Raw genomic sequence first — 144,179 nt, 5'->3', positions numbered from 1 at the left:
AAGCGTGATGGCTAAGTACTTCAATATGATCAACAGTGATGTTGTGGACTGGAGCGTCGGTACATACTAGGTCTAGTAGCGTTTGACTATTGTCAGTAAAATGTGTAGGTTCAGTAATATATTGAGTGAGATTCGTGCGTTGTGTGAATTGATGTAATTTAATTGTGTTAGTGTGGTCGTGATTCAGAAGGTTTATATTGAAATCGCCCAGCAATATGATGTGATCACACCATGCAAAAGATCCTATAGATTCTGATAAAGCGTCCAAAAACACGTTTCTATCCATCCAAGGAGGTCGATAGGCCGTACCTATAACGATAGATTTTCTACTAAGATTTAACTTCATCCATAGCTGTTCAACTTGTGGACTTGGTGGGTGTGGAAGTATACGTACATTGAGACCCCTTTTTAGGTAAAATCCTACACCTCCCCCACGTGTTCGGACACTTATAGGACGTGGGATATGTTTTAGTCTATAACCTGGGACTAAAGGTGCACGACCTTCTTCCCCATCTTTCAACCAAGTTTCATTTATGGCCATTACATCTACAACGTGTCTTTCAATTCTTCACTACTTACTTACTTCATAAATGCGTGTCCACTAACATAAGTGTGTACAATGCGAGATGCGTGATCAAAAAGGCATCTCGTCTATCAGGTTTTGTCATAAGACAAACTAATTTTTCAAAGACCCTGATGTGTCAAAGATACTTTTTAACAGCTACGTGTGCAAAGTCTTTTAGAGTATTGCAGTCCGGTGTGGGACCCTTCTTTTTATTTATTTTTTATTTATTTATATAACCACATTACATACATCATTAGCGGTTTAACCTAATGCGACAGAGTAATGAACAAATAAAATTACACAATACCATCATGTTAAAATATGTTTCGTAAAAAAAACTTAATTAACTAGATAATATTATTCTACTTGAATAAAAACTATACAATACGCAGCTCTAGTGAGTTCACTCATCGAACACGACCACAGGTCTAAGTGTTCGGACATCGCGTTGAGCACCCGCAACGTATGCGTGTGCGGTGCGCGCTGCAGAAGGTTGGTGCGTGCACGAGGCACCACCAGCAGCGGTGGTCGCCGCCGCCGTCCTACGTACTCGTCAGAGCCACACAGCAGTACTGACTCCAAGAGCCTAGGACTGTGTATCTTACCTCTAATTACTTTTAGTAAATACTAAAGTGACTTCTCTTCTGACCTCAATTTTGTAATAACCCACCATGCCTAAAAGTACGGACAGACGTGCTCAAAAAAAGCGTGCTTTTAAGTATGCTTAAAGTTAGCATGCTCATGCAACTGTTCACATTTGCCAGCAATAAGCATGCTTGCTTAAGCATACTCATAAAAAAGCATGCTCAAAGCAAACGTACCGGACAGACGTGCTGCTATTTGGCACCAGGCTCTTGGACAAAATGGATGTACAAAGATATAGTGACAACAATCATAGTCGCCCGCCGCGGATCGAGATCAAATCGATAATAGCATGCTAATAAGCAAACCTGTTCAGACGCGCTCCGAGCACGCCCCTTTCTACCCGCGCCTCAGGTAGCATGCTCGAAAATCAAATGTCGTTTGATTTTTAAGCACGCTCTAAATAAGTATGCTCATTACAGTACACGCGTGCTACTAATGAGCACATGCTCAATAAAAGCATGCTTTCGTGCTAGTAATGAGCACGTCTGTCCGTACCTTAACAGAAACAAAGTAGGATACAATAATGGGTAGCCGGGGTATACCTACCCCAAACTGTTTGAGATACATGAATCTAAGGAACTTATTCTGTATACGTTCAAGCATATATTTATATTTAGCCGCATGGGCAGACCAGATTGCAAAATTACATTCCAAATGGCTTCTAACCAGTGCATCGTACCTACAATGCTCTCAAAGCCCCGATATATGTAAATTGGTTTGTTAGCCGTAACATTAATCCTAAGTTACTTTATTTATTTAGGGGTGGTAGTGCCATGTTGGGTCCTCACGGACACAACCGAATTGGGCCGGCACGCCCGGAGAAATACCACTCCCCCACTCGAAACCGGCGTGAAATAGCGGCTATGCCGCTGTGTTTCGTCCGGTGAGTGGGGTATCCGGAGGCCTACACCCCCTCCCAAATACAAATGGCAGCACAGACTAAAAAGAGACTACTCCAGGACGGTACCAGGCTATGCAGCCCTGGAGAATCCGTCCCTGAGCGTCCACAATTAGGGCCTGTACCTAACAGTGATTGCCCAGGCTGCCCCGCGTATTCTGGAGGGGGCAAATCTGCACTGACTCGGGGCAAACAGAGCAGGAGGCTCAAACCACCCTCCTCCACACTCGCTGTGGACTTTTGCAACATCAGAGGGCTTCGCTCAAATTTAAATGCCGTCCACTTTCACCTGGAGACAAGATCTGGACAATCAACCTTATTTTGAGCTATTTTCAAGAAGAAAGCAATGTCAGAGATCATACGTCGTTTCTCAAGCGGTAGTAAATGTTGCTTTTTACAATGCTGTTCGTAGGACTTTGAATTGTATCTGTCGTTAGTACGGTAGCATAGAAAGCGTAAGAACTTTTTTTGAATATTTTCTATTCGAGAAATATATGTAGAATACAAAGGATTCCAGATTTGAGAGACATATTCTAAGTGACCACGAACGAAGGTGCAGTACAATATCTTCAGGGTCTTGACTTGATGGAAATCACGCGAGCATCTTATAATAAATCCAAGGGCTTTCATAACTTTAGATACCTATAGTTAAATTTATATGTTGGTCAAATAATAGTTTCAAATCAAGTAAAACAAGGTCTCGTATTGTACTACTCCTCTGCACATTTTCATATTTCAACTGGTAAGTGAAAATTATAGGATGCCGCTTTCGCGTGAATGTCATTACGCTACATTTCGATGGGTTTAGGTCTAGGCTATGATCGTCACAATAATTTTGCAATCGGTGTAGGTCTTCTTGTAGAGCTATTGCATCATCTACTGACGATACCTTGTTGTAAATTTTGATATCGTCAGCAAAGCACAATATTTTGACGGTACGTAAGCAAGTATCAACATCATATAAAAATATTGCGAACAATAGAGGGCCAAGCAAGGAACCCTGAGGAACGCCACTCGATATGGGTACCCTGATACATAATTACTGACAACAACAGCTTGAGTGCGATTATGAATATAGGAGGAAAACCATCTTAACAAATCACCGCTGATACCAATATTATAGAGCTTATTAAGAAGGATGTCATGCCGTATTCGGTCGAATGCCTTACTGAAGTCGGTGTAAATTACATCAGCTTGGACACCTTGCTGCATTGTTTCAGTTAGATAATTATTAAGAAGTGCAAGATTAGAGACAGACGAGCGACCTCTAAGAAAACCATGCTGACTGGGGCTAAAGGCTTGCCTTAGTGCAGGATAAACCTGACTATAAATGATTTTCTCAAAAACCTTAGATATAATACAAAGCTTAGAAATTGGACGGTAATTTGATATATTAGTCTTAGCCCCCTTTAATGCACTGGAGTAATATAAGCCATTTTCCATAAATCTGGCATTACACCCGCATAGAGAGATTTGTTGAATATTTAGTAATGGGTACACATATGGAGTCAGAACATTTCACTAAGAATATACCAGGTAAATGATCCGGACCATCGGATTTTGATGGGTCAATACCATGGAGTAGTTTCTTTACTTCAGTAACGTCTAAGTGTATTTGCGAGATATCACACACTGATTGTGATGATAAAGAGATGACATTTTTATTGACCGGAGGATCGGTAAAGTTATTACGAAAAAAATCAGAAAAGGCATTACAAATAGTGGCGCCAGTATTGAAGGTTTTGTCAGCAAGGTACATGCAACTAGGCATAGAGTTTAGATTTTGTTTAGACTTCATATACGACCAAAAGTATTTTGGATTCAGTTTTATAGAATTTTCAATAGAAAATTTTTCAAGATTTTTTATTAATAATAATAATAATATCTTTTATTTGACACACACATGAAGCATTACATTGCTACCAAAATAAGAATAAGAAATAAAGAAAAATTATAACTAAAACTAACCTAGAACATATTTAACAAAGAATAAATAAATAACTTTGCCAAGATATTATAATATAGCAGCTGTGTGGCAGTGTGTATCAAAAGGGATGCTACTCAGGTTACCTGTGACAATTGTGGTGTCACAGCACTGATTTTCAGTAGCTCCCGTTTGACGCTTCACGTCGCGGTGCTGAGTAATAAATTATAAATATTTATCACAATATAATATTATATAATAAAAAAACAAAGAAAAGTCCAACCTAGTACTGTTAATGCCTATTATTTTTAGCAACCAGAGCTGAATCAATCTGACTCGCCATTACGTATTTCTTCATTTTTACTCGAAAGTTTGAAATTGTAGTGAGGTCACGCAATGGTGGAGGCAGGTTGTTCCAGCATTTGGTCGCGCTATAACGAAAGCTACCTCTGAAGGCAGCTGTATGGTGTTTAGGCACGTCTAGCATCCAGTGTGATGCTCTGGTACTATAGGCCCTGTTTTTATCTCCTAGCCAAGACAGTTTTTTATATAGGTAAGGAGGCATATGATATTTTACAACTCCAAAGAGTAAAACTGCAAAATGCGTGCGCCTACGACTTTCCATATTGGGAAATTTGGCATCGTTTAGATATGTTGTAATGTGGGATCGTGGTGGAATATCCCAGCAATAGCGAGCACACGCGTTTTGAATGCGCTGAATAGAATTTTGTGTACGAACAAGTATGCGATCGCCATAAACCGTATCACCGTAGGTTAATTTAGAAAGCACCAGTGCATCACATAGCTTCTGCCGGAGTTTAGGAGTGATGTGATTTCTAATTCGGTAGAGTAATTTTAGGCGATAAAAGCAATTGCATATTACTTGGTCGATATGTTTGTCAAACCTTAAGCTTTCATCGATCACAATGCCAAGATTCCGAGCTTCATTCACGCGTCCCAGCGATATTCCCTTAATATGTATCAATGGATTAGCTTGTTCAAAGTTTTTTATAAGAGAAGGTGTACCAAGAATTATATATTTAGTCTTATCTGCATTCAAGGCTAAAGCACTTCGTTCCGACCACTCACCAATACGTTTTAGATCAGCGTTCAACTTATTTATGGCTACTTGAGTCTGATCTGTAGGAAACGAAATGTAAAGCTGTATGTCATCCGCGTATATGTGATATTTGCAGTGCTCTATATTATTTATGATATCATCAGTGTAAAGGTTATAAAGTAAAGGGCCAAGAATAGATCCTTCCGGTACACCTCTTGATATCGGCTTATATCGGAATAACGTGTGTTTCCACTATCGCCTGTAACGGCAACGCTCTCGTACCTATTTCCAAAATAACTTTTGAACCACAATACAGTCTGATCACTGAATCCATAATAGACAAGCTTAGAAAGCAGCAATTCCACATTGATAGTGTAGAACGCACGGGAATAATCTAATAAGACTAACACGGTGCACTCACCGTTGTCTTGTGATAGCAAAATATTATCCACAACGTCTATCAATGCGGTGGTGGTACTCCTACCCCTTCTGAACCCAGATTGCAGGCTTGGAAGTATGCCATTAGTTTCCAAGTACGTCATAATTTGGCCATGTACAACTTTTTCTAATACCTTAGACATACATGGGAGAATGCTTATTGGTCGAATGTCTCTGAAATCTAAGGGATTTGCAATCTTGTTTAGTGGACCGGATACGTGCTTGTGGTCATAGAGTTATTGACTATCTGTGTCAGGACTGGCAAAATGTCAGCTTAAATGAGGCGTAGCATTTCGAGAGAAATACCGTCACTACCAATGGCTTGAGATTTCAGTGTTCTTAGAATTTTCAAAATTGTAGACTCATATACAGGTTCAAAACAAAAAACGGTTTTACTGTTTGAGTTATTCATAAAAAAAATTATATCAGCAGTAGAAATTTGGTTAACTGCTACAATTAGAAAATGAGTATTAATTGTATCCGGATCATTAAAGGTGTGACGGTAGACCGATTTCTTTTTGCGGCTTGATGCGTACTTGGTGTTTTATGTGCTTCCAAAGAGTCTTAGGTTTATCTAAATTCGAATTAATGTATTTATTAAAATATGCAGCCTTTTCCCTCTCTATTACCATTTTAGTAAATTTTTTAAGCTCAATATAGTATGGTCTGTGCTGAATATTTCATTTGGAGAAGGCTAGGGCTTCATCGCGTTTTTTCATCATCAGTTTGATGTTGTACGTGATCCACGGATAGGATTTTTCCCTGATATAAATAGTTTTTACGGGTGCATAGGAGTCGAAAAGGGTAATTATCAATTGGTTTAGACTCTGTACCATGTCACTAACGTTGTTGAGTTTGCAGATGTTGTCTAATTTAAAGTTTAATAGTACGACTTGAAATTGATCCATATCTATATGTTTGATAGGTCTATAGGTTATCCATTTAGGCTTAAATTTTTCTTTCATAATTTTTAATGTGCAGGATATAAAAGCGTGATGGCTAAGTACTTCAATATGATCAACAGTGATGTTGTGGACTGGAGCGTCGGTACATACTAGGTCTAGTAGCGTTTGACTATTGTCAGTAAAATGTGTAGGTTCAGTAATATATTGAGTGAGATTCGTGCGTTGTGTGAATTGATGTAATTTAATTGTGTTAGTGTGGTCGTGATTCAGAAGGTTTATATTGAAATCGCCCAGCAATATGATGTGATCACACCATGCAAAAGATCCTATAGATTCTGATAAAGCGTCCAAAAACACGTTTCTATCCATCCAAGGAGGTCGATAGGCCGTACCTATAACGATAGATTTTCTACTAAGATTTAACTTCATCCATAGCTGTTCAACTTGTGGACTTGGTGGGTGTGGAAGTATACGTACATTGAGACCCCTTTTTAGGTAAAATCCTACACCTCCCCCACGTGTTCGGACACTTATAGGACGTGGGATATGTTTTAGTCTATAACCTGGGACTAAAGGTGCACGACCTTCTTCCCCATCTTTCAACCAAGTTTCATTTATGGCCATTACATCTACAACGTGTCTTTCAATTCTTCACTACTTACTTACTTCATAAATGCGTGTCCACTAACATAAGTGTGTACAATGCGAGATGCGTGATCAAAAAGGCATCTCGTCTATCAGGTTTTGTCATAAGACAAACTAATTTTTCAAAGACCCTGATGTGTCAAAGATACTTTTTAACAGCTACGTGTGCAAAGTCTTTTAGAGTATTGCAGTCCGGTGTGGGACCCTTCTTTTTATTTATTTTTTATTTATTTATATAACCACATTACATACATCATTAGCGGTTTAACCTAATGCGACAGAGTAATGAACAAATAAAATTACACAATACCATCATGTTAAAATATGTTTCGTAAAAAAAACATAATTAACTAGATAATATTATTCTACTTGAATAAAAACTATACAATACGCAGCTCTAGTGAGTTCACTCATCGAACACGACCACAGGTCTAAGTGTTCGGACATCGCGTTGAGCACCCGCAACGTATGCGTGTGCGGTGCGCGCTGCAGAAGGTTGGTGCGTGCACGAGGCACCACCAGCAGCGGTGGTCGCCGCCGCCGTCCTACGTACTCGTCAGAGCCACACAGCAGTACTGACTCCAAGAGCCTAGGACTGTGTATCTTACCTCTAATTACTTTTAGTAAATACTAAAGTGACTTCTCTTCTGACCTCAATTTTGTAATAACCCACCATGCCTAAAAGTACGGACAGACGTGCTCAAAAAAAGCGTGCTTTTAAGTATGCTTAAAGTTAGCATGCTCATGCAACTGTTCACATTTGCCAGCAATAAGCATGCTTGCTTAAGCATACTCATAAAAAAGCATGCTCAAAGCAAACGTACCGGACAGACGTGCTGCTATTTGGCACCAGGCTCTTGGATAAAATGGATGTACAAAGATATAGTGACAACAATCATAGTCGCCCGCCGCGGATCGAGATCAAATCGATAATAGCATGCTAATAAGCAAACCTGTTCAGACGCGCTCCGAGCACGCCCCTTTCTACCCGCGCCTCAGGTAGCATGCTCGAAAATCAAATGTCGTTTGATTTTTAAGCACGCTCTAAATAAGTATGCTCATTACAGTACACGCGTGCTACTAATGAGCACATGCTCAATAAAAGCATGCTTTCGTGCTAGTAATGAGCACGTCTGTCCGTACCTTAACAGAAACAAAGTAGGATACAATAATGGGTAGCCGGGGTATACCTACCCCAAACTGCTTGAGATACATGAATCTAAGGAACTTATTCTGTATACGTTCAAGCATATATTTATATTTATCCGCATGGGCAGACCAGATTGCAAAATTACATTCCAAATGGCTTCTAACCAGTGCATCGTACCTACAATGCTCTCAAAGCCCCGATATATGTAAATTGGTTTGTTAGCCGTAACATTAATCCTAAGTTACTTTATTTATTTAGGGGTGGTAGTGCCATGTTGGGTCCTCACGGACACAACCGAATTGGGCCGGCACGCCCGGAGAAATACCACTCCCCCACTCGAAACCGGCGTGAAATAGCGGCTATGCCGCTGTGTTTCGTCCGGTGATTGGGGTATCCGGAGGCCTACACCCCCTCCCAAATACAAATGGCAGCACAGACTAAAAAGAGACTACTCCAGGACGGTACCAGGCTATGCAGCCCTGGAGAATCCGTCCCTGGGCGTCCACAATTAGGGCCTGTACCTAACAGTGGTTGCCCAATCTGCCCCGCGTATTCAGGAGGGGGCAAATCTGCACTGACTCGGGGCAAACAGAGCAGGAGGCTCAAACCACCCTCCTCCACACTCGCTGTGGACTTTTGCAACATCAGAGGGCTTCGCTCAAATTTAAATGCCGTCCACGAACGAAGGTGCAGTACAATATCTTCAGGGTCTTGACTTGATGGAAATCACGCGAGCATCTTATAATAAATCCAAGGGCTTTCATAACTTTAGATACCTATAGTTAAATTTATATGTTGGTCAAATAATAGTTTCAAATCAAGTAAAACAAGGTCTCGTATTGTACTACTCCTCTGCACACTTTCATATTTCAACTGGTAAGTGAAAATTATAGGATGCCGCTTTCGCGTGAATGTCATTACGCTACATTTCGATGGGTTTAGGTCTAGGCTATGATCGTCACAATAATTTTGCAATCGGTGTAGGTCTTCTTGTAGAGCTATTGCATCATCTACTGACGATACCTTGTTGTAAATTTTGATATCGTCAGCAAAGCACAATATTTTGACGGTACGTAAGCAAGTATCAACATCATATAAAAATATTGCGAACAATAGAGGGCCAAGCAAGGAACCCTGAGGAATGCCACTCGATATGGGTACCCTGATACATAATTACTGACAACAACAGCTTGAGTGCGATTATGAATATAGGAGGAAAACCATCTTAACAAATCACCGCTGATACCAATATTATAGAGCTTATTAAGAAGGATGTCATGCCGTATTCGGTCGAATGCCTTACTGAAGTCGGTGTAAATTACATCAGCTTGGACACCTTGCTGCATTGTTTCAGTTAGATAATTATTAAGAAGTGCAAGATTAGAGACAGACGAGCGACCTCTAAGAAAACCATGCTGACTGGGGCTAAAGGCTTGCCTTAGTGCAGGATAAACCTGACTATAAATGATTTTCTCAAAAACCTTAGATATAATACAAAGCTTAGAAATTGGACGGTAATTTGATATATTAGTCTTAGCCCCCTTTAATGCACTGGAGTAATATAAGCCATTTTCCATAAATCTGGCATTACACCCGCATAGAGAGATTTGTTGAATATTTAGTAATGGGTACACATATGGAATCAGAACATTTCACTAAGAATATTCCAGGTAAATGATCCGGACCATCGGATTTTGATGGGTCAATACCATGGAGTAGTTTCTTTACTTCAGTAACGTCTAAGTGTATTTGCGAGATATCACACACTGATTGTGATGATAAAGAGATGACATTTTTATTGACCGGAGGATCGGTAAAGTTATTACGAAAAAAATCAGAAAAGGCATTACAAATAGTGGCGCCAGTATTGAAGGTTTTGTCAGCAAGGTACATGCAACTAGGCATAGAGTTTAGATTTTGTTTAGACTTCATATACGACCAAAAGTATTTTGGATTCAGTTTTATAGAATTTTCAATAGAAAATTTTTCAAGATTTTTTATTAATAATAATAATAATATCTTTTATTTGACACACACATGAAGCATTACATTGCTACCAAAATAAGAATAAGAAATAAAGAAAAATTATAACTAAAACTAACCTAGAACATATTTAACAAAGAATAAATAAATAACTTTGCCAAGATATTATAATATAGCAGCTGTGTGGCAGTGTGTATCAAAAGGGATGCTACTCAGGTTACCTGTGACAATTGTGGTGTCACAGCACTGATTTTCAGTAGCTCCCGTTTGACGCTTCACGTCGCGGTGCTGAGTAATAAATTATAAATATTTATCACAATATAATATTATATAATAAAAAAACAAAGAAAAGTCCAACCTAGTACTGTTAATGCCTATTATTTTTAGCAACCAGAGCTGAATCAATCTGACTCGCCATTACGTATTTCTTCATTTTTACTCGAAAGTTTGAAATTGTAGTGAGGTCACGCAATGGTGGAGGCAGGTTGTTCCAGCATTTGGTCGCGCTATAACGAAAGCTACCTCTGAAGGCAGCTGTATGGTGTTTAGGCACGTCTAGCATCCAGTGTGATGCTCTGGTACTATAGGCCCTGTTTTTATCTCCTAGCCAAGACAGTTTTTTATATAGGTAAGGAGGCATATGATATTTTACAACTCCAAAGAGTAAAACTGCAAAATGCGTGCGCCTACGACTTTCCATATTGGGAAATTTGGCATCGTTTAGATATGTTGTAATGTGGGATCGTGGTGGAATATCCCAGCAATAGCGAGCACACGCGTTTTGAATGCGCTGAATAGAATTTTGTGTACGAACAAGTATGCGATCGCCATAAACCGTATCACCGTAGGTTAATTTAGAAAGCACCAGTGCATCACATAGCTTCTGCCGGAGTTTAGGAGTGATGTGATTTCTAATTCGGTAGAGTAATTTTAGGCGATAAAAGCAATTGCATATTACTTGGTCGATATGTTTGTCAAACCTTAAGCTTTCATCGATCACAATGCCAAGATTCCGAGCTTCATTCACGCGTCCCAGCGATATTCCCTTAATATGTATCAATGGATTAGCTTGTTCAAAGTTTTTTATAAGAGAAGGTGTACCAAGAATTATATATTTAGTCTTATCTGCATTCAAGGCTAAAGCACTTCGTTCCGACAACTCACCAATACGTTTTAGATCAGCGTTCAACTTTTTATGGCTACTTGAGTCTGATCTGTAGGAAACGAAATGTAAAGCTGTATGTCATCCGCGTATATGTGATATTTGCAGTGCTCTATATTATTTATGATATCATCAGTGTAAAGGTTATAAAGTAAAGGGCCAAGAATAGATCCTTCCGGTACACCTCTTGATATCGGCTTATATCGGAATAACGTGTGTTTCCACTATCGCCTGTAACGGCAACGCTCTCGTACCTATTTCCAAAATAACTTTTGAACCACAATACAGTCTGATCACTGAATCCATAATAGACAAGCTTAGACAGCAGCAATTCCACATTGATAGTGTCGAACGCACGGGAATAATCTAATAAGACTAACACGGTGTACTCACCGTTGTCTTGTGATAGCAAAATATTATCCACAACGTCTATCAATGCGGTGGTGGTACTCCTACCCCTTCTGAACCCAGATTGCAGGCTTGGAAGTATGCCATTAGTTTCCAAGTACGTCATAATTTGGCCATGTACAACTTTTTCTAATACCTTAGACATACATGGGAGAATGCTTATTGGTCGAATGTCTCTGAAATCTAAGGGATTTGCAATCTTGTTTAGTGGACCGGATACGTGCTTGTGGTCATAGAGTTATTGACTATCTGTGTCAGGACTGGCAAAATGTCAGCTTAAATGAGGCGTAGCATTTCGAGAGAAATACCGTCACTACCAATGGCTTGAGATTTCAGTGTTCTTAGAATTTTCAAAATTGTAGACTCATATACAGGTTCAAAACAAAAAACGGTTTTACTGTTTGAGTTATTCATAAAAAAAATTATATCAGCAGTAGAAATTTGGTTAACTGCTACAATTAGAAAATGAGTATTAATTGTATCCGGATCATTAAAGGTGTGACGGTAGACCGATTTTTTTTTGCGGCTTGATGCGTACTTGGTGTTTTATGTGCTTCCAAAGAGTCTTAGGTTTATCTAAATTCGAATTAATGTATTTATTAAAATATGCAGCCTTTTCCCTCTCTATTACCATTTTAGTAAATTTTTTAAGCTCAATATAGTATGGTCTGTGCTGAATATTTCATTTGGAGAAGGCTAGGGCTTCATCGCGTTTTTTCATCATCAGTTTGATGTTGTACGTGATCCACGGATAGGATTTTTCCCTGATATAAATAGTTTTTACGGGTGCATAGGAGTCGAAAAGGGTAATTATCAATTGGTTTAGACTCTGTACCATGTCACTAACGTTGTTGAGTTTGCAGATGTTGTCTAATTTAAAGTTTAATAGTGCGACTTGAAATTGATCCATATCTATATGTTTGATAGGTCTATAGGTTATCCATTTAGGCTTAAATTTTTCTTTCATAATTTTTAATGTGCAGGATATAAAAGCGTGATGGCTAAGTACTTCAATATGATCAACAGTGATGTTGTGGACTGGAGCGTCGGTACATACTAGGTCTAGTAGCGTTTGACTATTGTCAGTAAAATGTGTAGGTTCAGTAATATATTGAGTGAGATTCGTGCGTTGTGTGAATTGATGTAATTTAATTGTGTTAGTGTGGTCGTGATTCAGAAGGTTTATATTGAAATCGCCCAGCAATATGATGTGATCACACCATGCAAAAGATCCTATAGATTCTGATAAAGCGTCCAAAAACACGTTTCTATCCATCCAAGGAGGTCGATAGGCCGTACCTATAACGATAGATTTTCTACTAAGATTTAACTTCATCCATAGCTGTTCAACTTGTGGACTTGGTCCCAAAATCGTTCTCTGCATCCTCGAGAACCTCGGACATGATATCCATATTGCTGAAAACATAATTGTGTGTGGCAGCCATCTAGGATTTCTAAAATGATTACAGAACTTTTCTCTGCACCCTCGCGAACCTCGGACACGATATCCATATTGCTGAAATCATAATTTTGTGCGGCGGCCATCTTGGATTTCAAATACGATCACAAAATCGTTCTGTGCACCTTTGAGAACCTCGGACACGATATCCATTTTGCTGAAAACATAATTGTTTGCGGCAGCCATCTTCGTTTTCAAAAATGATACCAAAATCGTTCTCTGCACCCTCAAGAACCTCGGACACGATATCCATATTGCTAAAATCATATGTTTGTGCGGCGGCCATCTTGGATTTTAAAAATGATCCCAGAATCATTCTCTGCACCCTTTAGAACCTCGGATACGATACCCATAATGTTGTTATCATAATTTTGTGCGGTGGCCATCTTCGTTTTCAAAAATGATCCCAAAATCGTTCTCTGCATCCTCGAGAACCTCGGACACGATATCCATATTGCTGAAAACATAATTTTGTGTGGCAGCCATCTTGGATTTCTAAAATGATCACAGAAATTTTCTATGCACCCTCGAGAACCTTGGACACGATCTCCATATTGCTGAAAACTTAATTGTGTGTGGCAGACATCTTGGATTTAAAAAATGATCACAGAATTGTTCTCTGCACCCTCGAGAACCTCGAATACGATAACCATAATGCTATCATCAAAATTTTGCGCGGCGTCCATCTTCGTTTTGAAAAATGATCCCAAAATCGTTCTCTGCACCCTCGATAACCTCGGAAACCATATCCATATTGCTGAAATCATAATTTTGCGCGGCAGCCATATTGGATTTAATAACGATCCCAAAATTGTTCTTCGCACCCTCGAAAACCTCGGATACGATACTCATCATGTTGTTATCACAATTTTGTGCGGTGGCCATCTTCGCTTTCAAAAATGATACCAAAATCGTTCTCTGCACCCTCGAGAACCTCAGACACGATATAAATATTGCTGAAATAATAATTTTGTGCGGTGGCCATCTTGGATTTCAAAAATGATCCCAGAATTATTCTCTGCACCCTCGAGAACCTCGGATACGATACGCATAATGTAGTTATCATACTTTTGTGCGGCGGCCATCTTCGTTTTCGAAAATAGTCCCAAAATTGTTCTCTGCACCCTGAGAACCTCGGACATTTATTTATTTTATTTATTTTTATTTATTTAGAGACTTAAAAAAGTGAAAACCATTTACACCATAATTTATAGACCAAAGCATTAGACTAAAACTTAAGGCTGGTGATTGCAACTGGCAGCCCAATTAGACCTAAGCCTGTGCTAGGGCTGTCCAAAAGTCCTCGGCCTTATTGTTAAAAAATAAAATATTAAAGTTTTCTAATTTAATCTAAAATTTTAATCTTATGAATTATTTACCTAACTAAACTTAATTGTTATTAGTTTTATTTGGATTATCATACATATATAAGAAACAATAAGAAAAGTTATAAAAAAAGAATAATATATATAAAATATAAGTAATATTAGTGCAACAGTGTTATTGTATTAAGTTTGAAGTATAGTTACTTGTACATAGTAAATATCATAAAGTGTCCGTGATAAATACAAATAGCATTAGCATCAACAAATCTTGTCATAAAGACATTTAAAGTTTTCAAAAGAGCAAACTAGCAAATATTTCTTCATAACCAACTTTAATTTTTTTTTCGAGAGGGGTTTTGAGCACATAGGATTACATTAGTTGCCTCCGCAGGGAGGTTGTTGAATAACTTTGGCGCCGCAGCTGAAAAATGTCTTTTTGCGAATCCAGACGTTTGCAGTGGAACCAAACATCTTTGTTTTCTTCGCCTAAGGTGACTCTGAACTTGCTCAAGTGGAAAGTCATCAATATATTTTGCCATATATATTGCTAATTGCCATACATATAATTTTCTTGGAGTTAGTACTTTACTCAGTTTAAATAACTCTTCCGTTGGAAACCTGCGATTCTTTTTTAAGATAATTTTGAGGTTAAGTTTTAGAGCCTTATTAAGTTTGTCTAATATAGATGAGCCACATGAACCCGAAGCTATAATGCCATACAAGATTAACGACTGAGTTAAGGAAGTGTACACTCTTAATAATAGGTCAGTACTCAAAATATTTCTTAAGTTGTTGTATATATAGCTCAAGTTTCTAACTTTCTTTGTCAGCATTTCTACGTGCATATCCCATCTAAGATGTTGGTCAACTATACTACCAAGATAAGTGGTGCTTTGGGTGCATGATAATGTTTTGCAGTTTATACAGTCAGACTTGTTGAGACAGAAATGGACTTGAATTTTTGGAGTTTCAGTTGGAAGACCGGCTGTAGTAGGGGAGAAGCACATAAATACAGTTTTTTCTTCGTTTAGCGTTAACAAATTATTGTCATACCAGTCCTTAGCCAGACGAAGGCCACATTCCGCTTTTTGGATGGCATTATCCCATGTCGAGGCTGTGAATAACAAAACAGTATCATCGGCAAAACATAATGACTTAGAGTCTGTCTGTCTGTCCGTCAGTAAAGAACAGAAGTCGTTAAGATAAATATTAAACAAAATTGGGCCTAGCACGCTTCCCTGAGGGACACCAAATACAATTTCTGGTCCATTTTCACCGCTAACTATCAAGTTAGTTAAATCATTCCGATCCGTACAAATTGTTTTCGATTCTTAAGATAACTAGCAAACCATTTTAATGCATTTCCCATGAATCCGTATAACTCCAATTTTTTTAACAATAACTGATGTGAAATGGTGTCAAAAGCTTTAGCTAGATCAATGAATACGGCAACTGTTTTGTTTTTGCTTTCATGATTCAAGACTATCTGTTTTGTAAAATTAGCAATAGCATCACTGGTTCCTATTGATTATTATTCCTATTCTCTAAATCCGTATTGATTATTATGCAAGACATCGGAGGTGTACGCGTTTATTCTAATTTTCATAATTTTTTCAACTTTTTTTGAAGTAATAGGCAAAAGTGAAATAGGACGGTAATTTGACATAACGTTAACTGGCCCTTTTTTATGTAATGGCATAATTATGGCAGTTTTTAATGTCTGTGGAAATATTCCTGATTTAAAGCTTAAATTAATCAGGGTTGAGAGAGGAAAAGCAATTTCATTAAACAGTAATTTTAAGATTTTAGAAGTAATGCCGTCGTGCCCACAAGATTCTGTATTTTTAAGTGTTTTTATGCATTTGCTAACATCGGCTGGGTTTGTAGGTTTTAAATAAAAAGTTTTGTCTATACGGGGAGACTAATTTTGCTACAATGGCTTTCTCTGTAGTTCTTACTTTATCTAAATGCTTTTGAGCAAGGTCATGTCCTATTGAGCAGTAAAATCCGTTAAGAGCGTTTGTTATTGTATTTGCCTCTGAAGAAAAATTTACAACTTTATTATTTATTAACATTTCTTTTATAGCACACTTTTGTTTATTCTTTCGATTAGAAGCTTCATTCAAAATTTTCCATATATTTTTAAAATCCCCTGAATATTTAGAAATTTTAATCCTATAGTATTTTTCTCTAGCCTCTTTTATTATTCGGTTACATATATTTCTATATTTTAAGTAATTAGATTTAGTGATAGGATCATTAGAATATTTCTTAAATAATCTGTAAAGTTTGTTTCTTTTTTGTATACACTTGAGAAGCCCGTCCGTAATCCAAGGTTTTAATTTAACTCTAGAGTGAGGAATGCTTTTAACTGAAGTATTATTTCTAATATGTGTACCTATAATGTCATGAAATAATTGAAAGGCTTTGTCAACCTCTGTTTCACTACAGATTTCATCCCATGATTGACTACTTATATCTTTGAGGAGCTGTTCATAGTCAATACATCGTTTTTGAAAAGGAGGTTTTCGTTCTTCGATATAAGAGAATTTATCTTTTGCGTACACACTACAAAGAGTTACATAGTGGTCGGTAATATCAGCTTTTAACACAGCAAATTTAGCAGCTTTGTTATTTTTTAGTCTATACATGCAATGATCAATGCAACTATTGTCCCTAGTCGGTGCGTCTATGCCAACTTCTATATTATGAAGGGCTAATAGTGCTAAGTAATCATTTGCTAGGGGATGTATATTACCAGTAATGTTGATATTTGTATCACCCATAAAAATTATGTTTTTCGAACGACCTACCTGCTTGAATGTATGATCCAGGGAGTCTAGAAAGATTTCAATATTAGCGCAAGAAGGCGATCTGTATAGGGCAATTAAAGTGAGCTCATTATTTAAGTCGAGCTGTAAGCAGTTAGCCCCAAAAACCTCCAGTTCTGCACAGCTAAAAGCAATACTATCCTTAATGAAAATAACAACCCCATCATTTTGAACGGGATTTATCTTAGTATGCAATGAGATATAGCCAGGTAAAGTGTGATTGGAATTATGATGCTTGATCCTACATTCAGTGAGAATTAATATGTCAAAACTTATTCCAAGAAGTTCCAGAGAAACCAGGAGTTGGTTAAGATTTTTGTGAATACTTCTTATATTCAATGAAATTATTTTAAATGAATTTTTCACATTAATATATTCACTACATATAGTAAAGTTATCTGTACTAATGCAAAGGTCCGAATTCTGGTACTCATCTAGTTCAGTAGAAAATTGTTGGATAGTATTGAATTTTAAAATTAAAAGTATGCCATAATTTTAAGTGTGACAACCCTAGTATGATAAAAAGTAACAAGATGGTTTATTGATGCACATGCCATGTTATAATAATAATATAATATTATCAGTAAAACACTGTTGCATGAGTGATACTGTGTGAACGCACTTAAACTAATAAAATATAGTATGATAGGTATTTTGAAAAGTTCCAAAACGCAGAAATTACTAATTAATAACACTCGTATATGATATACACGTATATATACTAGTCATATGATTTGGTTAATTTGATCTTCCGATTTAATTATGATAGATGGTGATTTCTCCTGTTTTTTTACATAGATTTTATTGTTCGAAAACCAACAATACCTGTAGTTATATTTTTTGGCGGCTTGTTTACTCAATGCGAGGAGACGCTTTGCCGAGGGAGTTAAATGCTCAGAAATATAAAAGGCCTGTGAATTTAAGTTTAGATTTAAGTAGTCTGTTTTTAGCCTAGTGCTTTGATCCTTACATTTTTTTTTTGAATTCCTTTGTTAAACGCAACAATTCATTTCTTCTGAGATTACTTTTGAAGATAACAACAATCGGGCGCACTTTCCCAGGCATTGATTTCCCAGTTCTGAAGAAGGTTTGATATTCAGAAAGATCAAAGTTCATTCCCATTACATTACAAATTTTTTCAATAATTGATGATAAATTCTCATTTTTCGTCTCTGGAATTCCTCTTATTTCAATATTACAGGATCTCCCTCTCATCTCGAGATCTTCCAACTTTGCATCCACGTGTGTTAATTTATTCCTAATGGCTCTCCTCTAAAAGTTGATCACGGTGCTGCTCCAAATCTTTAATATCTTTCCTCATCGCCGTCACCGTGCCAAGTATCGCATCATATTGTCCACTTAAGTAGTTGATGGAGTCTTCAATTTTCGATGTTTTCTCGGTAAGAGTTTTATAATGGTCCTCTAACTTACAACTGACTTCTTTTAAAATTTCTTTCTTAAAGCGGTCGAAACTGTTTTTTATATAATCTTGTAGCTTCATTAAGTCCGAAGCGCTCGAAGAAGTTGGTGGCGAGGATGCGTGTGCCGGCGCTGCTGGCTGTCTCACAGGGGTGTTTGTGTTGTCGGTGCGGCTTTCGCCCGCTCTGCATTGAGGACATTTCCACAAAGCTTTATGCGCCTTTGATTCCTTTGCAAAGTTTTCTGGAGTAATTCTTAAGCATTGGAAGTGATAATGATTATCGCACACCGTACAAGATTTAAGCTCGCTGGATTTAAGCGGCTTCTCACATGCAGAGCAAGATTTAGACATTTTATAGTATTTTTAACTTAACTTGTGTCCACAGTGGAGACAACAACAAATTTAGAGCAGTATATGAGATTGATGCTATTGCTAAGACAATTTGAGCAGGCGTTATAACTTTTAAATTAGCTAGGCAATTTAGAACATGTAAGTGTTGAGGGTAGATTGATATTAATATTTGTACAAAAATTGTATACTCATTATTTTTAAGATTTACTGCTTTGTATTTCACTGCCTGATAACCAAATATGCACTTTTCACTGATTATGCTATCTATTTAAGGTCACAGAAAAAAATACTGAAATAAATATGTATATAAACACTTGTTGCAATATTTATAAATTAAATTAGTTTCACCGTAATTGAATACGACTGATATACAAGACGTACGTTCGCACTCGACTTGAGTTAGAGACGACTGAGACGGAATCTTATTAGATTCGCTGACAGACACGCTGAAATTTTCAGTAATAGCACCCGACGAACCAACACATTATCCGAATAACGTCGCGCACCGACCCGACATTCTAGACGTTGCGTTACTTAAGAACGTAACGCTCAATGTAAATTCAATCGAGGTTTTTCACGAATTAGAGTCAGACCACCGACCCGTCGTCCTAAATCTAGGCCCACCGGTTAACTTTCAACCACCGACGAAAACAGTGATCGACTGGCAACGGCTGGAAAAGGATCTCGAGTCTATCAAGTCCGACGACCTTGACCTTATACCGGACGTCATCGACTCGGTCGACACGGCTCACAGTGCTATCTCTCATGTGACGTCACATATACAGAATAGGACCAAGGCCTGCTCCAGGCAGGTTCCGACGATGCAACCGCATCGCCTAAACCTGCCTCCAGAGGTCAGGAACTTACTCACACAGAAGCACAGAGCCACTAGACTTTACGATCGGTATCCGTCGGTCGAGAATAGGCGCCACCTCCGCTACCTACAGCGGGTGGTACGAGAACGTATCGCGGAACTCCGCGGCGAACGTTGGGACCGCTTGCTCGGCAACCTTAAGCCATCACATGTGGCTTTCTGGAAGCTGCCTCGCGCGTTCAAACAGGAGCCGCCCACTGTCATGCCTCCTTTGGACAGACCGGGACTGCAGCCGGCGCTCGATGACGATGAGAAGGCTGAATGCCTCGCCGATAGTCTCGAGAGTCAGTGCTCTCCAAATGCAGCAGCCGACCCGACACACGTTGACGAAGTTGATCGTGAAGTTGAACGTCGCTCCGCTCTGAGCCCTTCAGGCGATGTAATAAAACCCACCTCTTACGAAGAGGTGAAGCTAATCATTAAGGAGCTTCACTCCAACAAGGCCCCGGGGCCCGACACTATAAACAATAGGGTTCTTAAAATCCTACCCTCGACTCTTATTACTTTATTGGTTACCATTTTTAATATTCTATTTTCTAACAGCGCGTTCCCCGAACAATGGAAGGATTCCATTGTTATCGGTATCCCAAAACCCAATAAACCTAAAGCTAATCGGAGTAGCTATAGGCCTATTAGCTTAATTAACTCGATCGGGAAACTTTACGAAAGATTAATTCTCGCGCGTCTTAATCATTACATCGCGGAGCTTAACCTGATACCAGACATACAGTTCGGATTCAGAACCGCTCACTCGTGTCCCCAGCAGGCTCACCGACTCACCGAGTACATTCTCGTACGGCGTCAACTTCACGCTACCACGGCAGCCGTGTTTTTCGATGTCGCGAAGGCATTCGACAAGGTATGGCACAACGGCTTAGTATTCAAGCTGTATCAATTGGGAGTGCCAGACAGGCTCGTGCGCATCATACGAGCCTACCTTACTGATCGCTCTTTCCGATATCGAGTAGAGGGCACCCTATCCTCACCCAGACCCATCAGGTCTGGCGTGCCACAGGGTTCAGTCCTCTCTCTCACTCTTTTCTCGCTCTTCACGAGCGACATTCCCAAGTTTCTGAGTGTCCAGCTCGCTCAGTACGCTGACGATACGGCACTCTACTTTGGCTCCGCTCTATTGAACCGCTCAACCTTGAGCAGGAACATTAAAGTGCTTCAAGCCGCCGTCGATGAACTAGGCAACTGGTTCAGAAAATGGCGGATTAAAGTGAACCCCACCAAGAGTGCAGCGGTACTCTTCGGTAACGCGAATAGCATCCGCACTAAAAAACGACCGACCGACGTCATTAAATTGTATGAAACACCCATACCGTGGGTGAAGGATTACAAATAGTTAGGAGTCACGTTCAACAGCAATATGAACTTCAAGAAACATATTGATACGGTATGCAATAGAGCCCGATTTGTCCTCAGTCGCCTTTATCCACTTGTGTGTGGGCGAAGCAAACTTCCGCTCAAACACAAAGTGACGCTGTACAAAACCATCGTACGGCCCATACACTCACTCACACACGGCCTGACTGACGGACTGACATACACCACTTACACAATCACAAACACACTCCACAAACAGACACAAACACAAACATACATGCACACAAACATTTACACTACATTACACAAAACATCACCACACTCGCCGGCGAGTGTGTTCTTATCACCTTTTCATCTTTCATCTTCATTTCATCTTCATTTTCATTCTCTCTCCTTCCCACAAGCACACAGCCGGTCTGAAGTTCGAGTCTCCTTAGGAGACGCCCCGCGACTGTTGTTGCGTAGTCTTTGCGGCCTCCACGGCCCACGTCCTACTTCGCTGTGAAAGCCAGGGCTGCTAACAGCACAGAGGAGGTTTTAGTCGGTATGGGGTGTCCGCTTACGCGGACACTCGAGTCCGACATAATACGCCCCGTTCCGGGGCGTAAATACGTAACCGTATTTCCTCCTCTCAAAAAAAAAAAATCAGGTTGGAGTTAATGGAGCATAGCAATCACAATATCTATCCGGTATTTTGGCTTAAGAAAGTTGTAGAGCTAGGAGCACAGAGACGCACAACCGAGTCTAACAGTGCCCTCTTCGTTAATATCAGAGGTCCCAGGCAAGCCGCCTCGCGAACTGCTCTCGGTAACTGGGTTAAAACAGTGTTAAGGGACGCAGGTATTACAGCCACTCCTGGCTCATTGCGTTCTGCCGTCGCATCTTTGAACTGGTATGATAACCCTATAGAAGATAATATTCTTAGTCGTGGGAATTGGCGCAGAGAAAATACCTTTGCAATATATTATTTTAAGCAAATTATGGGCATTACTGAATCGCACATTAACCTTGCAACCAATTTTGAACCTGTATAATTATAATTAAATCTATAAGATTGGTTAAATTTAGTCGATTTTATTCCTTGTTTAAAAAAGCTAGTTAATACAGCCATATGATTTTTTAAGTTTAATTGTTATAAATTAATTCGGAGTACACAAAATTGATACTGTATAATTAAATATAATGATAGCTATCAATGTCTGTTTCAATTTCACATTACGTCGTTATCAGTCACCAGGAGTTATAAACACGTCTCACACAGATGCTGTGCATCGTCACATGCCGATAATAGTCCAAGTTTGACATTACAATAAAACTTGTATTATTGAGCAGAGACGATGCACAGCATCCCAATAATGGCTCCTGGTGAGAGACTTTTATGAGGGCGAACTGCCGCCAACGCTCTGGTGACAAACATGTTTCGATAGATGGCGCTAATGTACTCAACAAAGAAACACAAATATAAAGGAAAGTATCAAACGCAATCTCACAGATGCTGTGCATCGTCTCTGATCAATAATACAAGTTTTATTGTTATGTAAAACTTGCACTATTTGCGATGTGAATAAGTATCGATTATCACTAGGTAACGATACTTCCGTGATAACGTGTAAATAGCACTAGTATATAAGTGATAACGTTCTTATAAGCCGTTCACATTACACAGAATACAATATTGCCAATCATTGTTCAGTAGGCCTTAAATTTATTTTTTATTTTTTAGTCGGTGTCTGCCAAGGTAGTTTTGTAACTACATACATAGTTATAGACGAGATGCGTTTGAGTACAACACGCACGTGAGGAGGCGAGAACAGGACCGCGGCGGGAGGACACCGATTCAAAAATAACAATAATTATTCCTAGAATTAGTTATTAATTAGATTGTATAAAAATACGCAAATATTTTTATACTTTTTAGTGCAAATCATATCTATTGTTTTGGAATTTTGTTTTTGAAGTCGGTTGTATATTTCTATATTGTTTGTCAATTTTTTATTTAATGAAAACATATTAGTTTTTATTAAATTACTCACGCTTTTTGCATATCAATCTTAAATAAATAAAATACCCTTACAGATGATAAGTCACACCATCTTTTTTTTGAGTCGTTAAGTGTTATTGAAGCACTTTTTATAGCACACTTAGGCTTGTTGATAGACACACAGTTGACACACGACTAAGGAGAAAAGTGTGCTTACATTGTCTTTAAGCACACTTTTGCCTTTCCGTTATCAGATTACGAATGATATGTCCATATTTATAGAACGTCATTGTACACAGCATTAGAATTGTCGTGGTGTTACTTCATTATCATTTGTGACGACCATTCCACGCGAGCCCGCCTCTGCTCCGCTGTCAGTTCATGATGTAGCTTCCGAACTTTCAATTCTTCGTGTAAAATTTTCTGAATTTGGCTCAATCCCAAATAGTCCTCGAGTTGTCTCATAGATAATCTGCGGGTTTTCTTTAATTAGCCGCTTAACAGCAGCCACATTATTTACGTTGACGGCACTTGAAGGCCGCCCTTCACGAAATTCGACCTCTCTCAAAATTCAGCCAAACCATCGCGTTGCGTACGTAGAACTTTGATATGTGATAAAAACAATTCACAAATGATTTCCCGTCAATTGTTTTTTTTTATTACTACGAAGGTTGCAACGCTTAAAAAAATATAACATTTGAAATTCAAATAGTTCTGATTAGCTAGAAGTGCAAAACTTTTAAGGCGCCCCATGTAACTAAATATCGCGCCAACTGATTTCGATTATTATTATTTTTTTTGGTGAGAGTTTGGTTAAGTTGTCATTATAGGATCCTTGACAAAGTAACGGAATTCTTCAATTCTTAGAAGCAAATTAACGATACTCGGCTGAATCTTTTTTATGCTATCCGGATATTTGAGTCACCTACCGTAACGTCGTTATGGTCAAGTAATTGTCGTAGTCGAACAATATGATGATGAATGGAACTCCTTACCGACTTACAGTTATTATATTAAAAAAAAAAACAAATGACTTCAAAAACACTATTCCAAAACAATAGATATAATATGCACTAAAAATAATTGCGTATTTTAATGCAATATAATTAATTAATCTAATTGTAGTTATCATTATTGTTATTTTGGTTGTTAATTGTTAATTTTTTTTTTATGGAATAGGAGGACAAACGAGCGTACGGGTCACCTGTTGTTAAGTGATCACCGCCGCCCACAATCTCTTGCAACACCAGAGGAATCACAGGAGCGTTGCCGGCCTTTAAGGAAGGTGTACGCGCTTTTTGTGTATGTACACCGTTTACTCTGAGATTTATGATCTAATTTTTATTATTTTTCTTTTTGATGCGATATTTGCCATTTGGTCCCATAAAAATATGACATAGTTTGGCCCAGTAGTTTTCATTTTATTAATATTTTTGTTTACTTGGATGATGTTATTATGGCTCGAAGCTTTCAAGCATTCATAGCTAACAAACCTTCTTCACGATATTTCAGGGTCAAGATTATATATTACTAGCTGACACAGAAAAACGTTGTTTTGCCATATAAATTATTTTTACTGTACGACCGTTCTATCTTCGACTTACTTTTTTAATTCGACTACCATGAAATATACTTTTCATCTTTCGGGTTAAATATAGCCTATGACAGTCACAAAAAAGTAGCTTTCTATTGGTAACAGAAATTTCAAAAACGATTCAGTAGATCCAGAGATAATCATTATTCGAAAGTATATTTATTTCGTCTATATTTCAATGTGTTTTATATTATTTTGCTATTTGGGTCAGAGATAAATCCATCAAATTAAAAATTATGAAAATCGGTCCAGTTTCAAGTTACAAGTTAAATTGGATCTAAGTATGTTTATGATGATTTCACTAATAAGAATTACAAACGCTATAGTTTGTAATGATAGATAGGTACGGTGGTATATGATTCAAAAGTTATAGGTAGCTACTGCAATATACTCTTATAAAATGATAAATGATTTATATCGGTCAACATTAACATGCAGATTTAATAATTAAGAAACCCGTGAGCAAGCCACAAATGCCTGCTACCTCCCTGCAATTTGTTGAGTCATTGAAACTGCAACTTTTAATGGGAACTTCAGGCATTTGAAATTAATAACTCCCCCGTCCGCAGTTATACGACCGCCGTCCCGATCGCCCGTCACCGGACCGCACCATTATATCGCTCACTGGATTGTTTTTCGCCGTCGTCTTAACTATTCAAATATTTGTTCAAATGATGTAGTGTAAGAGACAAATTTTATTGCCTTTAAATAATTTAGTTAATGACGTAATTAGTTGAGAGGTACCACATTCAAGACACTTATACGGATCTGTGGTGTGTACGTGTCTACTCACGAATCAACACGGCGCCCCAACGGTATGTCTTGTGGATATATCATAGATACTCTTTAGTAGCAAATACTTTTATAAGAGAATAGGGGACTCCTCTAGCAGTGTACAAACATAATGTAGTATAACAAGTAATAGTTAAAATAATTAAAACAGAGTTTACTTCTATATTTACTTCTAAGACAGTCAAATCAGGTGTTATCTTGTAATTTAATGATCGGGCAACAGCTGGCATTCATAGGAGCAGACAAAGGCTATATGAACTATATAGTTAGAGATCGCTATATAATCATGATGCATCTTTTCTCGAGTTGATAATGTTAAAAAATGCTCTAAATTATTTAAAAGTGTTTGTTCTATTGCAAGGTCTATGCATATCAGACAAATAAATAACAATGCACCAAAACAAAATAAAGATGACTTGGAATGTTATTAACTGGGAATCTGGAAGATTGAAAGACCGCAACATTGAATACAATCTATCAATAAACAATACAATAATTCAATCTCAGCAGGAAATTGCTACTGCTTTTGAGAATTTTTTTCTGAGATTCCAGTTTCTATCACAAACACTCATGTCTCCTCCACCAGTGTTGCTGAGTCACTTCTTCTAGAAAATGTTAGAGAATGTCAAAAAAGTTTCAATTTTACTTTTGTTAGCCCTGGAGAAATAAATAAAACTTTTAAATCTATCTCTAGACATGAAAAAAATTGCTGATATATGGGCCATTTCTGTTGAAATAACAAATTCAAAAATTGATATCATAGCTCCATACCTTGCAATAGCCTTTAACAATTGTATTAATCATGGTGTGTTCCCTGATCTTCTGAAACATAGTAAAATTATACCAATATTTAAGTCGGGATGCTCTTCTGACCCAAACGGCTATCGTCCTGTGTCAGTTTTGCCGACCCCTAGTAAAATTTGTGAAAAAATAATTTTAAGCCAAATTCTTAGAATTAACTTAACTTTCATAAGTTTCTTTCTTCAAACTTTCATTTGAAACAATTTGGCTTTACTAGGGGACGTTCAACAACGGATGCAGGTGTTGAGCTTGTCATGAATATTTTGATGCCTGAAAGGAATCGCAGAATGCACTTGGCATCTTCTGTGATTTATCTAAGGCTTTTGATTGTGTTCAACATTCAACGCTGGTCAGGAAGCTATGTCACTATGGCATAAAAGGAACTGCGCTCGATCTTCTGATTTCATCTCTAAGAAATATAATTCAGAAGGAAGATGTGAATGGCAGGAGATCTCCTGGGACTCCTCTCAGTATGGAGGTACCACAGGTCTATTGTCGGACCGTTCCTGTTCCTTATCTATGTAAATGATCTTTCTAAGCTTATAGAGAAAAAACAAAGTAGTATTGTTTGCGGACGATACTTCACTGATTTTCAAAGTGAACAGAAACCAAGCTATGTATGACGAAGTGAACGATATTCTATCTGACATCGTGTACTGGTTTAGCGCTAATAACCTTTTGTTGAATAGCAAGATAACTAAATATATAAAATTTACCGTACCAAACGTCAAAATTATTGATGCATATGTTTGGTTAAACGGAGAGGTGATTTATCACCGGTTTGAACCGGTGAAATCTGCTATATTTCTTGGCATTACTCTGGATTCTGAATTATGAAAATGACGTCAGTAGTAGGGATTCGCCGGTTCTGGCTCACAGAAGTGGGGATTCGCTGGTTCTGCCTCCCCGGTTCTGGCTCACTTGTTCGTGATGCCTACTAAAAAAAACAGTTTGGTGTCAAACTGGGGGTTTTGATGTATTTCCGAGCGATTGCGCTGATCCGTTTTTCGATATCTCTTATAGTTTCAAAGTTTGCTTTTTAAGTTAAACAGATCCATACTCATAACTAATCAGTGGTAATTAACCTAATGATTGTTGAGCGACTCAATATCGATTCTTTGAAAGTGATAGATGTAATTAGTAAACTACCTCTCACATTCGTTACTACGATTAAAACGACAGTTTTGCGCTGTGTTTCTTATTAAGTTAACAGATGATATAAATAAAGTATATAATAAAACATCGTTGCAGATTGTATCATTTTTAAATTATTATTTGATGAAATCATTCAAACTCTTCTTATTAAACTTAAAGTAGATACAATAAACAGTACTCGTAACACATGCTGCGGTAAATAAATTCTTTACTCTTGTAGTATTGTGGATATACATTCTGCAATTGCTTTGTAAAAACCTCAGCTGGAATCCCTGAGCTGGATGATCATATGAATTGAAGTATTGTCCAATACCCTGCTCACCAATATATATTGCAACCCAGTGAGAGCCTGGGTTATTTTCACTATCTACATTGCTGACAATATAACAGGGCGTTACAACTTATATCGACAATCGGTTTGCTGCGTAAACATTATTTTGAATACTGAGATCAATTATCTTCAAATAATTCTGTATCTCGATTGTATTCATATTACCTTAGAATTATGTATTTAAAAGTTATTGGATTACAACTTACAATAAAACAAAACAAACTTGCAATAGCCTTTAACAATTGTATTAATCATGGTGTGTTCCCTGATCTTCTGAAACATAGTAAAATTATACCAATATTTAAGTCGGGATGCTCTTCTGACCCAAACGGCTATCGTCCTGTGTCAGTTTTGCCAACCCCTAGTAAAATTTGTGAAAAAATAATTTTAAGCCAAATTCTTAGAATTAACTTAACTTTCATAAGTAATTCTTAACAGCAGCCACATTATTTACGTTGACGGCACTTGAAGGCCGCCCTTCACGAAATTCGACCTCTCTCAAATTTCAGCCAAACCATCGCGTTGCGTACGTAGAACTTTGATATGTGATAAAAACAATTCACAAATGATTTCCCGCCAATTGTTTTTTTTTATTACTACGAAGGTTGCAACGCTTAAAAAAAATATAACATTTGAAATTCAAATAGTTCTGATTAGCTAGAAGTGCAAAACTTTTAAGGCGCCCCATGTAACTAAATATCGCGCCAACTGATTTCGATTATTATTTTTTTTTTGGTGAGAGTTTGGTTAAGTTGTCATTATAGGATCCTTGACAAAGTAACGGAATTCTTCAATTCTTAGAAGCAAATTAACGATACTCGGCTGAATCTTTTTTATGCTATCCGGATATTTGAGTCACCTACCGTAACGTCGTTATGGTCAAGTAATTGTCGTAGTCGAACAATATGATGATGAATGGAACTCCTTACCGACTTACAGTTATTATATTTAAAAAAAAACAAATGACTTCAAAAACACTATTCCAAAACAATAGATATAATATGCACTAAAAATAATTGCGTATTTTAATGCAATATAATTAATTAATCTAATTGTAGTTATCATTATTGTTATTTTGGTTGTTTATTGTTATTTTTTTTTTATGGAATAGGAGGACAAACGAGCGTACGGGTCACCTGTTGTTAAGTGATCACCGCCGCCCACAATCTCTTGCAACACCAGAGGAATCACAGGAGCGTTGCCGGCCTGTAAGGAAGGTGTACGCGCTTTTTGTGTATGTACACCGTTTACTCTGAGATTTATGATCCAATTTTTATTATTTTTCTTTTTGATGCGATATTTGCCATTTGGTCCCATAAAAAAATGACATAGTTTGGCCCAGTACTTTTCATTTTATTAATATTTTTGTTTACTTGGATGATGTTATTATGGCTCGAAGGTTACCTGTCATTCATAGCTAATAAACCTTCTTCACGATATTTCAGGGTCAAGATTATATATTACCAGCTGACCCAGAAAAACGTTGTTTTGCCATATAAATTATTTTTACTGTACGACCGTTCTATCTTCGACTTACTTTTTTAATTCGACTACCATGAAATATACTTTTCATCTTTCGGGTTAAATATAGCCTATGACAGTCACAAAAAAGTAGCTTTCTATTGGTAACAGAAATTTCAAAAATATTTCAGTAGATCCAGAGATAATCATTATTCGAAAGTATATTTATTTCGTCTATATTTCAATGTGTTTTATATTATTTTGCTATTTGGGTCAGAGATAAATCCGTCAAATTAAAAATTATGAAAATCGGTCCAGTTTCAAGTTACAAGTTAAATTGGATCTAAGTATGTTTATGATTATTTCACTAATAAGAATTACAAACGCTATAGTTTGTAATGATAGATAGGTACGGTGGTATATGATTCAAAAGTTATAGGTAGCTACTGCAATATACTCTTATAAAATGATAAATGATTTATATCGGTCAACATTAACATGCAGATTTAATAATTAAGAAACCCGTGAGCAAGCCACAAATGCCTGCTACCTCCCTGCAATTTGTGGAGTCATTGAAACTGCAACTTTTAATGGGAACTTCAGGCATTTGAAATTAATAACTCCCCCGTCCGCAGTTATACGACCGCTGTCCCGATCGCCCGTCACCGGACCGCACCATAATATCGCTCACTGGATTGTTTTTCGCCGTCGTCTTAACTATTCAAATATTTGTTCAAATGATGTAGTGTAAGAGACAAATTTTATTGCCTTTAAATAATTTAGTTAATGACGTAATTAGTTGAGAGGTACCACATTCAAGACACTTATACGGATCTGTGGTGTGTACGTGTCTACTCACGAATCAACACGGCGCCCCAACGGTATGTCTTGTGGATATATCATAGATACTCTTTAGTAGCAAATACTTTTATAAGAGAATAGGGGACTCCTCTAGCAGTGTACAAACATAATGTAGTATAACAAGTACTAGTTAAAATAATTAAAACAGAGTTTACTTCTATATTTACTTCTAAGACAGTCAAATCAGGTGTTATCTTGTAATTTAATGATCGGGCAACAGCTGGCATTCATAGGAGCAGACAAAGGCTATATGAACTATATAGTTAGAGATCGCTATATAATCATGATGCATCTTTTCTCGAGTTGATAATGTTAAAAAATGCTCTAAATTATTTAAAAGTGTTTGTTCTATTGCAAGGTCTATGCATATCAGACAAATAATTAACAATGCACCAAAACAAAATAAAGATGACTTGGAATGTTATTAACTGGGAATCTGGAAGATTGAAAGACCGCAACATTGAATACAATCTATCAATAAACAATACAATAATTCAATCTCAGCAGGAAATTGCTACTGCTTTTGAGAATTTTTTTCTGAGATTCCAGTTTCTATCACAAACACTCTTGTCTCCTCCACCAGTGTTGCTGAGTCACTTCTTCTAGAAAATGTTAGAGAATGTCAAAAAAGTTTCAATTTTACTTTTGTTAGCCCTGGAGAAATAATTAAAACTTTTAAATCTATCTCTAGACATGAAAAAAATTGCTGATATATGGGCCATTTCTGTTGAAATAACAAATTCAAAAATTGATATCATAGCTCCATACCTTGCAATAGTCTTTAACAATTGTATTAATCATGGTGTGTTCCCTGATCTTCTGAAACATAGTAAAATTATACCAATATTTAAGTCGGGATGCTCTTCTGACCCAAACGGCTATCGTCCTGTGTCAGTTTTGCCGACCCCTAGTAAAATTTGTGAAAAAATAATTTTAAGCCAAATTCTTAGAATTAACTTAACTTTCATAAGTTTCTTTCTTCAAACTTTCATTTGAAACAATTTGGCTTTACTAGGGGACGTTCAACAACGGATGCAGGTGTTGAGCTTGTCATGAATATTTTGATGCCTGGAAGGAATCGCAGAATGCACTTGGCATCTTCTGTGATTTATCTAAGGCTTTTGATTGTGTTCAACATTCAACGCTGGTCAGGAAGCTATATCACTATGGCATAAAAGGATCTGCGCTCGATCTTCTGATTTCATATCTAAAGAATATAATTCAGAAGGAAGATGTGAATGGCAGGAGATCTCCTGGGACTCCTCTCAGTATGGGGGTACCACAGGTCTATTGTCGGACCGGTCCTGTTCCTTATCTATGAAAATGATCTTTCTAAGCTTATAGAGAAAAAACAAAGTAGTATTGTTTGCGGACGATACTTCACTGATTTTCAAAGTGAAAAGAAACCAAGCTATGTATGACGAAGTGAACGATATTCTATCTGACATCGTGTACTGGTTTAGCGCTAATAACCTTTTGTTAAATAGCATGAAAACGAAATATATAAAATTTACCGTACCAAACGTCAAATTTATTGATGCATATGTTTGGTTAAACGGAGAGGTGATAAAACCGGTGAAATCTGCTATATTTCTTGGCATTACTCTGGATTCTGAATTATGAAAATGACGTCAGTAGTAGGGATTCGCCGGTTCTGCCTCCCCGGTTCTGGCTCACTTGTTCGTGATGCCTACTAAAAAAAAAAGTTTGGTGTCAAACTAGGGGTTTTGATGTATTTCCGAGCGATTGCGCTGATCCGTTTTTCGATGTCTCTTATAGTTTCAAAGTTTGCTTTTTAAGTTAAACAGATCCATACTCATTACTAATCAGTGGTAATTAACCTAATGATTGTTGAGCGACTCAATGTCGATTCTTTGAAAGTGACAGATGTAATTAGTATACTACCTCTCACATTCGTGACTACGATTAAAACGACAGTTTTGTGCTGTGTTTCTTATTAAGTTAACAAATGCAGATTGTATCATTTTAAAATTATTATTTGATGAAATCATTCAAACTCTTCTTATTAAACTTAAAGTATAGATACAATAAACAGCACTCGCAACACATGCTGCAGTAAATAAATACTTTACTCTTGTAGTATTGTGGATATACATTCTGCAATTGCTTTGTAAAAACCTCAGCTGCTCCACATTCTAGCGCTCTACAAAGCGCAGGTCCGGCCTCACATGGAGTATTGCTCAAATCTCTGGTCTGGCGCACCCCAGTATCAGCTCGATCCATTTGACCGCGTGCAACGCAGAGCAGCTCGAATTGTCGGAGACCCAGTACTCTGTGAACGGCTGGATCACTTGGCGTTGCGTAGAGACGTCGCTTCATTGTGTGTCTTCTACCGCATTTATCACGGGGAGTGTTCCGAAGAGCTGTTCAACCTGATTCCTGCCACCGAATTTCACCTTCGCACGACACGCCACAAGTTACGATATCATCCCCACCATCTGGATGTGTGGCGGTCCTCCACAGTGCGGTTTTCAAGGAGCTTTCTTCCTCGTACCACGAAGCTGTGGAATGAGCTTCCTTGTGCGGTGTTTCCGGGACGATACGACAAGGGTACCTTCAAGAAAAGCGCGTACACCTTCCTTAAAGGCCGGCAACGCTCTTGTGATTCCTCTGGTGTTGCAGGAGAGTCTGGGCGGCGGTGATCACTTAACACCAGGTGACCCGTACGCTCGTTTGTCCTCCTATTCCATAAAAAAAAAAGCTGGAATCCCTGAGCTGGATGATCATATGAATTGAAGTATTGTCCAATACCCTGCTCACCAATATATATTGCAACCCAGTGAGAGCCTGGGTTATTGTCACTATCTACATTGCTGACAATATAACAGGGCGTTACAACGTATATCGACAATCGGTTTGCTGCGTAAACATTATTTTGAATACTGAGATCAATTATCTTCAAATAATTCTGTATCTCGATTGTATTCATATTACCTCAGAATAATGTATTTAAAAGTTATTGGATTACAACTTACAATAAAACAAAACATCATTTTAAGTACATATTTAACTTCAAAATTATAAGGCAATATAGTAGTAAGTTTAACTAAAACTAATACACACCCTTACAAACGATCAAACATAAACATAACTGCGGTAATCTACTGAAATATTAAGTTTTTTATCAATTTTATTGTATAAGAGCTTATTCAAAACGAACTTTGATTTATGAAATATGTAACTTGAGCTAAGTGATAAAGCTCTTTGTCATTTTCTTAATGTAACAAATTTTGAGATAAATAAAATACACTTTAGTTTCTGTGATTACTTCCTTTCGCGAATATATCAACAATTCGACCATCAGATTTCCTCATCGGGTCATTAATTATTTTAAGTATTAGTTTAAGATTTTTCTTCCAACAAACATATTATAGAGATCAGGTAGTTATATCTTGAAACTAATTGATATGGTTGATATTGTATAAAGGTTGCATTTCATCAAAGCATCAGGTGATTTAGATACAATTTGTGTCACTGACATCATTCAAAAATATTATAAAATTATTTACGAAAACTGATTTTCCACACCCACACACAATGCACCCTCTACTACAAAAAGGTTTCATATAATATAATGAGACGATTTATTGTTAAACTACCATTTATTGATTATATTTAAATAGAACAATTTATAAGTAAAACAATATACAGTACATACATCATAATTTACTCCACAAGTTATATATCTAAATAAAAGATGTATCTACTCTCATGCTTTTCAAAAAAAAAAAAGATCAAACTTAAAACTTGAATAAAATTTATTTTATTTTATGATGACTCCAAGCTAAGGTATCAATATAATTTGCTTAAATATACCGTTTGGTATGACAAACTAGATTTATTTATTCGTTGAGTGAAAATAGTATGCTTTATTGACTTAAGTCTATGCATTGAACAATATTCATTCTTATTTTTAAATAGGTATTATTCATTTTCATATACTTACTTAGTAAGGCTAATAAAATTTGGAGTTTCATTTTCCCGCAACATGCCGGCGGTGCTAGGTCTAAGGCGGGCATGTGGGCCGGCTGGTATGCAGCCAGGTCGACCCGTTGTGTGCTTACAGCTTCCGTTGTCACTGTATCGTTGTCGTCGTAATTTTTAATAATCTCGGCTTGGATGAGTGCCAACTTGTTTTTTGCAATTTTGAGATGGGTCTGCAATAATTCCTATTCGGCTTAGATTTCACGAATCTTCTCCTTCCGCTGATTTAATAATGTAGAGTGTTTCCTCCCTTCGTCCCTCGTTCGTTGCTGCACCTGCGAGATATCCCTATTTGCAGTTCCTTCAATATATTTCTCTAATACTTCAATTTTCTTCGTTTCCACTAATGTGCCCCTGGTGGCCGACGATATCGAGGTTTCTACCATCGCACTGTCTCCGAACGTCGCCTGTCTTGTGCTTCCAAGCAATCGTGTCACCGGCAATGCTCATAACTCACTATATCAGCTGCTTATATAGACCAAAAAAACGGTCCTTCAACTATTAACATCCGCTGCTCGAATGGACCAAATGAAACGGACAGGCCGCTATGGGGATGCCGCGTAGTGATCGAATTAAGGGTGCTGTATCTGCCAACGGCCTTGAGTATCTGGGCGGAGCGAGATATTTTCCCCGCACTTACCAGGCCCCCGCTATTATTCGCTGGCCGCGCGGCCGCGCTGCAATCTGCTACTGGGCCATCGTTGCGTCGTGCGGGCTGCTGTTGTCGAACTATAGATACTTTGGTTATCGATATATGATTTATTATAAGCCGGAAATCATCTATAATATCTATAGGGCTATCGATATAACATTGAATATTTAGGTTCAATTATACTATAGTATTGCTGTGTATCGAAAATAGCGATACTAGCGATAGTTTATCGATATTATTTGGCTTCAATTATAATATCCTATTGATAAAGGACTCAAACACTTTTTCGTGTTATGACTGTCATTTTTATTAGGTAGGTACATTTTATTTCTATGGTTCAAACTCAGGCGAATCAACATGACACCTGGCTCAAATGTCGTTTGGGCAATGTGCAGTGTGTTACCGCCTGTGATTCATATTTTATAGTTCACTCTACGAAATGATACGATCCATGTGTCGCGGAATGGGTGACATCCCTGCTGAAAGACCGGATTTTTCATTCACGCCGTACTTGTTATTACACCTAATATTGTATTTAATAATGTGTCAGAGTTTTTAATATATACATTTAAGTTCACAAATCTTTTATTTATGTTCAAGTACCGAACACAGTGTGCAAAAAAGTTTTTGCTTCCATTTTACTTTCTCGTACGAAAACGAATAATATTTATATTTTTTAACGTCTAATGTATGTATATTATTAAATAACATAGGTGTACCGGCTTTAGGTAGTAACTTGTAGTTGCTATTCGATTTATATGGAAATAAATCAAAAATTTATAAATAAATATATAATAATTACTCGTGTTATTGTTTGAGATTCTTCCATGGTCAGTAAGAAAAGAAGGTTAAATTGGCCTCAAAAAAGGCTTGGAGTGCTTAGGAAAGCGAAACAGTACCTCATTTCAAGCCACCGCCTGCAATTATGTACAAGCGGCAAAATTGACGACTCTTGGAGAACTGTTCTCTCCCCTAGGCTCGGGTTTCTCAGTATCGAATTATCGACCATGAAGTCATCTCCGACTCCTTGATTATTTGACGTTGTGTAGAGGGTGTCTTTGCATCTTTTATCGGATATACCATGGAGAGTGCTCAGAGGAGGTATTCAGTTTATTTTCACTGAACATTACGACAAAATGCAAAAGGGTATGCCGATCAGCCATACTAACTTCGGATACGAGTGCACACATAAAAACGTATATGCGGATTACAACATGAACTATATACTTATAAGAAAACAGGAAATTAGCTTAAAAGAAATGAAGAAAATGTTTTTACTTTTCATAATATCACTGCTATTCATCGAATTGCAAATACATTTTTCTTATCTTACTTTTTATTTTGGGGGTCAAAGATTATAACCACATCGTTTAGGAATTGAATCAAAGGGCTGCAAAACAATAACAAAAAAGGGATAAAAAGCTATAACAGAGAAAAACAAATTGAAAACGCACACGCAAATACAAATGGAAGTTGATTTTTATGTTGACATTAATTTACAACGACATAGTTGTTGCCAAATAATAGATGAAGAAATCGAATAAATAAATATCTATTGTAATTAATCTATTAATTCATTCCTTTTTAATACTGTTTGTTTAGTATTATTACTTACACTGCATGTAACTTGTACCTTTATACCTAACATTTGCACTATGCATCTATAATATAATATTTTCTACTACATCCAGGAATATATTATGGCTGTGCAAAAACACGCACAATCATTATAAAATAAGAAGCTATTCAAATAATCCTGTTTTATAAAACCTGTGTGATGACAACAATAAAATAATATCATTTGTAGTACGGATAGATACCATATTATTAACAGGTTCAAAGTCTATTAAACAAAATAAATCGCTTCACGATCACGAAACCTTATAAAACCTTGTGACCCGTATTATATTATAGAGAAGGCACCATCCACCACAACTTCATATAAGTAAATAAAACTATCCGTAACTAGCAATGAATGAAGAAAGTTTTTAGTACAAATAATTGGTTATAGAGAAACGTATCGAAGGCGATCGGGAGTGTTCGGTGCTCCATAAATACCTCGACCCGTGTTACAATAAAAACTATAACTGACATGAAAACGGCGTCCCGCGTCGCCCGCGCACTAATATTAGACCGTGTTCGCATAGATTATCACAACAGATATGTCACATTACAGATGTCACAAATTTTACGTGATGATGAAAATATATGAAAATCAGACACCATTTCGAATCAGAAATGAATAAGAATCATGTTCGAATTAATCATGTCAACTTTATTTTTAACCGACTTCAAAAAAGGAGGAGGTTATCAATTTATCGGAATTTTTTTTATGTTTGTTACATCAAAACTTTCGACTGGGTGAACCGATTTTGATGATTATTTTTTTATTTGAAAGCTGGTGCTTCCCATGTGGTCCCATTGGTCTAGATCTGACGATAGCATCTATGAGAAAACCATAAAAGTCTTAAATTTACTATACATACGCATAGCAAAGTGGATGATAAATTTACGAATGATAAAGTGAATGATTCTTTTTTTATTGGAAAGGATATACTTTAAAGGTAGTTTGGTGAGAGCTTGGTTCGGTGCTGATTACGGAACATAACAAAGTAACGGAACACTGTCAGTAATCATTTTGCAAAGCACTTACATTGCTGCATAGAAAAATTTAGTATATCTACACATATTTAGACAAATTGTTAGTTAGTATGCTTCAAATTATTATTAGTCGCTAACTATGGGTCTTATGAGAAAGCTCCTTGTCGCTCAGAGGGCAATGAGGAGGGCTATGCTCGGAATTTCCCTGCGAGATTGAAGCAGAAATGAGGAGATCCGTAGGAGAACCAAAGTAATCAACATAGTCCAAACGATTGCAAAAATGAAGTGGCAGTGGGCAGGGAACATAGTTTGACGGACAGATAGCCGTTGGGGCAGTAAATTCCACGAATGGCGACCACGTACCGGAAGACGCAGTGTTGGCAGGCCCCCCACAAGATAGACCGACGATTTTTTCAAGATCGCCGGAATATGCTGGATGAGGGCAGCGCAGGACCGATCGTCGTGGAAATTTTTGGGGGAAGCCTTTGTCCAGCAGTGGACGTTTTCCGGCTGATGATGATGATGATGATGATGATGATATTCAAATTCACTAAAAATCATAAAATTAAAAATTAAAAAAAAACAGCCATTATCTTCTGGTAGCTACCCTGTTATTAAGTGTTTTGTCTATTAAATGCCAAGTGCTTATACCATTGTGCATAGCTGAAGAGATGAAGAAGTTTTTAAAATAATTTGCATAACCTACATTTTTACACGCTTATATTAGCTTCACTTGTATGTTTGTAACTGACTCCTTTAGACGCGATTTTGACCCACTTTGAACGACCAGATTTTATTCAAACTTTTTTTGGTGGGTGGGGTGCTTTTTAAGATATTATTAAAATAATAATTTTTCTTTTACGCCACATAAACCCGACGCTTTTTTTTATGATGAAATACTTATATTTTTTACACTATTTTCAATTTGAATTATTTAAAAAAATATATATTTTTTAGTTGAATTATATAAAGCATGTTTAAGTTTTTTTTAAACTATTATTTATTTAAATAGAAGCGATATAAAAGCAAAAGAATGTGTTTTTTTTTAACTTTAAAGTTCAATATCTCCATAACGGTTACGTTTCAGATACCATACTACGAAATCAAGTCCATTAGAAATGCAGTTTCACATCTTTTAATATTCTGTAGGACTTTCCCTTTGACCCTGTATATTTTAATTATCGCGATTTTACAGCTACAATGAAACTTTTTCGTTTTTCCTACTTCAACAAACGGTTGAAGTATAAAAACATTTTATTATTAATTCCGCCAGGCTTTTAAAGTACCCTAGTTCATTAAGGTTTAATTTTTTTTTTTATGGAATAGGAGGACGAACGAGCGTACGGGTCACCTGGTGTTAAGTGATCACCGCCGCCCACACTCTCTTGCAACACCAGAGATATCAGAAGAGCGTTTCCGTCCTTTAAGGAAGGTGTACGCGCTTTTTTTGAAGGTACCCATGTCGTATCGTCTCGGAAACACCGCACAACGAAGCTCATTCCACAGCTTTGTAGTACGAGGAAGAAAGCTCCTTGAAAACCGCACTGTGGAGGACCGCCACATATCCAGATGGTGGGTATGATATTCGAACTTGTGGCGTATCGTGCGAAGGTGGAATTCCGCGGCAGGATTCAGGTTAAACAGCTCTTCGGAACACTCCCCGTGACAAATGCGGTAGAAGACACACAATGAAGCGACGTCTCTACGCAACGCCAAGAGATCCAGCCATTCACAGAGCACTGGGTCCTCGACGATTCGAGCTGCTCTGCGTTGCACGCGGTCAAATGGATCGAGCTGATACTGGGGTGTGCCAGACCAGAGATGACAGCAATACTCCATGTGTGGCCAGACCTGCGCTTTGTAGAGCGCTAGAATGTAGGCTGGCTTGAAGTATTGCCGTGCTCTATTGCCCCCAGCTTCTTGGAAGCCAATTTGGCTTTACCCTCCAGATGGCCACGGAATTGGCAATCGCTCGAGATTTCGAGACCTAGTATTCCAATACTAGGCGAGGCTTTAAGGGAAGTGTTTTCGAAGAGCAGTGATACGGCAAATGGGTTTTTTTTAGTGGAAAACGCGCAAAGTTGAGTCTTCTGGGGGTTAAAATGGACAAGGTTCAATTTACCCCATTCCGCGACCTTCTCAAGAGAGGACTCGATAGAAGACACAAGTTTGTCCCGGCACTGGTCGACGATTTCCCGAGAGAGACCTGTATGGCCCGTGTATACAGCATCACCAGTGCTGTCGTCATCATAGCAATGTATGTTGGAGGTGTCCAACATATCATTGATATGCAGAAGAATTAGCGTGGGAGATAGCACGCAGCCTTGGGGAACTCTAGCGTTCACGGGCTTGGCATTGGCAACCGTCGACAACGACCTGTATGCTGCGCCCAGTGAGAAAGCTGGAGGTCCACTTGCATAAGCTCTCGGGAAGCCCAAATGATGGAAGTTTTGACGAAAACTTTTAAAATGAATGTGTATGTTATTATTAAATTTAGGAATTTTTATTATTATAATCTTTGACAATTTGCTAGTATTAAATTAGTTCAGTACCGCACTTGCTGGCAGCGAGAGGTTTTCAGTAGAATTCATCAATATCTTTATGTTATTTGACGTGAATTAGTATTTTTTTGTTATCAGTGTCAGATTTGTTTGTTTATAAAAGTTTAACGTGTGATATACGGACGAGTTTGTGAATATTTTTTAAGGTTTGTGTTTTCTGATATTATATATCTATTGTAAATTGATTTAATGAATTTAATTTGGCTTATTTATTTGTTTATGTGCAGCTATTGTAAAATATTGTTAGAGTTCACCTTGCTATAGTGTCTGATTATGAAATACCAACGTGTTGAATATATTTGACGTATTTTTGAAACGTAATAAAATTTGTTTATACCGTCCGAAACACTTTTAGATTGTTCTTTTTATGATCAAATAAAAGCGAGAGATGAATTGCAAACTTCTACCAGCCATTGATTTATATTGAAAACAAAATTTTTATAACAAAACAAATAAAATCTAGCAAGTTATATATCTAAATATATTATATAACTTTTATAGATAATGTATAAATTATATATTATTTATAATATCTACATTTAAATAACCTCAACGTGGATAATAATTTCAATTTATTAATGCGGGTAAACCCGAATGTTTTTGTCCGAAACCGTAAAGTTTTAACATTTGTTTCAGCTGATGGGCTTTTGTTTGTTTCTCACGATCTTCATATTTTTCACACTATACTGTACTTTCACTCATCAGATTCTAATAAAAAATAGAATCCAATTCATAAATCTTTTTCGTGCCAGAGGTTGGAACTGGAATGGTTCCCTTTTGTAGGATGTAATAAAGATGTCATGAAGCACTCTAACTAATATTATAAATGTAACACATATAATATAAATATATATTTGAGGTGATCATTAAACTACACGGAGTCGAAATATTCGTTACTAAAATACAGTAAATATATTATATTATACTGTTGACCCGCCCTCAGTTTCCTTTGGTTATAGCTAATGTTATAAATTATATTATATTGGATAATGTTTGTTATTTTGCTGGATCTCCATTTTTTTAATGAACAATTATTCAGTCAATGTTCCTTGCTAATGAAAGATAATTTTTAAAAGTTGGTTGAGTAGTTTTGGGGTTATACGAAACTAAGAATCAAATCCTTTGTCCTTATAAAGTTAGTTTAGACGAAAACATCGTTTGGATTCACCTTTTTTTTATGATAATAACGTATGAGACGAGCAGGACGTTCAGTTGAAGGTAAATGATCCGCCCTGCCAATTACAATGTAGTGTCGCTCAGGATTCTTGAAAAACCCAAAAAGTCTGAGCGACACTAGAATTGCGCTAGTCACCTTGAAAGATAAGATGTTAAGTTCCATTTGCCAAGTAATTTCACTAGCTACGGTGCCCTTCAGACCGAAATACAATAATGCTTACACATTTCTGTTTCACGGCAGAAGTAGGCGCCGGTGTGGTATTCATAATCTAGCCGGTATCCTGCGCAAAGGAGCCTCCCACTGGTAACATGGACTAGGACAGTGTAGTCATAAAATAAGTTTATTCCAGTGTTTGGTTACCTAATTGAACAATGTATCTGTATTTTATTTTATTAAAAATTCTCAAATACCATGAGCTCGCCACCCTTTGGGGGTATTTTCTCTTTTAACACCCCTGGTAATAATTTGTGTAGAGGTAACGTCTTTCTTTATTTCGTGATGCTAACATATTGAAATTAACACAGCGGCACAGTCTGATGTGTTGATGGACGTGACCAGCCATCGTTCCTGCTACATATTATGTCATTGATAGTGTCGCCAGAAGCCGGCCGATTGCTTCTCTCAACATGTATATACGTGTGTAATATTGAATCCGGTTCAAGACGTAACTATGAGTATGAGTGAACAACATTAGATTACGTATTAATACGGACCTTAGCCGTCTTCTACGTCACCCATTTTAGGGTTTTATACTTCGGCCAGCTTGTGTTTGCTAATGAAGGAGTAATTATATTTAAAAACATTTGATTAAATCTGAATATACCAACGAAATATAAAATGAAAAACAATTGAAGCGCCAATTTTTATATAAATATGTGAGCTTTAAAGATGAAGAGTCCTTAATAAAAACTACACAACTAGTCAAAGGTACATATTGTATTGATGGGTATTGATGGGTGAAGACGGCCCGAGTTGAAGCCCTTGTAATCCTAATGCGAGTTGATCAATTTACAAACAATTTCTAAAAGCGTCGTATAGACGTAGATCTGAAACCTGAATCACATCGGTACGTGGCGGGCGGGGATCGAACTGGACAATAACGGATGAAAGGCATCAGCACTAAGCTTCTGGCCACCTGGCACCGACCCTCGCAAGATACATTACTATTTACAATTACAGGTGTAAAATGCCTCACATAGAGGAATGTTCTCATCCATGGGTAGTTCGTGAAGGCTTAATTTGATAAGTTATATAGTTAATTGTAAGAAGTCAAAAATTTAACATTACGCTTCTTTTAGCAGTTTTGGAATTTACTCAGTGACAATGTATTACTCTACCGGTGAAAGAAATTTTAAAATGGTTAAGTTTTATCATACTATGATGACATTACAAATAAAAATACAAATATTTTCGCTTTATAATATCAGTACAGATGAATATCTCATGACTGTTCGCCCAAGAGAATTTGGCCAACAAGACCTAATAACACATTAAAAGCTGTGCTACTTAATGAGAATGTAAAACTTGAGAACAATTTTTCAAATAAAGTTAAAAATTTTGCGAAGCGCTGTTCTCTCAATAACTTCAACACTTTAAGTGGACCTAATTTTAGCTGTACTACAAATAATAGCTGAATATATTGCTATTGGACAGACAGACAGTTATCTGGAATATGTATTATCTCCCAAATTCATATCTGTTAGATCTAGAGGAGTAATTGTTTAATTTTTTTCGGCTATACTTACCTTGCTAAATTACGGCGCCTATTTCTATCGTGAAGCAGTAATGTGTAAGCATTACTGTGTTTCGGTCTGAAGGGCGTAAATATACTAGGGATATGAGACTTAACATCTTATGTCTCAAGGTGACGAGCTCAATTATTGTAGTGCCATTCAGAATTTTTGGGTTTTTCAAGAATCCTGAGCGGCTCTGCATTGAAATGGGTAGGGCGTATCAACTACCACCAGCTGAACGTCCTGCTCGTCTCGTCCCTATATTCATTAAAAAAATATTTGCTATATATGTATTTTCAGAATTAAACCAAACCCATGAAGTAGCGGTAATTTAGCAGGCAAAGCCCAAATACAACGAAAACCTAATCAGCTACTTATTTCAGGTTTAAAAACTCGAGATGTTTCATGATAGAATTGAACCTTCGTGGAAAATTAGAAGCTAAGGAGCTAGGTGGTGGCCGAACTGTGGCCAGGATGACTTGTGCATGATGCCACGACGAAAGCGGAGGCTAGCGTCCCGCATCAGGGAGTACATTAGAGGATTGTTGGCTTTCCTCTTTAGCAACATTGGTGTCATTGTGTTAGTTGTCGCTTATACTATAGCAGGTTAGTTAAATATTATTTGTAATAGAAAAGCATAGCGCTAACAGGTTGCTAGTGTTAAGAGATCAGTCTAGTGTCCAGTCCTACTTCGAGTTAAAACAAAACACGGTTATCGCGTTACTGTTACTGATGGTGGCAAAGGTCTGATAACTGACACTATACACTATACTACGAGTATATGGACGCTTGATAATAAAATAAAAAGTTTAATCCTTACTTCTTAAAAATCCTTTATTTCATCATATTTGTATTAAAAGCAGATTATAATAAGTAAGAAAAAGTGTTATTCTATGTAATTATTAGGGAAAGTATGCGTTTATTTCTTAGATGAAAGGATTGGTCTCCGCTGCGCTCTAACTAGATACGGCACTACCTCAAAAAAATTGCTTTCGTATTACGGCAACTTTATATTATATTGGCTATTTTTAAAGACATCGAATAAAGGTATCTTTAAAATTTTTTAACTTACTAGCTGACCCAGCAAACGTTGTATTGCCATATAAATTAAGTAATTAAAAAATTTCAATAATCTAAAATATTAGGGTTTTTTTTTAAAAAGGGTATAAATATATGTGACGACCGATTCTCAGATCTACCAAATATATTGTACATAAAATTTATCCTACTACATTTATTGTATTCGATTGCCATCTTGCAACCGTATTGCGGATCTGTGTGGAGTGAATAGAGTAATATAAAAATCGCAATAGGGTCAAAATTCGAAATTTATTTTTGAATACCAAACCATAATAATAAAAAAAATGGCAAAAAAAAATTATCAAAAAAAATTTTTTGGAGTGGGTCACCCTTATCATTTAGGGGTAAGTATGAAAAATAGATGTTGGCCGATTTTCAGGCCTACCCGATATGCACACAAAATTTCATACAAATAGCTTTAGCCATTTCGGAAGAGTTTGGTAATTAAAACCGCGACACAAGAAGTTTATATATTAGGTAACCGCTTCGTGATTTCTTTTGACTACATACATACATTGACAAATACATAATACTTTTTTTTTTTTTTATGGAATAGGAGGACAAACGAGCGTACGGGTCACCTGGTGTTAAGTGATCACCGCCGCCCACACTCTCCTGCAACACCAGAGGAATCACAAGAGCGTTGCCGGCCTTTAAGGAAGGTGTACGCGCTTTTCTTGAAGGTACCCATGTCGTATCGTCCCGGAAACACCGCACAAGGAAGCTCATTCCACAGCTTCGTGGTACGAGGAAGAAAGCTCCTTGAAAACCGCACTGTGGAGGACCGCCACACATCCAGATGGTGGGGATGATATCGTAACTTGTGGCGTGTCGTGCGAAGGTGAAATTCGGCGGCAGGAATCAGGTTGAACAGCTCTTCGGAACACTCCCCGTGATAAATGCGGTAGAAGACACACAATGAAGCGACGTCTCTACGCAACGCCAAGTGATCCAGCCGTTCACAGAGTACTGGGTCCCCGACAATTCGAGCTGCTCTGCGTTGCACGCGGTCAAATGGATCGAGCTGATACTGGGGTGCGCCAGACCAGAGATGACAGCAATACTCCATGTGAGGCCGGACCTGCGCTTTGTAGAGCGCTAGAATGTGGGCCGGCTTGAAGTATTGCCGTGCTCTATTTATGACGCCCAGTTTCTTTGAAGCCAGTTTGGCTTTGCCCTCCAGATGGCCACGGAATTGGCAATTGCTCGAGATTTCGAGACCCAGTATTCCGATACTAGGCGGGGCTTTAAGGGAAGTGTTCTCGAAGAGCGGTGATACGGCAAATGGGGTTTTTTTAGTGGTAAACGCGCAAACTTGAGTCTTCTGGGGGTTAAATTGGACAAGGTTCAACTTACCCCATTCCGCGACCTTCTCGAGAGAGGACTCGATAGAAGACACAAGTTTCACCCGGCACTGGTCGACGTTTTCCCGAGAGAGACCTGCATGGCCCGTGTATACGGCATCACCAGTGCTGTCGTCTGCATAGCAATGCATGTTGGCGGTGTCCAACATATCATTGATATGCAGAAGAAACAGCGTGGGAGATAGCACACAGCCTTGGGGCACTCCAGCGTTCACGGGCTTGGGATTCGAGCAATAACCGTCGATAACGACCTGTATGCTGCGCCCAGTGAGGAAGCTGGGGGTCCACTTGCATAAGCTCTCGGGAAGCCCAAATGATGGAAGTTTTGCGAGGAGCGCCTTGTGCCATACACGATCAAAGGCCTTCGCTATATCCAGACCAACTGCCAGGCCTTCCCCCTTGCTTTCAATAGCCGCCGCCCATCTGTGTGTTAGGTATACCAGAAGATCGCCAGTCGACCGACCATGGCGAAAGCCGTACTGCCGGTCGTTGATCAACTGGTGACCCTCAAGGTATACCAAGAGCTGGCGGTTAATTATGCTCTCCATAATTTTGGAGAGTAGGGACGTAATAGCAATAGGCCTGTAGTTTGCCGGATCCGAATTGTCTCCTTTTTTTGGGATCGGATGGACAAGGGCTGACTTCCATGAATCAGGGACTACGCCTTTTGAATAAGAGTGCCGGAATAAACGCGTTAGCACCGGCGTCAACTCAGGGGCACACGTTCTAAGCACGATTGGAGAAATGCCATCCGGCCCGCTCGACTTCCTGACGTCCAACGAAAACAGAGCTCGCCTAACAGTTTCCTGTCGGAACTGTACTTCAGGCATGGAGCTCTGACACCGCGGGATGGTCGGCGGTGTTTTTCCGTTGTCGTCAAGAGTCGAGTTGGAGGAAAAAAGAGTGCACAGGAGATCGGCTTTCTCTTTTGCCGTATGGGCCAGGGTGTCATTCCTCATGTGCAACGGCGGCATGGACGGCTGGTTGAAGTTACCAAGAGCAGCTTTCGACAACGACCAGAACTTGCGTGTTCCGGTCGGGTAACTGGAAAGCTGCTCGCCAATTTTGACGACGTGCTTCGATTTCGCACGGGCGATTTGCCGCTTAAAAATCTGGAGGCACGGTTATATTTCCTCTTCAGAACTTTGCAGTTCGGATCCTTTGAGCCCAGCGCCGCAACCCAAGTTCGATACGCCTGTTTTTTGCAGTCAGATGCTGCTTTAACTGACGCATCGAACCAGGGCTGTGATCTGCCACCGATCGGTACTACAGAGCTTGGTATAAAAATATCCATGCCCTGCAGTATCACATCGGCTACTGCAACGGCGCAGGCACTAGGATCATCCGAAGGGAAACAAACCCTGCCCCAAGGGTAGGATGCAAAAAAGGAACGCATCCTATCCCAATCTGCTGACTTGTAGTGCCAAACGCGGCGGGTCGCTGGTGGTCTGCGACGTTGGCGTTGGATAGGCACTACACTCCTGACCAGGCAATGGTCGGACGTTCCGAGAGGGGCGTCGACAGAGACCTGGTAACCATCGGGATGTGTAGTCAGCAGAAGATCTAATAAGGACGGCATGTGGCTATCCACATCCGGGAGCCGCGTCGGCGACTTAACCAATTGGGACAGACCATACGCCAATGCAAAATTATGCACAGATCGCCCTGCGTAGTCTGTGGTACGTGATCCAAGCCATTCGGCATTGTGCCCGTTGAAATCACCCAAGACTACGATTTCAGCGGAGGGGATCTGAGCAAGCACGTCATCAAATGCCGCTTGAACGCAGCCCATGAGGTGATCCGATACTTACTGATGATATGTGATCCCGGTGTCTGTCTTATTTCTTATAGTATTATTTTTACAAAGTTTTACTGCGCAACCCGACATTTCAGTTTTAATTTTTAGCAAAAACAGAACATGTGGTACGTTAATGTCACACGTAACGCTCGAACTGGCCCGTGTACGCCCACTTGGGCGGAGTATTCGCTGTCGCACTTTGTCCAATATATTTGAGACCAATCCTTCATCTTAGGTTTATTTAGAATTTAGACAAATTCGTTGTCTGACAATTCCACACATTGATTATAATGAACATTTTTTTATAATGGGGGTAAAAGTATGAAATTGTCATTTTTATTGTCATAGCTACTTCGAATTGACATAGACCCTTCATGTCTGCGATTTTGGAGTGTAACTTTTTTTCACATGGTACCTATGTAGATCTTTTAAAAAATGTGCAATCGATTATCGACTTTCAGTTATTATTTTATTCAGCCTAGACAACACTGATGGATATCTCGAAAATTCGAGTGATTTTTGAATAAGAGTTCCGACGCGGAACTAATGCGGCAGAAACAGCTCGCAATATAAATGTTGCGTTTAGAGAGGGGACTGCTAATGAACGCACCATACGATTTTGGTTAAAACGCTTTCGTAATGGAAACTTTGATTTGAAGAACGAACCACGTGGAAGACCGCCCGTCACACAATACTAATGAATTGAAAGAGATGGTGGAAGCCGACTCGAGCCAAACTACCCGGAAGGACTAGGAATTAGCGGCATATTATGGAATAAGAAGCAAATCAATTGATCTTATTATTTCATATATAGCTAATAGAACCCTGGGTTCTTTTAGCTATATAGTAGTATTTAATAATGAACATTCATCAGCAGCTGTAATGCGGATGGGCGTGCCCCAGGGTTCAATCCTAGGACCTTTATTATTCCTCGTCTACAATGATTTGCCATTTCTAACCTTGAAGAAATGTGAAATATTATTTGCATAGACGACACTTAATCAGTTTATAATATTGATAGGCATTCACAGAATTTAGATAAAATAAATCTGTCCTTGGAAAAAATATCTAAATGGTTCAGGGTGAATAATTTGTAACTAAACGCGAACACCCCAAAATGTATTGAATTCTTCCTACCAAATTAAAAAAAAAGTATCAAGAAGTATCATATTAAATGAACCCCTAAAAATTTGCAAATTCTACTTAGTTTCGCGCAAGTTTTAGATAAAAAACTACAATGAGGCGCTCATATTGAGGCAATCTCAAAAACATTCAGTTCTGCCACTTTTGCTGTCAGAAGAATATAAAATATGACACATCGAGACTGATTTATTTTAGTTATTTCAATAGTGTTGTGTCATATCGAAATTTGCTATAGGGGAAAAGCAGCGGTATTGAAACAACATTTGTTTTGCAAAAAAGGAGCGATTAAGGCAGTTTATAATCTGAATTCTAGAGAATCCCATAGAAATCACTTTAAACACATTGGAATTCTAACAATAGCTTCCCAATTCCTTTATAATATATATGATAGTATATGTATAGTTTATGATGGAAATAATGAATACATTCAAAATAAAGACATACTGACAATACAAGAAATAAAAATTAAATCACTATTCAAAAACGAGACTCAGTAAAATAGAAAATTCATTTGTCTCTCTTAGTGTGCAGTTCTTTAATAAAATTCCTAAATAATGTCACATGGCTATGTCTATATCACCTTCTAACTTCAAAAATGTTATAAAGAATCGCCTTATTGAAAAAGCCTACTATACGATTAAAGAATATATTATAGAGGATAAAGAAGTATGTAAAATAGATGCTCCTAGTCCACCTAATAATAATCTTTCATAATATTAAGATTGTATAATATTTAGAATGTACCATGAATATTGTACTAAGTCTTGCCATAAATACTGAAACAAAGAAAAAAATATTCTATTGCAAATAACATTTATTACTTTTACAGTGTGTTATTTTAATACAAAAATATAAAACAATTTAAAATATAAAAAAGCTTATTCGAAGTGGTCTCCATTGGCTGCAATACAGTCCTTTAATATCATGGCGTTTAGTGCAATCCGTACTCTCTAAAACTGATTATAAATCGTAATATAGTGGATTAAGATCGGGACTAGACGACGGCCAGTCTTTCCGAAACGTTCGTTTCCAGCCAAGACTACGAGACACCGAGCTTTATGACCCAGCGTCGAGTCTTGCTGGAAGGACCATTCTTATTGAACATGGCGTTGTTAAGGGGCTTCACTACCTTCTCAAGATTGGTATCTTGATACACTTGTGCCGATGTTTTGATAGCTTTTTCATAAAAGTATGTCTCAGTCACTCCTTCATAGCTAATACCCCGCCAAACCATCACTGAAGTCGGATAGTGCCCACGTTGCACTTGTCGACTAATTGGTAATGAACTTTGAGCATAAATACGGTCATTTTGTTTGTTAAAATGTTGCTCAATTGTAAAAAATTTCTCATCTGTAAACAAAATTTTTCTGTGATCTCCCTTAGCGTACCGCTTCAGTAAGTGTTTCGATTTTACCACCCTATTCTTTTTTAAATTATCAGTCAAGTTAAGAACTATTGAAAACTAAGTATATGGGCATGAAATTAAACAAAAGAATTTCTGTAGGTAATTACTGATTTTAATCACTTCTATCACTAGGAAGTATTACGTCCGTTCTGTACAACAAGCTACAGAGTAATGCACTGCAAGCTATTTTTTTTTTTGCGCCCAAGCAAGGGAATGGGCTACCCTCCGGGATAACGACGGGAGGGAGGTGGTGAATGCTCATGCATACCAACGCAGCCTAAGTCTGCGTTGGTTATGTAGGACTCACGTGAAAACCTAGGTGCCTACCCACTAAACACCACCTGCAGTTGGCTTTGGGCAGGTACCCTCTAAGCCTACATCGAAGGCGACCTTCTCTTGGGGAGAGAGAGGCGCAAGCGGCACTCCCTATGGAGTTTCCGCTGGGATACTGCAAGCAACTGAGTAAGCTACTTTTATAGCGGTGGCGTGAGGTAGGTAAAATAAAAATGATAGTTGTCCCTCTTACTGTACGTTGACATTTGACACCTATGTCACTCTTAATAATATAATAATAGGTCTAACAATATTTAAACATAAACTTGCTGCTAATGATTTTAGCCACAAAGCTTCTCTGACAGCTTCAAATAATGCCATATATTCGACATCGGTAGAAGAAGCCGCCACAGATAACTGTTTCCTTGTATTCCAAGTAATCGAACATTTATCAAATAATTTAAATAAATATCCCGTTGTGCTCTTCCTATCAGTCATGTCCTTTCCACTCCAATCAGAATCTACGTATCCACATAAAATATTGTCATAGTCACATTTAGAATAAGTTAATTTTAAATTGACTGTACCTTTTAAATATCTAAGTACCCTTTTCAAAGATTGCCAAAGTTCTTTGTTATTTTTATTTGCAAACCTACTAAGTATATTTACACTAACACTTAAGTCTGGACGAGTGCACAACATGATGTACATTAAACAACCTATCACATTTCGGCACGGAGCATTATATGCGTGTTCAGAGTTTAATGCTTCATAATTAAGATTATGTTCCAATGGAGTACTAACAGGATTACAGTCGTGCATTTTAAATTTATCTAAAACTGTGTTTATGTATGCACTTTGATCCAAAGTTATTTTATTTTCAAATCTAGTAACTTTAATGCCAAGAAATAATCTAATATATTTTAAATCTGACATCTCAAATGTAGTCATTAAATAACTTTTGAAATTAGTCATAGTTTCAATTTCAGCACATGCTATCACTAAGTCATCGACATATAGTACCACGTAAATGTTTTTATGAACATCTCCTTTATCTAACACTAGCTGACCCGGCAAACGTTGTTTTGCCATATAAAGTATAATTCACGCGATAGTTTTATAAGTAAATAAAATATTGCCTATATTATAGCCTGTACAATATTTTGTTCTATTGTCAATAGTTTTTGCAGCGCACGCAAAAATAGGTTTTCGATTTTACACCTTGTGTTACAAAATAGCAATTTTATTACGGATCCCTAATTTTGAAAAAAAATACATAGCCTATAGCCTTCTTCGATAAATGGACTACCCAACAATGAAAGAATAATTCAAATCGGACCAGTAGTACCAGAGATTAGCGCGTTCAAACAAACAAACAAACACTGCAGCTATTAGTATAGATGTAAATACATCTGTCAACCGGTGAGTTTCGAAAACCTTTTTGTTTGAGAGATTGCTCTAAAACCAGCACCTAGCTACTTGCTTTAGTCCATATAGTGCTTTATTTAATTTGCATACGTACCCATTTTTGTGTAATACACCTTCCGGGACTCGCATATATATTTCCTCTTTCAACTTTCCATTTAAAAACGCAGTTTTAATATGCATGTGATGTAATAATAAATTAAATTGATTAGCAAAACTAACAATAAATCTAAAGCTAGCTATTCTTGCAACCGGCGCAAAAGTTTCATTGTAATCTGCAAGGTATTTTTGACTAAAGCCCCTTGCAACCAAACGAGCCTTGTATCTTAAAGGTTTTCCAAACTCATCGTTCTTGACTGTAAAAATCCATTTACAATCTACAATATTTTTATTTTTTGGTCGTGGTACTAAAGTCCACGTATTGTTACGTGAAAGAGAATTTAATTCATCTTGGATTGCACTTTCCCAATGAACTCTATCTTCTCTAGTTTTAATTTCAGTTAATGAAGTTGGAAGTTTACAAAAAATTGATTGAGCACACAACAAATAATTACAGTCATCTTGTTTATAAGAAACAATAGGACGGCTGTTAATCCTATTACTCCTTCTAGCTCCGTAGTGCTTTTTGTGTTTTCTATACTAGTGGTGGATAAAGGGCTACTTGAACACGAATCAGTTGTGTTGTCCAACTGAACTACATCATGGTTTAATTTGCGAATTTTGTTTTGTGATTCATGTTTCATATCAGATTTCAAATTATCTGATTTACAATTGTCAGGAATGCGAGACTTTGGTGACACTGATTTGGGATTAAAATCCACATCAGTTTTGTCATGAGAATTTTGAACATTCTCTTCAGGCTTCAGCGAAGGCCTGGACTGTAGAAAATTAGTCTCGTCTACTATAACATCTCTGACTATCATGAATTTTTCGCATTCAGGGTTCCAAACTTTGTAACCGTTTGGTTCGTACCCTACTAGGATAGCTTTCCATGATTTATTATCAAATTTTGTCTTACACGTTTTATTATGGACGTAAACAGTGGAACCAAAAACCTTTAAATATTTAATATTTGGTTTTTTATCATGCCACATTTCAAATCGTGTTCGTGAATATTTCAGAGCCTTAGTTGGTGTTATATTAATTAAATACACAGCTGTTAATACAGCTTGACCCCAAAAATATTTAATAATTTCCAAATTAGCGCCTTTTAACATAGCACGGGCTTTTTCAGTGATGGTTCTTACCATTCGCTCAGAAACACCATTTAATTGTGGAGTCCTAGGAACTGTTAAATGATAAGAAATTCCTTTCTCAACACAGTTACTTTTCATTTCAGTAGATACAAATTCCCCACCATTGTCACAATATAAATTAACTAATTTTAGATTAAATTTTGCCTCACTTTTTGCAACAAAATCTTTGAAAGAAATGAACACGTCTGATTTATATGTAATTAAATAGGCAACACAGTAATGGGTATACTGATCAACAAAAAGTACAAAGTAATTCTTATTGTCAATCGTAGAAGGGGTAATAGGTCCACAAACATCTGAATGTACCACCAATAACGGCCCATTAATATATTATTTATCTTTAGCCTGGTTAAACGGCAGCCGACTCTGCTTCCCATTAATACAAGCCTCACACAAACTTTTGTTTGGTAGAATAGTCTAAATAAGATGTAGGTCATCAACCATATCATATTTTATTATATACAAAAAATTTGTTTTTACTAATATGTCCTAGCCGTTGATGCCATAATTCGTAACTATTTTTATCAATGTTAAATACTTGGGAAACAGGACGACTGACGTATACACACGCTTCAAAATCTACAGAAATTAAATTATTGATTTACATACCTCTCATTATGATTTTACCGTCCTTACATACTTGGGCTCCTTGTTGATTAAAAATAATTGTGTATCCAGCTCGTTGCATCTTTGTGACAGATAATAAATTGTATGGAACATCAGGACAGAATAGAACTTCCTCCAGCATTCCACGAATGCCCATGTTACTAATAAGCTGCGAGGTTCCTCTTTTTGTAGCTGTAATAAACTCATTGTTTTTAGCAATTGAAATTTTAAACGGGATACGTAAGACAGTATAATTAATAAATAGGTCTTCTCTGTTTATGATGTGGTCTGATGCTCCAGAATTTAATAAAATATAATTTTGTTTTCACTCATTTTCTGTTCGTCATAATTTCCAGTTACAAATGAAAAACTTGAACAGCTTGTAGATGGTTATTTTATTTGAACAGCCTGAACTGTCCGAGTCCTCTCCGTATAATTATGAGACTTCATCGTTTTAAAATAATAACAGTCGTTTTTCAAATGACCTTTGCGTCCACAATGATGACATTTTATAAAACACGGTTTATTGTTAGATTTAATATTTTTGTAGTTATTTTTATTAGGTACAGGGTAACGTTCAATTTTCCTTTTTCTTGAAATTTCTGTTTTTCTTTCCACTTGTAATATTTTAGAACTCGTATCACAAGATTCTTTTTTTAATTTTACTTCATGGTCCAAGAGCCTCGTTTTCAGACAAGGTTTCAATCGCTGTGACAACTCCGTTATAAGTTGAGGGTAGTGTTAAAAATAAATGAGCAACTTTGTCAGTTTCTTCATATTTTGCTCCACATGCTAGTAACTCAGCTATTAAGTCATCGAAAAGAGAAAAATGTTTTATGAGAGGTACATCAGATGGTAGTTTCAATGTCAACAATTTCTTTCGTAAAGCCAGTTGAGTTGCAATACTTTTCCTTTCATACAAAGAATCTAAACTTTTTAATATATCTTTCGCCGTACTTTCTTCTTTTGCAAAACCAAGGTATGAATCGCTCAAATACTCAACAATAATACTTTTTGCAATCCAATCGCTTTTCTTCCACTCACTACACTGAATTTATGGATCCTGGTCAATAACTCTTAAAACATCTAGTTCACTCAACAACGCACGTATTCTTAATTTCCAAACACTGTATTTTTCTCCGTCAAATGTTTCTTTTAATTTTAGAATTTTTCATCGTAGCACAATGTGTTCAAAAACACAATACTTTTACTTTATACGTACACTGGGCCCATAACCTATTGAAAACTAAGTATATGGGCATGAAATTAAAGAAAATAATTTCTGTAATTACTGATTTTAATCACTTCTATCACTAGGAAGTATTACGTCCGTTCTGTACAACAAGCTACAGAGTAATGCACTGCAAGCAACTGAGTAAGCTACTTTTATAGCGGTGGCGTGAGGTAGGTAAAATAAAAATGATAGTTGTCCCTCTCACTGTACGTTGACATTTGACACCTATGTCACTCTTACTGTATGTTGACATTTGACAACCTATTATCTTGAAGATTAATTTTTGCATATTAAAATACAATAAACCAACAAGAACTGACCAGTACGTCTCTTATAGGCCGCAAGTCCTGAGTCATCTTTTAAAAATCGCGACATGGTTCTAGGTCCTATCTTCATCTCCCGACTCCCGAGATAAAATCTTTTGCTTTCGCACAGAATTTCTCCGAATTATTTCATTTACTGCTTTGGCCACATTTTTCGTACGAGCTGTTGCGGAGTTAAGGTCGAGATTTGTTTGAGGCGATTGATTTTAAAGAAAACACGTGTAGTTGATTCAACGCTGTATTGGACACTAATATAAAAACAAAGTATTACAAGTTACAACGCTTGCATATACCTATATAGTTATAATTACTAATAGCTAGTGCTATTGAAAACGGATCGCACATACCGCCCACCACAAAGGACGCTAAGGCCTTTTCTAAATTAACAAACATACTATCTACTTGTAATGAAGGAGAACAATTATTTAATGCATTTATGCAAAAATTGTACATTTTAATAAACAAAATTATAACAACGATTAATTTGAATATAATGAAATTAATCTCTAGATAAAAAAATACTAACAAAAGATTAATCTGAATCTAATGAATTAATCTCTAGATAAAAAATAAAAGAAAAGATTAATCTGAATCTAATGATATTAATCTATAACTATTGGTAATGGACATAATTTTGATATTGATTTTCGGATTGATTTTCCCTTGTATCGAACCGTGTATACTCGGGTTTTGTGGTGTGGTCCAGGATGTTTTTCTAATATACGTGCTAGTGCCCATTTGCAGGGTGGCATATTCTCATCTTTTAATAGTACAATGTGACCAATTGCAAATTCTGGTGCGCTTTTCAGCCACTTAGGCGTCTGATTAAGCCGAGATAAATATTCGGTTCGCCAACGTTTCCAAAATGATTGAACTAAACGTTGCGTATGTTGCCATCTAGAGAGTAAATTCATGTTACTCTTTGTGTAGTCTCGGTCTGGAATAGTGCCAGGTGCTTCTCCTATGATGAAATGACCTGGTGTTAGCACTTGTATGTCATCTATCAAATCCACATCTTTCGATATTGGTGTCAAGGGTCTTGAGTTAAGACAGGCTTCGATTTGTGTCAAAACTGTTGCAAACTCTTCAAAGGTCAAATTTGAAGTCAATATTTTCCTCGAGTGCTGTTTTACTGACTTTACTCCTGCTTCCCAGAGCCCTCCAAAATTCGGAATATAAGGAGGAGTAAAGTGCCACTGCGTGCCATCATTTGCCAGCTCTGTGGCTGCATCGCTAGGCATTTGAAATCCGGCATCTTGCCACATCGAAATCAATTCTTTATTGGCTGCCACAAAATTGGTGCCATTATCGCTCCATATTTCATTGCATTTTTCCCTCTTCTAGCAACAAAACGTTTAAAGGCTGCGATGAAAGCCTCAGAAGTTAAGTCGCTAACCAATTCCAGGTGAATAGCCTTCACTGCCATACAGATGAATATGCAAATATAAGCTTTGCTAATCTTGGCTCCACGTCCCTTAGACTTCAATACATACACAGGACCAGCGAAGTCGACTCCACTTCGAGAAAACGGACGAGATGCTGTAACACGAGCCTTAGGTAAGTCACCCATTATCATTTGTATTTGAGTGGCTCGCTGCCGTGCACAGGTAAGACATTTATGTATGTATTCTTTCACTAGACCTTTGCAGCCAACAATCCAGTATTTACTCATCAAGTAAGTTATCATTAATTTTATTCCACCATGTAGGGTTTTTAGGTGTGCATCAGCTAAAACAAGGGGCACAAGGTCGTTTCTTTTACCCAATATCACTGGGTGTTTCAGGTTGTCATCAGCATCTGCATTTCTGAGTCTGCCGCCCACCATGAGAATTTGATCGTCGTCCATGAATGGGTTAAGTGACTTCAAAATACTAGATTTTCTAACTAATTTATTTTCTTTCAGGTTTTTATCTCTTCTGAGAATTCTTTTTCCTGTACTCTCTTAATACATATATTTAAAGCTTGTTGTATTTCTTGTGCTGTCATGTTTTGTTCTAGTTTCTCTGGGTCTTTTTTCATGTTCAAAAATCTCTTGCAGTGTACTATTACCCTTAGTAAATTATTAAGTGTATCGAATTCTTCAAATTTAATCATTTCTTTTTGATATTCTGTTGTATAAACGTAAGACTGTATATTTTTCTTCCTTTTCAAGTCTGTAGATAAATAATTAGGCTTAGTATATTCTATGTTTTTATTTGTAAGCCAGAAAGGCCCATTCCACCATAATAGATTATTCTTTAAATCTGATAAAGATATACCTCTTGAAGCTATTTCAGCTGGATTATGATTGGACTGCACATGGTACCATTGAGAGTTGTTTGTTAGTTCCAGTATTTCAACTACACAGTTGGCAACAAATGGCTTCCATCTATTGGGTTCTCCTCGGAGCCAAGCTAAGACAATCGTGGAGTCAGTCCATGCAAAGACGTTCTGTGATGAGATTCTCATAGCTTCTTTCACTTTATGCAGTAATTTAGCTAAAAGTGTTGCTCCACTCAGTTCGAGTCGTGGTAGTGATATTGTCTTCACTGGAGCTATCTTTGTTCTTGCCGCGACGAGATTTGCCTTGACTGTTCCATCATTTGAGTGCACACGGCAGTAGACTACAGCCGCATTTGCTTTCTCAGACGCATCGCAGAACCCATGCAGAGTTATTGTATGGTTTTCAAAAGTTAAGGTATTTAACCAACGCTTTATTTTTATACCCTTTACAGATTCTATATCCTTTCTAAAAAATTTCCATTCTTCTTCCAGCTTCTTATTAATTTGTTCATCCCATCCTACTCCTTCCAACTACAATCTTTGTACAAAAATTTTTGCTGTGACTATGACCGGTGCTATCCAACCCAAATGATCATATAATCTTTGTAAATCTGACAGTAATTTTCTTTTTGTAATGGTTGAAGTTATGTATTCTAATTGTAATTGGTACTGAAATTCATCTTCTTCTAAATTCCATGATAGTCCTAAGGTTTTAATTGTGCCATCTAGTTTTAGTTTTAAGTTCAACTTTGTTGCGACCTTCTCGGCATCGATAGATTTTAAAAATTCTGTGTCATTGGAAGCCCATTTTTGGAGTTCGAATCCCCCTTGGTGTGTAATATGTTTGAGATTTGTCTAGCAACATTAATTGCTTGTTCAGTAGTGTCACAGCCCGAAATTAAGTCATCCACATAAAAATCTTCTAAAATGATTCTCGAAGTTTCCGGGTTCTGTCCACCGTCTTCAACTGCAATCTTTTTTAAAGTTTTGATAGAAAGGTACGGTGCAGATGCTGTACCAAATGTTACTGTTTTTAATCTATAGTCTTTAACTTCTTGTTTCTCTTCTGAAATATTTTTCTTTCTTTTCCAAAGTATTCTTAGAAAATCTGTGTCTTTCTTGTCGACAAACACCATTCTGTACATCTTCGTGATATCGCTTGCGAAGCATACTTTATGCATGCGCCATCTCATTAAAATGCTTCTCATATCTTCTTGCAATATAGGCCCAGTTAGGAGTTCCTCATTCAAAGAGACCCCATTAACCCCTTTGCATGACGCATCAAATACTACCCTTAGTTTGGTAGTTTCTCTGTCCCTTCGCACCACAGCATGATATGGAAGGTAAGCACTACGGTTGTTTATTTCATCAATTGGTACTTCTTCCATATGTTCCAGTTCTAAGTATTCTTCTAATACTCTGTCATATTCTTCTTTCAATTCTGGTATTTGTTGTAATCTACTTTGTTGTTAAATTAATTTATTATTTGTTTTAATTTATTATTTATTAAGTTATTATTTATTAATCTTGATCTCGGACATTTTTTCAAGTTAACTTGTGTCTTCTTAAGTGTTTGTGCAATATTTTCCAAAATATTTAGCGATTTTTCCACTTCTGTAGCCATTATAAAGTTGAAATAATTGCAATCGTAGCCAAAGTAATGAAATAAATAGTTACAACGCTTGCATATACCTATATAGTTATAATTACTAATAGCTAGTGCTATTGAAAACGGATCGCACACGAGCACTACGTGAACGGCCAGATCTTTTTCTGTCACAAACAAAGGAGGTCTTATTCTACCTATTAGTAGCCCGGTACACAAACATTTCACTAATACCAAGCGTATGGAGACTTTTTAAAATTGTATTTGGCTCAATACCTACTTTGTGTACTCGTAACGCACAGCACACAGCGATTCGGTTCTCTTTTTCACCCCACTCCATTTTAATATCGCAAAATATTATACAATGTATTGGTGCCAAAATGATAAAACTCAATGAACAATCATATAAAAATGGCAGATTCCAAATTCAAATGTAATATTTTGTTTATTTTTAATTGTAACAGTGTTTTGGCCAGACTAAGTATATTCTTTATATAGAATCCACTGTAATTGTATTATATAGAATTATTTGTGGGCTTGCTTTGTCAGCATTATTTTTGTAATTTTGAGTTATCATGGGTGCATTCCTACGCATGATATCAATCATGTAACATGGTTCGTCATGCACACGGCGTCGTGTGCCGGGTCGTCTCCATCCCTCAAATATGTGCGAAGGGAACGATGGCTTGTCCATGCGTCAACTCGTGAACGGATGCTGCTTGTGGTGCCAGGTTGACCTGTTATATTCAAATTCAAATATTTTTATTCAAAATAGGATGTGACAACACTTATTGAAAGTCAAAAAACAACCACCCATTCCAAAATGAATGCGTCAGACCTGAGAAGAATGCGCGCAACAAACTCAGCGGGCTTTTTTTTCATCGAATAAATATGTTTACAAAGTAATATTGTACAATTAAATGTCAAGTCGATGTTCAGCTGATTAATTTTTGAAAATAAAAATCTGTCAGCACGGCTCGAGCGCTCGCCATTCACCGGTACAGTAGCTCCTTTCTCACATTCTCACATTCACACAGTCACATTTCTTTATGTGGTTGATAGTTTTGAATCAAGAATAATAAAATTAGTGCAAAAACGATCAATAACTTCACGAAATATTTGCTCACTATGCCGATTATGTTGACCATAAAATGGGCAAAATGCTGAATTTCGCGAATAATTTTTTTCAAAGTAAATTTCCACAATTTCACTTTCACATCTACAAACAACATCGAAACTTCTGATGCAGCTAAAAAGACACTCACTTTATACACAGATCATGAAAACCAATTTTTTCCATATCTTTAATGATCCAAGATTCGAGGTAGCAAACTATTCTGCTAAATTTTATTCAGTTCAATCGGTACGCCTGATCGCCTACCGATGTCAACGCCTGTTGTGTTCCTAGTGATATCAGGCCTTGATGTTATGCCTGCTAGTGTGCCTGGACTTCTTTTAGTCGCACAAGGTCACCGTTTAACTCATGCAATGTAGACGTGTAGTCATCCACTTGCCATCAATCCGGCAGCATCGATCTTCGATACATGACCAGATTTGCGAGCTGGTATCTTAAATCTCCTTTCAATTTCACATTTCTTTTACTAAGTTTTCTGCACCCAACACTCTTCAAGGCGACTCGAAGGCATCAAAAACACGTATGTTACGACCGGAAGTCCACAAATGTTAAAGACTTTCATTTTCAGCAATTCAGTCAGTCACCATTAAATTCCATGATGGACACAGCACTTTTAAATAACACGACAATAGACTAGCATGTAAGCTTTATGTCTATACTTTTAAAACAAGTTTATTATCTTTAAGTGATCCCTTATTTACCTCTTTCGATGCATCAAACTTCGTTGCATTCCAAGCAATATCTATCAAATTTTAAAGAATAACGAAAATAATAATGACACCTGTTGCATGATATTTTCCATCGACCAACTCGTTGGAGATAAAACTAATATTTTAGGTTTTTTTATATAGCTCCAGAGACACTCAGTAAATTTTAGTCAGTAGAAACTGTTGCGGTGATTGCTTTATACAATCAATAACAAACATAAAACTAAAATATAACATCATAAATTAAAAGTCCATTGTAGTCAACGGCCTCACGATGAATACAATTAATATTCCACTTCTAGCCTCCATTAATAACAATAAATCGGCCTTTCTCAATATCCATTGAAGCGAGGTGTCACGACATGATTATAAAGACCTTTGGTTCGCGCCTGCAAAATCTATTGTGAATATTTCATTAGATTGGCTTTTCATTCAATCTTAGTATGACGCCGCCGCCGCGCTGGGGTAATTTAATTAGGCTTTAGTTCATTTATCAATCTATAATGCGGGCTTTTTGTTTGGGTGAGAGTATTACAGCAGAACTATACGTGTGTATTTTGTTGACATTTATATAATATAAATGACGGCACGTTGAACTAGAGTGGTTATCATTGTCCACGCAAGTGACTACTGACAGTCTCTCCGGGGGCGAGGCGGTCATGTTTCTTGTAACTGGGGCGCCAGCACACCGTTCTAGCGATACATCGTTGATTATATATTTAAACTTCACAAATTAGAGTAATAGGATTTTGTAAGAATCGTTTTATTTGAATCCAAATTGATAAAATGAGCCGTTTTAAATATACTTAACTAAACATAAATAAATACGGTGGATAAAGATGAAAGCCTTCCCCAAGCACTTTAATCACACGTGGGAAGCGAAAAGGGCGAGCAACGTGGGAAAACTGCCCAACGAGATAAGCCCTGTATATTTATTGAGCAAGATTGCAAGCATTGCTGACGCGAGTATTGGCAATTATGCCTCAGACATCAATTATGAGTAGAAATACAATGTTTCGGCGCGGTGACCACCCAGGCGCCGCCACGCACACCCAAGGGCACAGGCGGCGACTACAGCACTCGCGGCCCCGGCGGTAGCAGCAGACCCGAGGCAACCGTCCGCCCCCGCCGCTGTCCCCGCAGTGCACTCACAATAACGTGCAACTCTCCATCTGCCACCAGAACATCAGAGGACTTACCGCAAAAACGAAGAAGTACTTCTAACAAAAAATTTGTCCTGCCATGTAATAATTATGACAGAGCACTGGCTTAGAAGCTCCGAACTAGCATCTGTTACACTTAACAATTTTGACCTGATATCCAGTTATTGCAGACCAACGATCGTCCGTGGTGGAAGTTGCATATACGTCCGCGCCGGTATTAAGGTAATAAATAAACCAGACTATTGTGATCTATCGCAGGAGCAATTATTTGACGTCTGTGCGGTGCATCTTGTTATAGAAAAGATATTAATAGTCGGAATTTATCACTCCAATCTCACTGATTATACCACTTACTAAAAACTATTTGAGAAACTTCTATCAAAAATATGTGACGAAGGCCTAGACGTTGAAAGTTTGTCAGCGCATGCGTCACAACACAGGTAAGAACGATAGACCATTATGAAGTTTGGGTTGCAGTGGCTTTGGCAGGTAAACGGTACTAAAGGTGTGAAAATACCGATCTAAAAACATCAAATAATAAAATACGTTTTTTCGGTATTACCTTCAGAATGTTATTAAAAATCACGTTATTCATTGCCAGACACTTAATTTCATTGCAACCCCTTGCCAGACATCCTCAATATTCATGAAATTATAATTTTACTTACTTCATAGTATAAAAGCTGATTTTTATATATAATACTTAGGTAATAAGTAGATGATGATTCCTCACTAGCCAGACACTCTTGATAGTTCCAACTCCTTGCCATATAGCGCAATAATATTCACCATTACTAGCAACGTAACTGACGAAATATTGATAGATTATATTAGATATCAATCAGTCAGTCAACTATCTATTGTAAATCTATATTAAAAAAACAATAAATCAGTATAATAATTAAGAAATAGAGTTATATTAACCTGCTCTAGCCAAACTCTACACTTCTCGAAAAACTTCCAAAAGTTGTTAGTTTTGACAACGTTTGGTTAACGAAAGTAGCGGACTATATAAGTACATATTATTATATATTACTAGCCATTGCCATATAAAGTAATAAAAAAATGTTTGGGGTGTACAAATTACATGCAACCGATTCTCAGACCTACCAAATTTATCGTACTACAATAATTATTGTAAGTATTGATCCATTACTATCTTCGAACCCTATAGCGGATTTGTGGTCGGAACAGAATAATATAAAAATTGCGATACAAACATAGATAACATAGATAACAAACAAACATATAGAGTTGTATGTATTTTTTTATGTTGTATCATAAAAAAATAAAAACAAAAAATTATGTCATATATATATATATATATCATATGTTGTCCAGTTCTCAGACATACCCAATATGCACACAAAATTTCGTGAGAACCGCGACACGAGAATTTTATATATTAGATATATTATTATCTTTCCTAAACTGCGATCTTCTTTCCGAAGAGTGTAGATTAAGGCAAATTAGGAGACAGGAATATTAGCAGCTTTTGAAATTTAATTATAGGTGCAGTTATGTTTCAAGCTATAGAGGGATCAAGTGAGATTGACAGAGTCAACAACATGACGCGGGAAAGAGACAACACTGCACAATATTTGTGGCAAAATGTCACGTTAACACTCAATTTGTTTAACGAAACAGCTCTTAAAGAGAAGTAAGTCATTTGAATTCTGATGAAAATCATCTTTCTGGCTCATTTAGTTATTTTTTTAATCATTCGTAAGCTTATCTCTTCTTCTAATTAATTTAACAGCGATGGTAACATTATTTATTCATTCATAACTTTTCTATCTTGCTGCATACTGTTTGATATTGATTTTAAGTGTTTAAACACAATTTCACTGTGTGAATAGTATTAGAGACTGATTTACTGAACTGACTATATTTAAAAGCTTGTTGATGGCTTCTAATTTATAAGTAATTAAGCGGAACTCCTTTCCTTTTATAATTTTCAATAATCGATCCATTATATACAGAAAGAAAGCACCTGAGGTTTTTATCATAAAATATATCACGGGTAAAAAGGTATCTAAACGACTTTATATAACCAAATTTTATAAAACCAGTACAATATAAGTGTGATGAAGATGGAAGGCAGGCATCAGATCTCTGTAATAAAACTATGTGTTTTTTTTTTACTTTTTTCGAATTAAACAAATTTAATTTGTATGAAAATTGATAGACGATGCGGTATTGGAAACCGCACCTCTCACGTTACGTCCCAACGCTCTTCCAACCAAGCTAACCGTTCGCATGCCCGATCATCCGTAAATCTTGGTTTGTTCAACTCGTTCATAAATTTTGGTACAAATAAATTTGTATATTTATTCACAGAGACATCATCTCTGAAAAATAACGAATTGTTTAGATTTTTTTTATTGAAAAGGAGGTCCAACGATCATACGAGACACCTTACCATCACCGCCGCCCATATTCTCTTGCAACACCAAAGGAATCACAAGAGCGTTGCCAGCTTTAAGGTACGCGCTTTTTTTGATAGTACCCATGCCGCATCGTACCGGAAACACCGCATAAGTTAAATTGATATTATTGTTACTAATAATTTAGAAAAGTATTTTATAAAATTTGCACGTCATAAATGTGGCAAACATGTACTTTATAATATTTATGTAACATCAATCTAACATGCTTATGCAAATATAAACTTTGACTTTGACTTTTGACTTTGAAGGAAGCTCATTCCACAGCTTTGTAGTAGGTGGAAAAAGCTACTTGAAAACCGCACTGTGGAGGACCGCTACACGTCCACATGGTGGGGATGATATCCTAATTTGTGGCCTGTAGTGCGAAGGTGGAATTTTGCTCTCGGAACAGCTCTTCGGAACACTTCCCGTGATAAATACGCTAGAAGACACACAATGATGCGACGTCTCTACGGAACGCTAAGTGATCCAGCCGTTCACACACATACACACTTCCCGACAATACGAGCTGCTATGCGTTGCACGCAAAATTTGAAGGAGCAACATCTCAAGTCAATTTCCTAATATGCAATTATTGGGGTTGAGCAGGTTATCAACTGTAAATGAGATCCTGTAGATGAAACATGAACCACACCCCGAGAGTTGAAATCTCTTAAAAATAAGAAATTGATTCTTGGAATCTTCTTGAATTGTTATTATAACATTTATGTGGACTTTAATCGATTTTCTTTATAGATCTTACCCATAAAAATCTAAATAAGAAGGTAATGGAAATATAACATAAGTCCTCGAGGGACAAACGTTGCCTTTAAATAGATTAGGTACATTGCTACGTCAGCGTACCCCTCATTATCAAAGTGTTGCAACACTTTGGATGATGAGGGGTTTGTGCAGCAATGAGGTGCAAAATCGGGTAAAACGAATAAATTGCCGATGTAATGAGTAGTGTTTTGATTGGTGTAGTTGCAGGATGTAGAAGAGTTCCTTAGTTAGATATAAAGAGATACATCATAATAAATATAAATAATGCAACTAATTTGGATTGGAATTTGTACGAAACTTTCCTCTTTATACCTCCAATTTAATAAAATATTTGTCTATTTTTCATCAAAGTTTCTTATTAGAAGTGTCACGAATTCTCAGTCGGCAGTCCAAAATGTTTGGCTCGACTCTTTTATTAATTTTTGCTCAATCTATACAATGTAAGTGGCGTAACAAAAAAAAAAATAACATGTGGCGGGAGTTCCTTTCGAAATTGTTTTATTTTGCAAATTAGGGATAGGGACTCCTGTGTCCTCAATTAGACCAATTAGTTAGATCTAGTTTGCATGCCAACAGGCCTGTTACTCCGACTAGCCCAGCTCCTTCTAGAAGTCTGGAACACTCTTGGCATGTGTGCAGACTTCTCAGAGAGAACTTCTATTTACTAAACTTTTTACCTCTTTTGTTGGCCACTCCTGCACTTTCCAGGATTCCGAGATTGACCGCTTCATTCTCAGCCAGTCATCCTCTGTACTAAGGTTTGTTCGATATGCCGAATTTGAAAAGGTGCTTATTTAGTGTCTGTTGGTGAGAGAGCGTATTCATTTATTTTACAGGATTACTCAGGAACTTTGACAATACAACATTCTGAGCTATTTCTATTACGCTAATAAGTTAAGTCTTTAGTCATTGGATGTGATGGCTGCCTTTCTTATCATATTTTAATTGTGTTCCAACAGATTTAATTACAACTTCAATTTTCAATTACAAATGACACTCTAGTATAAGTAATCTTATTTCAGAATAGGTGTAGAACTACTGCGGTATCAGAAGAAAATTGTGTTCGCCGTACGTCACGGGTGGGACGGAGGTCGATCTTCTAGACAGTGGAGTTTCTCTTCTGCATTCCTCTACTCTCTTACAGTTATAACCACGATAGGTATGAGTTATTACTTATTAATTGTATATATGTAGATACCGGTGAAGGACTTCATTCATATACATTTACATTTAAAAGGTATGAAAAAAAGTGACACATAGAGGTTTGTTACATACTGACACTCGTTTGCCAAAGAACACGTAGTATTGATGAGCAGATTGTCCATATGCCAATAATATCCCAAATAGATTCAAGATGTAGTCCTCACCATTTGGATGTATGGCGTTCCTCCACAGTGCGGTTTTAGAGTAATTTGTTGAAATTACTTTCTTTTGAGGTTTTTCCAGAACAATAGAGCATGGGTACCTTCAAATAAGCTCGTATTCTTCTTAAAAGCCGACAATGCTCCTGAGATTCTGTATTTGTTGCAAAGGAAATGTGGGTTGAAACGCCCTTCTCCGCCGTCAACCAGAAAAGTGCAAGAATGATTGTATTTCGGTTTGATGGGTGCCGTAGCTAGTGACATTAATGGGCTAATAAACATCTTATGTCTAAAAGGGCGATGCTGCTCAGAGTTTTGGTGTTCAATCAAGAATCCTGAGCTACTCCATTGTAATGGGCAGGGCTTATTACTTATCATAAGGTGCTTCATGCTAGTATCGTCACTTTTTCTCATAGAAGTATAACAAGCCCTTGCTTTACATATTCAATATGTGTAATTCAAATGCAACCTTTCCCAATCAGTAGAAGCCCACAAGGGTTATTCCAGTCCCTCAGGGTCCCAATGGTTCAGAACCCAGTAAAGATAGGCCTGTTGCAGTTTTGAGCACTCTATCAAAATGTATTTGGGACTGTTATACATCACAGTCTAAGTAAGAAGCATCTCAGTTATCCGATGCACAACATGGGTTCCGTCCAGGAAGATGTGCAGCGGGAAATTTGCTCCATTTAATGACACAGATAGTCCCAGCGGTGCATGCTGGAAGACAGGTGGTTGTAGCAATATTTGATTTCCAAAAAGCATTCGATACGGTTGATATCGATGTCACACACAGTGTCGTTCTTCGCCAGCTACTTAAGGGACCGGCGACAGTATGTTGACTGTGGTGGGATCCATTCTGAGGAATACTATACTAGATCACGTGTAAGTCAGGGAAGCAATTTAGGACGCCTCCAATTTATCATTATGATTATCTGCCAGGAGTCATCCGTGAATCAAAATATTTGTTATTTGCTGATGACCATAAGCTTTTGCTGTAAATAAAAGAAGAATTGGATCATCAAATTACCGGATAATATTAAAAGAATATCAAAATGGAGTCAGGATAATAAATTATATTTTAACATTGACAATTGCTCGGTGACATCATTAAGTCGGTCTCGGTATCCACAGCATTACACATACCATCTAATCGAACAGCCTTTGCAGCGTGTCAACAAGACCAAAGATCTTGGTATTCTTGGATTGTAACTTCCGTGAACACATCGTAATATTTGTGAGAAATCTTGCAGAAACCTTGGATTTGACAAGAGAAAACGTTACTTTAAATACGTTTGTTCTACGCATGGTTGGGTATGATGAACTTGAACTAGGAGGGACGTGCTCCTGGTTTTATATTTATGGAAAATTTTGCGTGATTGGTGAGTCATCCAGCCCTATTGGATCAAATAGGTCTGTGGGTACCGGACGGACGCGCTACAAGGCGAAGGCGACAGCAGCTCCTCGTAATTTCGCGACGAGAACCAATCTTATGCGAGACACGACTTTTACAGTTTCATTACGAAATTCAAACGATGTTTCACATAGGATTAGCATGTTTGCTTGCTCACTGAAAAAGTTTGAAATTGGCGTAGTTTGTGAATGTTCTAGTAATAGTAATTATCTAGTAAAGTAGGTATATATTGTTTGTAGTAACTCTTACATTTTTATGTTTATGTTAATTTAAATACTTAAATTTAAGTCAAGCCTCTATCGCAATAGGTCAACCTGTAAAGATTGTATTGGTTAAATAAATAAAAAAAATAAACATTGGTGACAAAAAGGAAAAAAGCTGAGAGAAAGCTATTCTAATTCACATTGTATACTCACGTTAAGTTCTAAGAGATTGCATCCGATTTGAAGGTGTGGTTTTGAAATGACATTAAAAACGATATTATTAAACTATAGTTATTTAACTGTCCTACCAAATTGTCAATATACAATAAAAGTTCCAAAAAAGAAATTCGAATGTCGAAAGGGTCGATTAATGATAATATCCCTTTTCATGACAAAGCATTACAAATTCTTTCTTAGTTCATCCTTACAAAGGATAGCTTATTCGAACTTGAGATAATACATTTATAATGTGGCCTTTCCACACAGGCGAGGTATAGAAAAGCTAGAGAAGAAGCAATTAAATGAAAAACATGTTCTATAGGTGCCTATTACTGGAATATCATGACTTGTTATTCAAATTCAAATGCAAATTCAAATATTTTTATTCAAAATAGGATTTAAAATCACTTATTGAACGTCAAAATCTACCACCCGTTCAAAAGAGACTGCCTCAGACCTGAAAAGAATGGGCGCAAGAAACTCAGCGGGCTTTTTTTTTTAATATAAAATATGGATTACAATGTAATATCGTACAATAAACATTTATAATTAAAAAGCCTGAGGGTGTTCGCTTTATTCCCAGTCCGTGGTGTCATTAAGAAAATCGTTCATGCTATAATAACCTTTCCCACACAAACGTTTTTTAACAATTCTTTTAAATTTTGTAACACATTTGTTTTGTACATTTTCTGGGATCATATTGTAGAAGCATATACATTGCCCAACAAAAGACTTACTAACTCGACCAAACCGAGTAGTAGGCACAACAGGTTTATGTTTGTTCCTCGTGTTAACATAATGAATGTCACAGTTTCTAGAAAATTCCTCAATGTGCTTATGGGCATACAAAACATTATCAAAAATGTATTGAGAAGCAACAGTCAAAATGTTTATTTCTTTAAATTTTTCTCTTAATGATTCTTTAGGACCTAGGTTATAAATCGCGCGAATAACCCTCTTCTGCAGCACAAATATAGTATTAATATCGGCCGCACTGCCCCATAACAATATACCATAGGACATAATACTATGAAAATAACTAAAGTAAAATAAATCTCGCCGTATCTATGTCAGTTAACCGTCTAATTTTCTTAACCGCATATGCTGCAGAACTAAGCCTATTCGCCAATCCTTCAATATGGGGGCCCCACTGCAATTTGGAATCAAGAGTAATGCCAAGAAATATAGCAGATTCCATTGGTTTTACCACCTCTCCATTTAATAAAATATTCGCATCTACATTTTTGACATTTGGCGCGGTGAATTTAATATATTTGGTTTTATGATTATTTAACAATAAGTTATTGGCGCTAAACCAGTACACGATGTCAGATAGAGCATTGTTCGTCTTCGTCATACAAAACTTGGCTTCGTTTCACTATGAATATAAGTGAAGTGTCATCTGCAAACAATACCACCTTGTGTTTTTTTTTTCTACAAGGTTAGGTAGATCATTTATATAAATTAGGAAGAGGATGGGTCCAAGAATAGACCCTTGTGGTACCCCCATACGGAGAGGAGTCCCAGGAGATCTCCTGCCATTCACCTCGACTCTGTGAATCCTATTATTTAATTATGAGATCATAAGATCGAGTGTAGATCCTCTTATACCATAGTGGCATAGCTTCCTGACCAGCGTTGAATGTTGAACACAATCAAAAGCCTTAGATAAATCACAGAAGATACCAAGTGCATTCTGTGATTCCTCCCAGGCCTCAAAAATATTCCTGATGAGTTCAACACCTGCATCCGTAGTCGAGCGTCCCCTAGTAAAGCCAAATTGTTTTATATGAAGTAACTTATAAGTGTTAAAGTGAGTAAGCATTTGGCTTAAAATAATTTTTTCAAAAATTTTACTAAGGGTCGGCAACACCGAAACAGGGCGATAGTTATTCGGGTCAGAATTGAGTCCCAATTTAAATATTGGTGTAATTTTACTATACTTCAGAAGGTCAGGAAACACGCCATGTTCAATACAGCTATTAAAAACTAGTGCTAGATATGGTGCTATGACGTCAATAACAGAACTTATTATTTTTACAGATATGCCCCATATATCAGCAGGTTTTTTCATTTCTAAGGATCTGAAAGTTTTAATTATTTCTGCTGGGCTAACAACACTGAATTTGAAATTTTGTTTACATTCCTTAACATTTTCCAAAAGAAGTGACTCGGTAACACTGGTGGAGGAGACAAGTTAGGTCAGGAAGTTATCTCGAAAATACCACATTATTGCTATTTGTGGTGAAAGTGCTAAGTTCCATCATGAATAACTCTTGAAATACCGAAAAAAGGGAATGTTACAGGATAGTCAATTAAAGTAAGACAAAATTAATTTTTGGTGATTTTATTTAATAAAATTATTATAAAACCTAAGTGTTTTTACCTTTAGTTTCAGAAGTGCCTAAAGTGCTTTAAGTAGTTATGTGGTACTGATGTGATGAAAAACTCAATATTAGTTTCATTATTTTCAATTTCCTTTTAAAATGGAACTAGTTCTATCATGGAACTGTCCAGCATCAGTTACGTTATACAACAAACCTTCTTGAAATTATTAAGCTTGGCTATATAATGCTCTTTCTGATAAGATCAATTCAATGCTATATCATGCGCAGTCTGATAACCACACTTTTCGATTAATTTTCTTATTCAACACTGTCAACTGTCACTGTCCTGTCTGAATCGGGTTCTAAGTTCAACATACGCAACCTACACTGAGTAAATGTTTTACATTGCTGCTTATTGACCAATAGTATTTTTAACAACTGGATTAAATGCAGCAATGTGTAGATACAGATGTCAAAGATTATTATGGTGTAATTTGTGACATATCATTTCAGTTGTTTATTTTAATTTTTGGGCGTGTTTTTTACGATAACGGCTAACTAGCTCTACCTCTGTGTTCATTAATTATACTCTCAATTGTAGCACTACGATGTATATTATAAGTATAACTTACATTGTTATTCTAGATGTTAAACTCAGCCTGAGTTTTGAGTTAACTTAAATTCTTTCGGCCTTACAAATAAACGTGATTAGTGATAGTTAGTAGCACGGTCACGAAATTTTGTTTATAGTTTAGTTTTGTTATCTAATCATGTTTTTATAACGAACTGTTGCTGCAATTATGATTGACACCTAACGAGGTAACTCTCTATTAATTGGTAAATAGGATGTTGTTACTGATGTATGTAAATTTCTCTTAAGAAGCTTTATCTCTGTATTGATTTTTCATCAAGGAATATCGCTGACAACACTGTCAGTAGTTGTACTGAAATAAGCATTGGCTTATTGTGAAGTTTTCCGAATCTCAGGCAGCCTTCCAAATAAACGCGGGAAACGTTGTTCCTCCGAACAAACTAAACGTTGACATATCTTCCCATACAATGATCATTCTGATGTTATTCTCATAGAGACTCTTGTTTAAGTCAAGTATAAGTATGAAAATAAAAGTTCGAGTTCGTTTGCATGTATTTCCGTACGTATTACTATTTTAATTACAACTGAATTTAGCTTTATGGATAAAAATGGAGAAAAAGAAAAATATAATGGTCTTAAAGAATGAGAAAATTTTGTACTTATAACAAAATAAATCGATTTTCCGTTCGTGATGTACTGTAGGTACCAATGATTTATCAGTCAGATTAGTATGTTTTCACTTACTCACTTACTTTACACACACTTATTACATGCAGATCCGTATCTCCTCGATTTCAGAATAGTTTCCTTATTTCTACAGCCGGTATTGTCATACTGGCCGTCGTTCGAGTGGCGTTCAGTTTCGTTGTCACTTGGAAGAGAAGGTTTGTAAAAAGCCTGCTGTGCTCAGTTAGGCGAGACAGCACTGGTGATGCCGTATACATGGGCCATGCAGGTCTCTCTCGGGAAATCGTCGACCAGAGCCGGGAGAAACATGTGTCTTCTATCGAGTCCTCTCTTGGGAAGGTCGCGGAATGGGGTAAATTTAACCTTGTCCAATTTAAATGTAAGAGGAATTACAACCGTGCCTCCAGATTTTTTAAGCGGCAATTCGCCCGTGCAAAGTCAAAACACGTCGTCAAAATCGGCGAGCAGCTTTCCAGCTACCTGACCGGAACACGCAAGTTCTGGTCGTTGTCGAAAGCTGCTCTTGATAACTTCAGCCAGCCGTCCATGCCACCGTTGAACATGAGGAATGACACCCTGGCCCATACGGCAAAAGAGAAAGCCGAGCTCCTGTGCGCTCTTTTCGCCACCAACTCGACTCTTTACGACAACGGAAAAACACCGCCGACCATCCCGCGGTGTCAGAGCTCTATGCTTGAAGTACAGTTCAGACAGACAAGTGTTAGGCGAGCTCTGTTTTCGTTGGACGTCAGGAAGTCGAGCGGGCCGGATGGCATTTCTCCAATCGTGCTTAGAACGTGTGCCCCTGAGTTGACGCCGGTGCTAACGCGTTTATTCCGGCACTCTAATTCTAAAGGCGTAGTCCCTGACTCACAGAAGTCTGCCCTTGTCCATCCGATCCAAAAAAAAGGAGACAGTTCGGATCCGACAAACTACAGGCCTATTGCTATTACCTCCCTGCTCTCCAAAATCATGGAGAGCATAATTAGCCGTCAGCTCTTGGTATACCAAGAGGGTCACCAGTTGATCAACGACCGACAATACGGGTTTCGCCATGGTCGGTCGGCAGGTGATCTTCTGGTATACCTTACACATAGATGGGCTGTGGCTATTGAAAGCAAGGGGGAAGGCCTGGCAGTTAGCCTGGATATAGCGAAGGCCTTTGATCGTGTATTGCACAAGGCGCTCCTCTCCAAACTTCCATCATTAGGGCTTCCCGAGAGCTTGTGCAAGAGGACCTCCAGCTTCCTCACTGGGTGTAGCATACAGGTCATTGTCGACGGATATTGCTCGAACCCGAAGCCCGTGAATTCTGGAGTGCCCCAAGGCTGTGTGCTGTCTCCCACGCTGTTTCTTCTGCATATCAATGATATGTTGGACACCTCCAACATTCATTGCTATGCAGACGACAGCACTGGTGATGCCATATACACGAGCCATGCAGGTCTCTCTCGGGAAATCGTCGACCAGTGCCGGGAGAAACTTGTCTCTTCTATCGAGTCCTCTCTTGAGAAGGTCGCGGAATGGGGAAAATTGAACCTTGTCCAATTTAACCCCCAGAAGACTCAAGTTTGCGCGTTTACCACTAAAAAAACCCCATTTGTCGTATCACCGCTCTTCGACAACACTTCCCTCAAAGCCTCGCCTAGTATCGGAATACTGGGTCTCGAAATCTCGAGCAATTGCCAATTCCGTGGCCATCTGGAGGGCAAAGCCAAACTGGCTTCAAAGAAACTGGGCGTCATAAATAGAGCACGGCAATACTTCAAGCCGGCCCACATTCTAGCGCTCTACGAAGCGCAGGTCCGGCCACACATGGAGTATTGCTGTCATCTCTGGTCTGGCGCACCCCAGTATCAGCTCGATCCATTTGACCGCGTGCAATGCAAAGCAGCTCGAATTGTCGGGGACCTAGTGCTCTGTGAACGGCTGGATCACTTGGCGTTGCGTAGAGACGTCGCTTCATTGTGTGTTCTCCGCATTTATCACGAGGAGTGTCCCGAAGAGCTGTTTAACCTGATTCCTGCCGCCGAATTCCACCTTCGCACGATACGCCACAAGTTAGGATATCATCCTCACCATCTGGATGTGTGGCGGTCCTCCACAGTGCGGTTTTCAAGGAGCTTTCTTTCACGTACTACAAAGCTGTGGAATGAGCTTCCTTGTGTGGTGGTTCAGGGACGATACGACATGGGTACCTTCAAAAAAAGCGCGTACACCTTCCTTAAAGGCCGGCAACGCTCCTGCGATTCCTCTGGTGTTGCAAGAGATTGTGGGCGGCGGTGATCACTTAACAACAGGTGACCCGTACGCTCTTTTGTCCTCCTATTCCATAAAAAAAGACATATACTTGTGTTAAGCTAACTACGGCACCATATTTAAGAGGTACCACATTTAGTTCTCCTGGTTTTCAAATTCAAGTTTTTTAATAAATAACTGATTAATAATTATGAGAACATGTTATTATTGTCATTATAATGCGTATTGTATGGAACCATCAGCCAACATTGATATGTAGAAGAAATAGTTTTCCGAGTTAAGCTAGCTTTGACGAGCTTAAGGATTGAACAAGAACCGTCGACTACTACCTAAATGCTACGCCCAGTAGGGAAGTTGGTGTACCTATTCACCCTCGCTTTCAATAGCCGTTACCCTACCATGTGTTAGGTATACAAAATATCGCCAGCCGTTCAACCAAGTCGTACTAAAAGCATAGGCATACCAGGAGCTTGTGTTTTATAATAGTCTCCTAGATTTTGGCTAGCAAGTAAATAAGCATTTAGTTAGTTGGTTTCGAGCTGTCACCTTTTAGAGAGAGATCGGATGGACAATGGCTGACTTCCATACTGTTGTGACTATGCCTTTTTAAGTACGAGTGCTGTGATAAACGTGTTCAAATCGCACAGGTCTAAGAAGACCAGACGCAAGACAGAACGTGCAACTTTTTATATTCAAATTTTACTTACTAGATTCTAATAATATACTTAATGAAAAAAATCTCTATTCAAAACTTTGGTATCGTTTGTAAAGTCATTTCTGTTTTACTTGGTACTTTTACCACATATGTAAGCGTTATTAAGTATTTTTTCCTGCGCATGTATATAGAAGTTATAAAACATAAACCTAAAAACAACAGTTTTTGATCTAAATATTAGATTGAACCATTTGGAGCAACATTCCCGAGCTAAAAATTTAGAATTACAATGTGTTTCTGACAAGAAACACGAAAACTTAATAAACATTGTAATTGAAATAGAGAATAAAATAATATAAGGGTTTTAAAATGTGACATTAATGAAATACATATTGTAAACTGCACAAGGGTTGCAAAGATACAACGTGATACAAATCGCCCGAGGTCAATTATTGTAGAATTAACTAATTCTAGACTACGTGATGAAATGTTAGCAGGCATTATAAAATTCAATAAAACGAACCCTAACAATAAATTAAATAGTAGCCTTATTGGAATCCCCGGTGTGCAATCTATGATATACGCTGCAGAAGATCTATCCCCTGCTAATAAATCTCTACATGCTGCTACCAGATTAAAAGCTAAGCAGATGCAATACAGATTTACATGGGTCAGAATAGGCGTATTTATGTATGCAACAATGATGAGTCCTCTTATATACGGATAAAAGATACTAGCTTTTTCGACAAAATTGTTTAAGTGTTTCTATTGTTATTTAATTTTTTTTTCTGTATTTTTATAAGCCATGTATCACTAGCTTTTATTTCAGTAAAATTCTATAATTAAAAAATTTACTATCAGAATGTCCGAGGCTTGCGCACAAAAACACACACACTATACACACTGCACACTTCTATACTCCGATATTGTAATATTGGTTGAAACATGGCTCAATGACAGTATTTTAACACATGAACTATTTGACGATAGGTACACAATATACAGAAGAGATCGAGAAAGCGGTAATTTTTATAATAGAAAAGAGGGTGAAGGTGTTTTAATAGCTGTAAAAAATAAATATAGGTCGAAAAGCATGCATTGTTGGGAAAGCAATATCTGGGTTTCTCTCAATTTTCCTGAATCTAAATCTCAAAACCGACTGACTCTGTGTGCCGTATACTTACCACCACCAATTAATCACAATATACTGGATCACTGTTTAGATAAATGGAATTCTGTTTGTGAAAATAACCCCAATTTAGTCATAGTGGGTGCCTTCAATTTGAGTTGTGTAAATTGGTCATTAATCAGAGAAGATAAAGTTTGCTATATTGTTCCGAGTTTGGGTCAGCATTTGGTTGACTTTACTTATTTATATAAGCTTAAACAAGCCAATGATGTTGTCAATGAAACGGGTAAAATCTTAGACTTAGTGTTAACAAATATTGATTGTGAAGTTTCCAAGTCATTTAATCAATTAAGTAGTGTTGATCCTTACCATCCCCCGTTGGAAATTGTACTATTGCTGATAATAGAAAGTAACCTTGACTATATGCAAAATATTCTAAAACCAAACTTTCACAGAGCTGATTACGAATCTATTAACAAATACTTGCAAAACCAGCAATGGGATGATATATTTAAGGAAGCTAAGGTTGTAAACACTATGTTGTCGTATTTTTATAATATTTTACAAGAGACTATTCGTAAATTTGTGCCATTTACACTTAAACATAAAAAAAAATAAGTTTCCCTCTGGTTTAGTCGTAGTCTCATCAAGTCTCTTAAAGAAAAATATACTAATAGGTGGCGCTATAAACTATATAAGAATCCTATGGATGCAATAGCTTTGAAAATTGTCAGTGATCGCGTTAGTCATCTTGCAAGAGTGAATTACAATCTCTATACTAATAATATCGAACAAGGTATTGTTAGAAATAGTAAGTTATTTTGGTCATTTACAAAACAAAAAAGGGGTGGTTTGAGCTTGTACCCGGCTAATATGACTGACGGAGTTACAGAAACGTCCGAAGGCATCTCGATTTGCAACTTATTTGCAAAACAATTTTCTCTTGCACTTAACTCTAACAAGCAAACTGGTACCTCTGTAGTTGAATCTTCCACATATATAAAACACTTCAGTGATAACAGTATTTCTGTTACAGTTCCTACTATAACTTGTGAAGAAGTACTAAAACTTTTAAAAGGTATTGATCCCAATAAGGGTGCAGGTCCAGATGGAATATCTCCACATTTTATCGCATCTTGTGCTTCAGCTCTAGCTGTACCATTATGTTCTGTTTTTAATAAATCACTGGTATTTGGCACTTTTCCGAATAAATGGAAATCAGCTATGGTAGTACCTGCACATAAATCAGGTAGTACTAATCAGATCTGTAACTACAGACCCATCTCAATTTTGTCCACATTGGCTAAGGTTTTTAAATGCGCTGTTTATCCTTTGATTCAGAACCATATGAACAATTAACTCTCCTCCGATCAACATGGATTTTCTTGTTCTAGATCTACATGCACGAATCTGGTATGTTTTACTGAATCTATAATCAATGCAATAGATAAAAGTAAGGAAGTAGATGTAATATATACCGATTTCACTAAGGCGTTTGATACTGTCCCACATGATATTCTCTTATGTAAATTACGAGCATATGGATTTACTGGCTCTCTCCTTCCTTGGTTGAAATCATATTTACAATCTCGCTCGTTCTTCGTCGTTGTTAATGGTTTTCAATCTAATGTGTGTCAAATTACATCTGGCGTCCCTCAGGGCTCACATTTAGGTCCCATATTGTTTAATATTTTTATAAACGATATATTCAATTGTTTTTTGACATCCTCCGTGTACATATATGCTGATGACTTAAAATTCGCAAAGACTATAGATTCCCTGATTGATTGTAGGCTTCTTCAGAAGGACTTAGAAAGACTTATGCAATGGTGGTTACCAAGTAAAATTTACTCGAAAATCGAGCAATGTTACATACAAATACCATGTAAAAGAACATTTTTTAGAGACTTTGGAAGTTATTAAGGATCTTGGTGTGACTTTCGATAAAAAAATGACTTTTCTTCCCCATTTAGAAAACATAATAAAACATGCTTCTAAAATGCTTGGGTTTGTTATACGTAGCACAAAAATTTTTAAAAGCTTAAAAATAAAAAAGCTCCTTTATTTCAGTCTGGTTAGGAGTATCTTGGAGTATGATTCAGTTGTCTGGCGTCCTCACTATGCTACGCATATCCTAAGACTGGAACGTATTCAGAAGCGATTTCTGTGGCAAGTGGCATTTAGGGCCGGTAAAGCCAAGAAAATTTCTTCTTACAAAGAAAGGCTCGCCATCTTTAAAACTACCACTTTGGATTAACGTAGAGAACTTCTCGATCTTCTGTTTACTCATAAATTATTGAACGGCTTTATCGACTGTCCCGAATTGCTAAAACAGGCACGATGTATGTTGTCACGTCTGTTAGTGGACAGTAGGTATAGGGTGTTCAGCTGTACTTTAGGGTGCTCATCCAAAAAAGTTGGCCAAGTATCTCATCCTCATCTCGGTTATCCGAGCAACGGGCGCGGTGGCCTTCAATTGACCTGAAGTAGATGGTTCCGAAAGGTTCCTCGGCGGTTACCCGTCTAACGTGGTGGAGGTAGCTTTACCGACACGGGGGCTATGGAGGAGGGGAGCTCACTGGTTATCAGTGCCCCTCCATTGGTGGCGGAGTCGTAGTGGCTTGGCGAAAATGGGATGTAGATCTTGATAACCGAAAGGTTGGTGTACGGTGGTTTGGTTCCGTACAGAGTAAAACACAAGTTAGGCTCAAATGGTATATTGAAACCTTAACTTATGCTATATGGTAAAATGGTAAAATGTTGGTATGGTAATGAGCCCGCGAATCGATCGGCGGCTTGTCGCGAACTGGTTACAATATTACTTAGGAAATAACGCGAGGCGACGTAAACGCTGACACGCGAAACGTGATGTACAGTCGACATGCTGTTGACCGTACATGCTGCCACCGCGAGAGAAGAAAGAGTGGTGGTGAAGATGGTACAAAAAAGAAATGGTTATGGTTAGCGAGTGACGTGAGACAAGGTGATAAACAAATTTGCATTATCTAATGGTAACCTTAATGTCTCTAGCCACAGTAATCACTAAAATTATGCCTATGCACTACAGGAGAAGTGGATTGGTCTTTCACTTCATCACTACACTTATCACTATTTTTACTAGCACTAGATTGCCCGTGGTTAACTACACTTACACACTGGTCACTAACACTATACACAAACGCTGCGTTCGTCAGACCCCGCGGCTCAGGGCGCGGCGGGTGCGACGCGGCTGGCCCTGCGCCAGCGGCTGCCGGCGCGGGCGGCGCGCTGGAGTCCTGGCGGCGGCTGCGGCGCGGGCACCACCGCCGCACGGCGTACGCGGCGGCCCCGGCCACCAGCACACCCGCCACCACGTATATCGCGACGTAGTGGTGAACGTCGTGATAAGATATACCACCCTTTAGACCACTCTCTGAATTCATTTGTTTTATTTTTGCGCCTATATCATCTAGCTCCTGATCGTAACCACCCATCACTGATGCTGGCTCCGAAATCAGCGACACGAACGTCTTATTCTGGTTAAAGATGTGGTTGATGGGGTGAATGTCTATCGCTGGTATATCCGTCTGTATGGTTAATGTATTGTTCTGAAGCCTCCGAGCATAAATGGTAATGTCTTGTCCTTTCAGAACACAATCTGGACCCAACCTAATAATGCCGCTATTATTAAGATGATTGGAAAACATTTGCTCTCCACAGATGATACGTACTGGATACGAGTCGCAGCAAAAGAAAAAGTATGTATTGACCTCGCTTAGCTGAGACCACCAATCTAGACATTTGGCAGTTTTGGTTCTGCACTGCTTCGTCTCCTGGTCTTTGGAGCACATGACGTCATCATGACTCATATGAGAAATTGGTTTTTCCAAAGGACAAAGTTGTGTCTCAGTATCTAAAGGAAGACAATTATTTAATTCTAAGTGTGATATGGTCATAAATGAGTCTCTTCGTAAGTTGATCGCAATGTAATCCGAAACTGGAACTAGGGTGACCATGGTTTTGCCGTTCCGTCTTGGTACAGGATAAATTTTATATACTTTGTAATGGTCTCTACTCACTAATGGTATTCTAATTTCAAAAATAAAATAGTCATTTAGCATTTTCGCTCTGACCTTGAGTAAATGGTACATTTTGGTTAATTCTGTATGCGTGTTCTCTATTGGTAAACTTAAATCGTTGGACAATCTTCCGGAAATAATATTTAATTCTTCTAGAAGCTGGTCGGGTTTCAAAAGATGTATGTTGAACTTCCCAAAGTACACCTCCGAAACAGTATCTAAAAGAACATCCTGCACATTCTTCAAATTCGACTCCAAGCTGTTAGCTGCCATAGCGCATAATAAAAATTCATTATTGTTTTCCACGTCTTTCAATTGACTCTTGACATCATTGGTAGCGTTCTTTAACTGGTTAAGGTAATGAGTAAATATTTTATATTGTTTGTCAATTGAGCCTTGCATCCTCTTCAATACATTATATTCTGCTTCTATTACGGAAGTCTGGTTTTTCCATAGAGCAGCAAGATGGTTTTGGTTTTCCCTAATTAAATCGATGTCCTGAATATACTGCTTAGCGAATTGGTCATCGAGTACACCGAACAGCGCGTGTGCAACATTACCCACAGCGTTGATAAGGCCGCGCCTGCGCCGCGCGTGCCCGCGTGGGAACTGCTGCGTCGACAGAATGTTATTGTAATGCGATAACTCTGTATAACTGTGCTGTAATTGTATTAAAATAGATTCACAATGGTTTCTGACTGACGATTCCTTGCAAATATATTCCATATGATCAATATATTTGGATAACAATTTACTGCCTTGCCAATATGGTTTTAAATCGTAGTATACAACTAGTTTCCATTCGTCCTGAACTAGTCGCATGGTTGATATTTTATCTAAATATAAACTTTGACTGTCGTTGAAGTTTATAGCGTTGTATGCACACGTGGCTGGTGAAAATAAAAAGGTAAACAACATAAGTGCCATGGTAAATAAATTAACAATTCCTTTTCTAGCTCGTCGCTTTGGTTTTGGTAAATCGTCGTTCGACTGGTGTTTCGGCTGGTTATGGTCAGTGGTTTCATGAATTTGGTTACTGTCTTCGTCGTTGGAGTGGTTAATAGGTAAAAGAGATAGTTTGACTACTGGTCGCTTCATAATGCCATTTTTGGTTTTAACAGAGACTACTCGAACTAGCCCATCTTGCCCCGGATGTAGCTGCACGATTCGACCGAGAGCCCATTTACCCGGTGGCAGGTTAGCATCGTGTATAATTACAATGCCGCCAACATTTAAAATTGGTTGTGAACGTCGCCACTTGGACCTAGCGTTCAACTGTGTGAGGTACTCCGCTCTCCATCTCTTCCACACATCTTGGTAAATCTTCTGCACTAACTGCCATCTGGTTCGTAAGTCGTGTTCTGACTCAACAATGGTCAATGTTGGTCCACTGGACAGAAAATGAGAAGGGGTCAAACAATCTAAGTCTTCGACGTCTTCACTCAGCGGGCACAGAGGTCTGGAGTTAAGGCATCCTTCTAGCTGAGCTAGAAGAGTAGAGAACTCCTCGTAGGTGAGTTTTTGTTCTCCTATTACTCGCTTCAGGTGGTATTTCAAGCTCTTCACTGCAGCCTCCCAGAGACCGCCTGCGCTTGGCCAAGATGGTGCGTTGAAGTGCCATTCTATCGACATTTCAGCTATTTCTGCATAAAACTGGTCATTCAATATGGTTTTCAAGTTAACAATCTCCTCTTGCAAAACTCTATTTGCTTTTATAAAGTTCGTCCCGTTGTCACTGTAAATGTGACCGGGCGATCCTCTCCTGGCCGCAAGTCTTCTGAGGGCTGCCAAAAATGCTGAGGCGGTGAGATCAGAGACCAACTCCAAATGTACAGCCTTGGTCGCCATACACACGAAGACGGCGACATATCCTTTGGTACATCTCACTGATCTACCCTTCGCAGACTTGACGTCAACAAAACCAGTAAAATCAACCCCCAAATGGTAAAAGGGGCGGGTCCTGTTGATTCTTGCAGGTGGTAAGTCTCCCATCAACTGGTCGTGTTTCAGGGGGTCGTGCCTTCTACATAGCACACATCTCCGTAGCCTCTTCTTTACAGCATTGTTTCCTCCCAGGATCCAATATTCTTGACGCAGCCAAGCAAGGGTTAACCGGGGACCCCCATGAAAGGCCATCTTATGCGCGTGGTCAATAATCATGTCAGTAAGCAAATGGTTATGTGGTAAAATACACGGATGTTTCATACTATCTTCTATTTTGGCGTTGGTCAATCGCCCCCCAACCCTCAAGAGCCCCTGGTTATCAATAAATGGTTTCAATTTTAATAATTTACTCTTAGGGTTAGGTTGGTTATGGTTTTTAATATATTGTATATCTTCTAAAAATTCTACTTGTTGTATATGCCTTATAATTAAGTTTTTAGCTTTTCTTATTTCTAATATAGTTAAGTAGTTTGTTTTATTAGTATTAAATGACTTAGGTGTAAAACGTAACACCCACGCAAGCACTCTTGAAGCTCGCGTAAAATCGCTGTATCTGCTAATTATACTATCTATAACCTTGTTTTGATATTTAATTGTGTTTACATTTATATTTAATAATGGTTTTTTAAGCTCTTCGCAGGTTGTATATAATTTATTGGTTAATTTGGACTCTTCAAACGATCGTAGCCAGTGGGGACCTATCCACCACATGGAATGGTTAATCAGCTGTTCTGTGGTAATGCCTCTACTTGCGCAGTCAGCTGGGTTGTCCTTTGTTGACACATAATGCCAGCTACTCGATGGTATAATGTCAATGACCTGCTTCACCCTATTCGCGACGAATGGTTTCCATTTACATGGGTCGCCGTTGAGCCAGCCTAACACAGCTGTCGAATCAGACCAACCGTAGATTTTGATGTTGTAATCTGATAGGCATTTACAGGTGATCTTCATGACCTTGGTAAGTAGAACCGCTGCACATAACTCTAATCTAGGTAACGATACATTTTTCTTTACAGGTACGAGACGAGACTTCGAAGCTACTAATACTACAGAAGACTGGTTGCTGGTAATATTGTTGACTCTGCAGTATACAACACAAGCGTAGGCATTTTGTGATGAATCACAAAACCCATGTAATTCAATGGTGTCGTTCTTAGAAGACTGCAACCACCTTGGTATGGTAATATGGCTAATTTTCGTGATGTCAGCCTCTATGGTTTTCCATTTTGTGTTGATGTCAGCTGGTAATTCGTCGTCCCACAGAAGATTTAAGAGCCATACTTCCTGGAAGAGTAGTTTCAACTTGGTGGTAACTGGTGAAAGCCATCCAAGCGGATCAAATATCTTCGATATATTCGAGAGTAAACTTCTTTTGGTGAGTTTACTGACTGGTTCGGAATTCAATTGAAAAGTGAAATAATCTTCGTCGGGATGCCACTTAAGTCCTAATGCCTTGGTTGATTCCTGGTATTTAAAAACATATGCTTGGTCTTCGCATGGTAACTGGTTATCTGGTAGTACATCTGGTTGATTTGACGACCACTTCCTTAGATTGAATCCACCTAACTTAAGGAGATTTATGAGGTCGGAAATCAGCCTCTTTGCAGACTGGAGGTCATGATGTCCATGGAGGAGGTCATCCATGTAGAGCCTGGTAGCCAGAACTTCTGCTGCTTCTGGGTAACGGTGACCTTCATCCTTAGCCAGACGTTTCAATGTCATCATGGCTAGGAATGGTGCGGCCTTGGTGCCGTATGTGACAGTGGTAAGTTGGTATTCTTCTAATGGTTGCTTTTCAGAGTCCCTCCACACGATCTTCTGGAGCGGCTGGTCATCATCATGGACATCTATAAATCTGAACATCTTCTCTATATCGGCTGTGAAGGCTATTTGGTACTGCCTCCACTTTAATATGAGAGTAAACAAATCCTCTTGTAAATTTGGTCCAGAGTACATAAGGTCATTCAACGAAAGTCCAGTCGAAGTTTTCGCTGAGGCATTAAAAACAACTCGCGTGGCAGTCGTCGTGGAATCCGTTCTGATTACACAATGGTGAGGTAAATAGCACTGAAGTATCGGATTACTATTACATTTCTTCATATGGTTTAAATTAATATATTCATGGATAAATTGTTTGTAGTTCTGTTCGATAATTTTATTTTTACAAAATCTGCGTTCTAATTGCCGAAATTGGGCTACGGCTTTGGTTTTAGACTCACCCAATTTTTCGGTAATCTCTGGTTTTAATGGTAACCGTACAACATAACGTCCGTCTGGTTTGCGCGTAGTATGCTGTTGATAATGATGAAGGCAATGGTTATCTTCATCCGTAATATTTACAGAGTTGTCTGAGATATCTTCAATCTCCCAGAACCGCTGTATATCCTGCAAGTCGACCATGACGACGTTGCAATATGTTTGGTTTGGTTTTATGGTACCACTAAGAATCCAACCGAGCTTGGTATTTTGCGCGATTGGTAGTGATGTGCCATTACGAATTAAACCTGGTAAAATAATTAATTCGTAAACTTCAACGCTTAAAATTAAATCTATTGGTCTACTTTTATAAAACTCTGGATCTGCGAGTGGTAAATTTTGTAAATACGGCCAAGCTGGTTTTTCTAATGTTTCGTGTGGTAAATTCCCGACGACATGCTTCATCACATAGGCTTCCGTTTTAAATGTGAAATTATTATGAAGAGATGACACTGAAAGCTGTGCGACTCCCTTACTATTGTTGGCTTTTGCGCCTACTCCGACCACCACACAGTGGCGCTTAATCCTGGGTAGGCCTAAAAGTTGAGCGGCATTCTCTGTAATGAGAGATGACTCCGCGCACGGGTCTATGAGGGCTCGCATGGTATGGTGACAGCCATCCATAGACATAATATTAACTTTAGCTGTTGCTAATAATTTGGGCATGGTTTCTTGTGGGGCATTGGTAACGCATATATTGGATTTTCTAGGAGAATTTTCGATCTCGGTATTTCTAGAAGTAGATGGTGCAAAAGTGACAAGAGCATTATGCAGAAGAGTATTATGCTGCTGGTTACAAAAACGGCAAGTTTTTTCCGAAGAACATTCCTTGTCATAATGGTTAATTAAACAGTTTTTACATAATTTGTTGGATTCAATGACCTTAAGTCGATTCAGCGGTGCGGATTCTAGAAATTGTTTGCATTTAAACAATTCATGGCAACACGTTTTACAGAGTATGCATTTCCGTTGTGGCGCAATATGTACTGGTTTCGTATTGACGTGGTTTATTACAGCTGGTCTTGGTTTAAAATTTCTGTTCATAAAATTATGTAAATGGTTATTGGTATGCTTTTCAGCCCATGGTTTTTGGTATTGGTTTTGGTGTACCTGGGATGAATTTGATTTGTTGAAGTCCTGCTTACGACGAGAGCTTTCTAACGAAGTAAATTTAATTTCTAAAAATTTCAAAAAATCTAACAAAGTAGGCAATTCTTTTGGATTCTTAAGCGACACAATGTAATCATTATGGGTTTCAGTATCTAACTTTTGGCACAAAATATAGACGATCAATGGGTCCCAGTTGGAAATGTCGATGCCCATTGCTTTTATAGAGTTAAGACACTCGTTGGTGGTGTCATGTAACTTTTTGATGACCGCTGCAGATTGATGTTGAATCGTAGGCATGGTTAGTAACAATTGTATGTGAGAATTAAATATTAACCTAGTATTATGGTAACGTTGGTTTAATATGTCCCAGCATACTTCGTAGTTTTCAGAATTGATGCGTAAATGGTGAACTAATTTTTCAGCCTCGCCACGGAGCTTACTTTTCAAGAATTGCATTTTCTGCGCATTTGGTAAAGATTTATTATGGTGAATTGTTTCGGAGAATAAATCTTTAAAACATATCCAATCTTGGTAGGTTCCGCTGAAGGTGGGAATGTCCATTTGTGGGGTTGAACGTTCCCTGTAAGATGACGACCACATCTGTCTGTTCACTGCCTTCTTCATGGTGTTGTATTTCTTCTCCATCTCAGCGAATGCTGTCTCATACTCTTCGTTGTCGAGCAGCCCTTCGCTGTCGATGTCCCAGTGAAGAGAATCGATGACCGACCATCTTGATTGGATAGTTCGTAAAATATCTTCGAACTCCCAGCGGTCGGAGCAGCTTTCAAGGTCGACAGCCTCTATGGTACGGGATAGCGCCTTGAAGTTGCTCTTCTGCTTTCGCAGCATTTCTTCGACCCTACTGGAGTTGCCCTGGTTCGATAGCTTTGGTGCAGGGAAGCTAAAAGAGGGACCCTCCTGAGCGGGAGAGAAAATATCGCGCCTATCTGAGCCCTGCGATAATGGTGTAGCAGGTCTCAGTAATGGTTTGCTGGGATCGCTGGTTACGTAATTAGAAATCATATTCCTAACTTCCTGGTAAAAATCTTTCGTCCGCTGGTAATGGTTTTCCGCGAAGTAGCGATGGTTAGGGTCTTCAAACTCAGCACAAAGCCTAGTATGGTTGGTCTGGAATTCACTCCAGTACGAGTCTAAAGCGTTGAGACGTTTTTCAATATAGGCGGGTGTCTTTCGTTCTGGCCCGTCCTTCTTGAAATTAACACACTGCGTGTTAATCGCGGACATAATCTGGTTTTGGGTGGTTAATAGAGCCTCCATGGTTACGGGTCAAAAGAGAGTGGTAAAGAGTGGTGAGTGATAAAAAGGAAAGATCTTACTTGAAGACTGGTACGTGGTGACCTGGTGTGTCCTCAGCAGTCTCCCCGTTGGTAGTCGCTGGTAGTATCGCCGATCTGGTGAACTGGTTACACTCCACACACAAGCACTTTGGTCAACACTAATTTGGTTCACTACACACGCGACGAATTTTGGTTAAAATGGTTAACTGGTTAACAAAAGGCCGAAGGACCACAATGTCCTTGGAATGGTTAAAAAAATTCTGGTCACTGGTTAACAAAAGGCCGAAGGACCACAATGTCCTTGGAATGGTTAAAAAAAATTCTGGTCACTGGTTAACAAAAGGCCGAAGGACCACAATGTCCTTGGAATGGTTAAAAAAAATTCTGGTCACTGGTTAACAAAAGGCCGAAGGACCACAATGTCCTTGGAATGGTTAAAAAAAATTCTGGTCACTGGTTAACAAAAGGCCGAAGGACCACAATGTCCTTGGAATGGTTAAAAAAAATTCTGGTCACTGGTTAACAAAAGGCCGAAGGACCACAATGTCCTTGGAATGGTTAAAAAAAATTCTGGTCACTGGTTAACAAAAGGCCGAAGGACCACAATGTCCTTGGAATGGTTAAAAAAATTCTGGTCACTGGTTAACAAAAGGCCGAAGGACCACAATGTACGTTGGTTTGGTTCCGTACAGAGTAAAACACAAGTTAGGCTCAAATGGTATATTGAAACCTTAACTTATGCTATATGGTAAAATGGTAAAATGTTGGTATGGTAATGAGCCCGCGAATCGATCGGCGGCTTGTCGCGAACTGGTTACAATATTACTTAGGAAATAACGCGAGGCGACGTAAACGCTGACACGCGAAACGTGATGTACAGTCGACATGCTGTTGACCGTACAGTTGGTAAGTCCATGGGAAGGGAAATGTCCCGAATTGCTAAATAAATTTGGTCTAAGAGTACCAGTACGAATTCCACGTAAGCCTATTACTCCACTTTGTCTTCCACTTCGTCGAACTATCCTAGGTACCAATTCCCCAGTCCCTCGATTATGTAAAATTTTAAATTCTTATAGCATAGCTGATATTAATATATTTGCTGATTCCTTAGCCAAATTCCGCAAGACCATTTGCAGCATCATTGGTAATATTTAATAGTGGAAAATTGATGTAACTATGTAAAACTCATTTATAAATTTAAAAAAAAAATGTTTAATTTGTAACTTATTGTATATAATACCTAAAATTAATTTCTTCTGTGCATGCTGTGTTTATTTGTAAGTAATCACTACATTTAGTTCCTAGTTTTTAGTTCTACTTTTCTATATTTGTGTGTATTATTGTGATTGTAAATAAACGTAATAAAAAAATAAATAAATAAAATTTAAATGCAAACACGCATAGATACACAGATTTATTAGAGAGCAGTTTGTGACAATCTCACTATTTTACGCCCACATAGGGTTACAAAATAAAAGCTCATATTGAATTTCACGCAAAAACTATAATCACACTACAAATCGTATTGTCGCGTAGCAACGCTTCGACGTATATGACGAGAGTTGTCAAACGTCATATCGTGCAGCAACGTACATGACGAGAGTTGTCAAACTTCAACACATTGATAATTTCAACAGCTCCGTCAGCAATACTTTAGCTTTAGCGTAAAAGTGTTTACTTTAGACGCTGTAGACCCGGGTTCGATACACCTACCAATGTATGGAATTTTTTGGGTTTTGTAAAGTTAAAGGAAATTTCTAGTAAGTTCAGGATCAAATCGAACAGAAAAAAAGGGATGGAAAATGTGTAAGCAAGATAAAAATAGTTAAAAGAAATTTCTAGTACAATTTAAATTTAAAGATGGAATGGGAGAATCATTTTGACAATAGAACAGATCCGGGGGTATATAAGCCGTACTAAGCGTGGCCTACGGCAGATCTAGTTCTGACTCGAAAGTGTAAAGAAGAAGAAGAAAAGAAGAAGTAGTGAAAAGTGGAAGTGTTCCAAGAAGAAGAAGATAGAAGAGACTTAGTGTTCGGTGCAGTGTGACGCGTTGAACGTACCGCCGCCCATAAGAGGAACAGCGGCAGACCGGCGAAGTGCAAGTTCAGAAAAAGTGAACGCAAATAAAGACTCGTTCCTATAAGCGGAGTATTATTTCCAATCCCTGACCCACTCTGGTGTCAGTATCTATATCGTCTGACGATGATTTCCAATTGGTGGATTACGCAATAGCACTGTTTTACATGAAATCGATATATATCGCTATGTGTATATATCTTAATATATATATTTCTTGTGTGCGTGTGTATGTCACTGAACTCCTCCTAGACGGCTGGACCGATTTTGATGAAACTTTCTGTGTGTCTTCAGGTGGATTCGAGGATGGTTTAGATTCGCAATTAAACTACCTCCTAAACGGCTGGACCGATTAGATGATATTTTTGTGTGTTCCAGTGAATTTGAGATTGTTGTGTGTATTCAGGTGGATTCGAAAATGGTTTAGATTCACAATTAAACTACCTCCAAAACGACTGGAACGATTTTGATGATTTTTTTGTTTGTTTCAATGAATTTGAGATTGGTTTAGATTCTCAATTCCGTCCATATTACATAAATTTCCTGCTCATGTGTATGTTAGTGAACTCCTCCTAACGGCTGGACCGATTTTTCAAATTTAAGACGTATGTACAGGACAACGTCTGTCGGGTCCACTAGTATATATATATAACGTTGCTTGCGTGTAGAGTATTATTATTACTTTGGTGTGTGGCCTGTCTTATAGAACGAATTCGAAAAATGAAGTATCAATACGTCAAACTTACATATATGCACAGAGCAGACAAAGATACATTTTTTGTGTCTTCTCTTTGGTTGCACTGTTGCCGAACCGTGCATTTTGACATGATTTTCACTTAACAGAAGAGAGAAGGCAATATTTGGTTTAATTGTCAACAATTTTTTTGATCTATTTTCATATTACACCAACCATACCCAGTATAACGGTGGAATATAGTATAACACATATTTATTTGTAAGGCCGTTTAACTATTTATATGATGATGTCATAAATTCATATCATATAAATGATTGATTTAGTTATTGTTGTGTATTTTTATTATTTACCTTATATTTGGTATTTGCCCTAAGATGTTTTGGTATTATGCACGGTACATTCAAATAATTTCAAAAGTGCTAATTTTACGTTTAATATTTGAATTTGACAAACATCGTACTGCAAAAATACACGTTTGAACTGAGAACCGCTGTCTATGTGATGTGGCAGTTTTACTTATATAGTAACTCGCTAGAGAGGTAAAACCACTTCGCCATCTGATTCAATTTTAAATCGTCTCTGATTCGTGCTGATATTTCTGTGTTAAAATTAAAAGTAAAAAACAGTAAGGGAAAATTATATATATTAAACATTGTTCTATTAAAATGTTTTCAAGCCTGACTGTTCTTTAACGATTACTTTATTAAATAAGAACTCTTTTGAAATTTTAATTTCTAGTTCAGATCGTTGCATAAAATGATATTGTTAAATGTCTTGTGTTTTAGGTTATGGGCATCTCAGTCCCCGGACGGCTTGGGGTAAGATAGTGACCGTGTTTTACGCACTGCTAGGAATGCCCCTCTTTCTCTTATACCTCAGTAATGTAGGTAAGTTTATCTGTTATTGTAATCAATCATAAATTTATAATTACAATTTATTTCAGAACGAGGCTCGTAGGTATCTGTATAGTACTTGTCATGTAGGTATCGTTTGAGACCATGAGAAGCATAGTAACCTAACTTTGACTATATGTAATGTATATGTATGTTATATCATGTTTTTGATTTACAACAGTTAAAACTAATTGAGAACCAGGGTTGGAATAATTACAATTTCCTAAGCCACTCACAAATTTTAGCTGTTATAAATAATATAAATTAAAAAATTACTAAAAAGAAAAGAAATAGACGTAAGAACATTTTAAACAAGGAAAATTAATTTTATAGAAAAATAACACAATCCTTTCTATCCTTGCTATTATATATATGTGTAAACATATTATAATATACTCGGTGTATGATATTATTATTATGTATTTAATTTAAAAGAGCCTTTTAGTGACAATCTAAAAGCGCACAATTAATGCTTTTTGTATATCTTACAATGATGTTTCGCGGAGCTTTATAAAGTATTGGTAATCTTTATATTATCTTAAGCCTTTATATTATAACAATTTATATTTTATTTGTGTTTTTCACTTTCTTCCTTTAGTTTTTTTTTTGTTTTAATGTCAGCTGTCATAAATGTAATATCCATACTTCCTCTTGTATTTTCTATTCGGTGATATCACCAGAACCTAATGTAATAACAATAATCACTTAATATTGTGAAGTGATTTTAATAGTATTTTATATCTAAGAATAATTTATGCCGGTCATATTTATTAAATATATTATTATACTAATAAATATTATAGCTGTTATAATAAACGGGATTTATATTTCAATGGAAATATCATTCCCAAAATGACATCGATCATGTGTTCCAGGTGAGCTGTTGGCAAGTTGGTTCAAGTGTTTGTACGCGTTAGTCTGTCTGTGTCGTGGCTGTCCTGGGTTCACTCGTCGAAGAATAGTTCAATATAGAACACAGGTAACAGAATAAAAATCATTAAAAAGAATTATTTATTATTATTATTTTATTTACAACACTACCTTCATCAATATTCATCCATAATTATAAAAAATATTCAAAAACTGATTCTGTGGCTTATGATTTCTTAAGAACCGAATATTTTTATTATAACAAAGAATTTTAGCACTATAAAGATTACTGGCAAATTTTTCATTGTCAATGCGTCTACGAGGCAGAATTTTGGTTCACTTGAGTTTCGACCGCACTTTGTTGTGTTCATTGAAGAACTGTCTAAATAACAGCATACCCGAACTTAAAATGGATGGACTATCGTATTTCGGGTAAATGCCCCTTTAAATACAATATTTAATAATTTTGCTAAATAAATACATTTCCATTGTTAAAACAAAATGTTGTTTGAATGAATGTTTTAATGTTATCTTTATAAGTTAATATACTTGTATACAACACCGCTCAGACATTTTTTGACAATCTTTTAATAGGCGATTGGAAGTCTAGTGGTTTATAGTACGTCAATGTCTTTTTGCATTGATCCTTCAGAACACGTCCCTCAATATCCGGAGCGTCGCAGGCAGACGTAGCAACATAAAGTACTGATGACGACCCGCTCCTCCGTCGCATGTCTCCGGCCCGTGTATGCATGCCTGATTAAGCATATGCAACGGTAGTTAAAACTTAGAAATAATACTCAAATTAGTTCAAAAAATGAAGTCCAGTTTCACGATTGTTCACAATGTAAACAACCATATTTGTTGAAAATGGCCATTGTTGACACGTTCTAGTGAACAGACCTTCAACCACCTGGAGACTCAAATATATCATAATATATAAAGCACAAAGACGGAGTTGGTATTCCGCAGCCCAGATATACATATATATAGTAACTAATTAGCACTAATTATAACATTTTATATAACCCTCTTATTTAGATTTCTATGGGATTAACAGTTGCTTTCTTTTTGGTATGCACCTCTAGCTAACACCTACAAAGAACTTACTTATTAGCTAGCATTAAGTGTGTCTATTACGAAGCTAATCCTACGACACCTCACCTCGTTTATCATCGTTATCCCTGGCAGTAATAGGGTATAAGTCAGCTCTAATGACCTCTTTGTACTATCTATCATCCTTAATACTGACTGTCAATGAATCTTACGGAAGCTACGCTTAATGTAGCGCGCCATAGAATATGTCTTTTTACCACAGACGAACAAGGCGTGCAAGAGAGATAAACATCTCTTACCTCCGTAAGAGCGAGATAGAAAAGGAAAGCAAAATCTATTGTGACTGTAACCGATTTCGATTGACAAGTCGTAATGAGACAACCACGCCTGGAATAATCTCCTAAGTATTTTGAATACTAAGCCACTATCCACCGCACACATTGACAAATCAAAATTGATCACTCATTATACTAGCCTATAGACGAGCTGACCAGCTGACACTATGATTGTAACGCTCAGATCTATAGTATACTTAGACTTTGCTCAGACTTTACTTATGTAAAACTTTGCTCAGTTGAAGCTTAGCGCAACCTTTGATTTGGTATTTATAGTCATCTTACAACTGAGATTATGATGAGCTTAAGATAAGACAGACCAATAGAAAGGTCAAGCGCACTTCATTATACACAGAACAATGTTAATTATTATTAAACAACCGTATACATTAGAAAGTATACCAAATGATAGAAGTATATATTATAATAGAAGGATACACCCCAAACTCATTTGAATATTGATTTCATTGAAATAAGTGGAGATCTATGAATGATTTATGTGATACGCGGTCTTGTTTACTTATTTAGTATGACAATCGGAACGCATTTTTAATGAGTGATAGCTATGAGTGACAGCGAAATTGTACAAATCCAATGACAGGTAACAAGGACCTAGCTACACCGATGACTGTATTATTAATTATTCGGGAATTATAACACGTCAAACAACATGTTGTGATGTCGCAAGGAAATGTTGTTCTCCTTTTTGTTCGGCTTATTGTGTGAGTTTTTCTTCAGTCGTCGTTATGGTGGACTTAAGCTAAGCTTGCACTCAACGACTTCTCTTCTGAGAAAAAGCTGGAAGAAACTCATTGAGTAAATTTTTTTTTGTGATTACGAATATGTAATAACACAGATACTCAATATAGATAATGTAATGAATGACGAAGAAGGCTTCTCATTAATAAAGTGTTTTGTATTGTAACAGGTATTATTATATATAACTCACTTAACTTAATATAATAACATTTTCAAGTCTATTATTTGTCAAAATTATGGATATCGTTCGGAGGAGTATTGTTAAAACGTATACAGTTAACAAATGAATTAATTATTTTGTAAAGCCTAGTTTTGAGCACTTCGATTTTTTCCTTATTTCTTAAATTAAAATTGTGATTGGAGATATTTTTTGAATGAACAATTTAATCTTTTAAAAATAATTTTATTTAAATGTTTGTAGATGAGTGTAAGTCAAAAAAATTATCGTCTACTTCTTAAGGCGTATTTTTTACATATTATAATTTAATTACTTATAGTTTATATTTCCATGGTCCTGTGAGTTGTGGGGAACACAGGTAATATTTATTTTTCGGTTAATTTAGATGATTGACCCGTTTCCATTATTTCAGATAGAATCAAGTGATCCAGAAAGTATAGAACAGCCACGCTTCCCTGATTCATATGGAGCAGATGTATCTCCGCCTATGTTGACATCTTCATTTAACTATTTAGCAAACAGAAGACATAATTTAAGGTATGAACCATTTTAATAATAGGCAATGTCTCTAATTTCTGAAGATGAATTTTGTGGGAGCGCTTTAGCTTCTATAATAACTTTTTATAAAATTAATCGGTTAATATTGAGTTATATTTGCCGTTACTGAAGATAAATACACAAATGGTCAACAGTTCACTGACTGCGATACAACTTATATAACATACACATGGAGTATATCACGTGCGTGTATCATTAAACTATCACCCCGTCTGTACAAATTGAAAAACAACAATATTGTCATGAATATCTTAATATTGGTGCAGCAGGTGGTCTTCTGCCACACTGTCACAGACAAACACTGCTCGTACAATAAGTTCCTCTGGTTCTTTATCTTTAATACTGGCTGCTGCCTTTTTTGGGATTCAGTCATTGACTGACTACAGCTGTTTGATTCGTCGGGAACTTGGACGTAGAAAGAGGCTCGAGTTCGCCTTTACCCCTCTAGCCACTTTCTGAGTCTAATAGTCTCAGTAAGCAATATGGAGTTGCCAGTTAGTAGTATGTCCCAAGATCATATTGTTTTGTAATAATAACAGCAGACAATCAAAAAAATTGGCAGTTAGTTACAGAGACTGTGAAAAGAAGTGTAGTGTTTAAGTGAAAACTTAGAACTTTTAATATTAAAATTAGAAATATCATAATGTTTAAAAATAATAAAATTATTAATTTTTCAATAACATATAATATATAAATAAATAAACACTATTTTAACAATGCACATTACTGTATACACATTGAACTTTTCACTACATCCATTCAATATCACTTATAAGATATACACACGACACAATACGTCAGCTGTATTTATTTATTTATTTAGTTTAGGTACAAAAACGATTACAAAGTAAAACATGTGTAATATAAAATAAAAATAAAGATCTTATCACTATAAAATTCTTAATCTAACTATTGTACACAGCGTTATATTATTTACAATCACATTGAAAATATGTAAGTACAACTAATATTTGAGTTCTATGGTACAGTGCTTCTTAATTGTTATTTTAAAATTATATAAACTTTGAATAAATATGTCAATTTCACAATTTTTAATACTATTTAACTCGTTATATAATTGGCACATACGATGAAGTGGATTATTATATGCGACATTGTTGTAACAGTGCGGTATTGCAACAATTGTAGGCATACGAGTGGCTTGCTTGCGAGTAATAAAGTGAACATCTGTTAATAAATCATTGCTAAAAGTCCCATGCACAATCCTATGTAGGATAGCCATGTCAGCAATTTCTCGCCTGCATTTAAGAGTTTGAAATTTAAAATATACCAAGCGGTCCTCATACTCAGGTATGGCTCGTCTCAATCCCATTCTTATACATAATTTTCTAATGAATCGCTTTTGAACTGTTTCTATACTATCTTTGTCAGCTTTGTAAATGGGTGCCCAGACTGAGGAACAGTACTCAAGTTGCTGTCTTACTAGTGAGGCGTAAAGTATCTTTAGCGAATCTATGTGCTTGAATGGTTTTGATGTGCGCATCATAAATCCTAGCATCCTACTTGCTTTTTTCACTATGGTTTCATAATGATGTTTAAAACTTAATGATGAATCGAACCACACACCTAAATCACGTAGAACACCAACCCTGACTAAATTGGTACCATCTATGGAATAGTTAAAATTTATTGTATTCCTTTTTTTTGTGAAGCTAATAAATTGTCATTTTTTTATATTTACTGACATGTCGTTAGTTTTACACCATTCATTTAAAGTATTAACGTTATGCTGAAGTAAATAGCAATCTTCAATTCTTGATACCTGGGTGTATAATATCATCAGCATAAGCTAAGCATTTACATGTCATTTTATCAAGAAGGTCATTGATGAAGATCAAAAATAGCAGGGGTCCTAAATTTGAGCCCTGAGGGACCCCGGAAATGGGTTCAAAAGGAATAGATTCAAAACCATACAATGCAACTATCTGGGAACGATTCATGAGATAACTATGTAACCAACGATGAAGATTACCATTAAAACCTAAGTGTTCTAGCTTGTTTAAGAGAATAAAATGATTGACCCGAGCAAAAGCTTTAGAAAAATCAATATACACTGAATCCACTTGGGATTTACTATTAAAAGATTGACATAAGTAATTTGAATATGTTAACAGATTGGATGCAGTAGACTTACCACTGACAAAGCCATGTTGAACCGGATTGAGTCTATGATTGAAATGATTATAGAGTGAATTATAAACTATACTCTCAAATATTTTGGCAAAACAGTTTAATATACTAATAGGCCGGTAGTTGCGTCAGTTTTGTCACCTGCTTTATGTATGGGAGTGATTTTAGCAATTTTCCATAGCTCAGGAAAAACCCCTTCACTTAGTGATTTGTTTATAATAATTGTCAAAGGTACTTTCAGAGACGACGCACACATCTTAATAAATATTGGTGGTATCATATCTGGTCCACTACCTTTGTTAATGTCGATTTTGTTGATGTGCTTATATACTTCATTTTCAGAAAATTTAATTGAACATGTTGAGTAACTGGAACTTGGAAAATCTGGATTATACGCTGTAGTTGAGTTATTAGATTTGTAAACAGATGAGAAGTATTCAGCAAAAAGATTCGATATATCATTTCCAGAGCTAGCAGTTTTATTCAAATATCTAATTGACTTAGGCAGATCATTGGTAATACGCTTAGATTTGGTATATCGCCAAAATGCTTTCACATTATTTTTAAGACTGCACTCTATATTACATATATAAGACCGGAAACATTGGTTCATCAATAATGTCCTTAGCAGAGCATACTGATCATAGTCGCGAGGGTTGTTGTAGGCTTTAAATCGATGATGATATTTACTTTGCTCTTTTAATGTCTTAATTAGTGGTTTGGAAAACCATGTAGGATGTCGAGTACTTTTACGTGATCCAGAAGGCGTATTCTTATTAATTATATCCCAGAGATTGTTATAGAAAAAATCTGCGAAATCATTGCATTGTAATGAATCAGCACTGAACCAATCAATGTCACCTATTTCTGTGATACATTTCGCGTAGTCAGTTTTTCTAAAATTTAACATAGGAAATAGTGTGTTCTCTCTAAAGTGCTTGGATTAATCTATAGTAAAATCAATTGGTGGATGAAATTTATCTTCTGGTCTGCTTATAGGAACAGTGCGAGACACATTAATTACATTCAGATCTGTAAGTATTAATTCAAGAACATTATTACAGCAATTTGTAATTTTATTATATTGCATTTAGTTTTGTTCATAAAATCATTGAGGAAATGTAACCTATCGTTGTTCTTGAGAGCAATGTTCGTATGATAGCTTTGCCATATAGTATCGGGTATATTGAAATCACCCATGATGATAGTTTTAATAGTAGGTGATGATGAAACTATTTGATTACATTTGTTTAAGAATTGTTTAAATACAGCAATTGGAATATATGCAGGTATGTAAACCTCGCAAAGATTAATAATAAAACTATTTATACGGAGACGCACCCACAGATCTTCAAGATCAGTTTCGTTAACGTTTAAAAGTTCGTAGTTTATATGTTTTGATAAAGCAATTAGCACTCCACCTCCATGATCTTTGTTATGCTTTTTCAAGAAATTGGAATCCCTCTCATGCCTTATTACTCGATATCTAGCATCAAAAATTTCTGAATAAAATACAGCATCAGTTAGCCATGTCTCACATAAACATATTACATCAAAGTCAGTACATAATATAGTGTTAAAAATATCTACACATTTAGTATTCATACCTCTAATATTTTGCAAATAGACTTTCAGACCCATAGTTGGTCGTAAGATGAACTAAAAGAACCTTGACATAAAAAATAAACTTATATTCATAAACTATTTTATCTAAAGATTGGGAAGATTTAATGAGGATATAGCGGGAATTTTCTTACATAGATGTGACCATCGCGAATCCACACAAACTTATATTTACTCTCCTTTGCCTTCAGCCGAGCAGCAGCGTGGAGAGACTTGTTCGCAGGTGACAGATGTTCAGCAACATATACAGGCGATCTATCTCCACCAATGCCCACGACGTTCGTGTTGAGTTTATTAGAGGGATTAGATTTATTATACCGAGACACGGCAGAGAGAAATTCATCACGGCGCCTAGGGCTCGTCAATTTAGCGACGATTGTTCGCGGTTTCTTGTTGTCTTTATTAATTTTGGCAACTCTGGTAACTTTCATAACATCGTAATCTTCAAGCTTTAATGATACAGTGGTTGCAATCTGCTTTATTATGCTTATCAAATTCTCGGATTTGGACTCATTAACACCGTGTATCTCAATATTACATTCCCTCAACTGCTGTTCTAAAAATCTTACTGTCTCATTTAGTCTACTGATTTCCGCAATATTTTTATTAATAAGCTCATCATGACGTTGACTGTCAAGCACTAACTTCTCCACTTTGATGCTGAAATCATCATACTTTTCACTCAGAAATGTAACAGAGCTTTGAAGTTCTTTCAGCCGCCCTTCCAAAGGCGATATTACTGTCGTCATTTCAGCTAAAATCATCTGTGGTAGTTCCTTCTTCATAACTTGGACTATCTCATTTCAAGTGTGGTCAATTGAGCATCGGAAATAAATTGTGATAATACGACGGCTTCATTATTAGTTTCACTAATAAACGACAGACTGCCACTATCTTGCGCTATCTTAATGGGTGTACTTGAATTATCACCACCGCGCTTGGCTTTAGCAGAGCAATCTGGGCATAACCATCCCTCTGCAATTCTCGACTGTGGCAAAGTTTTGTTACTATTATAGTTCACGCAGGTTTGATGGAAGCAGTTTTTACACTTGAGGCATTTTACGCACGGTTTAGTACGTCTTATTTCATCATTACACCCTGCACAGATCATAGACATTTTTTGCAAATAATGTAAATATTAAAAAACAATAAGAGAAAAAAAAAACAGTAATAACGCTATATTAAATATTACTGTAGATTTGAACCTGGGGTGCCGCAGTATTAGTCTGCTTAAAGACCACAGAGCTATGCGTTATCTAGGATTTGGTATGAAATATACAATGTAAATTTATCGGTGTCTTGATTAGAGCTAAAACGTCATAAACACGATTGTTAGTTTATCCAGTTTGAAAGTACCCTCCACTTATACAGATTCACTTTATATGTATTTGCGCACAAATCCACGACACTTGATAGTTAGTTAATTATTGAACATCGCAAATGATAGTCCCGCGAAGTTATAATAGTGAAACTCGTTTGATTATAGTCACTTCTTTTATTAAATGTGGCACTTGTTAATCCATACAACACTACGCTAAGTTAGAAAAAAAGGTGTTCGGACTTAAGCAGTTTTAGTGCAAGTTTTATTTAAAATATTTGTGGGATAACACTATAAGTTGGAGATTGGATAACGTTCTATCTTTAGAAACTAAGGTAACACATATTTAGCAACAATTATAATTTTAAACTTTATATCTTACTAAGATCAATGTTCAATGTATGAATGATACGTCACATATATGTATAGCTACAGATATACTGCTATAAGCATTTCGGTGACGCGAACTCACGAGATTTCACCCATCCAAAAAGTTTCTAAGGTATTATAATAATATACATATTTATATTTTATTATTTATTTATCGCGTGCACCAGTCGGTCGTCAAAAGCGTGTGGGTGACGCCATAGACCCTTATGATTTTCCGCTTCCAAATAGACGCCAACGCTATTTCGCTAAATTTACGTCGCCATTTTTTTCGACCGCGAGGTTGGCGACAACGCGGCTAAAGAAGTTTTCACTTAAGAAATGCATCTTATCACGTTTAAATTTCAACCTATAATTGTATCTATTTTTTTGTAAAATGAATAAAATTTTGTATATACGAAATGCAGTGGGGCGCTACTAAGGCGAATTTAAATAAACACACGGTTAGACTGTAGAGCTACATAGCCTTACTTTTAACAATAAATTCAAAATAATAATACACGATTCACATAAATAAATCATTTTTCTATAATATAATTTCGGAACGCCCGTTTAGTAACCTAGTAGTCACACACTAGCGTAATACCCTAAACACATGACCAGATTTGGTACAGTTTATTCTTGGGTTAATTTATCCAAGGTCGTGAATGAATTAATCCCATAGTTACTTGGGGTTATAAAGCTTACTGTATTAATGGCCAGTGTCCGTGTCAACGTTTTTTGTTGCACTGATGTCTCTTTTACAACCATGCACTGATGTCTCTTTTACAACCATACACTGAAGTCAAAGTCAAATAAACTTTATTTAACTAGGCTTTAACTAATCGCTTTTGAATTGTCACTATAAAACTTTCTTTTAAATGACTGAATCTACACTAATATGGTCGGAAAAAGTAGAGCTCGTGAGGAGAACACAGAAGAAACTCAACCAAGTTTGTAAGGTGCTGCACCCAATATATGAATCATATTTAAGTAATTTCAGATATTTCATAAGACGTAATATGAAGTAAACTGTAAAAAAAATTATAGTTTATTGGATTGTTTAAAGTTGGAATTCATTGTTTGTGTTCGGATTAAGGATGCTTCGTGACCATGATGGTCGTGATTACTGTCATAGATCACATAGTAATAGGCCTTCTGGCCTAGACCTAAGAGTAATATAAATATTTTGATAAATGTTATTTCAGACAAAGTACGCGAGCTGATTATATACGCAGTATTTCCCTGCCCCAGTCTACAGGATACCCTAGCGAGGTGATACACCAGGGTTGGTCTGAACCTGCCGCCTACGAAACAGACGACAGTATGTCCAGTTTTAGTTACGTGACCTTCGATGCACAAACAGTAACAGTACCTATTAGCGTTTGTATCGCTTTTATGGTTGGGTGAGTACATGTAGTATAATTCCCCAGTTTAACATGTCCATAATCAATTAACCTAAAAAATACAAACGACCTATGGGGCCATTCGACTAAAATTGTAGAATACATACTTGACATTACAGCACCTGAATTAGCAATAATATTTAACGAATGCATAGATGAGGATGTGTTCCCTGACCCCATGAAATACAGCAAAGTAATACCTTTGCTAAAATTGGGCAGTTCTTTTGACCCTGCTAATTTCAGGCCTATTTCAGTGCTGCCTGTTTTTAGTAAAATTTTTAAAAAACTTTTGCTACAGCAGCTACAAATGCATTTTTGTAAATTATTGAACAAAAATCAAATTGGTTTCACTTATAAAAATTGATGCGGGTACTAGACTCATTGAACACATCTTTGACACCTGGGAAGAGTAACAGGATGCATTGGGTATTTGTGATTTGTCCAAAACATTTGACTGCGTCCACCATGAAACTTTACTCCTAAAAAAATTTATTGAATTAGGCGTTCTTTGCGGAAATCCATAATTATACAAATTAATTAAATTTTCTTTAGTGTTAATTCCGCCAATATTTGTTTTTAAAACAATTCGACACGTGTTTCGCCTCTACACGAGGCATCCTCAGGACGTCTTGTCTCGCCAAAATCTGGCACGAGACTGAGTCTCAGTCTCGTGCCAGATTTTGGCCAAATAATTTGTTTACTCCTAAAACTAAAGCATTATGTAGTTAAAACTAGAGCCCTAAATCTGTTAAAATCATATTTAAGCGAAAGAGTTCATATAGTTTTTTCTGTTAAACCTGTAGGAATAGGTGTTCCCCAGGGTTCCATTCTCGGACCTTTCTTGTTTCTAATACATATTCACGATCTACCGTTTGTGGTAGATGATAGCCATGAGATTGTATTGTTTGCTGATTATATTAAACTTATTTTTAAGGTGAGGCGACGTGCAGATATTGATGACGAGGTAAACAATGCACTCTCAAAGATAGTGCGTTGGTTTGAGAGTATTAATCTGCACTTAAACAGTAAAAAAACAAAGTGTTCAGAGATTGGAACTTGTGGACACCACGGTCTTCTTGGGTATCACGTTAGATAAAAAGCTTCAGTGGGGTCCACATATTATGCCCAACTAGCAGATAGACTCAGCTCTGCGGTATATGCCGTAAGAAAGATAAGAGAGTACACGAACGTTACGACCGCTAGATTAGTGTACTTCAGGTATTTTCACAGCATCATGACCTACGGTATTTTACTGTGGGGTCATACTGCTGACATTTATATAGTGTTTGCTCTGCAAAAGAAGAGATTAAGAAGAAAAGAAGAATATTAAGTTTATTCAAAACATCCCCATTGGCCCTACAAATCTTCAAACGTTGAGTCTAGTTCAGATCAGTTGAATTTCTGCACTCCCAATCTTGTGGATTGTTTGAGGGACTTCAAATTATCTGGTGTATAGAGCATGCTACAGAGCATGCTATATTCTTTACAGCTGATCATAAATCGTAAGTCACAGGATTAAGATTGAGACTAGATGGCAACCAGCCTCACGCTCTGATCTAGTCATAATCATTCGTCTCCAGCTACGAGCTGCTACTGGAGTTACATGAACCGTTGCTGAGTGTTGTTGGTAGAACCATTCTTGGTTTGGAGGTGTTGGAGGCTCAACCACATTCTCAACAATCGGGTTGAACATCTGTGAAATGATTTCAAGCCTTCACAATAACAAAGCTTTGCCACTACATAAATAGCCAATTATCAATGTAGTAGGTCCAAATTCAATTTAAAAAAGAATAGTGTGGTAAAATCGAAACAACTACAGAAGTGGTACGCAAAAGGAGTAAACAGAAAATTTTTGTTTATGGATGAGATTATTTTTACAACTAAGCAATATTTTAAGAAATAAAAAAAGAATGTATTAACAATAAAGAAAATCATAAAACTGAGTTAAACATTTCGTTTTGACTGGATTTTTATGATGATTGACGAACGGTCAGCTTTGGAGTGCTGAAACAGCGTTTCCAATGGATGGAGAAGATTAGTCTGAAGTAATTTTCTTTGTATGGAAATTGTATAATATATATCTCACTTTTTTGCTTATAACTTCTTTAATTTTAAATTTAGGGCAAGAAGTTACATGAACTTGTAAAGCGATAGGAGATCAAAAATTAAAAAAGTGGCTATTCGAGATGTTAGCAAAAAATCAACGAGGGTATCAGAAAACACAGAAAAACATCTGAAATGGATTAAAATCAAGATCACATCCCGATACGAGTTAAAAAAGCCCAAAAACTTTTGGATCGTGATAAAACATAGATCTTCAAGTTATCAAAAACACGGGCACTAAGTATTGACACAAAACGTTATAATATTCTAGACGTCGCCAAGTATTTTATGGTAACCTATACGAAGATAATCAAAAGGTCGAGAAGAAAATACAAACGCAATACATCACACACGAGAAACTGAACAAATACTGTTGAGAGAGTGGTTTAAACGCAGAAAGACGATAAAGTACAAGAACAGGATAAAATATGTAACGAACTTATCAAAGAAAGAATATCTGAAACTATCTCGATCATAACCAAACTTTTTAATGAAATCGTCGAAAGTGAAAATATAAATGGAAACAAACCACAATAATATTTGTCTCCATAACTGTATTCTACAGTTCTAGAAGGTATCTTTAGAAGACTAGATTGAGAAATATACGGGGTCAACATCAACGGCCGACGCATTGATCATTTAGATTTACAGATGACCTTACAATCCTGGCAGAAACGTTGCAGAAGATGTTACAAGAGTTTGTTATAGAGAGCAAAAATGTAGCGTTGCAAATGAACACCCAAAAAACTAAAATAAGTGTAACAATACATATGAAACTATAGAAATAGCAAAGCCATCGAATATGTAGATGAATATGTGTATCTGGGAAAAATAATTTCTTCTAAAGAATTTATGAATAAGAAAATTGAACAAAGAATAGCAAGTTCTTGGCAAAGGTTCTGGTTACTCAAACAAATAATAAAAGCGTTCACATATCCCAAATACATTAAGACAAAAAAGGTTTTTTTTTTTCTGCTTACCCACATTTAAATCTTCATTCAATAAAAATAATTTAATCATCTTCGTGCTACTATTGCCATCTAGTACACCCATAGCAAATTAAAAAAAAAATTATAATGGCAAAGTGCAACAACTGTGGAAGGTTCTTCGCAGAGGGGTCAGATGGCGCTAAGTGTAAAAAATTTTCAGTGCTATTCCATAAGACGTGTTATCCGGATGCTCGAAATAATAACAAGTGGAGTTGCAAGAATTGTAACATGAGCATTAAAACTAAGGAAGCTTGCAGGGAGATGAATACCCCTAGCTCCCAGGAAGAGGACACCAGTAGTCCCAGGTCAGGCAATCCACCTTCACTCGCGGAGGAAATGAAGCTTTTGTGGTCTGAGATTTCAATTTTTCGACTCGAAATGTCTAAATATACGTCAGTTGTGGAAAAACTTACCAATAGAATGGACAGTATTGAGGAACGAATAAACCGATTTGAGACAAAATTTTGTGCCGACCAGGATCAGCTGAAGCAATGTTCAGAGGTCAACGAGACTATTGACAGCTTAAAAAAACAGCTAAATGACTTGGAAGAAGATAAGTTGCTAAACGATGTCGAGATCTCAGGTCTCCAGGAAAATAATGGGGAGAATCTGTTACACGTTGTCATTACACTCGCTCAAAAGATATGGTTTAGTCTCGAGGAACGTGATATAGTGAATGCATATAGGCTCGGTGCACGCATCAATGCTGTGGAATCCAGGGGAGCCGGCTCCGAAGGAACCCGACGGCCGCGCGCCGTAGTGGTGCGACTCACACGCCGATACCTGCGCGATGAGTTCCTGCACGCGGCGCGCGTCCGACGTGGAGTGGACACCATGGGAATGGGCTTAGGGGGAGATTGCGCCGTTTTTATGTAAATGAGCAGCTGACTCGCGTAAATCGTAAATTGTTTTACCTAGCGAGAGAGGAACTTGCACGACAGAGAAATTGGCGCTTTGTGTGGTCCCGGGGTGGGATAATATATGCTCGGCGAGATCAGAAATCCTCTGTTCATGTTATTCGTTCTGAACAGGACATCAGTAAAGTTTTTGGCAAAGAGTGAGTTTAGTACTTTTTAAAAGTAATTTATTTTTATTACATAATTTTAATTATATTGTTTTCGCTATAGTAAACATTTGTCAATCACATTATATTGGAATTTCGAGAGCAACAAAAACATTAATCACAGCAAATTATTATTATTTTAATGCACTTCTCTCTTTTCTAATGACGCTGAGTCTGAATGATAACGGCAATAATTATAATATTGTCTGGAACTTTATGTACTATATTTTAGTTATGTTTATTCTAGCTTTAATGTGTTATTATTATATAGAGATTCTATGTGGCATGGTTTTGCAGTACTATTGTGGACAAGTTTAATAACTTTAAATTTTAAAAGCGGTTGTGATGTTATTTTATTATATGTACGTATAAATATTTTAAATCAAGTATGGTTATATAAAATGAAAAATTATCTACATATTATATTAACAAATTTTTATTTATTTTATTCTCTTACAAATATAAACGTTATTTCACTTGGTCACATATACATTGTTTCAAAATATCACTCTGTTCAATTATAAAAAAAAACTTAAAATTGGTCCTCTAAATCCCGGCTCACTTGGAACCAGACATGACGAATTTGTAGCGGCAATGCAACGTCATACAGTTGATTTAATGGCTATAAACGAAACGTGGCTGCGCCAGGGCCAGGAGGGTCGCGCACCCGCTGTCCCTGGATACAAACTACGACATGTTCCGCGCCCAAACACCGTGCGCTCTCGAGGCGGTGGCGTTGGATTCTACACAAGACAAGGCCTATCTGTACGTATCTTATCACATCCAATTACACCAATCGTTGAACAGATGTGGCTTAATCTTTTTATCCGTGGCAGAGTTTTGGTCGTGGGCACCGCATATCGTCCTCCTTGGATGGATGTCAATACATTTTTTGATGCTCTTACTGAGTCAATGGGCGCGTTTGTCTGGTGTGAAAACATTGTCTTACTTGGGGATTTTAATATTAACTTTTTTGATTCGAATCATATTAATTACTAAAAACTTGAAACATTTTTAAACACCTTTAAATTAAAACAACATGTGACAGAGGCAACGAATTTCACTTCTCAAACAGAAACACTTATAGATTTAATATGCACACATGTTCCCGTATCATCTGTTACAGTGGATCATGTTGAAAGTCTGAGTAGCCATGCGTTTATATCATGTGTTTTAAATATAAATAAAGACCAACCTGTTCATTAACTTAAATTAGTGACATTAACGTGAATGATTTTAAGCAATCATTAAGTGACATCCAGTGGGAGAAATTATTAATATTAGAAAATGTTGATGAAATTGTAGTCTCATTAACATCGATACTATTATCTTTATTCGATACTTATGCACCAAAGAAATATGTTAAAATCAATTGTAATACATACCCTTGGTTTACATACAATATTAGGAAGATGATGCAGTGTCGAGATGAAGCCCAAGTAAGGGCACGCAAAAGTAAGCTTGAAACTCATAAGCAATTTTATAAAGAAATAAAAAACTATGTTAAGTTCGCAATACAATGAGAGAAACAGGCATATTTTGATACGTACATAAACTCCAATATAAATGTAAAAAATATGGAAGCATATTAAACAGAATACTCAAATCACTACGAAAAAAGAATACATATTACCATCTCACCTTGCAAATCCTAATGAAATTAATAATAGCTTCCTTAACATTCCAGGCAGTGCTGAGATTCCTCTATCTACTCTGACATATTATGAGTTCCATCGCCATAGTGACTCTGTTTTCGATTTTAAACTAGTGAATGAACATACGGTATTTCAGACTTTGAATGAGTTGAAATCACAAGCCGTGGGAATTGATGATATTTCATTGTATATGCTTAAGCTGACTACAGAAAAAACTCTTACTGTACTTACTCATATCATAAATACATCCTTGTCGTCAAGTAAGTTTCCAGACTTATGGCGTCATGCCCTAGTGCGTCCCATACCAAAAAACGACAATCCGAAAGACTTTAAAGAACTTCGTCCTATCAGCATACTTCCTTGTTTATCAAAAGTAATTGAAAAGATTTTGCATAAGCAGCTAATGAGCTTTTTGGAGTATAATGGCATATTACCGGATTACCAGTCAGGGTTTAGAAAACACCGAGGGACAACTACAGCGTTAATGGACGTAGTTGACAATATTCTTACTGCACAAGATGATGGAAGGGGTACGATTTTATTACTACTTGATTACTCGCGCGCATTTGATACCATAAATTCGAGTCTGCTGCTCTCCAAACTAAGTTACTATGGATTGAGTCCGAAAGCAATAAAATGGTTCCACAGTTACCTAAGTAATCGAACCCAAACTGTAGTCATTACACAGGAAGATGGAAGTAGGTCATTCTCTGATTGTAATGCTCTTGAGCGCGGAGTACCTCAGGGATCAATATTAGGACCGCTATTATTTATCTTGTATAGTGCCGATGTAGTTAAAAACATTAAACATTGTAAATATCAAATATATGCAGATGATATTCAACTTTACATAACTTTCAAGCCAAACGAGATGTCAGATGCAGAAAAAAATATTAATTCAGATGTCAGCCAAATCTATTGGTCGGTAAATAATTCACTGGTTCTTAATCCATCTAAGACCAAATTTATGATACTGGGAACCCCTAAAGTCGTTGAAAAAGTTGATCGTTACAATCCTAAAATAGTTATTAATAATAAAGTTATTGAGCGAGTTCATGAGGTTCGTAATCTAGGATTAATATTTGAAGAGAATCTTAGATTTGAGAAAAATATAAACTCTACTGTTGCGAACTGTTTTTATCGTTTAAAAGTACTCTATCGCATTAGGAACTATTTAAATACAAATCTACGTGTCAGGTTGTGTAATGCTTTGGTACTCTCAAAATTTAATTATAATGACACTACGTATGGTCCTAGATTACGAGCCCGCACCAAAAGTACTATACAGCGAGTGCAAAATGCCTGCGCCCGGTTTTGTTGGAATATTCCACACAGATCTCATGTGAGTCCGTATCTTAGAGAAGCCAAAATTCTTAACATGGAAAGTCGCAGACGGCTACACTTCGCTTGTATGATTTTTGGAGTTATAAAGATAAAAACGCCAGCATATCTCTATTCGAAACTGTTATGGGCAAATGAGGGCAGGGTGTTGAATTTTAAAACAAGGAACATTGTAAAGGCTAAGCTTAGTCCTCCCAAGCATCACACTGCGGCTTTCAGGGGAAGTTTCAAGTACAATGCCACCAAGTGCTGGAATAATTTACCACCGCCGCTACGGGGTTTATATACAGTCTCAAATTTTAGAAAAAAATACAAAAAATACTTATTAATGACAAATACCTCCCTACATCTCCTGCCTTGGTGAACACTGTTTAAATTTCATTGTATTATATAAAATAGCTTTTCGTATTTATTATTATTTTTCTTCCTTATATATTTACATACATACGTTTTTTATTATTTTTGTTATTGTCATTATTTATTTTTAGTTACATTTTTTTTTTGTAAATCATATTTTTTTTTCTCATAATAATTATTTTAATGCCACAATTAATTATATTTTACTTTTAAAAATATGTCAGTTCAGCTCCAAACTTCACACAATGGGGTCACTGAAAATCAGTGTTGTGCTCATGTGTGTTTGGACACAACTATAACTGAGTGGACTCCAGTTTTGGAAGACCACTGCCACATCAAGTTTTGCTTTTTTTTCTTTTGTATTAAGTTAAGTAAGTTAAGTATTAGATTAAGCATATATTTTGTTCTCTTTAACTTTTTTGTGTGAATGTGTCGGTTTTTCTTCCGAAATAAATTCATTTTCATTTCATTTCCAAAGTTTTTAATACGTGTACACGTCCATGCATGACTTACGGCTGCCAAACTTGGTCTCTCATAAATAAAAATTTAAGCAAAGTAGAAGTGCCAACATTGGATTGAGCGTAGTATGTTGAAAATAAGAAAGCAATAAAGTAAGAATGACAAACATAACAAACAAAACAAAAATGGAAAGTGGGAAAAAAAACAATTAAGCAAGTAAAATGGCGTTGGATAGGACATGTGATAAGAAGCAAAAAAGATAAATGGACAAAAGATATTATAGAGTGGTATCCAAGATATGGAAAAAGAAATAGAGGGAGACAAACGATACGATGGGAAGATGATTTCAAAAAGATTGCTGGACCAATATGGTCAAGAACAACGTACGACAGGCAAATGTGGGAATATCTAGAGGAAATAATATTATTAACATAAGATATAATATTAAGTATATTAAGTTATAGCATATGTTAAAAATGTACCTTTTAGTTTGCTTGCAATTAAGGTTATACTCATTAATTCATTCATAATATACATAAAATAATAATTAATTTTTCAGATATATAATGTTCGGTTCGATGATATTCGGTCTCTGGGAGAAGTGGGACAAGTTAGACGGAGCTTATTTCTGTTTTATTTCACTGAGCAGGTACCTTATAATATTGTTATTGTTATTTTGTTCAGTTCAAATGAAGAATAATTTCAGAGTTTAATTAATATCTTACAAAAAATATCCATATGTTAAAAATGAGATGACTCCAGATGGTCGACTGGAGTTTACTCCTTACGAACCATTTTTATTAGTAATTATGCACCGCGGCCTGGAATACAAAAATGATCTCAAAGTTCTCCACCACCCCAAGAATCGTGGAAATGTTGTCCAATTATTGCAGTTATAATTTTAAACGTCGGCTATCTTTGATTTTGGAAATGATCTTAAATTCATTCTCTGCCACCTCGAGTACCTTGGAAACGATATCTTTATTAATAATTTTGCGCAGTGGCTATCTTGGACTAAACATAATCTCAAAGTAAAAACTTTAGCATACTATCACTAAAAATAGAAATAATTCTTTTTTATGACAATAAGGGATGTCATATCGCCCAAGCCGTTCAACGCTGCATTGGAAGATATCTTCAAGCTTCTGGACTGGAACGGACTGGGCATCAACATCAACGGCGAATACATCACTCACCTTCGATTCACAGACGATATCGTAATCATAACAGAGACCATGGAACACTTAAGCCATATACTCCATGGCCTCAATACAGCTTCCCAAGGAGTAGATGTCAAAATGAACATGGAAAAGACGAAGATCATGTCAAATGTCCATGTCGCACCTACGCCCATAAAAATTGGGAACTGTACTCTCGAAATTATCGACGAGTACGTATACCTCGGACAAAAAATCCAGTTAGGCAGGTCTAATTTCGAGAAAGAGTTCACTCGTCGAATCCAACTCGGAAGGGCAGCGTTCGGGAAGTTCCGTAAAATCTTCTCATCCCAAATACCGCAGTGTCTGAAGACGAAGGTTTTCAACCAGTGTGTGTTGCCAGTGATGACATACATTACTCAGACGTAGTCACTATCTATGGGCCTCATGAGAAAGCTCATGGTCGCTCAGAGGGCAATGGAGAGGGCTATCCTCGGAGTTTCCCTGCGAGATTGAATCAGAAATGAGGACATCCGTAGGAGAACCAAAGTAACCTATATAGTCCAAACGATTGCGAAACTGAAGTGGCAGTGTGGAGGGTTCAACGGACAGATGGCCGTTGTGGCAGTAAATTCCTCGAATGGTGACCACGTATCGGAAGACGCAGTGTTGGTAGGGCCCCCACAAGATGGACCGAGGATCTGGACGAAGATCGCCGGAATACGTTGGATGAGGGGAGCGCAGGACCGATCGTCGTAGAAATCTTTGGGGGAGCTCCTTGTCCAGCAGTGGACGTCTTCCGGCTGATGATGATGATAATGAAGGGATGAGACGAGCAGGACGTTCAGGTGATGGTAATTGATACGCTCTGCCCATAACAATTCAGTGCCGCTCAGGATTCTTGAAAATCTGAAAAATTCTGAATGGCACTGCAATTGCGCTCGTCACCTTGAGACATAAGATGTTAAGTCTCATTTTCCCAGTAATTTCACTAGCTACGGCACCCTTCAGACCGAAACACAATAATGGTTACACATTACCGCTTCACGGCAGTGACATGCGCCGATGTGGTACCCATAATGTAGTCCGGCCTGCCACAGGTATTATTTTCTGTTACCACGTCTTTTTTTACTATGTAAATGTTACAGTATAGGCTTCGGTGATATAGTCCCGGGTGAGAGAGTGTACACACCACGTATTGAGACATCATTCATCGTGTGCTCTCTGTATTTGATGCTGGGAATGGCGCTTGTTGCTATGTGCTTCAATCTGATGCAGGTTCTAAGTCATATCTTAACAATAAACTGTCACAATATGATTTTTTATTAATAGACACGTGGCTAATGTTATTTTTTATTTTTTTCAGGAACAGGTTATGCACTACTTTGCTTGTCTGAAACGGGTCTTAATAAGAATATGCAGATGCAAAAGATGACAATATATCAGTTTTATTGTAATATTTAGTTTGCAAGAATATTTAAATGTTTAAATAATAAGTTGTTTATAAAAACTCGCTCTACAAAGTTCAAATTTAAAATAAATGAATATAATTTAATACCCAACAATGTGATCGCCTTATAAAACATTATTTTAGATCAGCACTCAAAACTTTTTTTAAATGATTTCAGAATATTTATTATCTAAAAAGAATACAAATTCACTTACTAAGATACTTAAACTAACATGATACATATATTGAGCGGCAAATCGTTATATACTATACACAATTTAAGACGTTATATTTAAAGTTACAATAATTACACAGAGTTACAATAAATACTAATTAGGTAGATACATTAATAACGAAATAGGTGGGTAACGTATAAAATAAATGTTTACAGTAATGAATGAAATACCGACACTGTTTTATTATTTGTTATAATGACAGCTATGAGGGTTTTTGTTTATTAAGGTCTCGTTCATAGTCATAGCCGGAAGCGGTCTAACAAAATAAGTTATGAGAAATCCTTTAAAATGTGGTGTGTCATATAAATAATTACCTATAGGTTTTTATGAGAAATTAGAGAGATGAGACCTGATGGTAAACGATGCACCCTGCCTATAATAAAGCATCGCTCACGATTCTTGAAATACCCAACATTTTGAGCGATATCGCAATAGTGCTTGTCACTTTGAGACGACATGTTAAGCCCGACGCTCCGATATTAGACTTTGCTCAAACTACTAACGTAAAACTTAGCGGAGTGTGAGCTTAACATAATCTTTGATTTAGTTTCTTATAGTCATTAGACAGCTAAAATTATGTTGAGCTTAAGCTAATACAGCCCAATTCAAGTCAAGTTCGGGTTTCATCTAAGTTTTACCATCACATCTTAGTTTTACATAAGCAAAGTCTAAGAACACTGTTGTTTAGGCCAAATATGCCTAAAGGGTTTTTATTAATAGTGAAACAGTCACCGCATTAATTAATTTATTTATTAATAAATTAAATATTGTGGGTGCACAAAGAGTTGCACTAATTCCTTCTCTTTCCTACCTGCACCCTATCCCTCCCACTTACGGAGTAGCGCGAGCGCAGCTGATCGTTGCGTTCTGCGAGGAGTAATTACTTAGTTAGTATTGAACTAGTATTGATCAAGTATTGAACTTGTCAACGCCGTGATAACTCATTAATTCGTCTCCTTGCGTGTAATCTCGTGATCAAGTGTCTTGTGATCCCTAGTTTTATTATTATTGAATTCGGGAAGAAAGAGTGGCCACTCAAAGAAAACGCCTACAAACTAAAGAGAGAAATTTGCGACCCGGCACGTGGTGGAAGAATCGCTGCTGCTCTGGTAAGTCCTCCTGTCTCCTTTCCTTACACCGGCTTCCTAATTAAAAATTTTCATCTAGATCCAGCGCATACAACTGTATAGATCTCAGCCCAGTAATTTCGGCGTCCTTCAAACCAAATTACAATTAGGACTCACATCGTGGCTCAATGGAATTGATTCGTGAAAGACATAATAATATGTAATCTGTGCCATTGGATTAGAAAATTGAAAGAAATCTATATTTGTTGGAATACTCGATACGTATTCCAGTGATCGAATGCAGTGCTGTCTTAATAAGTTCTATTTATAGCAGAGACAACAATACACTTGAGCATGTGTGATAAGATCGGACGCTCACTACACGACTGAAGGGGGAAATTCATTGATGGATAATAGTTTTAAATACAACTACTTCCAATATATATATTTATAATTGTGTATACATTACTTTTGTTAATTTTGGTCTGAATTTATCGGGGTCCGTAATCAATCCCAGCTGACTACCTGAATCAGTGTTACAAAACAGAGCGTGACAGCTCTCAGTCATCAGTGAATACCTACAAAATAAAGTACTCAGCGCCATTATGTAAGATATAACTTCAAAAAGATCAAAATAAAATACATTTTCGTAAAATTTAAGGTACGTTATGATGATTTATTATTGCTAAGATTTAATTAACACTGGTTTTTGTAAATATTATTAGTTATTTACTTTCACATGATAATAAAGATAATATTTTGATAGTAAAAATAACGGGTTGCGCTCCGGGAGTGCCGACAGACGTGAAAACTTGAACATTAACGTGTTTAGGGAATAATTTCGCACGAATTGTTTTTAATTTATCAGTATTAAAATACCAGCATTTATGTGATTGAATACAATATTCATTTATTTCGCTATCGTACACAAAAATGACAATTTATATTTGTAGTGTTTGATCCGGATTGTGGTCTGTTACGATTAATCACTATACGAAGTTTGTAAGGAACGGACGTTTTATTTGTGGCTGCCTTATTTGGCGACGAGGACAAAGACGCGCGCGTGCAAAATAGCCGGCCTTATCGGAAATTTAACATGTTTCGATCATAGAAAGCAAGATTCGGCGGCTTTCTACAGCCGTTTAAAACAATTTATTAAATTAAATGGAATAAAGCACGACAGCAAGTGTGTCATTATTATTATTACTTATTATTATGACTTATTTAATGGATCAAACATATACTCGTAGGTTAGCGCATAATCTAATTCATCCAACAAAAATTGAAAGCCTGTCGTATGAAAGTCTAGTGAATGCCCTAAATGAACATTTTGAACCTGTAAAATTAACATTCGCGGAAAAGTCATGATTCTATGGCGCAGTACAGGAAGTGAGCGACAGCGTGGAGGAATAGGCAGCAATGCTACGAGGGCTCGTCATCCACGGCGGCTTCGGTGACTCACTCGACATGGTGCTGCGCGACAGGTTTGTGCTCGGGCTGAGAACCGGTCCTGAGCGGGATAGGCTTTTCGAATTGAAAGCGAATGATCTGACTTTTTCAACAGACGGCGAACGCGACAAAGGCGCGAACTTCGACTTTAACGGGAGCGGCAGCCGCGATGATGAAGGAAGAGCCCGTATACCGGATGAGTTTTGTTAGCCCTGAAGAATTAATTAAAACTTTTAAGTCTTTCGACATGAAAAAACTGCTGATATATGGGGCATTTCTGTTAAAATAATAAGTTCAATAATTGATGTCATAGCACTATATCTTGCAATAGTATTTAATAATAGTATTTATCGTGGCGTGTTTCCTGACCTTCTCAAACATAGTAAAATTACACCAATATTTAAGTCGGGATGATCTTCTGACCCAAACAACTATCGTCCTGTGTCGGTTTTGCAGACCCTTAGTAAAATTTTTGAAAAAATAATTTTAAGCCCAATGCTTACTTACTTTAACTCTCATAAGTTACTTCATTTGAAACAATTTGGCTTTACTAGGGGACGTTCAACAACGGATGCAGGTGTTGAGCTGATTAAGAATATTTTTGATACATGGGAGGAATCGCAGAATGCACTTGGCATCTTCTGTGATTTATCTAAGGCTTTTGATTGTGTTCAACATTCAACGCTGGTCAGGAAGTTATACCACTATGGCATAAAAGGAACTGCGCTCGATCTTCTGACTTCATATCTAAACAATAGAATTCAGAGGGTCGACGTGAATGGCAGGAGATATCCTGGGACTCCTCTCTGTATGGGGGTACCACAAGGGTCTATTCTTGGACCGTTCCTCTTCCTTATCTATATAAATGATCTTCCTAATCTTATAGAGAAAAAACATAAGGCAGTATTGTTTGCGGATGACACTTCACTGATTTTCAAAGTGAAAAGAAACCAAGCCAAGTCAAACATATGACGAAGTGAACGATATTTTATCTGACATCGTGTAATGGTTTAGCGCTAATAACCTATTGTTAAATAGCAAGAAAACTAAATTCATTAAATTTACCGTACCAAATGTCAAAAATGTAAATGCAAATGTTTTGTTAAACGGAGAGGTGATAGAACCGGTGGAATCTGCTATATTTCTTGGCATAACTCTAGATTCCAAATTACAATGGGATTGGAGGATTGGCGAACAGACTTAGTTCTGCAGCATACGCGGTTAAAAAGATTAGACAATTAACTGACAAAGATACGGCGCGACTAGTATACTTTAGTTATTTCCATAGTATTATGTCCTATGGTATATTGCTATGGGGCAACGCTGCCGATATTAATACAATATTTGTGCTGCAGAAGAGGGCTATTCGCGCTATTTATAACCTAGGTCCTAGAGAATCATTGAGAGCAAAATTCAAAGAAATTAACATCTTGACTGTTGCTTCTCAATATATTCTTGATAATGTTATGTATGTTCATAGGCACATAAGTGAATTTGCCAGAAACTGTCATAACCATAATGTTAACACCAGGAACAGACATAAACTGATGATGCCTACTACTCGGCTAAGTCGAGTTAGTAAGTCTTTTGTGGGGCGATGTATATGATTTTACAACAAGATCCCAGAAAATGTTCAAAACAAAATTATTACGTTATTCAAAAGAATTGTTAAAAAACGATTGTGTTGTAAAGGTTACTATAACATAAATGACTTTCTTAATGATACCACAGATTGGGAATGGAGCGACCGCCCTCAGGCTATTAAATAATAAGTTAAATTGTACAATGTTACTTTGGTACTTTGTAAATGTTCGTTAATTGTAAAACATATTTTTGATGACAAAAAAAAACCCGCTGAGTTTGTTGCGCCCATTCCTCTCAGGCCTGAGGCATTCATTTTGGAATGAGTGGTAATTTTTTTTTGACTTTCAATAAGTGTTTTTTTTTTTTTTTTATGGAATAGGAGGACAAACGAGCGTACGGGTCACCTGGTGATCACCGCCGCCCACACTCTCCTGCAACACCAGAGGAATCACAAGAGCGTTGCCGGCCTTTAAGGAAGGTGTACGCGCTTTTCTTGAAGGTACCCATGTCGTATCGTCCCGGAAACACCGCACAAGGAAGCTCATTCCACAGCTTCGTGGTACGAGGAAGAAAGCTCCTTGAAAACCGCACTGTGGAGGACCGCCACACATCCAGATGGTGGGGATGATATCGTAACTTGTGGCGTGTCGTGCGAAGGTGAAATTCGGCGGCAGGAATCAGGTTGAACAGCTCTTCGGAACACTCCCCGTGATAAATGCGGTAGAAGACACACAATGAAGCGACGTCTCTACGCAACGCCAAGTGATCCAGCCGTTCACAGAGTACTGGGTCCCCGACAATTCGAGCTGCTCTGCGTTGCACGCCGTCAAATGGGTCGAGCTGATACTGGGGTGCGCCAGACCAGAGATGACAGCAATACTCCATGTGAGGCCGGACCTGCGCTTTGTAGAGCGCTAGAATGTGGGCCGGCTTGAAGTATTGCCGTGCTCTATTTATGACGCCCAGTTTCTTTGAAGCCAGTTTGGCTTTGCCCTCCAGATGGCCACGGAATTGGCAATTGCTCGAGATTTCGAGACCCAGTATTCCGATACTAGGCGAGGCTTTAAGGGAAGTGTTCTCGAAGAGCGGTGATACGGCAAATGGGGTTTTTTTAGTGGTAAACGCGCAAACTTGAGTCTTCTGGGTGTTAAATTGGACAAGGTTCAACTTACCCCATTCCGCGACCTTCTCGAGAGAGGACTCGATAGAAGACACAAGTTTCACCCGGCACTGGTCGACGTTTTCCCGAGAGAGACCTGCATGGCCCGTGTATACGGCATCACCAGTGCTATCGTCTGCATAGCAATGCATGTTGGCGGTGTCCCACATATCATTGATATGCAGAAGAAACAGCGTGGGAGATAGCACACAGCCTTGGGGCACTCCAGCGTTCACGGGCTTGGGATTCGAGCAATAACCGTCGATAACGACCTGTATGCTGCGCCCAGTGAGGAAGCTGGAGGTCCACTTGCATAAGCTCTCGGGAAGCCCAAATGATGGGAGTTTTGCGAGGAGCGCCTTGTGCCATACACGATCAAAGGCCTTCGCTATATCCAGACCAACTGCCAGGCCTTCCCCCTTGCTTTCAATAGCCGCCGCCCATCTGTGTGTTAGGTAGACCAGAAGATCGCCGGTCGACCGACCATGGCGAAAGCCGTACTGCCGGTCGTTGATCAACTGGTGACCCTCAAGGTATACCAAGAGCTGGCGGTTAATTATGCTCTCCATAATTTTGGAGAGTAGGGAGGTAATAGCAATAGGCCTGTAGTTTGCCGGATCCGAACTGTCTCCTTTTTTTGGGATCGGATGGACAAGGGCTGACTTCCATGAATCAGGGACTACGCCTTTTGAATAAGAGTGCCGGAATAAACGCGTTAGCACCGGCGTCAACTCAGGGGCACACGTTCTAAGCACGATTGGAGAAATGCCATCCGGCCCGCTCGACTTCCTGACGTCCAACGAAAACAGAGCTCGCCTAACAGTTTTCTGTCGGAACTGTACTTCAGGCATGGAGCTCTGACACCGCGGGATGGTCGGCGGTGTTTTTCCGTTGTCGTCAAGAGTCGAGTTGGAGGAAAAAAGAGTGCACAGGAGATCGGCTTTCTCTTTTGCCGTATGGGCCAGGGTGTCATTCCTCATGTGCAACGGCGGCATGGACGGCTGGTTGAAGTTACCAAGAGCAGCTTTCGACAACGACCAGAACTTGCGTGTTCCGGTCGGGTAACTGGAAAGCTGCTCGCCAATTTTAACGACGTGCTTCGATTTCGCACGGGCGATTTGCCGCTTAAAAAATCTGGAGGCACGGTTATATTTCCTCTTCAGAACTTTGCAGTTCGGATCCTTTGAGCCCAGCGCCGCAACCCAAGTTCGATACGCCTGTTTTTTGCAGTCAGATGCTGCTTTAACTGACGCATCGAACCAGGGCTGTGATCTGCCACCGATCGGTACTACAGAGCTTGGTATAAAAATATCCATGCCCTGCAGTATCACATCGGCTACTGCAACGGCGCAGGCACTAGGATCATCTGAAAGGAAACAAACCCTGCCCCAAGGGTAGGATGCAAAAAAGGAACGCATCCTATCCCAATCTGCTGACTTGTAGTGCCAAACGCGGCGGGTCGCTGGTGGTCTGCGACGTTGGCGTCGGAAAGGCACTACACTCCTGACCAGGCAATGGTCGGACGTTCCGAGAGGGGCGTCGACAGAGACCTGGTAACCATCGGGATGTGTAGTCAGCAGAAGATCTAATGAGGACGGCATGTGGCTATCCACATCCGGGAGCCGCGTCGGCGACTCAACCAATTGGGACAGACCATACGCCAATGCAAAATTATGCACAGATCGCCCTGCGTAGTCTGTGGTACGTGATCCAAGCCATTCGGCATTGTGCCCGTTGAAATCACCCAAGACTACGATTTCAGCGGAGGGGATCTGAGCAAGCACGTCATCAAATGCCGCTTGAACGCAGCCCATGAGGAGATCCGTTTCTGCGTTACCACTATGGGACCTGTAGACACACGCATAGATGCGGACGCGGTCCTCTAAATCTACGCGGAGCCAGAGAGTAGACAGGCCCCTACCCTCAAAATTGCCGAGACGGCGACAGCAGATATCCTCCCTAACGTACACACATACCCCGGCATGAGGCATGAAATTATGCTCAATTTTGTACCCGGGGTACGTTAAATATGACGTATCGCTAGGTCGAGATATCTGCGTCTCCGTAAGGAAACACAAGGCCGGCTGCGCCGTCTCAAGGTGGTGGTGGACGGCGTTTAAGTTGGAGTGAATTCCCCGGATGTTACAAAAGTCCACATTAAGCGTGGAGCGGGGTGCCGTGGTGTTGCTGCCCTGTTTGTCCTGTGACATACGCGGTACTGTGCCCTCCCCAGAATACGAGGGGCAGCCCGAGCGCGAATGCTCGGGGAGGGATTCTCCGGCTCTACAAGAGCCGGTACCCTCCTGGGGTAATTTATTTTTTAGGACCGCTCTCATATTTTGTTGGGGGGGGGGGGAATGGCCTCCGGTCCTCGACACTAACCTATGCGAAACATAGCGGCACTAGGCCGCTACTTCACGCCGGTATTCTGTGCGAGTGTGGTAAGTAACCCGGACGAGTCTGGCCCGATTGTGCTGACGTCATAAGGCAGCAGCGTGACTCTCCCACTTTCAAAAAGCCCGTAGTCGCCTCTTACGACACCCTTGGACCTGGGACTACCCTATTCTTTTTACGCCCCGAGGCAGCATAGGGCAATTTCAGTGATTTCAACAAGTGATTTCACATCCTATTTTGAATAAAAATATTTGAATTTGAGTGACGTGGCGAGAGTGGGCCGAGCGCAGGGGCTTGCATGCGGACTCTGTAACCATGATACCCAGAAGTGTCGGTATCACAACTATATGTGTCAAAATTGCGGTCTCAAGGGACACTTGAAGAAAGTGTGTTCTGAGCGTGGCTACCCAGTGCATAATATGAGTGTTCAAGATGATCCAGTGAAAGATATTCTTAGCTGTAAAGAATGCGAGTTATTTAACATAAGGTATCTCAATTATTCAACAATAATCGTGCAGGTCTATGTAAGTAGTACATTTTATAAAATGAAATTAGATTCAGGCTCAAGTGTAAGTGCTATTTCCTTTGCGATGTATAAACAACAGTTCTCTCATTTAAAACTTAATAATAACTGTTACTTAAAAATGTGTTTCTATAATAAACATAGAATAACACCTGTGGGTTCTGTAGTTTTAACTGTGAAATATAAAAATAATTATAAAGACATAACGATTTACGTTACGTCATAATGGCGGACCGCCGTTATTAGGCCGGGATAACATGTATTTATTTGAATGAAAATTATTATCAGAAAATAAGAACATAGACATAGGTATTCGCGACGTAGAAGTATATTCGTTATTAAAAGAGTAACAAATTTAGTGTGGATTTATATGTAAAAGAGAAAGCAGTTCCAAAATTTTTCAAGCCACGAGTTACGACGGCCCAACACGGCTAAACCTGAATGCGTTGCCACCCCGTACCCCGACGTAATGCTGATTGTGCACCCATTGTCTTTTAGATTTCTTTAGTTTAATAATGATATTGTTTAATCAGTCTTGTTCCAATTTATCTGTGAGTAACATTAAATAACTCCGCCGTTGTCGGTCCCAAGCCCGAATGAGAAAGGAGGAGGGTTGGTGTGGAGGAGACCTACCCATCCTGTAAAACAGTCAACACCGAGTATCGGGCGGTGGTAACTAACCCGACATCCCTGTGTGGACATTGAGCCCATGGGGCGGTAACCAGTGACCGTGAGGATCTAAATACCCTCTAAAAGACTGACGTGGAAGGATGTGGGGGCCCACCGCGCTTATTTTCCCATGAAAACCCCGCTTATGGAATCAGAAACAGAAAAAGTGAGTATGTTTGGCGACCCGACTAACCATCGGCGCCACCCATTACCCGGGCTGGATGGTGTGAAATTGACGACCGAAGCTTCCCCTGGGGTGAGTCGACAGGCTTCAGAGGAGGGAAATGCTACTGTCGGTGTCAAAACATATAATATCGAGAAGACCTCAATTCGAACCCATCGTCGCATTGGCACTTGGAACGTCCGAGGTCTGCTAATGGCGGGCAAACTGGCCATTGTGGAAAAGGAAATGGAATCACTTAACATCTCCATACTGGGCGTTGCTGAAACTCACATGCATGGTAATGGCCACTACATCACTACGGTGGGGAACACCATGTGCTTCTCGGGCTGTAAAGATTCGAGTAGGAACGGCGTCGGAATCATATTGCCGCCACACATGAATAAGTATGTCCTCGGTTATAACCCGGTGTCGGATAGAATCCTGACAATGAAGCTGAACACCAAACCGTGTGTGCTGAATATTATACAAATATACGCGCCGACAGCACAAGCTCAAGATGAGGTAATTGACGACTTTTATGGGAAACTGGAGGAAATGCTAAATTCAATTCCTGGTCGGGAAATTAAAATGATCCTTGGTGACTGGAATGCCAAAGTCGGTAGTACACTTGCGGATGACCATATCAGAAGCACAGTTGGAAAATTTGGGCTTGGCATTAGAAATGAACGGGGTGAAAAACTGATCGAGTTCTGTACAGCCAGAAATCTCAGTATTATGAACACGTTTTTTCAACATAATCCAAGACGTTTATATAGAGATCTCCAGGCAATAGGCACAGAAATCAAATCGACTATATCATTCTAGATACCCGCTGGAGATCCTCAGTTTCGAATGTGAAAACCTATCCCGGCGCAGAGTGCGGCTCTGACCATAACCTACTCGTGACCAATTTCTCGCTCCGCTTAAAGGCGCCTAGACGCCAATCGCCAAAACCCAGAAGCCTGCATCCTTCTGAGCGACCTTTCTTCCGGGAGGCGTTAGAGGCCAAACTAAGGGATGACCCAGCGCATGAACACGCTAACGCCGATACTCAGTGGAAACATTTTAAAGGTCATATCAACGATGCACTGGACCAGATCTCAAAGCGCAAAATGCCGGAGCGGAAGAGAGGATGCTGGCTCTCCGATTGTTCATGGGAGCTCATTCAACGCAGGAAACATTTAAAAACTAGGGGTCTGCAAGATCATGAAGTAATGACCGAATACTCCGGGCTCAGCAGAGCTATCCAGGCCAGTTGTCGCCGCGACAAGAACAACTTCATTGAGGGCATCTGCAGCGACATTGAGAAACATTCGAACAAGCTACAAACTACAGACCTTTTCAGGTAGGTTAGAGTCCTTTCCAAGCAGTTCAAAGCTAAATCGTGGATTATCGAAGATGCCGACGGCACTGTACTACACGAGCTCGACCACATTGCTGAAAGATGGCGTACCTACTGTGAGCAGTTATACACAGATCCCCACTCAACGCCCGAAGTTACCCCGGTTTGGAGGGACCTGGCACTGGGGCCCATGATTCTTGGTTCCGAGATATCTAATGCTCTACAGTTTATCAAGAATAGGAAGGCACCAGGAAGCGACCAAATAACAGCAGAAGTCCTTAAAGCTATGGGTGACCTGGGTGAAGAGACACTATACAATATTTGTTCACACGTCTGGCAAAACGGTGATTGGCCGCGGGACTGGTCGGAATCCGTAATTCTTCCGCTGCATAAGAAAGGGTCAACCAAGAGCTGCGGCAATTATCGAACCTTATCCCTCATCTCGCATGCCAGCAAAATTTTGCTTCATATTCTCAATAATCGCATCCACTACTATCTGGATTGGCAAATTCCGCAGGAGCAAGCTGGTTTTGTGAAGGGCAAGGGCACTCGGGAGCAGATTCTCAATGTCAGGCAGCTCATTGAGAAGGCATACGAGTTTGATACGCCAGTGCTAATGTGCTTCGTCGACTACAGTAAGGCTTTCGACTGTGTTAATTGCAGTTGCTTATGGAGGGTTCTGCAAGAGCTTGGTGTACCAAATCATCTCATCGCTTTGCTTCGCACCCTGTATGGATCAAGCCAGGGAGTTGTAAGAGTTGATAAAACAACCTCGAAACCCTTTAAGTTTCATCAAGGAGTGCGCCAGCGATGCATTTTGTCGCCCATTCTCTTCAACGCCTATGGAGAGCACATTATGAGACGTACCTGCGAGAACTGGGAGGGAGGCATCACAATTGGCGGCGTGAAAATCACCAACTTGCGCTACGCCGATGACACTACTCTTCTTGCAGCAAATGAGTCAGAAATGGCTGCACTTCTTGAACGTATGGAGCGGATTAGTGGAGAGATGGGACTTCCCATAAACAGGTCCAAGACCAAAGTCATGGTGGTGGATAGATCTGGGAAGTTGGAACTAACTGGTGCGCTGGGCCTAGAAATGGTGGACAACTTTATCTACCTGGATTCCAACATAAGTAACGATGGTTCGTGTGAGAGGGAAGTACGCAGGAGAATTGGCATGGCTAAGAGCGCTATGTCTCAGCTGGAGAGATCGCAACATTTCCGTAAAAACTAAGACCAAACTGGTACGGACCCTAGTCTTCTCAATATTTTCGTACGGCGCTGAGACTTGGACACTGAAAGCTGCAGACCGCCTTTGAGATGTGGTGCTGGAGAAAGATGCTCCGTATCCCCTGGACAGCATTTCGATCTAATCTCTCCATACTGCGTGAACTCAGGATCTCCTCGCAATTGTCTTCCGAATGTCTGCGCAGAGTTTTAGAATACTTCGGTCACATCGCAAGGAAGGACGATGGAAACCTTGAGAGGCTCATTGTGGTCGGCAAAATAGATGGGAAGAGGCCTCGTGGACGCAGTCCAACACGATGGTCCGATCAGATCCGTTCCGCCCTCGACTCTACGGTTCACAATGCCTTTCACACCGCCAGAGACAGGAATAGATGGAGAGCGATCATACGTGAGAAAGTGATACAGAGGGGTGGTCACGACCCTCAGTACTGAGGATTACGACGCAGGGAGGAGGAACATTAAATATTGTTAAATAAAAGTGCTTACTGTACTTAATAACTCACGTACTGTCCCTTTTACTTTGAAAGATAAAGTGGAAGCAAAAATTGTCAGACTAGTGGGTTAAGGTATTTTAGTTCCGGTAAATTATTCTGATTACGCGACCCAACCTGTATTGAAGGATAACGGTACAGTGAAAATAGCGGGTGATTGTTATGTTACACAAATTAAAGACCTTTTAATAGAATATAAGCAAGGGCGTTCATTCCATATATGCCAATAGGCATAGCCTACCTACCAAATTAAGAGTATAAATAATATACCTACACTAGATTCCAAGTTAATTCAGATAAATTAAGTTCTTTTATTCAATAATCGAAATTCAATTGAACACCCAAGCAGTAAGTTTTTGTGACGCGATATACTAAATACCTATAGTAGGCAGTTCCGATAATACCTACTCTTGCTAGTAGAATACGTTAAATTTCTATAAAGGCATAAAGGCATTTATTTTCTCAAAATTGATTCCTTTAGAATTCTTTTTGATGTCATTTTTTATACTACTAGATACTACTACCGCTTCGGAAACAAATGGCGCTCTGAGAGAGCTAATTTCATATGGTACAGTCACTTCTATCGCTATAAAATAATCACAATCTAGTCCCAGGCTGTCTGATCAATTTTCACTTTAAAAATCAGTGAAGTGTCATCCGCAAACAATACTACCTAATGTTTTTTCTCTATAAGATTAGGAAGATCATTTATATAGATAAGAGGAACGGTCCAAGAATAGACCCTTGTGGTACCCCCATACTGAGTGGAGTCCCAGGAGATCTCCTGCCATTCACGTCGACCCTCTGAATTCTATTGTTTAAATATGAAGTCAGAAGATCGAGTGCAGTTCCTTTTATGCCTTAGTGGTCTTAGCTTCCTGACCAGCGTTGAATGTTGAATACAATCAAAAGCCTTAGATAAATCACAGAAGATGCCAAGTGCATTCTGCGATTCCTCCCAGGCATCAAAAATATTCTTGATCAGCTCAACTCCTGCATCCGTTGTTGAACGTCCCCTAGTAAAGCCAAATTGTTTCAAATGAAGTTACTTATGAGAGTTAAAGTAAGTAAGCATTGGGCTTAAAATTATTTTTTCAAAAATTTTACTAAGGGTCTGCAAAACCGACACAAGACGATAGTTGTTCGGGTCAGAAGAGCATCCCGACTTAAATATTGGTGTAATTTTACTATGTTTGAGAAGGTCAGGAAACACGCCACGATTAATACTATTATTAAATACTATTGCAAGATATAGTGCTATGACATCAATTATTGAACTTATTATTTTAACAGAAATGCCCCATATATCAGCAGTTTTTTTCATGTCGAGAGACTTAAAAGTTTTAATTATTTCTCCAGGGCTAACAAAACTAAAATTGAATGTTTGTTGGCATTCTTTAACATTTTCCAGAAGAAGTGACTCAGCAACACTGGTGGAGGAAACAAGAGTGCTTGTGATAGAAACTAGAATGTCAGAAAAAAAATTCTAAAAAGCAGAAGCAACTTCCTGCTGAGATTGAATTATAGTATTGTTTATTGATAAATTATATTCAATGTTGCGGTCTTTCACTCTTCCAGATTCTCAGTTAATCACATTCCAAGTCATCTTTATTTTATTCGGTGCATTTTTAATTATCTGTCTGATATGCATAGACGTTGCAATAGCGTGTGGAATGATACTGTTAACGGCGACTTGAATAATTTGACAAATCTTGCTAAAAACACGATCAATCTGACAGAACGGCAGAAAAATGTTGGTAAGTGAACTTATATTTAACCTTGTAGCATTAACTAAATTTTTAAATATTAATCGCAATTATGACTAGATAGGCTGCCAGTGCCTACCGCGCTGGAAAACCAATGCACGCCCCTGAACATAAGTACCCTATGCCACGAATAGAAGAAGTATTTGCGAAGCTGGGAGGGGTGAGCACTACTCAAAAATAGACTTATCTCACGCTTATAACCAATTTTGCTTGTCCGAGGACTCACAGAAGCTAGTAACGATGAGTACCTGCAACCAAAGGGTTATTTAAATATACTTGGTTGGTATACATTTTAGTTGCGGCACCAGCAATATTCTAAAAATCAATAGGAACTTTACTAGTGGGCAAAGATGGACTCAGCTGTTGGATCGACGATAAATGATGTACTGAAATCGGAATCATAGTACAGTTTATCAGAATATTTATTCACAGATACGAGTATATGTCGTCAGGCACCGTATGTTGCACACGGCTTGTCAAATTTCTTGTAAGTGTCCAACCTGCAAAAGTTGCTTTGAAAAGAACTAGAGATAACAATGAAACTCTGTAAATCTGAATCTGTCTGAAAATCTGCGCTCAGAGTAGTGTTGTAAGCATAGACGTCAATTAAGGTGTTGACGAATACAGTACGCTAGCACTGGCCTCGGGTGAGGAACGCTGCGCGTTTGGACGTGCCGAACTTTGTGCAGCACTAAAGGCTGAGATCCCCGGGATTTTGCGTGAGATTGTATCATCTGAAATATCACCTTTAAAGGATAAAATAACGGCTTTAAAAGCAGCTGTGCAATTTGCTGCTAGTGGAAAAGTGGGACTCCGAGGTCAAAGAATTATTATCCAGTACCTCTTTGCTCCAGAAAAAGATTAGTGAAATGTCTTACAGGTTGTCTAGTTTGGAACAATATTCTAGGGAGTCGAATGTCGAAATCTAGGTCTTCCAGAATTTAGAAATGAAGTAGTTTCTGCCTAAATTGAGGATAACGACATTCTCTCGTGGTTTAGAGTTGCAAACTATACCCGACAAATGGAAAACCAAGGTCGGTGATTATTAAACTGTGCAGTAACCGACACCGTGACGATGTCCTTGGTGCTATACATAAATATTATGAAAACAATCCAAAAGATAAATTAAACATACAACTAATTGGCATCGGAGGTGATCCCGCATATTTCTATGCGTCCGAGCATTTAAGTCCAGAGGGGAAGAATCTACATGCTGATACTAGAATTAAATGTAACGAGCTGGGTTATAGATTCGTATGGGTCCGAAATGGTAACATTTATATGGCAAAGAAGAGATCCAACAAGCTAAGCGTGTCTTGTCTCTGGATTATTTTAATAATTTGTACTTATGATGAACCCACAAGTCGATCACCAAGGGCTCTTTGTTTAATTTTTACTATCAGAAATTGCGTGGTCTACGGACTAAAACCAATGAATCCGCTGTTGTACTCACGATGTCGGTTGACATCTGACATTAATGATGGAGAACTCTGCGATATACACAGTATTTCGCAAGGATCGCAATCCTCCTACAAAATCTAGATTTAGTGGAGTATTAATTGCAATAAAGAAAATGTTTGACACTAGACGTCTGATTAACTGGGAAACTAAGCTATCCATAGATCTTCATCTATGAATATTTTTAGACTTATACATGAACGGCCAGACTTATAGGCTTGGGCTTTGCGTTGTATATCTACCTCCTCCCCTCAATATAATATAATAAAAAGATAGATGAAGTGCAGTGCTTCTTTAATCATGCTAGTAATGCTGTTGATTTTCTTGATGATGTTATAATAATTTGTGATTTTAACATGAGTTTCATATCATAGTCCCATAGTGTCGATGTACCGAATGTATTAGTACCTTCCAGTTACTCTAATAATCTCGGTCATAGTTTAGTGGACTTTATGTAATAGATCTACATTTCATTCACAACATGTTTTGACTTGTTGTGCTGCTCAAGAGCCTGTCGCTATTGACTCCTTCGTCAAAACATTTTGGGAGCTTGAGGATTCTCCCTCCACGCCGCCCATTCAACACCCAGAAGATGTTGAATGCGAAATATTTTATAAAGAAACCACGACCCGCGATCCCAGTAGTAGGAGGTGCATAGTTGCCCTCCCGTTCAAAGGGGATATGTACACTGACTCTTTCAATTCGCTTAGGCGCTTTCTGTGTCTCGAAAGAAAATTAGAAGCATCACTGAAATTTAGATTGGCTTATGATGATGTTATACGAGAGTATATCGCGAGAAATTACATCGCACCCGCGCCGCGCTATGATATTCACGATCCGATTTACGTTATCCCGCATTTTGGAAGACAAAATATCCACTCGTTTACGTATTGTTATGGACGCCTCCACCCCTACTACTGGAAGTAAGCTATCATTTAATGATATATTACATACAGGGCCGAACTTGCGCGAACTAGGTATGCGCGAATCTGACCGCCGCTATCAATGTTTTTTATACCGCTTTCATCCTGACGAACCATTGCAGTTATATTGTTTTCAAAGGGTTGGCTTCGGCTTAGCGTCGTCCCCGTACCTTGCGTTGCGTACAGTAAGGCAACTCATTGAAGACGACGGAGAAAAATACCCGCTCGCGAATGCTACTGCGCTTTCGTCTCAATATATAGATGATCACGCACTCTTGGTTCCCACTGAACGAGAAGCAGTCGCTACTGCACATCAACTTATTGACTTATTCAAGGGCGCACAGTGGGATCTCGTCAAATGGAATAGTAACTGTCAAACTGTTTTAAAACATATTCCCGACTCACATAAAACTTCCTGTGATGTTGAATTTGATAAATCCATGCAACCCAAAATATTAGGCTTGCATTGGCATAACGATGAGGATGCTTTCTATTTTAAAGTAACTATGGGATTTAATGGGTTTCGTTGCTCCCACCGTTGTGTACGCCAAGTTATTAATAAAAAAACTTTGATAGCTCGGGCTCCAATGGGATGATGAACCGCCTTCTTATATTATAAAAATGGGAAACAATTCAGTTTAGAGTTGCCGTCTCTTAATGACTTTCGCGTACCGCGACACATTGGTGTATTTATTGGTTGTAAAGTTACACTTTTAGGATTTTCTGACGCAAGTGAACGGGCTTATGGGTCGGTGATCTACGCTCATGTTAACACGTCATCAAGCAACACTGTTCGATTAGTATGTGCTTAATCTAAAGTCAGCCCGACAAAACCCGTCACAATTGCACGTTTAGAACTATGTGCTATGGTTTTAATGACTAAGTTACTCCACGCTGTCCTCGACAGTTATTCCAATTATGGTCCGATTGATGTATACGCCTTTACTGACCCTAAGGTAGCGTTATATTGGACTAAAAGCTCTCCGCATAAGTGGAAAACATTCGTCGCCCACCGCATTGTTCAGATCACGGAAAACATTCCGGCTGACAACTTTTATCACGTCTCAGGTATCGAGAATCCTGCTGATGTACTTTCGCGTGGTATTTTGCCGCAGAAGTTAGTCACGCATCCTCTATGGCTCCATGGACCACCATGGGCTTCGTCAAATACGTCTGAAGGGCCGCTCAAGGATTTAGGGGGACAAATTATTAGTAACGTACCTGAACAAAAGCTTTCAACTCATATGATGTCTTCACCAATAAAGTATTGCGAGCTAAATGATTTAGCGCTTCGTATTTCATCGTGGCCTAAGTTACTTCGCATTGTTTCTTACTGACCGCCGCAGAACTGACTCAGTGTCTGCCAGTGAAATGAACTCCGCTAAAAATGAAATACTCCGCGCTCTGCAATGCAAATATTTTGCAGTAGAGTATAATAACATTAAAAATAATAAACCTTGTTCACAAGCTTTTAATAGACTGAGGCCCTTCATTGCCAATGGTTTAATCCTAGTAGGTGACTATCCAATTCCGCTTTAGATTATGCTCATAAGCATTTCGTTATATTGCTGCGCAGTGATCATATAGTAAGTATGATTATCGACCACTATCACGTAAAAAATTTACACGCCGGACCAGAACTACTAATGTCCCTCTTGCGCTAAGAGTTCTGGATCTTGTCTGCACGCCGCATTGTGAGACAGCGCGTCCACATATGCACACCTTGCTCGCGCAAACCGCACCCTAATTACCCGCTAATGGCAGACTTACCTGATTGTCGTACACGCCAAGTTATTAAGGCATTCACACATACAGGCTGCGACTACTCAGGTCCTATTGCTTATACACCGATACGACGCCGTGGCGTCCGCAGTGAAAAGGTATCTTTGCATTTTCACATGCCTCACTACTCGGCTGTACACGTTGAGTTAGCCACAGACCTCAGTACTCCGAGCTTTCTCGTAGCGTTGAAGAGTTTTATTTCTAGGAGGGGTCCGGTACAAACTATGTATACCGACAACGCAACAAATTTTAAAGGTAGTAATTCCTATCTTCGCGAGTTATATAAATTCCTCGATGTAGAGTACCGCCCGAAATTAGAAATAGAGTACGCGGAGAGTAGAATAACGTGGAAGATTATATCTCCAAATTTTTCGGAGGTGCCTGGGAATGCGTTGTAAAAGTAGTGAAAATGCATCTGTTTTGAGTAATCGGACAACAACTTTTATCATATGAAGAACTCTGTACTGTCCTCACTCAGATAGAGTGTCTGCTCAATTCGCGACCGCTGACAGTACTGAGCTCTGACCCCGCTGAGCTCTCGGCTCTAACGCCAGCTCATTTCTTACATACCGCTCCATTAAACTCGATACCCGCGCGTGAATTGGAGTCTGACCGAGTCAGCTTACTTCTTAGACATTCTTTACTAGATAATTTGGTTCAGTCGCTCTGGAGACGCTGGAGAATGGAATACCTCCACAGGTTACAAGTTTGAAAGTGGAATACTTCTACCGCATTCATAGAGCCAGGGACAGTAGTAATTGTAATGAATGATAGTATTCCGCCTCTATCTTGGCCCCTGGCGCTCATAGAGAAGGTTCATCCCTCGAAGGACGGCGTCACGCGGGTTTGCACTGTGAGAACCGTCAAGGGAACTTACCTACGTCCCGTCGCTTGTTTGAGTCCTCTGCCTAAGCAATAAATATAACCGCAAATCTATAATAATACCGCTAGTTTTTATTTATATTTAGAATATATCTTGTATAATATTTCTTAATTTACGCGAACCGCTTTAGTTTGTAGCATGATTAACATTTTACCGTTCCGCCGTGATTCAGTATCTGTAGGTGTATTCACACATCGTGCGTTCCTAGAGTCATAGTTTTTTCTTATCTTATGAAGGGTTTTTAATGATGACCCATTAAAGGGGGGTGAAAATGGTAACGACAGTTGTCCAAATAACACAACCTTTTCCTTAACCCTTTACATCTTTATCCTAGCAACTTAGCCGGTACAAATTAAGAATAAACTGCGAGCATCTATGGTCGTATGGCGTAACACACATTCCGTCAAGTAACCGCACGCGAAGATTGAGCTCCCGCAACATTTAAGTATAAATCCAGGAAATCCTCGTATTCCTGTTGATTTGCTGCCGTGGGATCGTAGTGATTTCTTCGTTATGTGTTCCGCGATATATATATTGTGGTTGGCCAGCACACTCAGGCGAATATAGAAGAACCCAGGATCTTGCAGAAGAGGTGAATACCGGCAATTCCCTTTATTTCAATGATTCCTGTTCTTACAAATGATTTAAGTTTTCTTTAGTGTTAATTCCGCCAATATGTCTCGTGCCAGATTTTGGCGAGAGAACACGTCCTGAGGATGCCCCGTGTAGAGGCGAAACACGTGTCGAATTGTTTTAGCTACAAATATTGGCGGAATTAACACTAAAGAAAACTTAAATCATTTGTATGGATTTCCGCAAAGTAACGCTAATTCAATAGATTCCTGTTCTGTTCACCTGAGTACCCACTTTAATTAATACAGTCCACTTTAAACTACCTGGCGCAACCAGGTGTCATTATGGACTCTCAATTGACATTTGTCCCACCCTTAGATCACATTTTAACAAAAGCATATAAATAACTGGGATTTTTGTTGCGAGTGTCTAAGCCTTTCAAGTCTCCATTGACCTATAAAATATTATATAGTATGGCATCCTGTATATAGTAAACATATCGACAGAATAGAAAGTGTTCAAAAAAGTTTGTAAGATGTCTAGATTATAGGTTTGGTCACGAATATGTATGAATGTACGAATATCACTATGAGACTTCAATAAAAAAATTCAATATTATGTCTTTACAGTTAAGTTGCAATTATTTTGATTCTATATTATTTTTCAAAATTCCCCAATAACGTGATTGTTTTATCAGAAGTGTGTGTAATTATATGGATACTGAACTTTGCCACTTCGACCTTTTCACGTTTGAATCATTAGCGTCATTTAAAAATGCTGTAACCATACATTTAAATACATGTACTTAACCAAATTTAGAAAAATATTGTTAATTGTATCAACCAACCTTACTAATTTTCATATCTGTATTGGCTGTTATAAAATTTAGGGAACTTTAGGTCTAGATCCTGTTTATGTAAACTTTTTATGAATGTGACCGTTTGTTTCTATTAAGTAAATAAATGAAGGTCTATCGATACCAATCTAGTTGAGCACGTCGATAATTTCTCAAATGCACTTGACAAGGGTTATCAAAGTGATTGCATATACACAGACTTCTCCAGTGTATTTAACAAAGTCAGTCATCCAATCTTGCTAAAAACACTTGATTGTTTGTATGAAATAGGTGGAGAGTTACTTAAGGGGTGTGATTCTAACTTAACAGAAAGAAGTCAGTTTATGTCGATGAATCGCTTGGAATCCCCAGGGCTCCCATCTTGGCCCAGTTCTGTTTGCGTTGTTCGTTGCTCTTTATTGAACACAGTCCCTATTTTTTATACGTTCATGATATTAAACTTTCTAAAGAAATCCATACTGTTGATGATGCCGCATTATTAGAAAGTGATATAACGCGCGTTCAGGTGTGGTGTAATTTAAATGTTACCATATAACATTTACCAAAAGAAAGAATCCTCTATTCAAAACTTATGTTATTAATGATGAACAGCTGGTGAAGGTCACTATTTAATAATATAATCAGTTAGGATCCTAAAATTGTATTATTTAATTACTTGATCCGCAGTACACTTCAATTCAGTAGCGTTATCTGGAACCCTCAATATACTGTCCACTGGGTTTGCATTGAACGAATTAATCGCTTTTTTACCAAGCACACATGTTTTATAAATAGAAATGTAAGCAACAGAAGCAACTATGAAAAAAGATGAAAGTTTTTTAAAATGAATAAGCTCTCTAAAATACGTCATATGGTTAACCACTATGGTTAATATATATTTTAAATAACATTATACATACCGAGATTATGGAAAAGAAGCAAACACAAACCCTTCTATCTACCCACCGTGAGAACTAACGATGGCAGCAACGCGCTACGACATATATCGTGTCTGTAATTCATTAAATAATATTTTTGAGATACCCGGGGCTGATACATTTTGCGATAGCCATTTAAGCGTAAGGTATTAACTATAATATAATAATTCTTTAATTTTCTTATTTTCATATTTTTTTATCATATTTTTTATATACTGTATATGTCTTTGTGTTAAATACCTAGGTAACATTGAAAATGTTTAGAAAATGAAAAACGGCTTAATGTAGAAAGTTGTCAATACTTTTATTGGTTTTCGAAGTAATTTCCGTTCCTTTCTACACATCGCCGCATTCGATGGAACCACTGAGAAAAGCTGTGGGTCCATTCTTCTTTACGGGTCTCTTCTATGGGATTTTCATACGCTTTCACCGTATCTTCAGGGCTCGTAAAGCGAATACCTCGAATTTTATCTTTAGTTCTTGGGAATAAATAAAAGTCGCAGTTCGCCAGGTAAGGACTGTATGGCGGATGAACTCATTATCTTGACACCTGCCATAGTCGAATATTCAATAGTCCGTTTTGCGGAGTGCGCGGAAGCATTGTCGTGGTGAAGAAGGATCCTGCTTCGAGGGCGCTGCTATCAATTTTTTTCAAGTCTGCAAAAACTGTCCTTCTATCTTCTAGCACAACTGTTGCAAAATGATCTTTCTCACCAAATAATGAGGCAATCATCTTTTTTCCTGGACCTTTCTTTACCTTAGTTGGCCGATCCTCAAAAGGAAACACCCACTGCGCTGATTGTCTGTTGGTTTCGGATTCGTAGCAATATGTCTTTTATCACCTGTGACGATGTCAAATACAGCATTTGATTCACCGCCGTTGAACTTATCTAATATTTGGCGACACCAGTCCATGCGAAGATGTTTCTGATCGTCGGTTAAAATATGGGGAATCCATCTGGTACAAAGCTTCCTGACGCCTAAATATTCGTGTTATATTTTTTGAACCTGACCCATACCAATGGCTAGGCTTGCTCGTATCTACTGATAGGTCACTCTCTTCCTTTCGTCCTCTATCATGCGTCGCACAGTACTGATGTTATCTTCAGTAGTCGCTGTTAAAGGACCTCCCTCACGTGGATTAACATTGAGATTGCTACGTCCACCCTTAAACTCGTCAAACCAATTGTAAATAGGGGCACGAGATGGTGCTTCATTAAAAAATGCGAATCACAGCCTATCATAGATTTGTTGTTGAGTAAGCCCACAACGAAAGTCATAATTAATCATTGACCGAAAATTTTCTCGCATTAGGTTTATTTTCACCTGTGATCAAGGCTCCAAGAACTTGTGGCAGACAACGCCAAAGTATTCCGCGCAATCACCGACATAAAGAGGAAATTTAATAAAAACATTTGCGATGCAGAATAACATAAGCGGACGGGTCAAACCACATACGCTCCGTATAGCGTATTTTAACGCCCAAGGCCTTAAGCCTCAACTAGACTTGGTGAAGGAGTTCGCTCACGAACATCAATTAGACCTATTCTTAGTGCAAGAGACATTTCTAAAACCACGTATACGCGATCCGCGTATCGCTAATTATAACTTAGTCAGGAAAGATCGCACCACCCGTATGGGTGGTACCCTCATTTATTATAAAAGGTCTCTACACTGTATACCTATCGATCCTCCGGTCCTCACTAACATCGAGGCCTCTGCAATCCAAGTCAGTATGGCGAATTACCAGCCGATCACAGTTATTTCAGCTTATCTTCCGCCTAACAAACAAATATTACACACAGATATCGAAGCATTACTCGGCCATCAGATCTTAACGCCAAACACTCCAGCTGGAACAGTAGAGCCACAAATAGAAACGGAATTTTATTAGATTCTCTTACAGACACGCTGAACTTTTCAGTAATAGCACCTGACGAACCAACACGATATCCGGATATCGTCGCGCACCGACCCGACATACTAGACGTTGTGTTACTTAAAACGTAACGCACAATGTAAATTCAATCGAAGTTTTTCACGAATTAGAGTCAGACCACCGCCCCGTTGACCTAAATCTAGGCCCACCGGTTAACTTTCAACTACTGACGAAAATAGTGATCGACTGGCAACGGCTGGAAAAGGATCTCGAGACTATCTAGTCCGACGACCTTGACCTTATACCGGACGTCATCGACTTGGTTGACACGGCTCACAGTGCTATATCTCATGTGACGTCCCACATACAGAATAGGATCAAGGGCCGGCTCCAGGCAAGTCCTGACGATGCAACCGCATCGCCTAAACCTGCCACCAGTGTTCAGGGACCTACTCACGCAGAAACACAGAAACACAGAGCCACTAGAGATTACGATAGGTATCCGTCGGTCGAGAATAGGCGCCACCTCCGCTACCTACAGCGGGTGGTACGGGAACGTATCGCGGAACTCCGCGGCGAACGTTGGGACCGCTTGCTCGGCAACTTTAAGCCATCACATGTGGCTTTCTGGAAGCTACCTCGCGCGTTCAAACAGGAGCCGCCCACTGTCATGCCTCCTTTGGATAGACCGGGACTGCAGCCGGCGCTCGATGACGATGAGAAGGCTGAATGCCTCACCGATAGTCTCGAGAGTCAGTGCTCTCCAAATGCAGCAGCCGACCCGACACACGTTGACGAAGTTGATCGTGACGTTTAACGTCGCTCCGCTCTGAGCCCTTCAGGTGATTTAATAAAACCCACCTCTTACGAAGAGGTGAAGCTTATTATTAAGGAGCTTCACTCCAAGAAGGCCCCGGGGCCCGACAACCGACCGTTCCCCAAACAAGGGAAGGATGCCATTGTTATCGGTATCCCAAAACCCAATAAACCCAAAGTTAATCCGAGTAGCTATAAGCCTATTAGCTTAATTAACTCGATCGGGAAACTTTACCAAAGATTAATTCTCGCGCGTCTTAATCTTTACATCGCGGAGCTTAACCTGATACCCGACATACAGTTCGGATTCAGAACCGCTCACTCGTGTCCCCAGCAGGCTCACCGACTCACCGAGTACATTCTCATACGGCGTCAATTTCACGCTACCACGGCAGCCGTGGCAACCGGAGCCCCGTGGTTCATTCGAAACGTAGATCTTCACCGCGATCTAGAGCTTCCGACGATATCTCAACACTTTAAAGAGATCTCGCGACGCTTCTTTGACAAGGCGCCTAACCATACCAACATCTTGGTTAGGAAGGCATGTGGGTACACCCCCCTTCACCATAGTCTCAACCCAATAAGACGTCCCAGGCACGTCACGGTAGACCCTGATGACGACATCACCATCGCGAACGCGGCACCCACACAAACACTGACACAGACACGCACACACCGCCTTCGCAGGCGTAGGCGCGGTCAACCACCGCAAACCACTGGCACTCTTCACTCTGACGATGGCCCGCGGCCCGCAACCTAGATACACCACACATTCTTTTGATGCCCGACGAGACGTTAGTCCTCGTCCTGTAAGCGTTTCACTCCACTCACACTCACTCACGGACTGACTGACGGACTGACATACACCACTTACACAATCACAAACACCCTCCACAAACAGACACAAACACAAATATACATGCACACAAACATTTACACTACTTACATACATACAAATATACATACACTCATAAGACATACATACACACTTACATACATTACACAAAACATCATCACACTCGCCGGCAAGTGTGTTCTTCTCATCTTTTCATCCTTCATCTTAATTTTCATTATCTCTCCTTCCCACAAGCACACAGCCGGTCCGAAGTTCGAGTCTCCTTAGGAGACGCCCCGCGACTGTTGTTGCGTAGTCTTTGCGGCCTCAACGGCCCATGTCCTATGTCGCTGTAAAAGCATGGCTAACAGCATAGAGGAGGTATTAGTCGGTATGGGGTGTCCGCTTACGCGGACACTCGAGTCCGTTCCGGGGCGTAAATACGTAACCGTATTTCCTCCTCTCAAAGAAAAAAACAATTAAAACGAGTTTTGACAAAAAGAAATGACAAATGAAAGCAATATACTACATTGGGTTAATAAAGAGTTCTAAAATTGAAATTCAAAAAAGTTTTCATTAGCAATGTTTCTAACTGGCCAGTTCTGAACATTTTCAGTGTTACCCACATATAAGTGCGCAATAGAAATGATTCTCGTTAATGTTGTATGTATGTATGTATGTAATATATTTGTATAGTGTGCACCTGTAATTGACTCATACACTGGAACTATTTTTGTGCAATATTTAAGTTTATGAATGTATTGTGTATGTGTTGTTGTAATATACCCATTCAAAAAAAGTGCTCAGCGCCGCTAAAGAAGTATTCACTGCCAAAAACAAAAAGGGCATTTTTTTGTAAGAACAAGCCGGAATTCGTTTGCATTTGGAACCTTAGAACACCAGTAGATACAAGTGTGACTCTGTTTACTGACGTCGCTAAATTACCATATTAAGTACGATAATTAGTCTCACACATGTCGATATTGTACAAAGACCCGAACTTTAAACACAGGATAAGTATAAAAAATAACGTATTTTCTCAGTACAAACAGTTTGCTGTGTCTTCCGGATGCTTGGGACGTGGTTTACAGATAAGCTTTACTTTGCACGTTACAGCAGGGATGTATTTTGGCCACACACGATATTTAATTACTGTGTTAATTTTACAAATTATTTAAGTTTTCTTTAGTGTTAATTCCGCCAATATTTGTCTTTAAAACAATTCGACACGTGTTTCGCCTCTACACGAGGCATCCTCAGGACGTGTTGTCTGTCTCGTGCCAGATTTTGGCGAGATTTGAGAGGAGGATAATCTGTAATATTTCAGACATAAGTCGAGTGAGTTTCATTCATTTTGCTACTTCCATAGTACCATAATATAATGTTGTACAGCATAATGCCACTGAATCAAGAGGATTGTGACAGAAGAATCACTTAGTAACTAACTAACACATTTTGCAAAAATAGTCACTTTAGCTGGCCGCTAATGTGATTCATGTTAAATCGCACTCTGTTTGCAGTTGAGCTGAATTCATAATACATTTAACATTGCTTAGCGCTCACTACGATCGAAGCATACAAATAAAGAAAAAAAAATTCCAGGTGCTATTTTTACGCTACAAATCTAAAGCTGTCTTATAACTCGCACTATGTTAGAAGAAAGATTTACTTACATTGCCTCTTTTCGTACCTTGGTGAAATATTGACGCTTATTTTGTTTATCTATAACTTATTAATGCTTCTCATTCTTACTCTTTTTGAGAAGACTTACTAGGGTCATATAAATCAATTTATTTGTGTAAAGCAGATATTATGTACTTTTAACTGGAACAAAAGTGGCACGCGTGTTGCCATGAGTGATTGACAACTGCTTCGAGCCAACCCGTGTGATGGTAGATGTGCTTTCGTAACTAAAGAGCAGATTGACGATCCGGATTATGGTTTGGGCACTTAATCACAACTTGGAGGAAGGCAGATGATATTACAAAATATTTTTATTTAAATAGTACTTAGAAATAATACAAAATTTCGAACAAGGCACCATTTCAGGCTATAGCTGCGTATAATTCAGGATTTGAGCCGAACCGTTCAAAATATAACTAACTATAATTCCCAGATTATTAAGAGAGCGAAAGTGTATATTCTTTAATAATTGCCAGTAAAATGCTGAAAAGGCAAAGCAGAAAACACGATAGATATAATAGACCAAATTACATTAAAGGACTTTACCGGGACTTATTCAGAAAGGACTTATTATAAAATGTTATTTTCAGTCCTTTCAATTACGGCCCTGCCATCATTTATTTCTTCAAGAAAATAGATGTGCAACTTTACTTGAAAAGTAGCTAATCCTTTTGAAACAGTTCCGTGCACTAAGAGGATTAAATACAACCTTAAGATCTAAAAACCACTTAAGTATTTACATCACGTGCTTAAGAATTCCCTTTATGTGAAGTTAGATGAAACTATCTATTAAGTTAACTAATGTTTAAATACGACCTCTTTAAACCAAATTTTACCACATGTTTTAGCATAAATAGTATTTTTAAGCGAGCTGCTGATATCTAAGTTGGTATAGTTTATTTATATTGATTAAATACGGGCCCTTTCGGGCTTTTCCATATTTTTCTATACCCTAGATTGTTTTCATCCATTCCTTCTCATTATCGCTATCATACATACTTTCGATGTCATCGACCGTCTCTTGGGTCTTGCGGCTTGTCGTTTTCCTATCGGTCCCTTTCATTATCACTACATAGTATAAAAGAAAGTCGCTTTCTCTGTCCCTATATCGCTATGTATGCTTAAATCTTTAAAACTACGCAACGGATTTTGATGCGTTTTTTTTTAATAGATAGAGTGATTGAAGAGAAAGGTATATAAACTGTATAATAACATTCATTAAAAACGGAGAGTGGAGAAATGCTGTTATTTTTGAGGTTTCTAATGTGATGTCGTAAATAATTACATTTTTTCAGCTTACATTGCAAACGTAGGCTGAACCCTACGAGATTTATCAAAATAATGTACTAAGTATTGTACACATTGGAAAGGTCTACGGAAACCGGTATGGTATATGCCAATCCCTTATGGATATACCAGACTAATATTTTTTTATACGCTTTATATTAGCTTCACTTGTATGTTTCATCAGTTGTCGATGAATTTTCGGTGAGAGCAGTTGCGTTGCTCGCGATCACGCGTAGGTAAACTCGACGTGTAAAGTGCAAACGTATCACATCACTGTCGCCGCCCGGTGACGGCCTTCACTTGATGACCCAGTTAATTGACTATGCAATATAATATTTGATGACGAACTATCAACTTTATTAAGGTGAAGTTGGTCATTGAATTATTTTAAAATAATGGATTCGAGATCAAAGATAGATTCTCCGAGCTCTAGTCACTACGGAGCTCACTACGGAGACGGAACATTTACTCTATAGACGTTTTACTGAAGAGAGAAACCAGCAAGAAAAAATCCAGAGTCATATTAATGACTTACAAAGTCAAATAGAAATAACCCAACGACGAGAAAAACAAGAAAACTTCAGAAAAACCCAAAAAAACACCACAGCCACCTTCTATTATAGTGGATGGTATTTAAAATTACCAATTGGTGAAATATTTAATAATCAATTTATTTTAATTATAAAATTTATTGATTTTTTGTCAGAAAGTCAGAACGTTGACACATTTTGCATTAAGATGATGTATGGTGATACAGTAAAGATTAAAGCTGTAGATGGTGAGTCATACCGATCACTAACCAACATCCTTGCTGCAAATACTTGTCTTTGGCATTCTTATGAAAACAAACAAGAGAGGTCCATACAAATAAAAGGTTTTAAAATCAATGAAGCTGTGAATAAGCTTAGTTGGAAAACGAAAGAGCCACTAAACATGTTCATGCTAACATTCGCCAATAGCGAAGACATAAATAAAATCTACAATATAAAAAGGGTTGTGCTATAAAATACAGCCATTAAAGAGCACTAAATTAATCCCACAGTGCAAAAGATGTCAGGCATATGGACATACCCAAAAATACTGCTCTAAAGAGCCTAGGTGTGTTAAATGCATTGGAAAACATCACACCAAAGACTGCCAGAAATCTAACGATGAGAAACCAAAGTGCATTCACTGTGGAGCCCCACATTCCGCTAATTACAGAGGATGTGCCATTGCTAAGGAAATCCAGCAGCTATGAAACAAGAATACTAAAAGACCTTCTATGGCTAAACAACAAAACGACAGGAGTGAAGTGCAAAAGAGCTTAAGTAAGTCTAATTATAACTCCGCCTCCATATCCTTCCCTATATCAAAGGGTTGGTATGGTGCCGGTCCCAAGCCCGGATAAAGGAGGAGGGAATCCAAGCCAAGTTGTGAGACGTACCGTGACGAGGGCTGCGTGTCTGGGGGAGAGCTCAGACTTTAACGGTGTACCTCCGATACCTGGGCACCTCGGAGTGTTATTTTATGCCCTTCGGCCAGTAAGCGGGGCTCTGCTGGTTCGTGACCTTTATTTCCCTAGCTTCTCGTGGGAACAAAGTGGAGGAAAATAATATATTAAATTCTATTTTGTCTACCATAGGTGCAAACCTATCTATCTCGGAACCCGAGGGTGAGCGGCTAGACGCCCCCAAGGGAACCGATAACTTACCTCAGGCCGAGAGGCTAATCCCAGGCGAGCTGGCAACCGTTAAGGAAACCACAACGCCTACGGAAACAGACTCGAAACTGAGAAATATAAAGACGAAGCCAAAGAAGCTGTCCGGTGCAGCCCGGAAAAGATTCAGAAAGCTTCTCCAAACGGATATGCCTGTAGAGGAAGCCAAGGCGTTAGCCAAAATGCCTTGGAATGACCTACAGAAAGCAGGTCACAACCCTCCACCACCTGAAGCGAAGGCTGAAAAATGTGTCAGGTCAGAGGAGATTTCTCCGAAAACCCAGCCGAAGAAGGTACCCAGGCTAGATGACACTCAGTCAACCTCGGGAAGACCTAGCTTCAAGGAGGTAACCAGGTCCTCACGTGTGGGCATTCGACATACCCATACTATGAGCGAGGACGAAATGCGGAAAGTGCGCCACGCACTTCTTGCTTTGATCACCGGGGCTGAACAAGGTACCGGGCCGACATTTTTGGGCTTTGCCCACAAGCCTGGCTGGATTCTGGTGACTTGCGAAAATGATTTCAGCCGAGAGTGGCTTGTGGATAAAGTCAAGGATCTGAAGCCGTGGCCGAAAGCAGAGCTCTCATGCATGTCGGAGGAACAACTGCCCAAACCCTCCATAGCCACGACTTTTCTGCCGAACACTGAGGCTGACACAGTCGAAGAGGCACTGAAGCTGATCCGAGCGCAACATGCGGGACTGAACACCGAACACTGGAAGGTGCTCCACGCGAGGGAGGACAAGGGAGGCCAAGTGGTCACTTTTTCCTTGGACGATCCCTCCGCGGAGACTCTGAAAGAGTCCGAGTGCAGAGCTGCCCTTGGTTTTAGAAAGATCAATTTTAAGATCAAGGGCGTCTCTGAGGGTTCCGCAGCAGCGAGTGGACAGCAACCCACCCAGACCAGCGGGCCTTTGCGACCGGGAACATCCGGGATCTCAAGGACCCCGCAACGGCCGGCTGCCCCCACAACTACGTTCCGGGGCAAAGGGCCGATGTCGAGGAACGTCTCAGGTCCCCTCAGGGGAGGGAAGGATCAGAGTCGGGCTAATTCTGGCCGCGGGCGGAAACACCCATACCAGAAGACAGACCGACCTAAGCCTTCCACCTCCGGTGGGATCCAATGACGCACCGCAGAAATAGGGTGAGGATACTCCAGGCAAACCTCCACCACGCCAAAGCTGCTACTGTAGTAATGGAGAAATGCCTTGCGAGTAGTGAAATCCTCTTTGCCCTACTACAAGAGCCGTGGGTTAACACCGGCAAAATACTGGGACTGAACACCGCTGGTAAGTTAATCTACAATACCAGCGGATCAAAACCCAGAGCTTGCATAGTCTTCAACAAGAACACTAATTTCTTACCTGTTACAGAGGTCTGCACCGACGACCTTGTTGCGGCGTATATCTGTTTCGAAGGTTGGGAAGGCACCAAGGTGATCGTTTGCTCGGCGTACCTCAACGCCGAACTGATTGTCGGGGCCGACGTCAATGCGCACCACACAACTTGGGGAAGCAGCGACGTCAACCACAGAGGTGAGCAACTTCTTAATTTCTTAGACACTAACGGCCTACAGGTACTAAACAGAGGTAATAAGCCAACCTTCGTTACCTCAAACAGGCAGGAAGTTCTAGATATTACTTTCGCTACCGACAACATTGCCAGGCGAATATCAAACTGGCTGTCTATAAAGAGAAACTCAGGAGTAATTTGGAGAATATCCCTAAGCGCATCAGAACCCTGGATGAGCTAGAGTTGGCAGTGAAAGTAACCACGGATGGCATCACTGACGCCTACGAGGCTAGCTGCCCTCTCTCCTTACAACACTCAAACAGGAAAGTGCCTTGGTGGAATTCAAACTTGAACAAACTAAGGAAGAAATCCAGAAGGCTGTTTAACAGGGCTAAAAAGACCCAAGAATGGGAACCCTACAAAGAAGCCCTAACAGATTACAACAGAGAAGTTAGGAAGGCCAAACGAGCATCTTGGAAGAGGTTCTGCGAGGATTTATCTAAAACTCCCCAAGGATCCCGAGTACACAAACTGCTCGCCAAGGACAAACCTAGCCAAATCGGCCTGCTTAAGAGACCAGATGGATCTTTTACAGCCGACGAGCTAGAAAACGTAAGAGTACTGATGGCCCACCACTTTCCGGGGGCTACCCATCAACCATCTGTAGCAACGCCTACACAACGGCCTCTTGACGAGGACTGGCGTAGAGCGGCAAAGATAATCAGACCCCGAGATATAAGGTGCGCCATCAAGACTCTGAAACCCTACAAGTCAAGCGGTCTAGACAACATTTTTCCAGCGCTTCTTCAAAAAGGCCTGGATATCCTAGTACCGCTACTAGTCAAGATATACCGGGTAAGCTTTGCCTGGGGCTATCTTCCAGAGCAATGGACTAGGGCTAAAGTACTATTTATACGTAAGGCAGGCAGAAAGGACTACTCCCTGCCAAGCTCCTTCAGACCCATAAGCCTTACCTCGTTTCTCCTGAAGGTTATTGAGAAAGTCTTGGACAGACACATAAGAGAGCATGCTCTAAGCCTAAAGCCCAGTCATAGTTCTCAACACGCCTACTGTAGAGGCAGGTCTACAGAAACGGCCCTTCTACAACTTGTGGATAGAGTCGAGAAGGCGTTACAAGACAAACAGATTGCACTCTGTGCGTTTCTAGACATTGAGGGCGCCTTTGACAATACCCCGACAGACACGCTAGTGAAGGGACTAATTAACAAAAATGTAGACTCCACCACTGTCAAATGGGCATGGTCAATGCTCCAAATCGCAAAGCTCTTATCTCCCTCCATGGGACATCACTGGAGCTATACACTACGCGAGGTTGCCCACAAGGTGGCGTTCTTTCGCCACTTCTATGGACACTAGCAGTAGACGAACTACTTAGTAAGCTGGCAGAACTCAGAATTGATGCACTAGGGTACGCAGACGACCTAGTTATTATCGTCAGAGGTTTCTGCCAAAGCTTACTAAGCTCTATATTGCAAAAGGCGCTAAACACCATCTCACAGTGGTGTACAGCCAAC

The 144,179-nt window shown here is 38.3% G+C and overlaps 1 protein-coding gene across 3 annotated transcripts; it reads left to right on the top strand.

Moving 5' to 3' along the window:
- Positions 1-40,164: 40,164 nt before the first annotated feature.
- LOC126973999 (potassium channel subfamily K member 1) lies at positions 40,165-111,559 on the top strand. Of its 3 annotated transcripts, XM_050821350.1 has the most exons (12): positions 40,165-40,313; positions 43,461-43,683; positions 56,482-56,541; positions 63,370-63,517; positions 66,092-66,228; positions 90,143-90,244; positions 91,126-91,229; positions 93,861-93,985; positions 100,673-100,870; positions 109,397-109,486; positions 111,143-111,272; positions 111,361-111,559. In XM_050821350.1, exons 2-12 carry the CDS (start codon positions 43,563-43,565, stop codon positions 111,427-111,429), a joined length of 1,284 nt encoding a protein of 427 aa, XP_050677307.1. In that variant the 5' UTR covers positions 40,165-40,313; positions 43,461-43,562; the 3' UTR covers positions 111,430-111,559. The 3 variants fall into 3 exon arrangements, with proteins under 3 accessions (XP_050677307.1, XP_050677308.1, XP_050677309.1); XM_050821351.1 differs by lacking the exon at positions 56,482-56,541; XM_050821352.1 differs by lacking the exons at positions 43,461-43,683; positions 56,482-56,541.
- Positions 111,560-144,179: the final 32,620 nt, after the last annotated feature.

This window comes from Leptidea sinapis, chromosome 31 (assembly GCF_905404315.1).
Source record: "Leptidea sinapis chromosome 31, ilLepSina1.1, whole genome shotgun sequence".
Lineage (NCBI taxonomy): Eukaryota > Metazoa > Arthropoda > Insecta > Lepidoptera > Pieridae > Leptidea > Leptidea sinapis.
This window is presented reverse-complemented; position numbering and strand designations above follow the sequence as displayed.

Coding starts and splice junctions, on each gene's coding strand:
- LOC126973999 (XM_050821350.1), top strand. CDS start 43,563: ATGATGCCACGACGAAAGCGGAGGCTAGCGTCCCGCATCAGGGAGTAC. Junction 56,542..63,369: donor TGCTGTAACACGAGCCTTAG/GTAAGTCACCCA, acceptor ATTTAATTATAG/GTGCAGTTATGTTTCAAGCT. Junction 100,871..109,396: donor TGTATCGCTTTTATGGTTGG/GTGAGTACATGT, acceptor TTAATTTTTCAG/ATATATAATGTTCGGTTCGA.